General features: G+C 46.7%; 35 protein-coding genes across 35 annotated transcripts in view; 13 read left to right on the top strand and 22 right to left on the bottom strand.

Annotated features, from left to right (window-relative positions):
* The window catches only part of H6S33_012551 (uncharacterized protein), a gene marked incomplete at both ends in the record, with an annotated part of 6,074 nt that extends 3,197 nt beyond the window's left edge, over positions 1–2,877 (bottom strand). Inside the window, 4 exons of the mRNA XM_044843914.1 lie at positions 1–965; positions 1,016–2,542; positions 2,597–2,789; positions 2,870–2,877. The exon at positions 1–965 is cut by the window's left edge and continues 1,831 nt beyond it. Coding sequence (XP_044695200.1) covers positions 1–965; positions 1,016–2,542; positions 2,597–2,789; positions 2,870–2,877 — 2,693 coding nt within the window. The remainder of the gene's footprint in view (positions 966–1,015; positions 2,543–2,596; positions 2,790–2,869) is intronic.
* A 3,721-nt stretch (positions 2,878–6,598) lies between these two features.
* H6S33_012550 (uncharacterized protein) lies at positions 6,599–8,848 on the bottom strand (the record flags this gene model as incomplete). The annotated part of the gene is made up of 5 exons (XM_044843913.1): positions 6,599–7,542; positions 7,619–8,392; positions 8,459–8,503; positions 8,580–8,649; positions 8,717–8,848. 5 exons carry the CDS (start codon positions 8,846–8,848, stop codon positions 6,599–6,601), a joined length of 1,965 nt encoding a protein of 654 aa, XP_044695199.1.
* A 419-nt stretch (positions 8,849–9,267) lies between these two features.
* H6S33_012549 (uncharacterized protein) lies at positions 9,268–10,723 on the top strand (the record flags this gene model as incomplete). The annotated part of the gene is made up of 3 exons (XM_044843912.1): positions 9,268–9,293; positions 9,362–10,409; positions 10,469–10,723. The coding sequence occupies 3 exons, from the start codon at positions 9,268–9,270 to the stop codon at positions 10,721–10,723; spliced, it is 1,329 nt and encodes a 442-aa protein (XP_044695198.1).
* Positions 10,724–12,211: 1,488 nt separating this feature from the next.
* Positions 12,212–13,040, bottom strand: H6S33_012548 (uncharacterized protein; the record flags this gene model as incomplete). The annotated part of the gene is made up of 5 exons (XM_044843911.1): positions 12,212–12,377; positions 12,456–12,589; positions 12,649–12,716; positions 12,787–12,804; positions 12,875–13,040. The coding sequence occupies 5 exons, from the start codon at positions 13,038–13,040 to the stop codon at positions 12,212–12,214; spliced, it is 552 nt and encodes a 183-aa protein (XP_044695197.1).
* A 1,997-nt stretch (positions 13,041–15,037) lies between these two features.
* H6S33_012547 (uncharacterized protein) lies at positions 15,038–16,533 on the bottom strand (the record flags this gene model as incomplete). Its single annotated transcript, XM_044843910.1, has 4 exons — positions 15,038–15,672; positions 15,723–15,891; positions 15,943–16,407; positions 16,465–16,533. 4 exons carry the CDS (start codon positions 16,531–16,533, stop codon positions 15,038–15,040), a joined length of 1,338 nt encoding a protein of 445 aa, XP_044695196.1.
* A 542-nt stretch (positions 16,534–17,075) lies between these two features.
* Positions 17,076–17,850, bottom strand: H6S33_012546 (uncharacterized protein; the record flags this gene model as incomplete). Its single annotated transcript, XM_044843909.1, has 3 exons — positions 17,076–17,415; positions 17,481–17,693; positions 17,759–17,850. 3 exons carry the CDS (start codon positions 17,848–17,850, stop codon positions 17,076–17,078), a joined length of 645 nt encoding a protein of 214 aa, XP_044695195.1.
* A 2,290-nt stretch (positions 17,851–20,140) lies between these two features.
* H6S33_012545 (uncharacterized protein) lies at positions 20,141–20,597 on the top strand (the record flags this gene model as incomplete). Its single annotated transcript, XM_044843908.1, has 2 exons — positions 20,141–20,388; positions 20,456–20,597. 2 exons carry the CDS (start codon positions 20,141–20,143, stop codon positions 20,595–20,597), a joined length of 390 nt encoding a protein of 129 aa, XP_044695194.1.
* An 802-nt stretch (positions 20,598–21,399) lies between these two features.
* Positions 21,400–24,441, bottom strand: H6S33_012544 (uncharacterized protein; the record flags this gene model as incomplete). Its single annotated transcript, XM_044843907.1, has 7 exons — positions 21,400–21,867; positions 21,928–22,355; positions 22,409–23,797; positions 23,855–23,971; positions 24,046–24,145; positions 24,207–24,266; positions 24,349–24,441. The coding sequence occupies 7 exons, from the start codon at positions 24,439–24,441 to the stop codon at positions 21,400–21,402; spliced, it is 2,655 nt and encodes an 884-aa protein (XP_044695193.1).
* Positions 24,442–24,917: 476 nt separating this feature from the next.
* H6S33_012543 (uncharacterized protein) lies at positions 24,918–26,328 on the bottom strand (the record flags this gene model as incomplete). The annotated part of the gene is made up of 5 exons (XM_044843906.1): positions 24,918–25,123; positions 25,184–25,334; positions 25,409–25,925; positions 25,993–26,188; positions 26,244–26,328. 5 exons carry the CDS (start codon positions 26,326–26,328, stop codon positions 24,918–24,920), a joined length of 1,155 nt encoding a protein of 384 aa, XP_044695192.1.
* Positions 26,329–31,994: 5,666 nt separating this feature from the next.
* On the top strand, positions 31,995–33,111 carry H6S33_012542 (uncharacterized protein; the record flags this gene model as incomplete). The annotated part of the gene is made up of 2 exons (XM_044843905.1): positions 31,995–32,718; positions 32,786–33,111. 2 exons carry the CDS (start codon positions 31,995–31,997, stop codon positions 33,109–33,111), a joined length of 1,050 nt encoding a protein of 349 aa, XP_044695191.1.
* A 2,057-nt stretch (positions 33,112–35,168) lies between these two features.
* On the bottom strand, positions 35,169–36,142 carry H6S33_012541 (uncharacterized protein; the record flags this gene model as incomplete). The annotated part of the gene is made up of 3 exons (XM_044843902.1): positions 35,169–35,393; positions 35,452–35,693; positions 35,842–36,142. The coding sequence occupies 3 exons, from the start codon at positions 36,140–36,142 to the stop codon at positions 35,169–35,171; spliced, it is 768 nt and encodes a 255-aa protein (XP_044695190.1).
* Positions 36,143–39,790: 3,648 nt separating this feature from the next.
* On the bottom strand, positions 39,791–40,333 carry H6S33_012540 (uncharacterized protein; the record flags this gene model as incomplete). Its single annotated transcript, XM_044843901.1, has 3 exons — positions 39,791–39,874; positions 39,979–40,176; positions 40,250–40,333. 3 exons carry the CDS (start codon positions 40,331–40,333, stop codon positions 39,791–39,793), a joined length of 366 nt encoding a protein of 121 aa, XP_044695189.1.
* An 8,014-nt stretch (positions 40,334–48,347) lies between these two features.
* H6S33_012539 (uncharacterized protein) lies at positions 48,348–53,706 on the top strand (the record flags this gene model as incomplete). Its single annotated transcript, XM_044843900.1, has 14 exons — positions 48,348–48,378; positions 48,453–48,658; positions 48,723–49,689; positions 49,740–50,120; positions 50,178–51,637; positions 51,692–51,799; positions 51,862–51,879; positions 51,942–52,276; positions 52,336–52,471; positions 52,529–53,194; positions 53,274–53,307; positions 53,366–53,413; positions 53,485–53,500; positions 53,565–53,706. The coding sequence occupies 14 exons, from the start codon at positions 48,348–48,350 to the stop codon at positions 53,704–53,706; spliced, it is 4,548 nt and encodes a 1,515-aa protein (XP_044695188.1).
* Positions 53,707–59,199: 5,493 nt separating this feature from the next.
* Positions 59,200–59,704, top strand: H6S33_012538 (uncharacterized protein; the record flags this gene model as incomplete). Its single annotated transcript, XM_044843899.1, has 3 exons — positions 59,200–59,210; positions 59,367–59,551; positions 59,616–59,704. The coding sequence occupies 3 exons, from the start codon at positions 59,200–59,202 to the stop codon at positions 59,702–59,704; spliced, it is 285 nt and encodes a 94-aa protein (XP_044695187.1).
* A 3,326-nt stretch (positions 59,705–63,030) lies between these two features.
* Positions 63,031–65,461, top strand: H6S33_012537 (uncharacterized protein; the record flags this gene model as incomplete). Its single annotated transcript, XM_044843898.1, has 5 exons — positions 63,031–63,135; positions 63,306–64,125; positions 64,183–64,353; positions 64,413–65,310; positions 65,371–65,461. 5 exons carry the CDS (start codon positions 63,031–63,033, stop codon positions 65,459–65,461), a joined length of 2,085 nt encoding a protein of 694 aa, XP_044695186.1.
* A 10,703-nt stretch (positions 65,462–76,164) lies between these two features.
* Positions 76,165–76,992, bottom strand: H6S33_012536 (uncharacterized protein; the record flags this gene model as incomplete). The annotated part of the gene is made up of 4 exons (XM_044843897.1): positions 76,165–76,190; positions 76,421–76,608; positions 76,700–76,811; positions 76,926–76,992. The coding sequence occupies 4 exons, from the start codon at positions 76,990–76,992 to the stop codon at positions 76,165–76,167; spliced, it is 393 nt and encodes a 130-aa protein (XP_044695185.1).
* Positions 76,993–78,299: 1,307 nt separating this feature from the next.
* On the top strand, positions 78,300–79,206 carry H6S33_012535 (uncharacterized protein; the record flags this gene model as incomplete). Its single annotated transcript, XM_044843896.1, has 7 exons — positions 78,300–78,449; positions 78,502–78,525; positions 78,601–78,640; positions 78,726–78,816; positions 78,893–78,937; positions 79,014–79,029; positions 79,096–79,206. 7 exons carry the CDS (start codon positions 78,300–78,302, stop codon positions 79,204–79,206), a joined length of 477 nt encoding a protein of 158 aa, XP_044695184.1.
* Positions 79,207–79,916: 710 nt separating this feature from the next.
* Positions 79,917–81,417, top strand: H6S33_012534 (uncharacterized protein; the record flags this gene model as incomplete). The annotated part of the gene is made up of 8 exons (XM_044843895.1): positions 79,917–79,929; positions 80,000–80,031; positions 80,157–80,267; positions 80,326–80,413; positions 80,473–80,850; positions 80,913–80,997; positions 81,052–81,202; positions 81,271–81,417. 8 exons carry the CDS (start codon positions 79,917–79,919, stop codon positions 81,415–81,417), a joined length of 1,005 nt encoding a protein of 334 aa, XP_044695183.1.
* Positions 81,418–81,982: 565 nt separating this feature from the next.
* On the bottom strand, positions 81,983–82,741 carry H6S33_012533 (uncharacterized protein; the record flags this gene model as incomplete). The annotated part of the gene is made up of 4 exons (XM_044843894.1): positions 81,983–82,117; positions 82,179–82,268; positions 82,336–82,453; positions 82,512–82,741. 4 exons carry the CDS (start codon positions 82,739–82,741, stop codon positions 81,983–81,985), a joined length of 573 nt encoding a protein of 190 aa, XP_044695182.1.
* A 747-nt stretch (positions 82,742–83,488) lies between these two features.
* On the bottom strand, positions 83,489–85,544 carry H6S33_012532 (uncharacterized protein; the record flags this gene model as incomplete). The annotated part of the gene is made up of 8 exons (XM_044843893.1): positions 83,489–83,921; positions 83,978–84,036; positions 84,100–84,266; positions 84,321–84,426; positions 84,483–84,805; positions 84,961–85,038; positions 85,090–85,335; positions 85,397–85,544. The coding sequence occupies 8 exons, from the start codon at positions 85,542–85,544 to the stop codon at positions 83,489–83,491; spliced, it is 1,560 nt and encodes a 519-aa protein (XP_044695181.1).
* A 4,172-nt stretch (positions 85,545–89,716) lies between these two features.
* Positions 89,717–91,439, bottom strand: H6S33_012531 (uncharacterized protein; the record flags this gene model as incomplete). The annotated part of the gene is made up of 5 exons (XM_044843891.1): positions 89,717–90,061; positions 90,114–90,604; positions 90,670–91,076; positions 91,141–91,199; positions 91,251–91,439. The coding sequence occupies 5 exons, from the start codon at positions 91,437–91,439 to the stop codon at positions 89,717–89,719; spliced, it is 1,491 nt and encodes a 496-aa protein (XP_044695180.1).
* A 1,999-nt stretch (positions 91,440–93,438) lies between these two features.
* On the top strand, positions 93,439–94,746 carry H6S33_012530 (uncharacterized protein; the record flags this gene model as incomplete). The annotated part of the gene is made up of 4 exons (XM_044843890.1): positions 93,439–93,518; positions 93,624–93,752; positions 93,806–93,997; positions 94,056–94,746. The coding sequence occupies 4 exons, from the start codon at positions 93,439–93,441 to the stop codon at positions 94,744–94,746; spliced, it is 1,092 nt and encodes a 363-aa protein (XP_044695179.1).
* A 3,504-nt stretch (positions 94,747–98,250) lies between these two features.
* H6S33_012529 (uncharacterized protein) lies at positions 98,251–99,743 on the top strand (the record flags this gene model as incomplete). The annotated part of the gene is made up of 2 exons (XM_044843889.1): positions 98,251–99,065; positions 99,140–99,743. The coding sequence occupies 2 exons, from the start codon at positions 98,251–98,253 to the stop codon at positions 99,741–99,743; spliced, it is 1,419 nt and encodes a 472-aa protein (XP_044695178.1).
* A 1,625-nt stretch (positions 99,744–101,368) lies between these two features.
* Positions 101,369–101,708, bottom strand: H6S33_012528 (uncharacterized protein; the record flags this gene model as incomplete). The annotated part of the gene is made up of 2 exons (XM_044843888.1): positions 101,369–101,538; positions 101,588–101,708. 2 exons carry the CDS (start codon positions 101,706–101,708, stop codon positions 101,369–101,371), a joined length of 291 nt encoding a protein of 96 aa, XP_044695177.1.
* A 1,677-nt stretch (positions 101,709–103,385) lies between these two features.
* On the bottom strand, positions 103,386–106,248 carry H6S33_012527 (uncharacterized protein; the record flags this gene model as incomplete). Its single annotated transcript, XM_044843887.1, has 15 exons — positions 103,386–103,444; positions 103,503–103,577; positions 103,633–103,660; positions 103,727–103,806; positions 103,865–103,908; positions 103,962–103,990; positions 104,050–104,079; positions 104,131–104,161; positions 104,228–104,246; positions 104,301–104,367; positions 104,428–104,463; positions 104,517–105,095; positions 105,147–105,395; positions 105,445–105,606; positions 105,673–106,248. 15 exons carry the CDS (start codon positions 106,246–106,248, stop codon positions 103,386–103,388), a joined length of 2,064 nt encoding a protein of 687 aa, XP_044695176.1.
* Positions 106,249–109,968: 3,720 nt separating this feature from the next.
* Positions 109,969–110,514, bottom strand: H6S33_012526 (uncharacterized protein; the record flags this gene model as incomplete). The annotated part of the gene is made up of 1 exon (XM_044843886.1): positions 109,969–110,514. The coding sequence occupies one exon, from the start codon at positions 110,512–110,514 to the stop codon at positions 109,969–109,971; it is 546 nt and encodes a 181-aa protein (XP_044695175.1).
* An 836-nt stretch (positions 110,515–111,350) lies between these two features.
* On the top strand, positions 111,351–113,518 carry H6S33_012525 (uncharacterized protein; the record flags this gene model as incomplete). Its single annotated transcript, XM_044843885.1, has 3 exons — positions 111,351–111,655; positions 111,713–113,228; positions 113,327–113,518. The coding sequence occupies 3 exons, from the start codon at positions 111,351–111,353 to the stop codon at positions 113,516–113,518; spliced, it is 2,013 nt and encodes a 670-aa protein (XP_044695174.1).
* A 300-nt stretch (positions 113,519–113,818) lies between these two features.
* Positions 113,819–116,072, top strand: H6S33_012524 (uncharacterized protein; the record flags this gene model as incomplete). The annotated part of the gene is made up of 3 exons (XM_044843884.1): positions 113,819–114,094; positions 114,161–114,697; positions 115,470–116,072. The coding sequence occupies 3 exons, from the start codon at positions 113,819–113,821 to the stop codon at positions 116,070–116,072; spliced, it is 1,416 nt and encodes a 471-aa protein (XP_044695173.1).
* Positions 116,073–117,615: 1,543 nt separating this feature from the next.
* Positions 117,616–118,692, bottom strand: H6S33_012523 (uncharacterized protein; the record flags this gene model as incomplete). Its single annotated transcript, XM_044843883.1, has 1 exon — positions 117,616–118,692. The coding sequence occupies one exon, from the start codon at positions 118,690–118,692 to the stop codon at positions 117,616–117,618; it is 1,077 nt and encodes a 358-aa protein (XP_044695172.1).
* A 105-nt stretch (positions 118,693–118,797) lies between these two features.
* H6S33_012522 (uncharacterized protein) lies at positions 118,798–121,173 on the bottom strand (the record flags this gene model as incomplete). Its single annotated transcript, XM_044843882.1, has 1 exon — positions 118,798–121,173. The coding sequence occupies one exon, from the start codon at positions 121,171–121,173 to the stop codon at positions 118,798–118,800; it is 2,376 nt and encodes a 791-aa protein (XP_044695171.1).
* A 77-nt stretch (positions 121,174–121,250) lies between these two features.
* Positions 121,251–121,688, bottom strand: H6S33_012521 (uncharacterized protein; the record flags this gene model as incomplete). The annotated part of the gene is made up of 1 exon (XM_044843880.1): positions 121,251–121,688. One exon carries the CDS (start codon positions 121,686–121,688, stop codon positions 121,251–121,253), a length of 438 nt encoding a protein of 145 aa, XP_044695170.1.
* Positions 121,689–123,777: 2,089 nt separating this feature from the next.
* Positions 123,778–125,091, bottom strand: H6S33_012520 (uncharacterized protein; the record flags this gene model as incomplete). The annotated part of the gene is made up of 1 exon (XM_044843879.1): positions 123,778–125,091. The coding sequence occupies one exon, from the start codon at positions 125,089–125,091 to the stop codon at positions 123,778–123,780; it is 1,314 nt and encodes a 437-aa protein (XP_044695169.1).
* Positions 125,092–126,550: 1,459 nt separating this feature from the next.
* Positions 126,551–128,602, bottom strand: H6S33_012519 (uncharacterized protein; the record flags this gene model as incomplete). The annotated part of the gene is made up of 1 exon (XM_044843878.1): positions 126,551–128,602. The coding sequence occupies one exon, from the start codon at positions 128,600–128,602 to the stop codon at positions 126,551–126,553; it is 2,052 nt and encodes a 683-aa protein (XP_044695168.1).
* Positions 128,603–129,629: 1,027 nt separating this feature from the next.
* On the bottom strand, positions 129,630–131,924 carry H6S33_012518 (uncharacterized protein; the record flags this gene model as incomplete). The annotated part of the gene is made up of 1 exon (XM_044843877.1): positions 129,630–131,924. One exon carries the CDS (start codon positions 131,922–131,924, stop codon positions 129,630–129,632), a length of 2,295 nt encoding a protein of 764 aa, XP_044695167.1.
* A 3,804-nt stretch (positions 131,925–135,728) lies between these two features.
* On the top strand, positions 135,729–137,681 carry H6S33_012517 (uncharacterized protein; the record flags this gene model as incomplete). The annotated part of the gene is made up of 1 exon (XM_044843876.1): positions 135,729–137,681. The coding sequence occupies one exon, from the start codon at positions 135,729–135,731 to the stop codon at positions 137,679–137,681; it is 1,953 nt and encodes a 650-aa protein (XP_044695166.1).
* Positions 137,682–138,170: the final 489 nt, after the last annotated feature.

The following is a 138,170-nucleotide window of genomic DNA, read 5'->3' as shown; positions in this document are numbered from 1 at the left end:
TTATCAGGGAGCTCAATAGAGACATTGCCCTTTGTAGAAGTGAACGTGGATCGAGTAGTGTACTCGTCTGTCTCCTCGTCCAAGCATGAAATCCACAGCAGCGTCAATAACTCCAACAACGCAAACAACGACGCCCGTTGACAGAGCGAAGAGGGGATAGCAGCGATCATACGGTCAGCCGTATTAATTGCCATCGCCTGAACCTTCTCCAGTCGATGACAACATCCTACAAAGACCTCTGCCAGCTCCTCCGCTGCACGTCCTGCGGAGAACTGCGGGTAGTTCCCGGAGAGAACCCTGCGCATGTAGAGTTCTGTAACCTTTGATGCGATCGTGATCATGCAGTTGCTACCTTCACCAGCCTTGAAACCAGACTCGACAAAGTACGCCAGCACCTTGGAGTAGCCTCCGCCCTCAGCCCGGAGACATTCGAGCGTATTTGCCGCTTCCAAAAATATCGTTCGGGGGTGGCTGATGGTTCTGATATCAACTTCATTGGTGGGAAGCATAATCACAAGGCGCCTCTTGTGTTCGATCGTATTCTGCGGGACTACTCCTCTCTTCAAGATAGGCATCTGATCCAGCTTATTCTCCAAAGTCTCATCCTCGTTGATACCGGATACCAGCGGAGGCGAGTACTGAGCAATTATCTGGAAATCCACATTATATCTTTTCAAGATTTCAGAGCCATGGATAATCCCTTGCTGTGCGCAGTTGAACCAGAAATCACGTAGCAGCGCGGCAACAACATCATAGCGGAGAGCAAAGTTGGTTTCAAACCCGTTAGAGGAGAGGAGGCGGGCAAGAGGGCTGATCAACTGACTTAGCTCTCGGGGAGCCAATTGTGGGTCTGCGTTGGCACCTCCGATCGCGCCAGCGGATTCAAGAAGGTCATTAAGATAAACATCGTAGAGTTGCGAATCGCGAGGGATGTTTTTGGCCATGGACATGCGTGCATTAAGGACCTTGGAACGGTCAGTGATCAAAATTCATAAACAATAAAATGGAAACTTACAGCCGCCATGACCTGGTGATCATCCGCTATCACTGCATCAATACCCATCTTATTCATGGTCTGTAACACACCCTTGAAATCCGCCGCAGCCCCAATAACCGCTAGCTGTGCCAACCCCGCGAGAATCCTGCCATTGACCAGAGCGTTGACCTTGTTCAGTCTCTGTATGAGGATGCTTTGGCCGAGCGATACCATCTTCTCTTCCCGACAGCTCTCAACAACACCTACAATCGTCTCTATGATTACTGCGTAAACACCCTTCTCTTCTTCCCCACTGGTTACCAAAGATAATGAGCTTGCCGTCGCATCAAATGGCCGCAATCCTCCAGCTTTCAATGCCTTCTCTGGGTTGTTTGATGACAAAACATGTCCCAGTGTATTTAGAGTGGTTATTGTAGCATCTTGCGGCTGGTAACGCAACACATACGCCAGACATTTCCCGGCCACCTTTGTAGTCTCGGGATTTGGAGTACCCTCCACGATAAGCTTGTGAAGCGTGCTGATAAAGTTTGGCGCAGCTCGGGCATCGTTTTTGGAAGCAAAGGCAAGAATCTTGAGGGTTGCCGAGGCAAGATCATGGTTACCCATCTGCACTGGATCTGTAATGATGGTGGAGAGCCAGCTGTTAAGAAGATCATCATCCACCATTTCTCCAGACAGGAATGCACAGCAAGCGTAGGCAGTCAATGCCTGAGCCTTAACACTGTATCCCAAACTTTGCTGCCACGCCTCTGTCCCATACTCCACCCCGTTCTCAAGCAGCTGGACTCCCTCGACCGCGAGTTCGGCGAGTGGTTCCACAGCACACGATTTATCTGCGTTAGCTTGGGGAACTCCTCGCTCGGACATCATAGCGTCGAGGATTCCGAGCTGCTGAGGCACGGGTGTATCAACGACCAAAAGGGCCGTAGAGGCAGCAAGAAATTTCGTGAATCCGTGCTGAAGCAACATTGCACCGATAGGGCGATTAGACGAGTCATAGTTTTCTACGCATGTCTTCCAGATCCGAACCTCCTCCTCCTGTGAGGCGCGGATGTTGGAAAACACGATCTCCACGTTCTTGAGGTAGTCGTCATTCAGCACCCTGCGAACCTGATTTACGAAAGGTGCTGAGGAGTGCTCTGGGTCTGCAGACCACCAGAAATTGATGTTCTTGGCGGTCCCATCTAGGAACCCGAGAAATGAAAGTACCGGGGGAGCAAACACGAGCATTTCCTCTTCATCGAGCTCGCACAGGGAGTGGTCAACCGCGTTTGAAAGATAGACATTAATCGTCTCCAGCACCTCAGGTCTTAAGCTTGGAAACTTGAAACCCAGTGAGAGGAGAGCTGAGGTGAGGTGGGAGGTGAGGGATTCCCACGGGCTCGGTTTGATCTCGCGGAAAAACGGGGTAGCGGCGATACGCTGGTTGTACGACTCTATTAGGTATGGTGAAAGCTGACGACGAAGTCTCTCTGCTTCGTCGAGGGATTGGAGCTGTGGGGCAGCTTTGCAAAGTGCGAGGAGCACTTCAAATTCGCGGAGGGACTATATCTTTGGTTAATAGAGACCGAGTACGATCGGGCGGGATCTAAGGGGTACCATAGGGATGTCGCTGGTGTTTGTAGGTCGGTTGGAAAACCCGTTGATGCCGCCATTGACGTAACGGGTACTGTGGGATACACAACCTTCCGAGAGACGTTCGAGATCGGCATTTGGGGAATCTGTAGATGGTTCTTTTGCTGAAAGGGCGGCGAGCTTTTGGAGAGCGTTGCGCCGGAGCCCTCGAGTGGATCTAAGGAGTACGAAGCTTACGAGTTAGCACTTGGATGCTTTGGGAAACGTGGACACAGGGAAACTATTTAGACGACTTGCCTATCCATAACGAGGGTTCAATAGACGATGATTATACTGGTAGCTTAGATGAACGGGGTTTGAAGAGTTGAGAACAGAAAGGAGGGAAGGAAATGTAAAGGGAATGTATTTTTGGGAGCTGAATGGGACCTCCGGTACGGGTTGCTGCCGGAAAGCGCGGGCTCGTGGAGAGGCTCCGAGACTTTCAAGATTTGAGGAACAAGGATTGACCAGAAAGGGAACGCGCTGACAGCCAAGGTGTCTGTGCCCCGGTCCCTGAACGTCTTGGCGATGACACCGAGCGCGTCTTCTTCATGCAATATCACTCAGCGAACCAATGATTAGACAGGACGAAAAAGCTCCTAAAGACCATTAGAGTTGTGTGAGATGAAGACTGATGAGGGGGTGGAGGGGAAGAATATGTAAGAATCTTGAGGAAGGGCAGCGACTACGCAAACTAAAAACTATTATAACCACCACCAAACCTTACACTTTACAGGATGTATGTAGATACACGCGCACACATGATACGCGCGCACACATACTACACGGTATTCTACCTAATCTACGCATCGTATCTCCATCTGCCCCAGGAGGGGTTACCATTTCTTCGATTGTTTTATGTTTGTGCCTGATCACTCGCTACCATACCTATGTTGTCATCTGACACCTATCAAATCACATCACGCTTCACTTGACAACGACAACTCCCAGCAGTAACAGCGCGCAGCTCAGCTGGATGCCAACTACTTTCAATTTTTTTCCAGCAACACATACGATGCGTATCAAAAAGATCCCCTCCTATTACTCGATCTTGACCCCATACGTTCCCCACCAGGTCATTGATTTGCTTCTCTAGGGGCTGTTAAGTTGTCGATCTAAGCTATTATAAGGCTTATCTTATTATTCCCAGTGTAACTCCGCGTCCGTTCCTCGCCATATGTATTCGTTCTATGGACCCATCTCGATTTCATATTAAATCATATAAGGCCTTTGGGCCAATTAATCTCATACTCCCTCCTTTGCGAAGCTCTTGGTGATAGGCATTAGGAGTTCCTCTACGTCTTGCAAGTGGTAGACTACATGTATTCATCATCTAACCTTGCACCCACCCTCTACATCTCAGAATTAAAAAAAGTGCAGAACGAATGGAGAGTCTATAAATACCCTTTTCTGCATCTTTATGCACCTTTGCAAGGCCAACTATACATGTTTAGTGCACATGTGCCTTAGAGCTAATCTATGTATCGAGTGATCACTTGTGACTCAAGTTCACCTCGATCCCGTTTCCCCATGATTCCACTCGCTCTCGACGCCAGCCATCCGAGCCCCGTAAGTGATCTCTTTACTCCCTTATTGAGAATCAGAAGGCGGAGGACAAAAAGCTTATCACCTCCGCATCATCTCTAATTTTGGGGGGCAGAGGAAGCACCTTATATCCTCATCATAGATACCCATAACACTAAGCCGTACTTCACCCTCCACCCCGAATTCCGATATCAGAAAGCGAGAGACCATCCAATGCTTGCCCCAATAACCCCCCCAGAAGCCCACAAGCTAAGCGTTCTACCCCTTTTGCGCCCTCGGTATCACCCAGGACGCAACAGGGACAAACCGACCCGCCGCAAAAAAGCTCCCTCCCTCCCCGTGAAGGGGAAGAAGAGGGCAGAACAACCCAACGCAAAAAAGCCCCCTCCCTCCCGCACAGGGGAGAGAGAGGGCAACAAAACAACCTAACGCAACTCAGCCCCCTCCCTCCCGCGAAGGGGAGAGAGAGGGCAACAAAACGACCTAACGCAACTCAGCCCCCTCCCTCCCGCGAAGGGGAGAGAGAGGGCACGTTGCGCCTCCCCCCCCCCCGTCCACCTTTGTGGAGAAGGGGGAGACCTCTTCCCACCCCCTACTCTCCCCATTAATTTAGGGAGAGTAGGGTATTCTCTCCGTACGCCTGTCTTCCCCCGAATTGGAGGGAAGGGAGGCAGGCGAACGGAAAGAATGCCCTACTCTCCCCAAATTAATGGGGAGAGTAGGGGGTGGGGAGAGGTCTCCCCCTTCTCCACAAAGGTGGAGAAGGGGGGTAACGGAGGGGAGAGGGGGGGGTGAAGGTTCCCCCCCTGGGTCCAAAAAAAGAGAGGGCACGTTTGTCGAGCTTATAAACAAAAACACCTGTTTCCTCGCCCAGACTTTTTGCTGTTTTGGCCGCCGGTAGCTATAGGGCTCAGGGCCGGTACGGTGGTACTGTTGCGCCGAGACTGAGTGATCTCGCCGTCTGGATTGGCTTGGGGTGGTGGTGGTGGTGGTTAATCGGGAGGTCTTAGCAGGTCGATTAATTGCAGATTGATTTCCAGTGACGGACGTACGAGGGCACGACGGGGGGTGGTGGTTCGGAAAACATGTGTTTGTGATCATTTCCGATACCTAATTGCAACGGCGGCCCGATATCAACACATCGAGACAATACAATACCTGAGCAACGAGTCTCTAGAGGCGGTCAGATTAAAAAAAATCCCTTTTTTCTTTTTTCTGTTTCTTTTTCTTTTTCTTTTTCTTTTTTTTTTTTGGCTATCGAGCAAGTTAAGGAGAACATTACTGGTGACCAAAACAACCATGACCCCCCCCCCCCCCCCCCCTTTTTTTTTTTACAGAATTGGAATCAATCAGGTACCATCGATCGAGATACTTATGTACTTACACTCGTCATCTCCCCCTCCCCCCTCCCCCAGTGCTATCCCATGAACCGTAGAGGCCTGAGGTTCCAATTGGGTACTTTGCAACTCCAACCTCGACAAAAACACAAAAACGATATAATTCAGCCCTGTTTACTGATAAGAAAGAAGCGGGAAAGATTATTAAGCGATCCCAATAACAGCTCTTAATATAGTACTCACGGAGCTGGTGTTGCTGTGAATTTGAGAAGGGTAACTTTATTTCAAGTGGAACCCAATTGGGTCCTTAACTCGGTTGCTACGGTTGATGGGATAGCTATACAGTCGAATCTCCCTATAAGGGTACGCTCGGGACTGGATTTTGGTACCCTTATAGGGCGTTTACCTTTTATATATATATATAACAAGCGTCATTTAGTATTTAAAAGACCCAATCTTAAGGACCAAGAAGTCGTACCCTTATATATAGGGCGATTATTCTTATAGGAGGTACCCTTATAGAGAGATTCGACCGTAGTTAAATGCTACCACAAGTGATTACATACAATTAATAAAGTAATCAATCAATCAAATCTACCAGAAGTGAGAGATAGTCTTCACACCACTTACCAGCACTCCATGGCCCAGACACCCTTCCCCCCCTCCCCCCCCCCACCTCCCCACACTTGAGGGAAATCCCTCCTACAAAGCACACAGGCACCGTGCACCACAAACCAAAAAGGGCAAAAGAGAAAAAGAAGAAGAAAAAACCGCATTGTATTCGACCGACCCAATCCCCACCTCCACCCCACCCCGCCCCGCCCCCATTGTCATTGTAGTACATACGTATAGTAAACCCCCGCCCACAGAGTAGTAGTTATCGTAAATAAAACCGCGCCAACAAGCCCACAAGCCAAAACAGAACAGAAAAGAAAAAACACCCCCCTCCCGGTATAATGTCAGTCCTCCAAATTCCAATATTTACACTACGAAAAAAAAAACACAAGAAGAATACACAAAGACAACACACAAACAGAGCAAGCAAAAAAGAAGAAGCAGAAGAAAAGACAGAGAGAAAAAAAAAAGCACAACTTTTAAATTGTTCCTACAAGTCCGCATGCGTCGAAACCTTCTCCCTCTTCTTCCCCTTCTTAAAATGCTTCTTACTCCCCATCACCGCCCTCACCTCCTCCGCACTCAGCCCATTATCCAGCGCAATCATCGTCCTCGCCTTCCTCCCCGACAGGCCCTTCCCGCCCTGCAGCGCCCCCGCCTGCCCCGCCGCCTGATGAAACGGGTTCCTCAGATGCCCCGCCGACCCTCCCGCCGCGCCAAAAAACTGCCTATCCAGATTACTACTCTTCCTTCCCGTCTCCTGGAGCCCCAGCACCACCATATCCCCCTCCCCCTCCTCCTCCTCGTCGTCGTGGTGCTCCTCGCCCGTCCGCCGGTGCGACGGCAGGTGCTCGTCGGAGTAGAGGTCGCGGTTGAAGTGCAGCGCGTCGATGGGCGGGTCGGTGTTGGGCGGGTGGCAGAACAGAAGCTTGCCGTTGACGTAGTCCTTCAAGATGTAGCGCGCAGCCCGGCTCTCGTCGGGGTTGCCCGCACCCGTCTTGGTGAACCCGCGTGCCTTCGCATATGCATAGAGCAGCTCCTCGCCGGTGGGTATGCCCGTGCCGCCCTCCTCGAGCGGGCGGGTGACAATCTTGATCCCGTACACCTTCTCCAAAAACGGCTTCGGTACGCGCTTCGCCACGAGTGCCGCGGGGCCGGTGAATTCTCTGAGCTGGTCGATGGGCAGGACGCCGTTGCAGACGAGCTCGGCCTTGGTGGTTGCGAAATTTGGGAAGACGAGGCCGGGGCAGTCGCACAGGATGATGCGGTCGCTGAGGTGCAGGGTTTGGAAGTGTTTTGTCTTGCCGGGGGTGCTGGAGACGGAGACCTTTTTGGCGCCGATGAGGGCGTTGATGGTGGAGGATTTGCCGACGTTGGGGTAGCCGACGAGGCCGATTTGGGTTTTGCGCGGGGGGGCGGAGGGGTCGGCGTCTTCTGTGGGGGGGTGTTAGTCTTTTGTTATATATATATATATATAGCGATTGTATGGAGGAGTTTGGGGGGAACTTGCCTTCAGGTGCGGGGGCGTGCTCGAGGAAGAGGTCCTCCAGCTCGTCAATGGTGAGGATTCTCGTCCGAATGGGCTCTTCGGGCTCTGCGTCAGACGCATCGTCCTCCCAGTCCTCTTCGCCAGCAGCAGCAGCAGGCTCCTTCGAGATCTTCAAGTCCTTGGTGCTCTTGGCAATCTCCTCCTCATTCTCATCCACGACCTCAACCTCCTCATCGCCGCTATCCTCCCCATCATCACTAAACTCCAGCTCCTCATTACTCTGCTTCGCCAACGCTGCCGAAAAGAACCGATACCTAATCCCCTCCCTCTCAAAGTGCTCCGCCCACACCGTCCTCTGCTCCAGCGTCATCATATCCGCCTTATTCACCAGCAGCAAGTTCCTCTTCTCGGCACCCACCTCCAAGACATACCTCTCGAGGTCCTCTGAGCGGAACAGCAGCGGGTTGCGCGCATCGACAATCTGCACGACGAGGTCGGAGCGCTCAATGACGCGCCACAGCTGGCGCCACACCTCGAGGTTGCGCTCGAACGGCGTCATGAGAAGGTCTTTGGACTCCTCGAGCTGGGCGAGCCCGCGGCGCCACTGCAGGAACGAGTCCTTCTCGGCGCGGTCGAGCTCGGCGGGCGTGGTGCTGGAGTCCCAGGCGGGGCGGCGGGGCACGGTGAGTTCGCGCTTGGACTCGGTGTGCTTTGCGAGCGTTGTGCGCTCCTGGTCGGGGTTGAGGAGGTAGGGGTTGGTTTGGCTGCTGTGGATGATCTTCATGTCCATTTTCTCTGCGGAGAGGGGGCGTTAGTATTTGGTTCGAGTAAACTGGCATAAGAAGAGTGAGTGGGCCATACCGGCTGTGAAGTCTGTATCTGCCAGCTCGGCCGTCGTCAAGAACTCTGTAGTCGCAATGATATCTCAATCAGCTTTTTTGCCCATTCTCTATAAATAGGGGACTGCAATGCATGTGCGCACCGTCAAGATCGTTCTGCTGCGTGATGGACCGCATCTTGTACCAGTCGGCCTCGTGCTTCTCCGTGAGCATCTACAGACAGCGCAGTTTGTTAGCCTCTGACTATATCTTATATGTAGCGCTTCATTGGCCTACGTACGACTTCACCAGGCCCCGACGACCCGCCACGGCCCGCGCCGCGCCCCCGACCAGCGAGCCTGCGGGTCTTGTTGTTTGAGTTCATGAGTGCCCTGCCGAGGCCGACTCGGTTCTTGCTCTCTGGTAGACCCATGGTGTGTGTATTTCCTGGCGGTCTTTCTGTATCTGTATCTGTTTGTGGTGGTTGTGGTTGTGGTTGGTTGTGTTGGGGGGGCTCTGATGTTTTATTTTTTCTCCGGGGGGAGTTTTTCTATGTAGCGGGGTTGACGTGGGCTGTGGGCTGTGGGCTGTGGGCTGTGGCTGTGGGCTGTGGTGGGGTTGAGCGTTGCGGTGCGACTGAATGACTGATGCGTGACAGGTGCAAGAGAGCGAGCGTCTTCTCCAACTTTGCTACAATATTTTTTTTTTCTCTCTCGCTTCCCACGCCTTTTGTCAGCACAATTGCGCTCTTCCACACGTCTCTCTCTCTCTCTCTCTCCACTATCTCCGAGCCCTCCCCCCACAACACTACCAACCCACACCCTCCCCTCCTCAGTAAAGTAATCAATAACCATGCCCCCCCGCACCAAACGCTGGATGCAAGTCTCCCCCTCCCCCTCAAATCTCTCCCCCCCCCCCCCCCCCCCAAAAACTAACAACCCCGCAGCGACAAAAAGTCCTCCGAGACCTACCAGCTGCGCTACCGCTCGCAAGCCGACCCGCTCATCCACGACTCTACCGCCCCCGACTTCGTCTTCACCCCCGTCGCCGCGCCCAACACCAAGATCAAGAATGCAACCCAACTCTCCACCGAGCTCGCGGCCTCCGGCGCCGCCCCGCCGCGCAAGAACGAGGGCGAGGCCGCAATGTACGGCATCTACTACGACGACAGCGCCTACGACTACATGCAGCACCTGCGCGAGCCGGGCGCCGCCGAGGCCGTCGTCATCGACGCAAAGGCGCCCAAGGCCAAGGGCAAGACGGACCTTGCCGCCGCCCTAGCAGCGGGCGCGGAGGAGCAAGAGCCGAAGAGGCTGATCCCGAAGGAGCTGATGGCGAGTGAGGTGCAGCTGCAGCGGACGTGGAGGGACCAGCAGGAGGTGCAGGATGAGATCCGCGGGTTCCGGCCGGACATGGATCCGCGGCTGAGGGAGGTGCTGGAGGCGCTCGAGGACGAGGCGTATGTTGATGATGATGAGGATATCTTTGGGGAGCTGGCGGAGGGCGGGGAGGCGATGCCGGATGAGTTTTATGATGGTGAGGACTTCTGGGATGAGGAGGAGGAGGAGGATGGTGGGTGGGAGTCGGATGCGACTGAGAAGCCTGGAGAGCACCAGAAGGCGAAAGCCATTGAGGAAGGTGCCGCTGGAGAGAAGAAAGCGGAGGTGAAAGAGACAGACGAGAAGGCGAGGGAAGGGGATGCTCCCGCTGCTGCTGCTGCACCCGCCGACGACAACGCCTGGATGAGCGAGTTCTCGAAATTCAAAAAGGCCGAGAAGCGCAACAAGAAGATGGCGGGCGCCGACGACGCCTCCTCCATGGCCGACACAATGTCGTTCGGTGGCACCTCGTCCTTCGGCGGCACAATGTCCATGTCGGGGCGGACCCGGCGGCGGCACAGAAAAGCTGGCACTGAGAGCTCAGGGTACTCCATGACCAGCTCTTCCCTCTTCCGCACGGAGGGGCTTACTACGCTGGATGCCCGGTTCGATAAGGTACTCAACCCTCTCACCCCCTTATATTGTAATAGGCATTTTTGCTAACATACACACAGATCGAAGAAGAATACGCCGAAGACTCCGAAGAAGAAGACGAAGCGCCCGCCGCCCCCGTGCCCGAGACGCGCCAGGACTTCAACAACATCATGGACGAGTTCCTAGAAGGCTACAACGTCGTCGGCCGCAACAACCCGCGCGTGCGCAAGGGGAAGACGCTCACGGGGCTTGAGCAGCTCGACGAGATCCGCCAGGGGCTGGGCAAGGCGCGGATCGGTGAGAAGCCGGCGAAGAGGTCTTCGAGGGTTAGGTAGAGAGGCATCTAGGGTCTCTCTCTCCTTTTTTTCCTTCTTTTATTAGATTGTTATACTTTTTTTTGTATGCGGCTTCTTGTGTGCGGTTTTTTGCTTGTAAATGGATGGATGGACGGATGGATGGGATGGATGGGTAAAAGTGCTTCCTTTTTTCTTCTTTTTCTTTCTCTTCTTCTCTGTGGTTCTGTACAGTGCGTAGATCTCGTTACTTCAAGTAGATCTACAAGTACATAGACGACCCCCCAAATACATGTATTTCCTATGTTAAAAAAAGTTCTTTATCCTTTTTTTGGCGATACGATCATTGCCCGGTCCTCCCCCCGCTTGCCCTCTTTGGGCTTGGTTTGTGGTGGTGCGTCATGGACTGTCACTCGGTTCTCGCTCGCTTTGCTTTTTACAGGCACACCAACAACGTCTTGGGGCGGTATGCGGGCGAGATGGGCTTTAGAAGCCTGAGATAGATACATGTACTTATGTAGGTAGGCAGCTAGACTTGCGTGCACCCTTTCACCCGCTGGCTCCGTCGGTATGGTCGAGTGCTTGCTTTGCGCTGCCGTAAAGTTTTCAGGAGCTCGGATGGTGGGGCAAAGACCCAGCCCGACAGTCCAGACGCAAGACCGTCTGTCTCTAGCCATATCTTATAGGTCTCTAGGCGCACCAAAGAGAGAAAACCATCCCCCACAGATACCCCACACTCATGCGGCATGCAGCGCCATGGTATTTATGTAACTCCACGGCCTACTGTTCCACCGCCATAGCTACACGATGCCCCTGCTACAGGATATTTTCTTTTGGGTGCTCGGATGTGAAGTCTTCGTAGCTATGGCTATGTAAGATATTTTATAGCATGGCTAGAGCAACATACATGTAGCAATCCGTAGGGCGTAGCGGCGTGTGTGGGGCCGTGGAGATGGGTTGAGATGAAGCGCTGCTCATATGTAGTGTAGGGCGGGTTTGGTGGCTCTTTTTATCTATCCCGCCGCCGAAGGGTAATTGGAGTATTTTTATGTATTCACACACGCCAGCCAGTTTACATGGGTTCATAAATTATCACTCGGATACTAGCCAGGATTCGACTGGCTTCCACAACTACTTGACGTAACCGGTACTCTACTGGATAGGTAAATCTTCAGGAGTCGCAATTAATGGTGTAGTTGGTTTATGAGCGGTTCCCATTGGCTGGCTGGCTGGCCGGCCGGTTACTTACTATATAGGTATCTGACGCCGGATCCATGGAGACTATAGCGATGGAGCTTTTCAACCCAATCCTCACACCCCGAAGAGCCAATACCGCTATCCCTCTCCTAACCCAAATTCTCATAGGCAGGCCCGCCGGCAAAAATAAACTTTATATATTTATCTACACCGCAACGCAAGGGCCCAGCAGTACCGTCAAAAAAAAAAAAAAAAGGTAACAAAAAAAAAGGCTCCACTTTTACCTAGTCCATCCTCTCACGCCCACACTTCCACTCTTCCACTAACAGCCCTCTAAGCCTTCCAGACCCTCTTCACAGCCTCCGTAATGCCCACATCGTTCGTCTCAAACTCATACAGCCCGACCAGGACCAAGACCGTGCTGCCCTTGAGGATCCACATCAACGCCTTCTTCGCCGTGGGGTGCTTGCGCTCTGGGAAGTAGTCTATGATCGCAGCTCTTTTCCATGCCCTTTATGTTAGCTCATGTTCTTGCTTTTCATCAGAAAGAGAGAGGAGAAGAGGAGGGGGGGGTTACTCGAAGCCGATGTGGGAGTGAATTACGACAGCAGCGCCGAGAATTGCGTCGGTGACGGGGCTGACGGAGCCGAAGGCGAAGGGGGCGACGGTGAGCGGGACGAGACCGACAGAGACGAGCTGTGTTGGTGGGGACTAGGTTAGTATGGTGCGTGATGGGGGAGAGGGGAGAGGAGAGGTGGGGGGAAACGTACACGCTCGAAAGTCCAGTGGTAAGAGCCGTGGGAGGGGTTAGGCTCGGGGACGGGCGCGGCGTCGTTAACTGTATAGTTAGGGTATAATCAGTACTGTGCCAACGCAACGAACCGAGTAGATAGGGCGGGATATCATACTGGTTCCCTCGATGACCTCTGTAGTGAAGCAATTAAGTCAGCACATGTCCCTCTCCTCCTCATACTGTAAGACTCGGTCGGGACTCACGGGGGCCAGCTGGAAGAATGCTGAGGGACTTTGATGTGTGGAAAGCGGCGATTCTAGGCTGCGGCTTCAAGAAGGCAATCTTTGGAGCGGCGACGGCCGGTCGAGCGCATGTCTTGAAGGCGGAAGCTGCTGTGCGCAGGGCGGAGGTTCTGAATGCGGAGGCCATTGAAATTAAGTTGTGATGGATGATGGGGCGGAGGGAATGGTGTAGATGTGGTTTTGCAAAATGGTGATTGTTGCGGGTTGCGGTTGCTTGTGATGGGGCGGGCCCGGGAAGTTCAGAGACGGAGAAAGTCGTTACCTCGGGAATGAGGGAGGAAGGGAATCCCCGCCAACGAGGATGGGCCAATCAGCGTTGTGCCGTTGGTGAGCGTGAGCCACAGTTGGTGGGGGGGGGGGGCGCCACAGCGCTTCCGATGCGGTGCGACATGGGGTGTCACTCACTTGCAAGATTTGGGTGCTACATGTAGTGATAGTAGGATCATTGATAGTAGAATTATTGATAGAATTCTAAAATCATACATGAACCTATATTTTAAACTCTAGACTGTGGATACTGTAGATTCTGTCAATTACTTCTGCCAATTGTTTAAACCTCCTCGTGAGGATGAGATAAAGTAGACCAAAGATCCCTGCTCCGATCTTACTAGCAGAGCTAGAGGACCTGTCCACTACAAGCACGCGTCATGGTCAACTACATGAACTCTCCATACACAAATACACCAAAGCTACGTAAATAGATAAATTCAAAAAATAATGGATAAACCCTCAGGTAGCATCGGGTATGATACTAGTCTACAGGACCAAACAGACTTGAACCCATCACCAACCTGTAGCCATGTCTCTATTCTTTCTCCCCCAAAGCTACAACATCTACATGTAGCTCCTCACCTACCGTCCGCTCTCCCAGCCCCCCAAAAAAATCGGACTACAATCGCACAAGGACAGTGGACACCTGCTCTCGCCAAACACAACTATGGAGCAAAAGTCTTGCTCTGGAAATAGAACCTGCATTTCCCCCCCAAGGTATCTGTAGCTATTTATAATCTATATATTACAATATACTACTCCTAATTCCTTAAACTCCTCGTATTTATTTCTATTCGTTCATACACAAAAAGAACAAAAAGTACTGCAGATTTCGCCGGACCGAAATCTGCTACTCCCACCCCCGGATTGAACCATGGACCTTCTGTAATCGAAGACCAGGCACAACCTCTCGGTGTCCAGCAGGCGAGTCGTGCAGAGAACCGCTAGACCACTCGCCCATATGTGTTCTTGGCTAGAAATGTTATTTAAATGCCAAGGCGCCAAGGACAACAGGTAGGACGACTAACTCCATTTGACAAACGCGCTAGTAGAGTAGAAGCTCGAGCAACAACGACTTGCTTTACTCCCTCAAGTGGGGAGGAGTGAGACGGGAAGTAAAATTCATCCAAGGAAGCAGACACCGGATATATACCCTCTACGTCCTCTACACCCTTTACCCCCCGCCCCTCCCATTACTCGCCGACTATCATCCTTCCTGTCCACTTACTGTCCTCCATATGCATCCCATCTACTCACCTTCCAGCACCTCTTCCTGTCTCTTACTAAAATACGGTTGACTACAAAAGTGGATACATAGACAGAGGGGCCGCAAGTCCCTCTCCACAAAGAAAGGGCATGAGAAAAGAGGTACAGCATCAAGAAGGCTAAAGCTCAGATTATCACTCGAGTATGAGTATCTCACCGATATTCCTAAACCGGTGGAATAAATGCGGGCTTTTGCTCGTGCGTTCATTAAATGATCCAGATATCACTGTAGCAAAACCCCTACAAAAATTGCAGCAATTTAATAAACGTGCGAGTACATGAATATCAGAAATGCCATAACCTCTTTTACTCTTCAGATACCTAAAAGAATATCGAATATCTACAATCTCGAATTACTCTCACCCAAAAGAGCCGTGTACCAACTTTAGATGAATCTTGGATGTGATCATTCTTTAACAACTTGTACTAAGACCAAACTTTCTCTATCATAACTTTGGAACAATCACCTGATAACTATACGGGATCGATTTTAAAATCAAGGAAAATATAAGATATATTTTATAAAGTACAAACTGTCGTTCCACCGTACTGGTATATGTCTTTCATAATTCATTAACCCCCAAGATCCTACAACCTAGACTTGTCCTGAATCTTGTACTGCCTCATCAGCTCCTCAACCTTCGCCTTCTGCATCTTCAACGTTGCTGTAATCTCATCGGCCCTCTTATTTTCTGTCCTGCCTAACTGGTTCAGGTGCACCTCATCAGGTCCATCTGCGATCCTCAGCGTTCTCTGGTGTGCCCACATCTTCGCGATTGGGAAGTCTTGGCTTACACCTCCAGCTCCGTGTGCCTGGACTGCTCTATCAAGTACTGTACATGCCATAGATGGAACATAGATCTTCGCCTCTGAGATCATGCTCATAGCTCCCTTTGCATCGGAACGGTCAATCTTGTCTGCGGCCTGTAGCACTAGCAGTCTTCCAGCATCGATTTCAATACGAGACTTGGCGATCCATTCAAGGATAGTGCCGTGTTCGGAGAGAAGCTTTCCAAAAGTTTTGCGCGCAGGGTCATTGACGCGAGCAATCATGTAGGCAAGACCCATCTCGGCGGCGCCGATGGAGCGCATGCAGTGGTGGATGCGGCCTGGACCAAGACGCCCTTGGATAATCTCGAAACCGCGTCCGGGGCCGAGGACCATGTTTGTAATGGGGATACAGCAGTTCTTGAAGATGAGCTCGCAGTGGCCGTGAGGAGCGTCTAAACAGGGTTAATATTTATAAGAATTTGCCAATGGAAAGAATACTCACCATCATAACCGTATACTGACAGAGAGCGGAGAACTGTTACTCCGGGGGTTCCGGCGGGTACGATAACCACTGACTGCTGCTTGTAGGGGTTGGGGTTGTTGGAGTCCGTCTTACCCATGACGAGATAAAGCTTGCACCGTGGGTCTCCAGCACCAGAGCTCCACCATTTCTGATCGAGTCAGTTATACATTGTGGAGATGATTGGGGTACAATAACATACCGATCCGTTGAGCACATATTCGTTACCTTCCTGCCTAATATCTAGATCGATATTCTTCGCGTCCGCACTCGCCTTCATTCTCTCTGTCATTACGAACGCACTCCTAATCTCGCCATTCAAAAGCGGTACCAGCCACTCCTTCTTCTGCGCCTCATTCCCGTACTTCGCCAGAACCTCCATATTCCCCGTGTCAGGTGCCGAGCAATTCATAGCCTCTGACGCTACGAAACTCTTCCCCAAAAGCTCAGCCATCAGTCCATACTCAAGGTTTGTCAATGCCACACCCTCTTTGTAGTGGATCTGTGACAGGAATAAATTCCAAAGGCCCTGTGCTTTGGCTTTTGCCTTGAGCTCGTCGATTATAGAAGGGTAGGTGTTAAGAAAGCGTTTTGAAGGGTCGGTAGGGAGCTGGGCGTCGACGATGGAATCGGCGGGGATACATTCGTTTTCAACAAAGTCTGAGACCTGGAAATTATCTTATGAGTATTACTAATTATAAAATTGAGTGGTAGAAGAAGCTACCTTCTGCAACAGTTGCTTAGCTCTCGGCGAGACCTTGTCCGCGACAATGGCAGGAACTTGGTAGACCATTTTGTTTGTAATTGTTTGTTTTGAGGGTGAGTTATGTACGTAATTGAGGTATGGGCTATCCAATTTAGAGCTGAGAGCGAGAAGACACGCGGGTTATGTAGTTCGGGGTCGTCACAGGAAGAGGGTTGGTTGAGCCTCGGTAGCTCGGCTCAGGTGTGTTAGGCCACATCTATGTCTTGCCAAGACTGGGGAAGGGAAGGGGTCGGGAAGACTAAACATGCCCCCTGCACCGCCGAATGTGTGGGGGAACTGGGGATGATAGGTGGGGATACCTATATGCCATGTATGGTCTGAGCTACTCCATATACATCTCTACATGTTGGTACTTATTCTGTATCGGATGTTCATGTCACCAGATTTCAAAGGCCTGTTTAATTTATGGCACGCTCCAATGGCAATAAAGCCTTTACAGTGAGTTTTGAGTGTCCGTGGTGCACATGTGGCTGCATCGAATATCACTCGTCTCAGAGTGTCCCAAGTAATCTCCTCCGCTTCCCATTTGAATGATCTCTTTCCCATATCTATCTATCTATCCAATACCCCTACTCCACCGGATCCTCGCAAAACAAGCCGAAGTCCAGAATCTGGAATGCATTTACTAAATCCTGTGATACCTTCATCCCATACTCCAACAGCGCACTCTTGACTCCACTTGCCGGGTCGATGTCACCGCCAGTATATGTCGGGCTTGCAATACACTTCTCGCTCCTCACTATTTCAGGATTATCGAAGGGTATATTGACGGTGATCACGATATCTGCCGTCTGCTCCTTCAATCTCAATATCGTCATTATGATGGCGATAAAGGTCGGTGGGTCTGTAGGCTGCTCAGTCGGCCGCGCCGATACCGTACCAATGACCTGATAAGCCGGCTTATCAGAACTACCACCAAGAAATATTAGCTTTTATACTCCACTTCAAACAACTAGGCTGAGGAAACTACATACTGATGGGGGGCAGAGATAGGTCTTTTGTTCCAGATTTTCGTAGTACGATCTTGGTCCACTGCGACGTCCTTAAAATGGTAGTCCACGGCGTCCATGTCAGAGGGTCCACTAGGCGCCTCGACTCGTTGCGCAATATCGAAAATTATGCTGGTGTCGTTGCCATCGGTCATGGAGACGTAGACCTCCTGGTTGTCTGGGACTTCACGGAAGTTTCTAGTTTCTCCCACACAAAGAATCAGTACATGACTACAACTGCAGAGGGTATGAGGCGCACGTACGAGGCATCCTGAAAGTCCATTGGGACTGCGCATACAACGGCACCCCCGAAAAGTTCGACGGCTTTCCTAAGCTCCTCTATATCCTGGGTCATTTTGCGCTTGGGAATGTGAGGGAGTAGGTTTTGGGTGAATCGAAGGTATGTAGCGACGGTATTGATGAAAGATGAAAGAGCGTGAGAAGGTAGGTAGAGAGGCTCGTTATATAGCTCTCCTTGAGCACTTATATCAAACCCAGAGTTGCAGCCTCAGGAACGCGAATGCTCCAGAGTTTTGTTTTGTTTTGGGGGGGGAGGGCGCGGCGCGGTGGGGTATCACGTGATTACAAGCATTGTTTCTCAGCCTTAAAAGTCAAACTTGTGCAAAAGCTCTGTTGCTATTAGACACCTATTACTCCTCTCTCGCCTGTGAGTCACTGCAGCTGGCTTAACTGATTTCAAAGCAGTTCCAACAGTTTTAATAAGGACCAGTAGAATAGCAGGTTTCAACTTGAAAACTCTGTGAGTCAGTGATCTGATATACGTGGGGGCGCGTAGGTGCCATCATTGAGTGGAAATGATTTCAGATGCATATTAAATGCCAACTAGGAACACCGAGCGACAGGGGTGTAGTGACTCAATATACGTGGGCGCGTTGGAATTATCTGCCTTCCCCCGCTCAGCTCGGCGTGGTGAGGTGAGTATGTGCTGTTATTTAGAGCTCTACTACATATGTGTAAATAAATACAGTCGCACCTCGCTATCTCGTAATTCGATATCTCGGATCTCTTGCTGTCTCGTACGGATTTGCGAGACAGGTACTGCCCTTCTCCACCAAAGACTATTTGCTGTCTCGTATATTTGCTATCTCGTAGGGGTTTGGCTCCCAGAATAAGCTAACGACATAACGAGGTGCGACTGTACAGGCATATTCAAGAAATGTAAAATACATATTATGACTCTAATATGGTATAAGGAATCATTAGAAATCACTCGGTCAGTCAAATTATCTAGTGGAATGGATCAACTCCTCTCGTAGCGAAAAACTACATGTACCGAGAACTCCCCAACATGCACCGAGTTCTCACAAGAGCTTGTCTTCCACTAAGCTCTTCCCTCGCGCTCGGCGACTGAAATATATGGAGTGATAATGAATATGGCCCTTAAATTTCTACTGAAACTTAGATACAGGGCATGTACATATCTGAAGTTTTAATAGCACCAGCTGAATGATGTCTCTGAATTTAGCTTCAAACCTGTCTGTGTTGCCGAAGAATCGTGAGTTCATACTATAGCTCCGATGAAGTTCTGAAGCCAAAATAAACAAACCAAAATTTTGCCCCTACTCCTCAAAAGATCATTTCTGGCATGAAAATTCTGTTGCGCTAGGTTTTCGATTCGAAGGCGTCCACAGAAATATACTCATAATTGTTAATCCATGATCCAGGGACGTACCAAGCATTTTCTGCACCACATCTCTATCGTGCTGTTTACCATAATGCCCAATTTAGAGCTGTGACAATGATCTACATATTAAGGATCCTATATGTATGGTGCGCACACTCTTAAAGGTGACACGGCAGGATTTGGAAGTGGAACAATTGTGGCTGCAAGGTGAGTTTTAGGCCAATCAGAAGGCCTATTTCTAGCATTCCTGCTTTATTCCTGCCACAATTCGCTTTTGGGGGGTATAAATGGGTATAATACTGTTCCACTTTGCTCAGTCTTGGCGCTTTTTACATACAAAAATGCGGAATTTCAAACTCCTAAGGCTTCACAACTAGAATAGATATCAAAAATCTGGTCATATAAGTTAAAGTTTATCACTAGTACTACAATCTGTATGACCCGATTTTTTTTAACTTTTTTTGTTGAAAAGCCTTAGGCAATCGACTTTGCCTCATTTTTCGGTTACCTTTAAGAGCGGGCGCACCATACATGCATGTAAATTACTAGCACTGAGAATGAAGAGCTTGCATGATCGATATCGGGCGTTGCTGATCCAGTTGGAAATATCACATGATTCACCTGCTGCTCAAGGAAACCTAGACCGACTCCAAGACTCCAAGAAAACCGAAAACGATTAGTTTTGGTCTTCAGCCACGGGATGAGGACGGAGTAAGATATTTTCTTTTTTGCATAGTTCCTTTTTCTTCCTCTCAGGGAAGCGCGTGTTGCACAGGGAATCCGACCCAAGTCTTGTTTATGCCCACTAGTTCCGTGCGGCTCCGCGGTGTTGCTCTAGCAACCACCTACAAGGTACTCTCTTGTTGACTGGCGACTACAAATTAAGCCATCCTGTTCTTTCTTTTCTCTGCCACCAACATCTTACATCTTCACCCAAACCAAACCCAAAACCCTCAATTATTTCTCACAAGAAATTCCCATAGTCATCAAAGAAAGTACAATGTCTACACCCGGCACACCTGTCTCCAAGCTTGCTAGCCAAGCTAGCTCTGCTGAACCTTCTCCGGCCATCCAAGCGTTGCACCAGGCGCAGAACGCCCCGGCCCCTACAACCCTTGAAATGCAGCGCCAGCTTCTCCAGCAGAAGCTTGCTGAGCAGAAAAATGCTCCGTTCACTTCTCCTACCGATGACATGATGACACCCTGCAGCAAGAAGCTCCAGAACGTTAAGAGCAAGTCTTTCGCAAAGTCAGTAGTAACCAATAGCTTCAACAATCAACCGTTTAAGTATACAGACTGATGATTTTTTCTATAGGGGCCAGCCAAAACTTCTCTCAAAATCGTTTGGAAAGTCGGGAGGTCTTGCGAAGTCGGGTGGTCTCTTCGGTGGCGCCAGCAAGTCCTCGTCAGTAGCAGGATCTGATCCCTTCGGCGCCTCGGATCCTATCGCCAAATAGACGGCCGCTAGGAAACACTTCAACTGCTTTAAAGGGCCACTGTTCTGTTCTAATTGAACCTTCTTAAACAACAAAATGTGGCCTTTTTTTTCTTCTTTCCCTGAGTGGTTGTTGGTGGTTAGTAGTGGGGGTTGCAGCTTCGGTCTGCCACGTCCCTACTTATGCTGGCTGTCCTATTTCTTTCTCCTTTTGGATAGCTTTCTTTCTTATCTTATCTTATTGGTCCCCATGGAGTTCTTTTTTTTACTACTACTTTCCCCCATACCATTTTCATTTATAGACCCTAGAAAACCCTCCGTCTGTCGACAACAAATTTTTGCGGAGTATCTGTAATATTACATGTGTCGTGATGGTTTATCAGTTTTCGTTCTTTTTTCGGTTTTTCTCTTTTTTTCTTCTTTTTTTTCTTTGTCCTAGTATGGAACACATAGGGTCGGGTTGGGTTGGGTTGCCAGAAGGTTGATCTGGTTGATTGGCGGTTGGATTGGGCATTGGGCTTCAAATTGGTGTTTAGTCTGTCTTTCCAATATGAATCTTAACATACTCAATCGATGTCTTGCCTCTTGAATACTTATTAGTCCGTTTTTTGGAGCTCGAAAACCTTTTTCTATCATTTCTTCTCCCTGGTATATCAAACAGCCAAGTCCATACTAGTAAAACATAATAAATCACTGCCAGTGTAGTGAATGTAGCAGATCCCTATGCTGTAATCAGCCTAAACTATGAAAAAGGAATGTAAACCCCTAAAAATCATACAGAGTAAAGTACTATTCCATTCCCCCCACCCCCAATTACTTTTAATTCAGGTCTTTGCCAAATCCTCTAATTCGGTGCCTGCATTCTCCACATGTTCCACATCCATCATTTCAACATCCTTTTCCCTATTCTTGTCCAAGTGGAAAGCTTTTGCAACAGGTGAGACATGCCCCCTCTCCGTCATCTCCTCTTGACGAGGAGGAGGTGCCAGTTCTGAAGTGTTTATAAAATTACCATCTGGAAGACGGGTTGTCATTGTCTCCTCTAATGTTGCTGTCGGATCTACTCCTTCTGTCATCTCCATTTCCGCGCCTTCTAAGCTGTTTCGACGCGTGGCTGGGGCTTCATTCTCAAGCGTCGCACTGCTTCTCGAGGAAGATGCCTTTTTGGACAAGAAACTGTTCATATCCACCGCTTCATCTTCGTCTTCTAGCCAGTCGCTGTGTCGCTTTTTCCCCGGGGAAGTAGGCTGTAGCTCTGCCTTAAACGCAGCGTTATCCCTGTCGACAAATGTCTAAAAGTATCAAATTAGTCATTGTTAATTCCCGAGCTTGATTCAACCCAGAACACATACTTGGAGGGCTGTTGGTAAAAACATGTTTACACCATCTGGAGGCATGAGGGCATTGTCATTGGCGTAAACTAGTAATAATGAACCGTCGCCTGTGTTTTTCATCGCTGATTGAACTTCCTCTAGGGCCACCTTCTTGACCTCATAACTCGCCGTAGGGGTATCATCCCATCCTGAGTTAGACGTTCCCCAGTGAATACACCACCATTGCTCTCCAGATGTATTGGCGGAACTTGAAGAAGCGCCATCGATAGAAACTCCGATAGTGTCATCCGGAATAAGCACGTAAACTACAGTTGGTTCAGTAGAGAAGCCACGCAGTGAATATTTTGTTAGAGCAGGTAATTTCGGATCGGAAGTTTCGGGCAATGTTAATAAATCCTTGAGCTTCTTAAATTCTTTATGGGCCTCTTCCTTTTTCACTGAGAGGTCTATCTAAAGATCAGACCGCCGATCGCTAACTGGTTTAAGGGTTATATCATACCGTCCAATTTCTTTTCTAACTGTGAAAGAATGCTTTTCAACATATGGACCGTGTCTTGATCTCGATCCTGGGAATACACACTGTCACCCATTTGGGACTGTATATCAGCGTCTTGTTGCAACTCTGTCTTATCCTTCTGGCTCTCGGTGGGCACATCCTCGTGCCCATCATCAGCAGGAGAGGGTGTTGGTGGTTGTGGAGTCGATAGGTGCTCAATCACAGATTCTAAAAGTACTTTCGGATCGTATGTAGGATTTCGTCCGCCGATCTTCTTAGACCTGAAATTCCTCAATTTTTCCTCTTTTATTTCAATATCGACGACCAAAGCCCGTTTTTCTTCTATCTGCTTTCTGATTTCTCGAACAGGCTCAATCCAATCTTCAGTATATCGGTCTGGATAGAAAGTCATTGGGATATCCAGCCTGCAACCTGTACGCGGAGTATCGTTGATATCAGGTTTAATTGATATGCAGAGCACATCCGAAAATTCCACGAAAACCTCATTATCATCCAGTGTCCAAACCACTCTGTCAACCGCATCGTAAAGTGTGGCATCTTCTGCAAACGCTATGAGGGTGAGATCTCCGAATTTCTGATGACTAATTTGGGGTTCAACATCGGAAATCGAGACCTCTCGAGGGCGCTGGGTAGCCGTCGATACAAACGGGTTTACAAAATGTACATCCTCGCCCAGATCATAAACCACGTTATCAGTGGCTATTCTCCAGGCTTCAAAGAAAGCCGATATGATCCCTGCGACAAGTAATCTGTCAGACGATGAGTAGATCGAGATTTTCTCGGTGATAGTGCCAGACTGAAGAGAATTACCACTATACGGATCATTCTGTATGGATTGTAAAGAAGATAGCCCTTCAACACTTCCATAAGCCCTTGTTGTTTTGTCTAAGAAGGCCATCAGACGCTGGGCCTCTACTATCTCCTCAGGCGCGAATGCCTCTAGATCTTCATCGACATTAACAATCCTCAATTTTCTGATCGCCTGCCCATTCCACCATTGATCATCATGACCGTAATCCGGACCAACAAGTATTCTAAACAAGAGGGCCTCTCTGGCACCTGGAATAGAGTGAAGTATTGTGATGAGAGCAGCAAGATTGCCCCCTGACTTATCAGGTCTGAGAAACGACGGATCTCCTTGTATACGCTTCCTATCTGCAGGGAAAGGGTCAAGAAATATCTCATGGGTCTGTGTTGTGGTCAAAGCCCACTGATTGGGTTCATACTCTCGTTCTGGTGGTGCTCTCCCAAAATTGGGGTTCGTTGGTGAAGTATGCGTAATTCCGCTTTCCTGTTGACTGAAGTAGCCACCAGAGTGGTCTCCAGAAGATTCTTGTAATGAAGCTGCCAGAGCTCGAGCAAGTTCGGGATCTGGCGTTTCATAGATATCAGTAACCGGTCCGTCCAACCTGAAGCATGAAAATCTACCGTTTTCGTCTCCGTCCGTCAAATCGATTGGTTTTCGGTTTGAAATTCTAGAAGGCGGCCGAGAGTCGGGTTCAAAGACACTGGGCGGTAGCACATCTGATGATTGTATGCGAAACTCTAAACAAGCATGAATCCGTTAAAACTGACGTTTCCATTGCTTAAAAAAAGCTCCCTCCGCTGACGAAGCATACGAGGTGAGTTATTCCCAATACCTGGTGGTAGGGCTGGGCCAGTCGGACCCTCCCTAGGTGCGGCCCAAACCTCTTCGCTCCATTTTACACTATCTTGGGCCTAAAGTGACATCATAAGTTTTTTATGTTCCTCCACAAAAACCTATCCAGATATGGCTCACCTTCTGGTAGTCTCCGCCATAATAATATTCTGCTGCCCTTTCAAGTTGGCCGTTGCAAGACTATAAAATAATATTATGAGGATTAGAGAAGCCAGATTGAGGGGAGGTCTATGTAAATCGACAATAGCTGCGGGGCCGGAACCTTCAAACTTTGTACGGCGGCATCTCGTGGGAGGCCCAAGTTGACTAATGCTTCGATCTTATTCTCGTCAACACCAATTTCATTCATCTTCATTGGCAGTAGAGAACGACTGTTCTGTTTGGATATGACGGAATTCTGTCGAGGTTGTTTACTAGCAGTGGTGTTCGTCCGCAACGCTCGCGATGCCTGAATGCCAAGAGACGGGGGATGTATGCGCGCTTTGGCTTACCGATCCCCGCATGGCTGTCACACAACAGGTGTTACCATTTCTTGAATATGATGTAACCTGACAATGATATCCAGACCCCCAATTTTGAAAACTACAACACTTTTGTGTGTTATGTTATAGAGAACAGTGATTCCATTTAATGCAAGTTAAACTTGTTTAAGCGCCCAGTTAACAGTGCCATAGGGCCGCTCTTTGCCGGATATCCAAATCATCTAGTTTGAAGACACCTGACCTGTCGACAATCTCGGTGAAACAATGTCGTGATACTTCCTCAAACATTTTAACAGGAATTATCTCTTGTTGGTCTATCTATTCTATATGTTGATATCTAAATACATGGCTAAAATTTGCATTGGTTAGGGAATTTTCTATCATCCAAAGGCTGAGGAATCCATCCTTGCTGGACACCATTCAGCCAGCTCCACGCCCCCGGCCCTTTGAATGCCCAAAAGAAGTATCCGTTGGCACCGTGCTCGAACGCATCCAGTTGGGCTTCCATATAACGTCTAACGGCATCCTTCATGGGTTGTTTCCACTGTTTGCTATCTACGTTACTTTGGCATTGACAGCCGTCAACGCTACATGTGGCCCCAGCTGTGTTAGTACCGTCAGGATACGTGCAGATGTCTGTGGCAGCAGACCATTCGCCAACGTATGTAGACAGGAACCCTTTGGATTTCTTAAGCTCAGTGGCCCAGCCACAAGCTTTTTCTACGTGTTTTTCCTGGGCAAGGGCCTTGTCTTCCTTAATAAAACACTAGTACCGTATTAACAAGATGTGATGAGGAATAATCCAACACTTATTGAGGGAATCTAGGCAAAATCACTAACCTGATACATATGGGTATCGATACCCAGGAGACCACTTTCAGGGCCACCAGCAGAAGTTCTTTCAGGAAGGCCTTCCCAACTGGATACCCCTCTAAATGCATCATGCATGATGACCATCAACTTCTTGTTTTCGGCCGCTTGTCTTACAGCCCAGTAGTCGTCGACTGCGAATTGATAAGTCGTATCAAAGTTGTTATTTCCCCATGAGATTGGTTCGTTGATGAGTTGGATTCCAACAACAACGTCCGCATATTTCTTGCTTCCGTATTTCTTCCCCATTATTTTTAAGACTTCTTTTGTTCGCTCGATGTTATCCCCTTTTTGCCATGAGACCTCTCCTGATTGTCCGGAGTTATCAAATCCATTCTGGCTACCTGGAGCACCGTGAAGATCGACCCAGACCTTCATCTTGGCAGTACGTGCCCACTCTATGGCTTTATCCATCCATGCAGCTGAACCTTGGACGTATGGTGTATCTTTATTGTCAAAAGCCCAGTATCCAATTGGAATACGAAGCCTGCATCAAGATGGCTAGAATCAGCGTTGATATATGAAACATTTTTTTAGAGTTCAGAAGCACTTACGCATTGACGCCAGAGTTGGCCAATTCTGTGACAGTGGCTTGGTTGAACCAGGATCCCCCCCAATGGGCTTCTAGTACCGTTTTACACTTATCAGGCCCCAATGTTTTGCATAATGAGTATTCGTCCTCAGCGTTAGTATTTGCAAAAGGCTCAGAATTCATCCACTTTTCCAACACAAGCCAGGCCCCAATATTGACTGATATATCAGTCCAGATTGATATATACATACGTCAGAATCTAGGTGTTCTTACCTCCTTGGATGAAATTAGTAGCCAGCACAGACCGGGAAAAGAAAAGCCCGGATAGTGCCGCCGCAAGAATTGCTTGTCCTCGCATCTGTCCAAGAAAACAAGATGATAGGCCTACAAAATGATATTAATTATATCAAGTGAGAGTATAGTCGTCTAGACCGCCTCTTGAATGTAAAAAGTAATATAAAAGAATGGAAAGTAACCGTCAAGGTACAAAAAGAAAAGAAAGATCCGACCAGCAGAGGAATTATTAGAGCACGAATGGTCAAAACTAACAGGAAAAACAAAAGATAAAACCGGATATTCTGGCCTCTAATTATTCATATATATTGTGTAGGAATCCGGTAAAGTCTGAGGAATTTTCTACTTCAATTACAATTATCTTGTGGTTTAATACAACAAACAATTGTTTGTGTGGCTTGCTTATCCCGGCCGGTCTCGACTACGCCGTACGGTGTGTGTAGTGAGGCTACCGGTAACACCAATCATTCCAAGCCCACGAACTCGAGGTACATATTTTTAAGTATCTTTCCCGGTTCTTTGACCCCAAGTTCCCCAAAGCCAGGATAGATGAAGTTGAAAAGGCCGCCCGTAACCCAGGTTCGCGCGCGCTCAGGACTCGTAAAGTAAACACTCTTATGCAACTTCGCGACGTCTACCTGTTTAGCTCGGCGCTCGCACTGATGCGATTCGTCACACGGTGATCAGTGCCGCTGTACCGAGGTTCCTGAGTGCGTTAACTCTAGTGAGGAAGATGAAACATTCAACGGCTGTTGTGGTACCGATCTCGCCTAACTTTAAAGCATGGGTACTTTCCCGTGGGCCTTGTCTTGGATCCGTGGGGGGAAATGAAAATGTGGAAGGGGGTGTTACTTTTAGATTCTGCAGGAGGGAAGGCGTTGTAAACACGTTTTTAGCATTCAAAACGCACTCAACATTGTACAGTTCAGTGTTAGTAGACATCCAGTCCAGACACCTATTCGTCAGTATCCCTTCGGCCCTGCGCGTGCTCTCATCGAGAGGTTTCCCGCCCAGTCGATAGTAACCCTGCCTATAATTGGGCATCTAAGGGGTATAAATCCACGTGCAGCATCTGAAATCAACAGTGCGCACCATGTTCTTGACCGCATCCTCTATGCCTGTCGATAGTTGTGAATTAATAGATGTCTGCAATTTTGTTTCGTGATTCCGATGCACGTGCTCGTCTATTGGCTCTAGACCCACCCCCGGCCTCTAGGCCTGTATCTGGATCATCGATCCGCGATAACTGCCTAGAGAGGGCGTTTTAAGCGCTGAACGAATAATAACTGTTGCTAAACTACCATATAATTAGCTGCCAATACTGTACAACAATAGGTGATTCAGCAGTAACCGCTAAAGGTGGGGTGAATTACACATTATCCTCAACGAAAAGCTGCATATCTGGGAGCGATATGCACTTCTAGGGGTAAGTATTGCGGGCCGCCTTTTGCCGTCGTTTTCAGGGTCAAGCTTCATTAACTAGCAGAAATATATTTCTTGCTTTTAATCATTACCCTCGGATATGATCTTCGGTCAAAAGAAGTCGCGGCCTTATTGGCGACATAAAATGGTAGATATCGCTCAAACAGGGTCAGTGATCGGACCAAGCCGTATCGGTGAGCACACGAGATCGAGTTACGTTTTGAAAGACGTAGACGTCGATGATCCTTGCAGACGTTGAGTACTAATATCTCGCCCTCAAGTAGCGGAATAGTAACCGTTGAAGCGTTGCCTGTTGCGCAGGAAATATAACGGATCCATAGTAATACGATAGTCTTTTTGTGCCTATTTTTTTATGCATGGTGTGGGGTCATAAATATATCTGAGGCATGAAGGCACCCTGATCGACAACCAGATAGCGGGCTCGAGATTCAATATTCATCTATCGAAACAGATATGTGAATATTGACCTCTCCAAGCTGATGGAAGCTAGACCTCGATTGGACAATGGCGAAGCAACGCTCCGGGATGTCTGCCTTTCCTCTCGTGAGGCAAGGGATGAAGCAAGATATTAGGAGTTTGAAAACAACACAACTTAAACCCAAAGGAGGATGAGGAGGAGAAGGAGAAGGTGTGGTGGTGGTGGTGGTGGTGGTGGTGGCGTCTCGACTATCAAAACTCAGGAAATGCAGCTCCAAGATGTGGAAAGTTCCGAAGCTGATTCCGCAGATAGCTGGCTAGATAGCGAAGTCAGATGTAAACGCCGTGACGATAAGTATTCGAGTGCTCGGTCTTCCAGCTAGCTAGGAGCTAGTCACGCGGGGGCCGTTGTTCTAATCTAGCTTGACATCGTGAGGATTAGAACAGGTAATGTGGCGGCTTCTCAGCTAACTTGGAGAAGTTTTATTTGCCCTCTTTGCCATCAGTTCGCGCTTGATTGATCTTCAGGAAGGGTCGGTCGATCATGTATCTCAGCCGCCGCGGGAGTGAGACGCTGGAAGGTGCGGGGAAGCGCTCTTTCCCCGAGATCGCCTGACGTCCATGTCTAGAGCTAGGTTATTGATGGCTCTCGAGCTCGCTTGAACTTCAGTGATTCAGTGTCTGGGAAGTCTAACCGTAACTTGGTCGATTCGACAGGTTTGTTCTGTCGCACGTGGCCAAGAAGTAAGGTTTCATCCAGGAGATTCCATGATAGACCAGGCAACACAGGCCTTTACGTCCAGTTCTCACATGAATCTAGAGTCAATAGGTCTATGCTCATATATTAATGCCTATAGAAGGCTTTTTACTATATTTCCTGACCCTGGCTACTCGGTTACTCGACGAAGGTATTATTGCGAGTGATAGCTCATGATTGGTGGGTAACTCGAAGATGACACCTGTAGAAACCCGATTTCCGTGTAGATCGACCATCCCTCCATCGGGAAAAAAAGCCTGATGAGAGGCTGGAAGAGAATATGAAATATCTCTCACGATACCTCACTTATCTGACTACTCTGCACGATCAGACTCGGCTTCTTTGCTTATCCTACTGGTCTTATTGTCAAAATGACTTGCCCCCCCGCTCTCGAGATACAGGCGCCATCGAAAATAGTTTTGTCTCGGTCTAGGCCATTAGGCTAACCAGATGCGAGGGGCACATGGGCTGCATTGAGTCGACGGCAGATGGGAGGGGTGCGAAAGAGAGAGGGAAAAATAAAAAATAAAAAATAAAAAATAAAAAATAAAAAATAAAATAAATAAATGTAAAATAAACAAGAAAGTGATTTAAAACTGATATATCAGCTCTCAATAGCGGTACATAGCACCCCTTCCACTACATGTAGTGTTTCTTCTCTACAGCTAGCTACATCCTACATTGGATGCACGTACGTACGTACACATGCTTCTAAACCATTTATTTGACACACAACCCGTACCTATAAAAAAGAAAACCCCGAGAATAATTCGCCTAGTGCTTTAGTCCGCCTCAAGTGTTACCAGGGCTCATATTGATTAGCTATTGACTCAAAAAAGTGAAAGCTAAAGGGAGAGTTTGAAGGCGTGCGGGCTTAGGATAAGCACTTTTGAGTACTTTGGAATATGCACGTTTTGGCAGCTAACCCTGGCGGAGGATGATCCGAGAAATGGCGAAGATCAAGAATAACGTACATGGATGATCGGGGCATGGGAAGGGGAGCGGGTGGACAGACTTTCGGCAAGTTTGGCAACTTCTTGCAGGCGCTTATGGTAACGAGAAGATGTACACCCGGTACATGAAAAATGTGTACTCTAATTGCTGTAAATACATCCACACTAGGTACTCATGTTGAATCGGCGGTATTTGTTCGTTGCTAGAAACAAGGCCTTTTGCTTTTTTTGAATCTTTTTTCTAGGTTCTTTTTTTGGAATTGTCTGAATCTGGAAGATCTATCTGGGGGATCGCGATGGCGTTGTGCTGCGGGAATGCAAACGCTGGGTATTTCTGAGTACATACTGAGACTGGTGACCGGCGACAAGTGCTCACCTGACCCTACCCCCTGAGAGGGTTACATAGCTGAACAGGTCTAGCCACCGCCCACCAACCACGTTGATCTAGTAGACTACGCAAGGAAAGGTAGAGAGTGAGAATGAGATTAATGGGAGGAGAGAGAGAGGTTACGAGTTATTAGAGAGACCAGAAAGAATTAACCTCAAAGAGTTTATTGTTGTGTTGTTGTTAGGTATGGCCGTCCATACATGGAGTTGATAGACCACGATTGTTTCCCCCCAGTCATTGGAAATTTAACCTCCGCCCTACCCACCCAGCATCCCCGGTCGATCTTCATTTTTTTTTTGCCCTCAGCTTATTTTATCGACATTGCTATCGACTCGCTCGCTTTGTGAATAGATAGATCGTAGGGTACTCTGAGCCAGGCTGAACCACACACTGGAGTCCGGACGTAACCCGACTCGACCCCGATCGAGACAAAGGAAGGAAACCCCGAAAGGTCGTCATCCCACCTTGCTTTACCTAGCCCTGCCTCTACATTTCTTTTTTATTTTTTTATTTATTTTTTTTGATCTTTAAATCATTTGTTAATCGCACGGTGCCCACCACCATCACGTTTTGTCATTTTGACATACTTCGGTTACCAGAGATATTGCCCGAACGCGAGCGAGTGAGAGGTTGAGAGTGAGGAAGTCCGACAGTGAGTGAGAGAGTCAGTGGGATATCGCGAGCAGAGAGGAAGAGTCAGCACACACACGGGGGAATCATAAAAAAAAACTGGAGAAGTCGAAGTAGGGAAGTGTGGTTGATTGTCGTTAATTAATTGCACGAGTGGGTGAGTTGAGTGGGCGACAGGGAGAGAGGGGAGAGAGTTCGTGATCTGAACAAGGAAACGCGAGTGAGCGTGAGAGGAGGAAGAGAGTGATAGACTCTGACCGTCACTGTGGGCTGGAGAAGCTGGAGAAAAAGGTTAGTAGATAAGTGCTCCAAATACGTTAATGAGATCTCCATATTACTTTTCACTGTCTGTCAGTTGTATCAGTTGTATCAGTTCTGTCTCTTATGGACCTTGTCCAGACAAGGACTTTTCATGTATCTTCCCTCTCTTAGGCTTGGTCGTCGTTCTCATAAATTTCCATATTCCCACTTTCGCACTCGACCGTCGCCGCCAGCATCATTCATATCCTCCCCTGCCTCCTTCCCGCGCGCCCATTTCCATACATTCACCCGCCCCCAAAGGAGCAACGTTTGTTCCCGTCAGACAACAAACCCCCCCCCCGTTCGTCTTTTTTTTTTTTTTCCTTTTATTCCCCCACACCTCCACCAGCCATCCACAATCTTCCACCCTTCCCATTTCACCCCCCCTCCGTCTCGGACAAACCATTACACGCACCCATAACCCCACTGCAAGGTCGCGGGGCAGACACCTTTCTGCCCAGACGTTCCCGTGACTCTCTCTCACTCTCACCTCTCACTCTTTTGCTCTCTCTTACTACATACATACCACATCTAGCCCTATCACGTGTTGACATTTATCTCGTCTAAAGCTCTCTCTTCTTGCCTTTCCGAATAAAACCGCCGCGCCCATTCCTCCTTCGGTTTTTTTAGCAGCCACCCCCCCCACCCCCGGAAATCAATCAATCACCAACATCATTAAAAAGGGCTTGCTCCCCTAAATATCGAATTTCTACGAATTTAAAATCAAAAATAGCCACATATACTTGAAGTCAATACATAAAAAATTTGCAGCCGTTTTGAGTTTTGTTTTCGTGTCTGTCACCAAGAGGGAAAAAAAGCGCGCCAACAACGAAACGTAACGAATGTCGATGGGCGACCAGCAACACGATCTCTACCACGAAGACCAGGCCGACGCCCGGCAACCACAGCAGTCCCCCCCGGTGTCTCATCTCCAGGATCCAGCCACCGGTGTGTCGTCTTCTACTTCGCCTCAACACTCCAACGCGTCCGCATCGCACAAAAGGAAACGGGACTCGATCGACGATTCGGAGGGGCGAGACGATGGGAGGTCGTTGCGTGAAGGGAGCAGTGGTCGCAGAGCATCCTTCAAACAGTCTTCCCCCAACCTCACCAACACAGGCTCTTTTATGCCAGTAAACACAAACTCGAAAGCAAGCCCCGCCGGAAGTCCCTACGGTTTCCAAGCACTAAGTAATCCTCAAGCTCCCATCACAACAATGAATGGTTCAGCCGGCGCGGATGCAGCGAATGCTGCATTGGTTGCTGCTGGCGCGATGAGCGGGATGCTGCCTCAGATGACTGTCCCGCAGCCAACATCCATGGGATTCGCTCCAGTGGATGGAAGTGGGAAGACTGGAGAACACAGCCAGATAGAAAACAGTTTCGGAGCCTTATCTCCGCCGCCTGTGGAGGGACACACCGAGGGTGTAGGCGGGAACCATAACGCTCCAGGAAACCACAGTCACCATGGATCACCTCCAGTTGGGTCCTCGGGCAATCCAAACCCAAAACCCCAGGTTGGGACAGAAGAATGGCACAGGGTTCGACGGGATAACCACAAAGAAGGTATGTCTACAGCAACTCCATTTAGGTTGATAAGTAAGTTGCTAATAACTCCTCTTTGAAATCGCAGTCGAGCGCCGTCGTCGAGAGACCATCAACGAGGGCATCAATGAGCTTGCCAAGATCGTGCCAGGCTGTGAAAAGAACAAAGGCTCGATCTTACAACGCGCTGTTCAATACATTCAACAGCTGAAAGAAAACGAGGCTGCCAACATTGAGAAATGGACGCTAGAAAAGATCCTTACTGAGCAGGCCATTTCGGAGCTCAGTGCAAACAACGAGAAGTTACAGAAGGAATGTGAGCGGGCATGGCGAGAAGCGGAGACATGGAAAAAGAGTTGTTTACAGGCTGGAGTAACAAGGGATGGCAGTGCCCAGGCCGGTGGTTCGTCATGACATCCGGTTATTTAGACTCGATGGGTTGTCTAAAGAGCAAGGATCTCGGAAAATCATATCGTTGGACGTGAACTGTGATAGTTCAGGGATGACCAGATACATGATACCCATGAAACTCTGAGCGACGAAAAGACATGAACTCACGACCGCACAAACGATTGGTGCCACTATCCTGTTCTTTCCACTCCCCACGTCATTTCTTATGGAGTCAAATTGTGGGATTATTTCCTTTACTGTTATTGTTTTTCATTTTCATTTTCATTTTCATTTTCATTTTTTCCCTTTCTTTATTTTATCGGAGCATTTATTTCCGGTAAGGGTAGTTAGGAGAGACCACCGTGGTTGGAATTGATAATACCGGGCCGGATTGTTCTTTTTATGTCAAGAGTTCACGTCATGATTTCCCTCCGTCTTTCTACTTTTGTTTTTTGGGTCATGGAAGCTTTCTCAGTCATCTCATGTTCGTTTCCTTTATATGGGGCAAGGATGAAGGATAGGTGGGTGTTTTCTTGATCACGATTACACAGCATCAGGTATCTGCGCGTCCGCTGGGACGATTAATGAGCCGGTCATTTTGTTGATACATGTCAGAGGTTCTGGGTACTTTTTCTTTTCTTTCTCATGGGAGTTTGGCATTCTCTCTGGGGTGGTATTTCTCGTGGATTCGAGTTTATTTTCTTATTCACCCATACCGAAATACGTATTTCTCTCACCGGGATGGGTTCCGTTTGCCTTTAAGTTTATCTTGCTTGGGTTCGCACAAACCCTCTCTTTCTTTGGCTGCTCTATTTCACCGGATTTGATTACAGATCCCAATTCGTGGTACATAAAGGGATTTACTTATTCTCGGATTTCCTCGCCGAACGAACTACATAGTTCACTCGTCTATCCTATCGTTTATCTCTACATGGTCCGTTTTTTTATGTTTGTTCTCTGCTCGCCCCCCTTCTCACTTCCCGGATGTTGGCAACCTGTAACTGTACTTATGTGGGTATCTTATTTCCTCTCCTGATTTGGCTCTTGTCTTTTTTATGTTCTTAGTTTATGTGTTCGTACTTCCACTTTTCCCTTTTCGTTCTTCTCTCGGGCCCGTTTTTCTACAAATATCATATCTTAAGCTCTTACCTGATATGGTCTGTTTGGATCTGTACATATCATACAACAGTATATACGTACACCATGACGAGACGGGGTGGGAAGTGGCACTTCCCCCCTGAGCTCTATGTCCAAGCATCAGCCACTTGATCGCGATCTCAATTGCTGATGTTAAATTCCGAAAAGCCACCTCCGTCAGACCTCACTAGAGTACGTACTCTAGTGTATGACGTGCTTGTGCGTGCAGTGCACTTAAACGGGTGGAATCGTGGGAATGTGTGAGTGGGGGGCAGTGCGGGGAAGAAGTGGAACAAAGATGGGCCGAAAAGAGAAGGACCCAAGATATAAAGCTAAAGGGAGATATATACATCAAGATACAAGGCCCTGAAATTAAGGAAGTACCTACATGTACTTACATGCGATACATTAATGCACATTGATCTTTTCTTTCTTTCTTTTTGTTTTTTTCGCTATTTTCTGTTTTTCTTTTTTTCCTTTTTTTTTTTCCGTACTGCGAATGCATGTAGTTAAGTGTAGGTACATACAAGTAAGAATTGAGTATTTAATTAGATTACTTCCACCAGGGAAGATCCTTTAGTTATTCTCCGTTTTCCTAATAAGACCAGACCTCCCGCGCGCGTGTCCCCTAACAGATGCTATATCTTACAAGAAGACAATGATGAATACAGACTAAAAATAGGTAAACAAGATGAAAATTCCAATGCCTGTAACAAATGACTGAAACCAAACAAAAACTATGCTGGAGGCTGCCGCCGAAAGAAAAGAAAATGAAGAGCCGCCGTAGGAAACAAATGACACCCCCAAGTACTCCATATTGAACCCGGCTGGCTTGCCGTCAAGCCACCCGCCAGCTACCCGTAAATGCCCAAATTTATGCATTACCATGCCGCCGCGCGCCATTTCCAATTTTTGAATAGCGGGTTCTTGCATCAGTTCATGATTCATCCCTCCCTTCTCTCTCCCATTTGTCCGAATGCATGCGGCATGTCTCCTTCGTACCACAAATCTAACGGCGTGCTACCACTATCCGTATTTCCGTACTCAATATCCTGTCTATCTTCGCCGTGAGTTCTTTCCGGGCCCTGGAACCTCGCAGACAAGCAGGTCTTCCGTTCCTCGACCCAGACAACCATAGACCTTGATGTTTCCCTTACTGACTCCCACCACTACGGAAGTCCCAGCGAATGATGCCCCGCGCTCAACCCCTATCCGGTTACAGGTAACAAATATAGTTTCCTCCGATCGTCCCTGAGGGCCTTTGTCGAGGACCGGTTGCAAGCGCTGAATCCAATATGCAAGGGTGTCGGCATCAGGAACCTGGGCTTGATCTACTAAAGATGACTGCGGTTGCGAGGTGAGCCAAGCCATGGGCATAAGTACCAAATCTGCTTTACTATCAAGTACATGGTGCGCGAATTCGTAATTCTCGAATGGCGTTTCAAATCGCCGGGGGTTGAGGTCCATGCCTGCGAGAAATTGCATATCAGCATAATGTTCTTTTCCTACTCGTCTCCACGAAATTGTATATCCCGAGAAGTATGAATAGCTGAGGGAGCATACATATTCCCATCGCAAGCTTCCCCAATCCATCGGGCATCTCCCCAGAAAAAAAACCTTCCTTCCCTTCTTCCGCCCAGGTTTCATCCGTGGTGTACAGAAAGTGTTTTCTGTAATTTACGAGCACGTTTCCTTGTGGTGATACCAGGACGGCTGAATTATAACGAGACATGGAACCTTGAGGGGACGATGGAGAATGTGCGCAGTATTCGGGATAGCCCAGTGCCACGTAACACCCAAGACGCCTGGCGATCGATCGTGCCCATACTGTAGATGGACCTGCAGCTGTAGGTTCCAGATGGAACTCAATTTCTTCGGTGGATTTAAAATTGTAGCCTGATGTTTTTGAAGAAAACATGGTTGTCAGCTGGACAGATTCTTGGCCAAAAAAGAATTATCGCGTTTTGGGCCAGCGATAAGGGAAATGATATCATACGACACAAAAGGGACGGGACATGGTAGTGAAACCATATTATATCCAGTTTAAATCGAGGTAAAAATGAGATGAGGTATGTGAAGTGCAGGCAAAATCGGGAGGTGGAATATGTGATCATTGCGGCAATGGGCAAAAAAACGCACCTGAGAATGCCATTTCAGGAAGAACAAGTAGGTCAATGTCGACCGGGTCAGCTCGAGAGATTATTGTTTCCGCTCTTTTGAGGTTGTGAGCTATATTGCCCAACTGGGGGTTGAACTACGGGCAATTGCAATGTAAGCGTTTCTGCCATGGTAAAACAACAATCACAACGGCTATGCGGATAGCATGACTATAGGGATGAACGGGAGTCCATCTGGTATTTGCTTACCTGTAGGCACGCGATCTTCATGACTGCTGACCTCCAGATGCTACGAGAGCGTGATATGGGGAGGATGTTGAAAGATTCGGGGAAGGTCCTGGTGCTGATGGTGCTCGGAGGGGTGTGGGGAGGTAATTTGATATGAACGGAGAAGAAGTGACGAGGCTGAGGATATGGATATCGGGGACCGGAAAGAAAGGGACGGGGAAAGTAGTTTTGAGAGCCGCTGGACGGAGAGAGGGTAGTTTTAATAGGGCAAAGAAGATGATGACAATTTGAACAATTATAAGGGGGCGGGAGCAGCGGTGTGAGAGTGCAAAGAGTTATTTCGGACAGATACAGAATACTTGTGAGCTCTTTTCAGCAACCCAGTCTGATGAGGATATCAACTAAAGCTGTGATGGGCGCAGTCAACGTGGTACGGAGGATAATGCGGTAATTGGGAACGTTGCTCAATGAGGGTCGGCGATCGCAGCTATGCTCAACGCTGTTATATGTCTCTACAGAAGGAGCAATATCAGGGAGTAGAAAGCCCACTGGGAGCAGAAAAAGGGAGCGGTGAAGTGAACGTCCGTGATAACGATACGGGTTGTGCGTTGTGCTCGCTTCTCTCTACTCGAGGGGCACCCTTGTCTCTAGCAATTTTCCCAAGCGTCACCGTCAGCACTGCTCACAGACACGATAGCCCGCTGTGGCTGCTGTCGGGAATGTCAAAAAGTGGGGCCCCGCGCTTCTTGGCAAGGAACGTCGTCGCACCAATAGAGAGTCGTTTTGATGGGCAGAAGATCCGAGGGGACCGCTGAGCAGGGAAAGACAGGGTATGGGGGGAAGTGGGAAAGTCCCCCTGGCACCCCCCTCCCACAGAATTGCCCTGCTTCATACACCCAAAAACACATCTCCGAGAATCTGGAGTGCATGTCGGTAACCGAAAAAAGGAAAACAAGGACAGTCGACTGCTAGCTGCTGAGGTGCATAAGAAACAATTAGTGGATGAAGGACATCAATAGCTATGTCCGGAATAACGCCTGATGCAGGTAACTGCGGCCAAAGATGCCTGAATGGTCCTTCCCCTGTGCGTGGTGTGTGTGTGGGTGAGATGCATTTTGGCTCTGCTGGATACACTAAAGTATCATTGGCCGTGCCGCCGAGATCATGATAAAAGAGGAGTTTCACGGTGAGAAAAAAAAAACACTTTTCCACTAGTTCACGTAAAACAAATTTCTATCTTGTTCCTCACACTCCGAACCGAAAAGCGGGGAAGTATGACAGATTGGATTAAGGATGTTCACGTTGAGGTATGCATAAATCTTCAGCCATTCCAGTCCGGGAGAAGAACTGCGACAGGAGGAAAAACTTGAAGGGGAGAGAAACCTGCATGATTCAAAGTGGAGCTTTCTGCAAGGGTGGATAGTAAGAGAGACTGGATAAAAAAATTATATTAACTGCAGCTTGTGTTTTATTGGGTGAGAGTGGCGCGGGCCTCGAGTCTCCCAAGGTCCTCGTGATGACCTTAATTTGGTAGATACATACGATAGAGACTACTAGAAATTTTTAAAGATACGAACCCAAATTGTCCCTTAAATGGAAAGTGCAAGGCTGAGAGTATTGTTTCTCATGTATACTAGTTAGTTGGTGAGAGCTTGTAAACCCCCCAACGGAAACTAAGATGCCTGTATATTGTGCAAGGTACTATGTGGGCCATCTACTTCATAGACTTATCATTCAGGTTTCATAATGTCTCGATCACGAGCTCGAGTACATAAACGGTTTTGCTTGTCGGTCAATTACTTTGCGTCCTTCATGATCAAGCCACGGCCAACCTGAAATAATGGCCATAACTTCTTTAGATTGTTTCGGCTTCCTGCGAAAGTCGATTGCTTAGCTTCGGAAATACCAACAGCCGTTCTAAGCAAATTTGACAGCAGTATATAATTGATGTAAGATTCCGCGCCAGGCTCGAGAAATCACATGGGACAATATAGAGTATGCTGGAACTTTCGTGCTCGCGAGTGGGAAAATCTTGTGTCTATCATTTCCCTCACGTCAGAGACATTTCGGTCCTTTAAGATCGAATCTCTCTTTGTCAAGAGTTATTCTAATTCTTGTATATATAGAGTATAGAGCTGCAATATCAATTCAATCTTCATGCGTTTAAAGTGCAATAGCACTGTGTAGGTGATCAATGATCAAAAAAACAAGAAAGAATTACGTTTCCTATTCTCATGGGCATGGTACTGTACTGTACTTTATCGTGGTACGTATCTTGATTGATTCGTGGTACGGAAGAACCTCCGCATGGCATAAGGGGTAAAATAAAGGTACCAGCTGCAGGGGAGTCAAGAAGTGGCAATCTTTTGATTCTAGGCCGCGGTCGTGGCTGGAGCTCGAGCTCTAATTGAACACCATTGATCGGAGAAATACATTCGCACATATGGCTGAAAGCTTGGCTTTCCCAATACAAGATAGGAAGCATCATGTCAGGCATAAGGGAACACAAGACGTGATCTTCCATGCATCACAGTCCAGAATTCTTTTTGGTTGGGCCTCGATGACCGATCCACTTGTAACTAACTGTACACAGCATTCGCATATCACTCAGGAGGTGACCTTAAACCGAGTGCTACAGGCTGAAATCGCGTATATTCAGATTAGAGTATAAGTTTGTATGTAATTAGTTTCTTAGCTAGTTGATATAATCAGGCACCAGTTTGATGATGTATGCCAAAACTTTGGTGGTGTTACAGTCACCTGGGTTTGAGTTGTCCTTTTCTGATGAAATTTGTTTTTTTCCTACAGATTCTTTTTTTTTTTACCAGGTTTTGGAATTACGATGCATGTGCCTAGAGTAGAGGGTATCTGTGTCTGCACTCCAACAAGCTGACCCCACATACATACGATGCCGGTACAAAACATTCACCCCCGGGTCGTTAGCGGCAATGATCCGAGTTGCTAAAATTCTGCCTCTAGAACGTTGCACATAACCGAGAACTAAACTAGTGAGATCACATCGAATTCGCCATTTTTAACCCGGGGATTGCGGGTAAATGCAATAGGACAAGTGTTATTGAAGCTTAGCTCTCAAGCAATCTCAGGATAATTTTTATTGGTGTATAGCACACTCAAAAGATTTTTTTTTTTTTTTTTTTTTTAAAAAAAAAAGGGTGAATTAGGCATAACTACATAATAAGGGAGAAAGTGAAAAGTGAAAATTATTCCCTGGCACTGTCACTGCCATCACGCGGTCGGTACTCAATATCATTATCGGCGAGCATTTGGATGACTTCTTCTGGGAGCTGTATTCGGTATTGATGTTAGCCAAATCTGTACTTTAGTCCTGAGCCTACCAACAAGCCCCCAAAGTCGCCATGATTAACGAAAATCCCATTCCCCCACTCACATTTCCGCTGACTTTCACCGCGTACATGCCCTTGACAAACGTGTCGACTCTCTGCCACTTTGCTACCCATGACTTTGTCGGTTCTCGCATAGAGATCAGTCCTTCGAACACAGGGGAAGTGCAGTCCTCAATCAAATCAGCCTGCCCACGATAATGGAGCATGTCTTCGCAGTTTGGACATCCTTCTTTGACAAATCTCTGGACAAGCACAGCTGCTGTCAGCACCTCGGTAGGAAAACGTGGCCTGATTATGGGAAGTGGCGTGGCGTACCTGCTGAGTTTGAACAATCGAACAAACCATACACGCTCTTAAATTACGGTATTGGCCTGTGGTGACGAAGTTAGAAGGAGGCATTGTTCCTGTTCAAAGTGGTTGATGAAGAAGCCTCGAGTTGAAAGGGTCCAAGGTGTTGTACCTCTGGCGCTCGGACCTCGAGCTGTTGGATGACTAAGATTTCCGCTTTAGGATGGCCAAAACCTTATTCCTGAGCCTATGAAGCGTCCAACGGATACATGTTGATTTGGTGTACTTTTTGGTGTTGCAAATTATGAAGGCAAAAATCCTGTAAACTTGACTTCAGCTAGTGCCCACTCTTATTACCAGGGTGAGGCTTTCTTTTGTAGGGTCAGGGCTCTCATTTGTTTCGAAGGAGAGGCACTTGTAGATCTATCATGATCAAAGATAAATCCTCTAAATATACGATTAATTCAAGTAGTGAAGTGGCTCTAAAGCGTATATATACATGTACGTTTTCTATGCGTGATTATTCCGGCAAATACATGATTGAAACTTAGTAATTTTCGCAGCGAACTACAAAGCGGATCTTAATACGAGTGATACCTTATGAGGATCATTGCATAAGTACTAATTGTATGTACATTGGGCTGGTGGCTAGGAAACATGAGAAATTTTGGTATCTACATGAATATCTACTTCGTATCTTAATAGATGAAGCTTTGGTGCGTTTTTTATACGTTTGTTAATGGATAGAGGGAAGTATGAGCCCAATAGTGCCTACATGTACTACATGTACACGGAGTACTACACATGCGATCCTTACGTCTCGTTGTACTCCAAGAAGTCTGTGCTGACCAGCGTCGACTGGCTCTTGTACACCCATAAGACCACACCTGCATTCTAAACGATACATGCTGATAGGATCTCAACTTTCAAATGGAATAGCATGGTCCAGGCTAGGGTGCACTGGCAATCAAACTCATTCTGCATCATCTAGAAGGAAGCATTCTAGAACCAACAGAAAGCTAGGCGTACTATCGACATCTCAGGGTTTTCCTCTTGATTTGTCGGTCTTTGTTTAATCTCTGGGCCGGATAATGAACCGAGCGATTACATGAGGGTCCTGGGGTTGTACCTGCATTTGCTCTATACAAGGATCTATTGTCAAGGTATAACGACGTTATCTCGTCACAGTGTTTCTGATATATTCATTTTACTGTTAACATGCATGACAACAGAAATAATGCGATTACTATATCGAATACTTAAACCATTCAAGCACAATGGGCTTCCTTTCCTCATGAATACAGATGTGTGGCTGTGGCGATGTGATTGAAATCCCTGCGATTGTGACCGATTGTTTGCATGTTCCAATTGAATAGACAGGCTGGGCTCGATTGGAATCATGGGTTACACCAAGCTTGGGGAACCGTCTGCAGTTGCCTGAAGATCAGGATATGAAATTCACCATGGAAAATGAAATACAGCCTAGGGGTTCAAGTCTGATTACATTCTAGGAATTAGATACGGATTGTAGAATTCGATATAAGAACAACCTAGACACGTAAACGAGATTTATGTAGATACAGCATTACTTGATAAAGGTCAGTTAGCCACTAGTATATTCAGCTATGAAAATCATTACTGACAGATACAACCTACTCTAGTATACATGTACACATGATGGTATTTATCTCAGCAGTTGATCACCTTCCATATAATCCTCCTGGGCTCAGTGCCGCCGAACTGATGATTTTTTAGTATTGCGGAATACTAGTCCGTTGGTCTCTCCATTGATTACGCGTCAACTTTATCAAGTTCTATAAACTCGAGCTCGGGAGAAGCGGATCAACACTTATAAAGTTATTAGCCATGGCCATATCGCTATAAACGGCGAATATGAATAAGGTATCCTGGGACTAATTGATACTAGGCTCGTATATAGTTTGGATCAACCCCTTTATGTAATTGTGTTTAGGCGCTCTTGTTCGATTCCGAAGATCATCTCAGATAGCCTATCATAGCATAATCTCCATAACGACATTATTTATGCATGCAATAGTGGAACGGACTAAATTCCGGTCTTAATATTATGGAGCGGTAAATGTGTCAAAAGTAATTTTACCAACGGTAGTAAATTATTTACCACCGGTGGTATAAGCACTGGATTTCAGTCATTGTGTCTGCACGCTATCCTACATTAGTACATTTCCTACCGTATAAACACTGGGTTTCGGTCTTTATGCTGCGCTATACTACATAAGTAAATGTTCAATCATTAATGCCAAAACCTATGAAAATTTCCCACTGGTGGACAATTTTCATATATATTGGCATTATATGGCCCCTTTTGGTCAAAAGGTCTGTGCTTTTATCATAAAAATTGGGATTATAGGTATAAATACTGGTATTATTTTCACCACCGGTGGTAAAATAATTTACTACCGTTGGTAAAATTACTTTTGACACATTTACCGCCCCATATAATATAGGAGTATCTTCCAACAATATCTACACAATTTCCTATAGTCGAGCAAATCATGTCTTATATAAACAACTTCGACTGTATATAGTGATTACTTATTTGTAGTGATGGCGGAGCTCAGATACAATTCGACTGGCTTTTATCTAAACACATCCGATTTCACTTTCAATTACAGTATCAAAATAGGAAGAACCCCCCTTCAGATAAGAACGATGGTGTGGAGCCGGTAACACAGTACTAGTATTGTAAGATGTGGATATATAGGTAAGCACGGGGGAGAAGGGAGGAAAAAAGCCATTTATTCTCAGCGATACGTATTTTACATACTATGAGATTGCTGTGGTAGTAGTAATATACAGAATGCGCGCGCTGTGACAGTGCTCTAGATCTACTATATATCGCTGCAGAATCAAGACTTGCAATTGTAGCTCGCGCTACCGATACCCGATATCGTCCCTTGTGCTTGAAGCATTCCATAACTAACCCTAGGAGGTATTTCGTTAATATACGGAATCTTACTATCTGGTTGTGAGGTGGACTTATCGACATGAAGATCTGTTTTAATTTTGTGGGAATAACTTTGCGTTCCACTGGGTATCGGGCCAAATCCACCACTTCAGTAAGTATTAAGCACTGAAAATTTGGCTACTTTTCAGAGCGCTGAGATTTTATCGTTACTACTTCCATTGTAATTTTTGCCAGTAAACAAAGTACTATATGTACTACATAAGTAGTGATTATCTTCTGAGGGGTTAATGGCATGAGGCCGGTGGGGTACTACGTCGTTGGGATAATAAAGCCCGCGACATATAGTTATATCCACGGCAGAAATTCTGACTACAGCAAAAGCTTGCTACAAGGCTACTCTAGGGACCGGAATTCGGTATAATTATAGGGAGATTACCCTTATAGAGAGAGTATTTCTACTGAAGACCAAAGAAAAACGACCGAAAGGTATATGCAGTTAGCTATGGTACCCTTATAGTGAGATTACCCTTATAGCAACCGTTACAGCAAGCTTTCGCTGTAGCACCAAATACATGTCTCATGCCTAGACTCTTTTATTTATAGTCTTACAATTGTACAAGTCACACAGCCCCCACAGTTTTGTTCGCTCTGAATGTATATGATAACTCTTCAAACATGTTCGTGATTCAATTCGAATGCTGACTTATTTATTTCTATGCATTTGCGCGCATCATCGTGGGGATATCGTGTGGTCGATCAAACGATCCGACCCTTTGAAAACAGAGGTTCAAAGAGCCCGAGCTCAAGCTCCCGGAGCATGCTCACGGAATGGGCTCGAACAGGGTGTCAATGATCGATATTGCAGGATATTATTCTGCCAAATGCAACGGAAGAGCCATATCACCGAAAAGTACTTAGATTCGAGGAATTTCCGTATTTCCGAGCTTAAGAATTGAATTAGATCAATGGTCCAGATCTCCCCGCGCCGCCACAGTACTGGTCCTTAATATGATTATATCAGATATCGCTATTCCATGGATCCAGTCAAAATAAGAACCTTTCAGCCAGAGCCGGCAGCTAGGGCTCGCTGTAGAGTATGGTAAGGCACACTCTAAACGGGCTGAAAACTTGAGACTATACAATTAAAGAATTGCGGTTGTGATTGCGGATGTGGTTTCTTTACGCAGGGAACTATAAACAAAGAGGTAAGTAATGCATGACATGACGATGCAGTAGTTGAGGGCGAGGGCTAGGGCAATGCGAGGTGGTGATTACATATATGTTCCGTTCCAGTCACGAGTATATCACATTGGCTAACAGGCCGACCCATTACCTAACTGGCCATCCTGTCGACAAATATTGCCTATTGACAAATTCTTCCTGAGATTTGACAAACAGTCACTGGTCTTCTGTCCAGCTGGCCAATGCCTGCTAGAATTTGACCAAATTCGACTAATATATAGCGGTGATTGTTAATATTATCTACATATATAGTTAACTTCCAAAAGCCATCGCCTAACAACTAAGAAACTCAAAGAATACATATATTCTACCTACATGTATGTACCCTTGCCCCCGATATACCACCATCCTAAGGCTACATAAGTAGTGCAAATAAATATTTCTTTAATAAATAGCTAATTAACTAGGGCCAACAACTTTAATTCCGCCGAAAAAGATGAGAATTATATAGCAAAATGCCCTGTAAGCGAAAAATAAGAGCTCGTTCACCAATTATGGCCCATTGGCCAATAATCAGTGTTTGCGACTGGGACGGGACATATATATATTATACCCTCGCCTAGGAAGAACTAGAAAGCGACACAGCCAGGATAGGATATCTGACCTATAGTGTTTGAGAGGCTAGCGCTAGATAATACCCCGATTTTCTGGCTATGCATGATATGGCGATGTTTATCAGCGAACAAATAAAGTATGTATAATTAGGGTGGCAGTCTAGGCCTGCTTGCAATGCTGTCCTCCTAACAGGATCAAGTGTATACGGCCGCCAGTCCCGTTTCCCCCTCTGATTTTCTCTGTCAATTGGCTCAAAAAAGAGTTCAAATCCAGTGCAAATTAAACCTAATCAAGCTGTATATACCTGATCCAGTTGACAGCATTTCAAAGCGGACTGTCGGCCTAAGAATAAAGAAGCCAGATTTATTATGGAATGATCTCTAGATATCTGGACGGATCTTTTTGGCGAGTAAGAATCTGTACGGGAGATAGCAGGGGCCATATATAGCAGACCCCGCCCTTTGAGTGTTAATATGTTCATCACCCAGACAAACATGTGAAATGAAGCCCCAGGCCCAGATCCAGATCAATTCTTCGAGGACAAGGATTATATGTTTCTTTGGTTTAATCGTGTTACGGTGAAATACAGACAGCTTGATAGACCGATCTTCTGGCCACCAAAATAGGAACCCATATTATCAACAAACGAGATCTCGAGAAGGTAAAGATGAGGCTTTTCTAGAGGGCAGTGACATAGAGTATGTAGAGTTCTGGGTGTGTTCGTTTAATCCATTGATATCGGCTCCAGTATAATTCCGTCTGCACGGATATTTTATAATTAACACTCCTGACTGGTGCCGCAAATTCGAATGATCAGGATAGCATATATCCTAAATGTCTCGATTTATTTTTGAGCTTCTAGTTTCAGGATTTTCTTGGTATTGAATATGATCTTATGGGACTGTTAACGATTTTGTAGTGCCCTAGCTATGACTATGAATTCCATGAACAATACATGGAGAGGAGAACCTGTTTTCCGTATTTAAATTGCTGTTGTAATTAATGTCTCATAAAGCCTTCTTATAAATGCTTATCGCGTGTAAGAAATGTGGCGAGACTGATTTCGAGATACCTTCACCATCGAATGACGCGATCCTCAAGCTCGCGGGTACATAGCCTAGGTCTTATTCAATAAACGAACTTCCTCAAAGTCTACATGGCTTGAGGTACATGTGTTTATGCGCCTATGTCTAGATTTCAACTGTGCCCACGTATTCTCAGACCTGGAACATAAGATCGACTAGACAAGCATTTCTGACTCTTCAAGAAGCACTGTGCAATTTGCTGGCGCGAAAGTCCTACCCAGACAGCCTTTGGATGTAAGCTCAAAGCCCGGCACATATGTGATGTGCATTCTAACCGTTTGACACCATAGGACAACTCTAGTCCGTCGGAAAAGCTTTCCTGACCGGTGAGCTCGAGGGAGATTCCTCAACTGGCCAACGTTCGGGCTTCAGTACGTACTCAATATGCACAATATGTTCAGATTACTAGGATAGATTCAGAATCAACTGATATTCCTGAGAGAGAGGATGATGAAAGTGCCGAGATAAACCAAATTTTGAGTGCATAAAACCACCTTTATAATTATCTTAGTTTCTATTCGAGCGGTAATGAAGCCCATGGAAGTAAGATACATGTAGATATCATGTACGTGCTGTGCGTTGGTTTGAAACATCGTACGCGTATATACCACGGGACAGCGAATAAAATGGCTCAAGAGTCCTAAAGAGGATGAATAAAAGCTTAAGCTTATATTTAGTTAGTCGAAAAACGATGATTACATGCAAGGCCGTCTAGACTTGAGCGTAGACTAGGATTGTGGAGAGTGTTTTAAGGAAACTCCCTGTCTATGGTATTACTGCTGGATTTAATGAGCCAATCGGACTGCACATGTAGTATGTGGGTACTAGAAAGGTGTAGTAGTAATCATGCCGATGGTTAATGATGGTGTATTTCTGTTGTCCGTAGGACTCATACCGTATAAAATTAAAGGGGTCCCAGGTTGTGCAATGATTGGATTAAGACAATCGAACCTGGCTCGTTAATTGGCACTAGTAAATCGTGGATTACTAATTATTGTATTAGTGACTCAGGTATTATGCTGCTCAATATAGGTTTCAGACCTGAATTGAATGTTGCGTGATATATTGAACCCAGCGTAGCACTTAATTGAGATCGCTTGAGTTGTGTAACAAACACATATCGTAAAGAAGATCAATTTTGGCTGATTAGTACCGGATGTTAATGAAAGCCAATTGATAATTTAGTCCAGTATCTGATACTCTTCTCTTGTTTTCGTATTTTTGGTTGTAATTTATCAGGTTCTTATTGTACCGATTCGTAAATCGACTGACTTGAATACCTACATATTATGTAGGTAGTAGGTACAATGCACCCCATATATAGAGTATCAGAAGAATATATGACGTGACATATGCAATAGTAGACACACACATGTGATTGATTGGAGGATATTTGGCGGACATGTGTAAGCATGTAAGTGCGGACCAGGCATCTGGTTTGCCTGGTGAAGACAGGGGCATTTGGAATTTAAGTTGTTTGAAGATCTAATATCGTCGATGCGATGTGTTACGTAGAAAACGTGAAGTAATGCTTGTACTGACTCGCGGATGTTGGCCTTTCCCCATGCACCTGTACGATGCACTCCTTTGTTTCAGCCCTGAAATATGAGTTAAAATCCCACTCACTTGATTGAAACCGAATGCCCTACATGAGCTCCCAGGAATCGGAATAAACCTGTCGAGGAGGTCGATGGATAGAAGATGACTACATGTGCAGTGCGATTTGTGTGACATGCCCGTGTTAAAGTTGACTCACTGTGCTCAGTTTTTCACCCTTTGGAAGTACCTAAAAGCTTTCGGCGTTACCACCGGAGTTCAGTTATGCCGGCTATTCGTCAGTGCTAGAAATCGCCAGTGCTAGAAATCGCCAGTGCTAGAAATCGCCAGTGCTAGAAATCGGCAAAGGGAACCCGTCAGAAACGCGGCACAGACCACGAAAAAGAAGTATTATTAAGCCGTATAGCTAGGGTCGCACAACCGATTACGTCGCGGTGAAAAGCGATGCCCTCTCGGAGTATTTTGTGTAATCGTTAAGAGACGAGTATCCAGGATCGTTGGTTAATTTCTTCACCTTTGTCTTTGCGTATTTGTAGTACCTCTTGCGCCTTCTTCTTCTTAATCTTTCCTTCATTCAGCCAGTGAGTTGGGTTCAACACCAACCTTCGACAACACCACTTTCTCACCAAACTTCCAACAACCGTGGGAACTTGCGATCTCCTTCAGCGCGATTAACGACACTCTGGTCCTGCGGCTTAAAGATTTTTTGTTGTTGCTACTATCTGGAGTTTGGTGATAGATGGGAGGGGCTTTCTGTGGCGACCCTGAAGGTTGGTACCTGTTTCGCGTCTTAATGTTGTGTCGCGTCTACCCATAACATAAACTGACTTCCTGGTCCACGTAGGATGGGGTCCTCTGTCTCCCGCTGGCAGAAGTGATTTTACACCTTGCTTTCTTGATGCCACCATCGATTTTATTAGTTTAGCCGTGATTGTTCTCGGATCTTTTCAGATATTCCGGCTCTCCCGCAAGAAAGCGTATCCCAGCGAGAATAAAGAGGATAGCTGGTGGTATATTGGTGGGAAGAATCTGGGATATTGGTCAAAGTTGGTGAGTGACATGTCGTCTACCCCGTAGCAGCCTCTATATCCATACTAATAAATTTACAATATAGATCTTGGTTGGGGTAACAATCGTTGCCACAGCATTGCTTGCCTCCTTACAAATCGGATATTCTCCCTCATGGCCCCATGAGATAAGCTTTTGGACACCAGTTCTCAGTTGCATTGGTTTAGGCGTTGCCTTTGCCATTCACCATCTTGAATATGACCGATCTCGAGTTGCAAATGGCGTACTCCTGTTTTACTGGCTTTTTTTCATCATCGTTCATGGAATAAGACTACGCTCATCGGTGGTTCTCCGCGATGATCATGGTCATCTCCCGCGACTCGTAGCTTTGGCAGTCATCGAGGCCGCGGGAATTGCCGTGTTCCTGTTAGAATTGATGGTACCTCAATCAAAGAGCGATTATGGTGAAATTGGCGACGAGGAAGTAGAAAACGAATGTCCGATTGAGACGGCAAATGTCTTCTCTAGGCTCACCTTTGGTTGGATGACGCCTATCATGAAGGAAGGCTACAGTAAGTTTTTGACGGAAGACGACCTTTGGAGCCTCCGAAAAAGTGATAGCACCCTTACTACAAGCGATGATTTCAACCAGGCATGGGAGACTCAGCTCCGGAAGGAAAACCCCAGCATCTGGATAGCCCTTTTCACTGCATTTGGTGGTCCCTACTTCAAAGGAGCACTCTTCAAAGTTGTTCATGATATTTTAGCCTTCGCACAACCACAGCTACTAAGGCTTGTAATTTCTTTTGTTGCCTCATATAATTTTGGCAATGACCCGCAGCCTCTTGTACGAGGTATCGCTATTGCCGCGGCGATGTTCGCGACCAGTTTAATTCAAACAGTCGCTTTACATCAGTACTTCCAATATGCATTTGAAACAGGTATGAGGATTAAAAGTAGTTTAACGGCGGCAATATACAAGAAGAGCATGAGACTCTCAAACGAAGGGCGAGCTGCAAAATCTACCGGAGAAATTGTCAATTTGCAGGCTGTGGACACCCAGAGACTTCAAGGTAAGAACCAGCACCATAATATTTCGATATCAGCTTAACACAATTCACAGATATAACCCAATACGGACAACAACTTTGGAGTGCCCCATTTCAGATTGTGCTATGTATGCTCTCGCTATATCAATTGTTAGGGCCCAGCATGTTCGCGGGTATTGCGGCAATGCTTGTTATGATCCCCATCAATGGCATTATCGCTCGTCTCATGAAAAAACTCCAGAAAACTCAAATGAAGAACAAAGATTCCCGTACCCGTTTGATGACGGAGATTTTGGCCAACATGAAAAGTATTAAGCTTTATGGTTGGGGTACACCTTTCAAAGCGAAATTAGATCACGTCAGAAATGATCAAGAGCTATACACTCTCAAGAAAATCGGCGTTGCTCAGGCATTTTCCAGTTTCACTTGGTCGAGCACCCCATTCTTGGTCTCGTGTATGTATTCCATCTAGTGTTAAGGTAAATGCTCACGGAACTTACTTTTGATTTTAGGCTCGACTTTTGCTGTTTTTGTCTTTACACAAGATAAGCCTTTGACCACCGAAATTGTCTTTCCTGCGTTGACTCTATTCAACCTTCTTACGTTCCCTCTTTCCGTTCTTCCCATGGTCATCACGGCTGTGGTCGAAGCAGGCGTAGCTGTAGGACGTATCACGTCATTCTTGACTGCTGAAGAGCTTCAATCTGATGCGGTTGTGCGCGAGACTCCAGCAATTAATATCGGAGAGGAGGCTCTTAGAGTTACTAATGGAACTTTTACTTGGAATAGAGCCGAAATTGGTAAGAACGCGCTAAACAACATCAACTTCACTGCGAACAAAGGTGAACTAAATTGCGTCCTTGGAAAGGTCGGCGCAGGGAAGTCGAGTCTGTTACAGGCACTTCTGGGTGATTTGTGGAAGGTTAATGGCCAGGTTGTGCTGAAGGGATCCACTGCCTACGTTGCTCAGCAAGCATGGGTTATGAACGCTTCTGTAAGGGAAAACATTGTTTTTGGACACCGTTTCGATCCCGAATTTTACCAAAAGACGGTAAGAGCTTGTGCTCTATTGGAGGACTTTGACGCACTTCCCGATGGCGATGAAACACAAGTTGGAGAGAAGGGAATTTCATTATCCGGAGGTCAAAAGGCTAGACTTACGCTTGCACGTGCGGTCTATGCTAGGGCTGATATCTATTTACTCGATGATCCTCTCTCTGCTGTTGATCAACATGTTGGAAGGCATTTGATTGACAACGTTCTCGGCCAAAACGGACTCTTGGCTGGAAAAACAAGAATTTTGGCAACGAATTCGATTCCAGTCTTGAGGGAGGCGAACTACATTCATCTATTGACAAAGGGCGAAATAGTTGAATCTGGTGACTATGACTCGGTGATGGCTATGAAGGGCGGCATTTATAACATCATTCGTCATATGAAGGATTCACGCGATCAAGAGGTTGATGACAAAAGTAGCGACTCTTCAACAATCATTGGCACTGGACCTGGCACGTCTCAAGAAGTCTCGAGCGAGGAAGATGAGGTTCCTGAACTTGGCACCACTTCTGCCTCAAAACAGAAAAACAGACGGATGTCTCTTAGAAGGGCATCTGCGGCAAGTTTCAACAAAGATAGGCGCAGGGTGGTTGATATGGAGGATGGCACAATCAAACGAACAGTTCAGGGAAAAGAGTTTTCTGAGAAAGGAAAGGTCAAGTGGAGTGTTTATGGAGAATACGCAAAGGCCAGTAATTTGTTTGCCGTTGCGGTCTATATGCTTTTCCTTCTTGGCGCTCAAGCTGCATCGGTTGGTGGAAATGTTTGGCTCAAGCAATGGGCCGAGTCGAACAGCGAAAAGCGGGAGAATGCACATGTCGGTAAGTATATCGGGATCTACTTTGCTTTTGGAATCGGTGCTGCCGCCCTTGTTGTTCTTCAAACAATGATCCTTTGGGTTTTCTGTGCTGTCGAGGTTAGTATCAACAGATTCTTCGAAAGTTTCCTTCATTTGCTCATAATGATTTAGGCCGCACGAAAAATGCACGATAAGATGGCTGTTGCTATATTCCGTAGCCCCATGCAGTTCTTTGAGACTACGCCTGCAGGTCGTATTTTGAATCGATTTTCCAGTGATGTATGTATAGATTCGCGAGATTTTTGCTGAGGTATTAGATGCTGACTTATATCGCGCTTTAGATCTATAGAATTGACGAGGTTTGAATTCCGACTGCTTCAGCCCGTTATATTTGAGCTTTCGCTAATAGTGTCTACCATAGGTGCTTTGCCGATGTTTTAATATGCTCTTCCAGAATAGCGCCAAATCAATTGCAACCATTGTAATAATTTCGGTAGCGACGCCTCCTTTTGTCGCCCTCGTCATACCACTCGGATGTCTGTACTTATATATTCAACGGTATTATTTGCGCACGTCAAGAGAGTTAAAGCGACTTGATAGCGTGTCAAGAAGTCCAATCTACGCCCACTTTCAAGAGTCTTTGGGAGGCATTTCTACCATTCGAGCTTATCAGCAACAGTCTAGATTTATAAATGAAAACGAGTGGAGGGTTGATGCCAACCTCCGGGCTTACTTCCCGTCCATCAACGCAAACAGGTGCGTTTTTCATTTCTTGGCTAGATATTGTGAATATTTTAATCATTCTCTCTTTGTAGATGGTTGGCTGTACGCTTGGAGTTTATCGGATCAATTATTATTCTTGGGGCTGCAGGCTTTGCCATCGCTGCGGTTGCAAGTGGAAGCAACCTTTCGGCGGGAATGGTTGGACTTACCCTATCCTATGCCCTGCAGGTGAGTTTCGAACTTCGGAATTAAAAAAAACACAATGTGACTGATCATTTTTGACAGATTACACAATCTCTCAATTGGATCGTTCGGCAAACCGTTGAAGTCGAGACAAACATCGTTTCTGTGGAGAGGGTGCTTGAGTATGCGGCCCTCCCAAGCGAAGCAGCCGAGATTATTCCCAACCAGAGACCAAGCACGAGTTGGCCTGCTCATGGCGCAGTTTCTTTCCAAAATTACTCAGCCCGATATCGTCCCGGACTGGATTTGATTCTAAAGGATATCAGCTTGGACATTAAGCCTCGTGAAAAGATTGGAATTGTCGGCAGGACCGGTGCGGGGAAGAGTTCCTTGACTCTTGCGCTGTTTCGAATCATTGAACCGGCAAGCGGCAACATCAGTATTGATTCGGTCAACACTTCTGCTATTGGTCTGAATGACTTACGGCAACGACTGGCTATTATCCCGCAGGATGCATCGCTATTTGAAGGTACTGTAAGGGACAATTTAGATCCCAGTAACGTGCATGATGATACAGAGCTTTGGACGGTTTTGGAACTTTCGAACCTCAAGGAAAAGGTCTCGTCAATGGATGGAAAACTTGATGCACGAGTACACGAGGGCGGATCTAATCTCTCCGTTGGCGAGCGTGCTCTCGTCAATCTTGCGCGTGCGCTTCTGACACCGTCCAACATCTTAGTGATGGATGAGGCGACGGGTAGTATAGATGCAAGTACCCCCAGACATTCTTTTCGCTCCGCGGAGAACTCCGCTCCTCATCTCGAAGCTCCCAGCTAACCATAAACAGGTTGAGACGGATAATATGCTGCAACGAACCATCCGTAAGCATTCCGGGAATTGAGCTTCGTGGTTCCACTGGCTGATGTAATTCAATAATAGGGGACCGATTCCGCGATAGGACCATTTTAACTATTGCCCATCGTTTAGGTGAGTTACTACTATTGTTCATTATTACCTCACTTATTTGAACCAGGGCTGACTAGAATCTTCACGAATAGATACCATCATCGACAGGTGATTAACGCTTATCTCTCTAGTTTTATATAAAATAGAAGGTCACAAAGCTAACGTGAATTAGTGACCGAATTATTGTCCTTCAGGCTGGCCGTGTGGCTGAATTTGACACACCCGCCGCATTACTTGAGAATAAGGAATCACAATTCTATTCTTTGGTGAAGGAGGCCGGTATGTTGGAAGGTGCTGGCGCAACGTCAAGTTGAGTAAGAGAGAAATATCCCATCGAGCAGGAAATTTAATCATTTTGATTTCATCTCTTTTCCTGTTTGTCTCGTTTTACTCTTCCTAGGCTGCACTATTATTTATTCCACTATAACCTTATTCTCTGTACGAATGTCTGGGTTTTATGACTATTTTACGTTCTGAGCCTACGGGGTGCTCTTTTCTTTTTTCCTAAGTTTGGGATTGTTAGAAGTTTATATATATCATGGTTCTCTGTTTCTTGGTGCAAGAGCGGAGAAAAAACTTTTTATGATTAATTTGTATGTTTTGAAGGTAGTGGCGTTGTCGAGAGAAGGTGTTATGAGGGCCAATGGAGTGGATGGATGGAAACCAAACCGTTTTAAACATATAGTTGATTATTGCTCTTTCAACATACAGTACATGTATCCATCAAATCCTAGTGAAATGCGCAACTTCAGACGTTGATTGCGAATAGATGTTGAAACAGTGATTGATACTACCTAATTCAAGCAACTATGGTCTCTTTATACCTCATGAAGAAATCATAACCAATCTATGGTCAGAACCTACAAAGTCAATGAAATACATAAGGAAAGCTACATACCATAACAGAAATTATTATTATTACTCCACATACAAGGCACAGGTGACCAAGCAGAACGCAAACACATACAGGACGAGCAGGAGGCTGCCAGACGCCCCTATCCGATTGAGCCTCCTCGTTTATCAACAGGGGGTATTCGTGGACGTCTGTACCCACCAAATATCACTCGACAGTTTTAGGCAATGATTGAAACACCCCATGGGGGACCCTGATGTGTAGAATCCTCTGAATCCATGGTCCAGAAAGAACACGTTTTCATTCCCAATAATGACGTGACAGCAGCAGCAGCAGCAGCAGTGGCGGCGGTGGCGGCTCAAGAGTTTCGTACCGTTAGCTGTTGGGATGTTTGACACACCCACCATGTAATAGATTCTAATCTATCTTGATTGATGATGAGAGGAGAAGTCTCGGTAGACCTCCCCTCTTACTTTATCCTATACAGTGATGACACTCTGTCGCCATGATCTAGCTACAACTATCCATCACGTGTCATCACGTGATACTAACTACAGTTGTCTCTTCTAAGTACTCGCTGTTGTCTCTAACTAGCGCCTTGCACACCAGCCATTGTTTGACCCAACAATCACAACCCAGCACTCGCGTCCTCTGAATCATCTATGCACACTCAAGGCACTCTACACATCTCACTCACTCACTCACTCACTCACTCACTCACAACAACCACCCCTGTAATCGGTTCTGATCAATGACCCTGTAAACTACTCTAATCAATGACCCATCCCAGCCAGCCCCCAACCCCTGCCGGTGCCTGATGACGCTATCCACACTCATCCCCTCGCCAAGGCTACCATTGCGTAAAACGAGACGTCCTCCGCTCGGACCTGGTGGTCACACCGAGACGACGGCGGCGGCGGCGGGGTTGGCGAATCCCTGTACCGAGTATCAGACGCCGGCTAGGGGAATACCCGAGGGGTGGCTTGCTTGGGAGGTGGGTTTGTTTAGAGAGGCGATAAAGAGATACGGTACATGTTTGCTTACTCTGCAAGTTGTATCTACAGTGGCACCCGGGTTATCCGATGGTGCATTGTCGGAGGTTTCTTTTGGGGGAGCTCCTTCCGAGTTTGTATGTATGTATATCTAGGTTGTGTACATGTAGATAGAGTGTGGTGTGGAGGTGAAAGTGGAGGTGAAGGAGGGTGGGGCTGGTATTTGCTTTTGCTCGGAGGGAGTGTTTGTGTTTCTCTGGGTATTTTTTTCTTTTCCTTCCTTCTCAGGGTCCAGTTGAATATTGGGGTCTGCCTGCATGGGGGAGACGCGGGGTAGGGATACACTCGGAGAGTACCTACAGTACATACAGCAGCCTGTAGGTACTCACTTGGTACCCCAGCCAGAATGATGCCATAACTAATCTACGAGTACTCTATCTACATGTAGGTACTCTACTCTACGAGGCTACGCAGTTCGAATATCAACGGCTGGTACGTACTCGTAGAGTAGAATCCGTATCCAAACCTACATGTAACTCACCTCATACAAAATTTAAAACTCGGAACCAAGATGCGTGCAGATGCGTAATAAACCCCCCGACTCACACTCACGCCCGCGGTGAAGTGAGAGAGTGAGTGCGCGAGAGGACCAGACGAACACAGCAAGCCTACAAGATCTACCTGCAGCAAAATGCATGCCACAACCGCCTTCTCCGCCTGTCTGCCTGCTCCTTCATTCCAATCCTTACAGGCAGGCTGGAAAATCAGGCTGGTTTTCCGTCGTTCGTCTTGGTTTCTTGTTGAGGCCAGGGTTTTCCGGTCGTTATTAGAATCCGAAAGCCCCTCATACTTGGTTAGGTACCTCTTCTAATATCATCAACGAAGAAGGCCCTATCAGTGATGAGATGACTATCTATCTACATACGATCATCTACATCTTACTAAGGGTGAGGATGAGGCTAGGTACATACCTCCTCCTCCTCTTTTCGCGACTTTAGAGTAGGTAGGCACTCTACATACAGTAGATAGTAGATACAAAAAAGAAAATCTTTTAGATTCTTTTTTTCTTTCTTCTTTCATTTTGTTTTTCGGGAGAAATCGTACTTGACGTTGAACTGCCATGCCCACGCTAGTTATAATTAGCGCTGCAGGCAACCTTGAATTAACGAAAAAAAAAAAAAAAAAGAAAAAAAAAGACTGATCCCTGCAGCTACACAATTCACGATTCCAAACTCGAGTAAGAGTAACGGGGGCCCGCTGTCTGTCCCTCCGATAGACCAATTTACGCTACGGAACCAACCTTAATACGTTTCGCTCGCTCGCTCTGATCATGATAAGGCCCACTAACTCCCCGCCCCGCCCCGCCCCGCGCCGTCCTGTTCTGTCCGTATGCTTGCTTGCTCGCTTGCTGGTGGTCGGCGAACAGAACATTCAACCCCTCAAGCTAGAGTACTGAACCAGACTGGATGTCGTGATTATCATGAGCCAGAACGGAGGAGGATGAGAGGGGGGTGGGTGTTTTGATTTGTAATAGTCAGTCAGTCCATGAGTCGGTGTGTGAATCCTTTCCTGCCTGCAGAAAAAAAAGGGAGAGGGAAGCAAAGCAAGAATCAAGGGAACGGGGAAGAGGAAGGGAAGGGGAAATTGCATGAGGATCATTGACTGCGACAACGCTAGCTAGAGGTTAGGACGTGAACGTCACCAAGCTAGAGCGAATCTTTACTATATGGGGATTGGCTGGTGCGGGAGAGGATCTTCGCTTGATTAAACACTTGACAGTATGCGGGCAAGAACAGTGCTGTAGAATATCCGGTACAGGGAGAGAAATTAGAATTCGAGCTGGGCTTTACGTATGCTTTTGCTAACTAAGCTAATCGTACGTAGTGGGGTTAGGGACGCTACTCTACTGCTCTACTAAGTTAACAATCCCGCCAGCATAGGAATGGTCGCTGCACTAGTGCGTCGTTTAGTAGACGGGTAAATACATCTCATACTAGACCGCATGTGAGCAATTTAGTAGCAGCAGGCAGACCTCCAAGAAGACCTCCAAGATTTGGCCTCAACGCCATGTACCGTGATGTACGTACGGTGCTGTAGGTACCAGATGTACGCAACATCAGCTACTAGAGTATGTAGTCAACATGTGGAGTGTGGGTAGAACCGGCATAGCACCAAAACGGCCAAACAACACCACCGGCGAGCGCTCTTGGGAAGGGTCCACTCCAAGCTGATAGGCACGCGTAGAACCATCCATTCATCGAGACGGTGTGCTCAGGGCATCAATTGAGGACGACGACGACGACGACAGCGAACTAAACAACACACATTTTGCACATGCAAGGCTCTGGTGGAGCAGGGAGGGTAGAGCAGCTACTATTTGATTCATAGTGGGCCCAAGACTCCAAATCGTGGGTTGAGAGATTTATGAGGCGTACTATCCCGATTCACGCACAAACTGTAGCGTACTCTAGCTAGCTGCAATGAGGATGATGATGCTAAACACTCGTGATAGCATGTGCAAATTCCACCATCTCTCTCGTCCCCGACGGGAGAGTAGACTTACAGTGTAGTACGGTGAAAGTCATCTCAGGTAGGAATTGATCATGTAGGTCATCCATCTGCCATCACCTCGAGGGACGAATGGGCCATTCCATGATATACCTACCACAAACACCACCACCACCATAAACAACCCCTCCCCTCTCGTGGCTGGTGGGTTGGGTGTGGGGACACCCTCTCTCTCTGTGTCACAGTGACAGCAAAGCGGGAGTGGTAAACGAAGACACAGACCAGGTGGGAGACAGACAGCGGGATGAAGCGAAAAAAAGCTTGTTTTCCATCGTAGAAAAAAATTTCCTCGATCTTTTTCATGATCGATCTTCGATCTGGTGTTGAATATTCGATCTCATGAAACGGTCCCTTGGCGCGCCAAGCGGGGGTGTAAGAGAGTGGCAGTGGTTGTTATCCGCTCAGGGACTGAACCGCAAAGCTTAAATATTGTCCATGCTCCTACTACATACCAACAACTTCTTTTCAACGTTCACAACATAAACTAGACATACATCTTACTTCCTTTTCAACCTTTGGAAATTATTCTAGCACCCACTCTCCCGCCTCCCTCGCCCCCCTCCGCTACTCCCCCGAATAGCGAGCCGAGTTCACAGCTTCGATAATCCCCGCATATATGCTCAACTTACTTATTTTCTTGTCCAGCTTTTTTATTTTTTGCCGCCCGCCCCCTCCGAGAAAACAGCTTGCTTTGCTGGTTGATTGGATAAGCTAGCTTTTTTTACTTGTTCCTCGCGACAACCCATATTAACCGTCATCACTCAGTCCGATTTCAATTCCAACAACCCCACTCCCCTCCCTCTTATGCGGTAAGTGAGCCTGTTTTCTCCAGCAAGGGATTCTCGGTAATACCAAAGAGCGCTCCGGCGCGGGCGGCAAAGAGGAAAAAGAAAAAGAAAAAGACGGTCTCGCGCGTGATAGGAGATTCCGGACTTCCCTTCGAGATATCCTTTTTCGTTTAAAGCAAGCAAGCATTGGGTTTTGCGTGTGCCTGCCTACTGCTAACGCGGCGCGTGAATGTTCATTTTTAGAAATCGGTGGGAGGATAATAATGTTGTGTGAGGATAATGGACCAATCCCAGAAGGAATAAAAAGAAATGGAACCTGTCTGATGCTCTCCCCCCCCTCCCGAACCCGTCGAGTCTTCTAAATTATCGGCCGCAGCCATTACTCCCGGCAAAATGAAGATAATCACCGCAGTAGGGGACCATGGTGCTGATACTGGCGGGATGAACTGGTTATACTCTTACGAGGGTGGGGGAGGTGTCGGGGTCTGGGTTGTCTAGATGTCTGGGCATATTGTGAAGCAAAGAAATGATTTTCAAACAGTCTGCACCTCTCGAGGAAGGCGGCGGAAATCCAAATTTATCCTGCAAGTTCTCGGGGGCAGACCCATGTACTCCATGTATGTTTGTGGTTCTTTTTTCATTTGTATTGTGTGTGGTGGTAGTGATATTGCTGTGGTGGTGGTTACGGTGGTGTGTGTCTGCCAATATTTTTCCCCACAATCAGCAACGGTTGCAAACAGTCGACTTAAAGCTGATCACTGAGACAATTACAGACCCTCGGTTAACTTTGCCTCAATCCGCAAAGGGATCCACAACACTCTTTTGCGGATGCTGCTTCGGTCCACCGACATTCATTTTCGCACCGCACCACCTACTTGCCGAACCCTTCCTTTCACAATGTTTTCATCTCAACGGACAATATTTCGGAATGGACCAGCTGCTGGTGCTACCCGGCGGAGTATGGATGGGTTTTATTTTTCCCGCGGGAAATCTCCCTTATCCCCCCCTCTGTCGAGACTTAGGGTCCATTCCTGAAAACACAGCTGCCGAGTGGTCCATGGCGATGGTGGTGGTTGCAACAGTGGTACCAGAGAGGAGCGTCATCACGTGATGGCATATCTTTTCTTCGTGTTTTTTTTTCCTTCTCTCGCGCGCCCCGCATATTGAAGGGAAGGCGAACAGAACGGACCCAGACCAGCAAGCACCACACGGCACACCGTCCCAAACTTCAAACAACATGTTCCCCTGGCCACGCACCCCCTCTTCCTCTCCTTCCTTCTCCAGCTGCTATTCTGTCTATCCCACTCCCGTTTGCCGGCTCTTATGTTGACGTTGACGAGCAGCAAGCAGCAAGCAGGCAGTACGTCGTGTTTATATTGTACGTCACCAAAGGAGGCGAGCATGAAATCACTTTGCTGCTGCCCTGCATGGATGTGTTTATACGTCATGATTTTCCCTTTCATAAGACGTGTACCGGGATTTACCATGCATTTTTTTAAGCTTTTTATCCACCAAAGAGACCACACGGGTCGAGTGATCATTCGTGACTGCATGCCTACCTCGAACACTTTTCCAACCCCCCCTTGAAAATAAAGGCTGTATTTTGTGATACCAAGGTTTCGAGTCAGCCAACAGTTGGTTTCTGTCCTCCTGCAGCAATGTAATGACGAGTCTATCTAGTAGAGTAGATATGCAAAACAAAGCAAACATCTTCGGGGCTAAGGTACGGGTTCAATATTTACGCAAAAAATACGAAGATAGATAAGCCAAGACATGGGGATTGTCGACCGTCTTCCTCAAGGGTTTGATAGGATTATTCTTGTTTGGCCCGAAAAACCAAGTCACCCTTGCTTTCGGGATTTTTCTTTTTCTTTCCTGAGGCGTTTTTATGCATGGACCGAGCACGTCAGGAAAAGAAAAGCACAAGGAGGAGGTGAATGAGGAGAGGAGTGCAAGCCTTCGGTAAAAGCCATAATTCAGAGAGAACCCTCTAAGCACCTGGTTGGTTGCGCTCATTACCACCAAGATATAGTTTAGCTCTTAGCGTTTTCACTCTCAGTTCCTAGTTGAAACATGCTTTTGTAGCTCAGGAATTCTCATAGTCTTTCTTGTTTTTCATGTACAATTTACAGCGTTCCCTTATGCTTCATTCCTGGATAGATATCATCCTAGATGAGGCCACATAAATATCATGGTCCCCACGGTGCCTTAAGCGGTTCCTGGTGAACAGCCGACTGGATGGGTCTCAGAAGATAAGGGACTGGTTAACGGGTTTTATAGGACGCGCAGGATAATTGCGCACAAGGCCTAGCGTCTCTGCGGCGAGGGACGTCAATGATTGGCTGAACATCTTGCTGGGCCTTTTACCTCGACATGTGAGACGCGAGAGGCGAGCGCAACGCGTTTTTGCTCATCCAGCTTTGTAGCCTGAACCAACCAGAAATCCTTGCTAGTCTTGTGACTATCCCTGTTCCCTGCGTCCACAAATACCATGCCGGTTCCGCCGAGATTAGCCTGCCCCACCGGCCGGTCATTGGCCCGCGAGAAGGGCAGCTAACCGCGTCGGTTTGTTGCTCAGCACTCTGCTATTGCTAGGCAGAGCCATAGCGAGGGAGTGAATGAGGGAGGACTTGTTTGTGGTTTGTGAGTGAGCCATCGATTTCTATTTGCTGCCTGCAGGCATGCAGGTCATGGTCCTGGGCTGAATGAGAACGAGGTGTGGTAGGTGGAGGTTGTGGGAATAGAGAAGAGTAGGAGCTGTGCAAATCAGTCTCAGTCAGCCACAGATATGTCAACCTACGGACCCCCCCTTTTTCGGACGCTCCCGCCTCCAGACAGATAGACACAACCGTATTTTGCTTTTGCATGTAATGTATGTATGTATGGATGTATGTACTCCGCAGATGCTCTCCCGAGTCTTGTTTGGTGATGAGTGAGGGAGAGCTAGACAAGAGGCTCCTCACGGTGCCGGTACCTAGAGTATCATACATACACCCTCCATACATTCGCATCAGCGACTTCTGTGGACCAAATAAATAATTCAAAAGTCGCTGGAGGTGGGCAGCACCCGCTGCTGCACAGCACAGTACATCCATTACCTCGACTGGCGGAATAACCCATCCACGCACCCACGCAGCAGCTCTTGTCTGCAGCGTGCATAGGACCGAGAGAGGCGCCAAATGTGATATGTCAAGTGAAGAGCTGAAAGAAATCCGATATGTAGATACGCTCGGACCCCCAATGGATGATCCAGGCCGCCTTCCTTGCACTTTGTGCAACGGTAGTTTTACGCTGGGGGCGAGTGGGTACCACACAGTCGTCTACTCTTTGAATCGCTCACATCTCAGTGCTATATATGCCCCGCAGGTTCTTCATCAGTATCACATATCACTTTGCCTCGCAAAACCTTTTTCTTGCCTACCTACTGCTGCTTGCAACTTTTTTGCTTTGAAGCGCTCCTCGACAAGCCTTCCTTTCCCTCGCGCCCGCGGAATTCTGGTGGGTTCCTTACTAGAGGGTGATCCAACACAACCGCTTTCTTAGTCTGAACCTGCGCACAGTGACTTTTTTTCCTTTGCCCTTTACTCACTCCCCCTTGTTGCTACTCTTTTTTGCCTCGAGCTGCCCAGCAAAGCCAGCCAATCCTGCTGCTGCACTTACCCATACCAGGAAGAAGCTTCTTTCCCCAGCTTTTTGATATCCTCCCCCCCATCGTTCCTTGGTCTCCTCGCTTTCCCCCAAATTTAATCTCCAACAACATCCCGCGGATCGTCGATTGTCGATCCCCAGTAACTACGTACCTTTGAAAAAGAAGTATACCTAGCGGTCCTCGTGAACAATAGATTTACCTTCACTGGCTGCTGCTACAAAACATTCGCGACAAAAAGTCAGCGATCGCGATCGTTACCACGCGCATTCCCGACACACATCAGTTCTCATATCGAAATCCCTGCGACTGCCGGGGTATTCTGGGAGATCTGACAGGACATTCTGTGTGCTCAACAACGGCATTCTAGAATAAAACCACTAATCGAAGGCGGTGAGATTTTTTGTCGCGGAAGGCCGTTTATATCGCCTTGACGCCTTTTTGATCGCCCATCTATCTCATCTCAAGCAATCAAGCAATCGAGTCCGGCTAATTGAGATCTGATCGCATCAGATCTAGAAAACGGCCGATTTGATTGCAGCTTCGATCGCGTACGTCGTGTAGGAAGTGCACGCGGAAGAATAGTGCGTTGGTGTGGGGAGCTAAGCAAGGAAGCAAGGGCAGAGGTTGATAGAAGCTTTTTTTTTACAAAGGAGGCTGCGCGAAAGCTTGTTTGAGCCTCCAATAGCGCTTTAGTTGCAGGCTTGAGATAGAAGTTATTTGTGGTTTGGTGGACATTTGTTTTCCACAACATTCACAAATAGCAACCCAGCTGCTGAGGTGGACCTGGAATGACTTTGCTTGGTCGAATCCCTACTAGGGAACCGCATTTTCCTGTGTCATCGCCGGTGGACAAGTCGCCCAATAATATGCAGTTTCGTTCGAAGTCCTTTGCGGTACGCTTTTTGATGTTCCTATCATTTCCCTCCTTTATTTTTTTTTTACCTGCAGAAAAAACATCCTGTTCTCTACACTTCTATATCAATTCTTATTTAAATATTTTGTCCAATCGTTCAACTTTCAAAACTTCTGTGATTCTTGAAAAGTGGCTCATTTATGTCCTCAGGCCCATATCGGAGAGGTCAAGAACCTCCAAAATTATTGCCGCAATACTGCTAGCCAGTACGCACTCCTTATAGTCGACTCGCACGGAACCTCTCAGGTGTATGGGTCCGATGCTTTTCAACCTCACCTGGATGCCTGGTTTGCAGACCATGTCCGCAGTGAAGCCGCCCAAATTTCAGTACAATCTGTCCAAAAATGCGGGATGCAGCAACGCAGCAACGGAATCAACTACGACAAGGACGATCAATCACCGAGACAGCTCGATATCGCTGCTGATGGTGATGTGGATGACGACGATGAGGGCAACGATGAGGATGGTGTAACTTGGGCGGACGCAGAGGGGGAGGACGAAAACGGTGACCACTCCAGCAGACAGCAAACACCCCCACAATACGGCGTTGATAAAATAATGCGCAATGCTCTTCCACCGCCACCTGAGGATCAGCGTCGCATGATGCGTGTCAATCATCGCAAGCGATCGCTCGACAACGAGACAACGCCAGGAAAGAAGCGGCGCCCAACCGTAAAGCGAAATGTGCGCAGATCCTCATCGTCAGGCGAATCTGGCGATGTTGTTCTACAAGAGGAGGTAGAATACAAGGGATTGGACATTACGAACGAGGAAGAGGTTAATACCTTTTTCGAGACCCGTCTCCGACAGATGCAGCAGCTTGTTTGCAAGGTAGTCGCAAAATGTTGGATTAAAGTTATCGAGCCCAAGAAACAATCGAATTTCCCTTACAATCGAGGCGAGGAAAGCAAGCCGTCATGGTGGCCTGCGAACGCCCGGCATAAGGAGCCAGATCATTTGATGAAACCTGGTATGTCACACCAATCTTTAAAACCAACATGAAGAGTGGTTACTAATTGATCCATAGAACGTCTGAGATTGCTGTTAACTATGCTTCGCTGCCGAAAGGTTCCTGTGTCAAAACTGGAAGCTGCCACAGCTGAAGCTACAGCCCACATTCCCCTAGAGAAAGCACCGCTCCTAGAAGAGATTTACCGTGTTGCAAAGCTAGAAGAGCGTTTTCTAGCTGGTGGACTTGGTACCTTCCACTTATCTCTGATATTCGATCATACCGTTCCAATGCTAACTAAATTACAGCACCTGGAACTCTGTGCTACGTTGCAGCTTCAGAAAAGATCGTCAAAAGTCCAAATCAAAAGGCGCCTTCTCCTAAAATGATTGGAGGTGGAAACTCGTCCTCGTCCCCAGCTAGTAGTGTGCATGCCGGAGGATCTATTCGATCCAACTTGGGCCGTAGGATGTCGGCGGCTAGCCCAGATGGACAGCAGCTTTCTCCAGTTCTCACAACTAGAGATACCAATCTTCGAGTTGCTCCCAGAATTAACACAGGCGACGCAATTGCGCCAAACACAATGCCTCGTCTGCAACCGCACAATCACAATCCCTTTTCAGGGACAAGAGCCCAGGCAAACATTCAGCCTCTCAACCCAACTGGGGCTCTTGGATATAGTACTGGTGCCTTTGCTCCTCAATCATCAGCTGTTCAAGAGGAACAGCAGGAGTACATGGGTAACCACCAGATTCCCATGTACTTCAGTGTCTTGAGCCACCAACAACAGCAGCAGCAGCAGCAACAACAGCAACATCGTCATTCTGTGTCTCATTTCCCGGTGCAAAACACCCCGCATCTCCGACGCAGTAATACGATGCCTGCTGTCCCCCAGACGTCAGCGGCCTATCAGAACTGGAACTCTCAGATCCCCAACGGCATGCCTAATGGTTCAATGGTAGGCGGGGGAGGGTTGTACTCCCCTTACAGCCCTAGCGCCCAATCTCAGCAGTCCCCGCACGGACCCCACCATCAAGTGCATGGTGTCTCGCAGACTGGGAGCACACCTCCCACGCCCGTGACTGCTTCTTCGTACCAACAGCCGATGCAGCTACCCCCGCCTCTCCCGCCAATGCATCAGCATCAGCAACCTCTGGTCACATCTCCTCCCCATGAGATTGATGGAGGCGAGAATCGTAACGAACAGTACGAAAACCATGCCATGCCGGCTCCTATGAGGAATACTCACAACAACTCCGGCATCAGTTACTCCGACTTTCTCGCCAGTGACTTGGCAAACGCTGAGAACTCTGCTGGGAATGTTAATGATGGCCAGCAGGCTGGTCCAAGCAAGTAAATAGCATGTTTTTCTTTCAGTATCTATTGGGGAGGTGGAGTTGTGAGTTTAAGGTTCTGGCGTAAGGAGATCAAATTTTTTTTTTTTTTTTTTCAACTGCATGGGTTTTTGTTTGCCAAGATATGGAGGCGTTGCGTAGGTATGGTTACGCCGCGGAGTTTTATTCTTTTACTTTAGTATCAATGATACGTACGTGCCGCAGATTGAGTCGGAAGCAAGCTTTACTCTATTTCTTTGAGTTACTTCTCTATTTTTCTTTGTTCATTTTGGGTTTTATTTCATTATGGGTTGGAGGTATTCCTCTTTTTTTTCTTCTTTTTCAGAGATGCTTCCATTTTATTTCTTCACTGGTTTTGGCAAGAGATTTGTTAATACCCATGCTCTGCTGTATATTTAAATTGCTAGGCATTTGAGCGTCCTATCCTTATCATTTTTTATGTCAATATATCAAGTACTTTCTATCATGTTTTTTGCCTATATTTTTATACCAAGCAGTTGATCATGTATGATGTTCTTTTTTATTTAGCGGGAGGGTTGAGCTGGGAGTCGTATTCAAGGTGTTTGTGGGGATTTACAAAGATATTGTGTTTTATTTTATTCTTGTTTTACTCCAATCGGTGCATTCTCAGACATATAACTTCACGGGTAAGGTTGAATTTCCTCGTCATTTATAGGACTGAAGAAGGCGGGAAGTACTGCGGACCACTGGGAACTCCACTTATTCTTACTACAATACACAATACTATCAAGCATCTTATCAAAGTTTCAGTTCCTCCGATTCGTTCACCGTCAGTGTAAAAAACACCATAGTGTATCGGGGTCTACTCAAAGTAGATATTTATACAAACGGATGTGTGTACAGGAATAGTGACAATCCCGATAATATCCGTCTCCTACCATCTACCTGCATAACCCTGGCCCAAATTCTCAGAATCTTCTCTGCAGCAGATTGGCCACTGTAGGTACATGAAGATTTACAGCATACCCTCCTAGCTCATGGTGGGGTAGGATAATTGCGGGGTAGTGGGAGCGATGCCATGGCGGGGAGTTACCGAGTGGGGGCTGAGTGGGGTAAGGGGCCGAGGAGGAAAGGTGTATTAACAAGGGACTCGAGAAAGAAGAAAGTAGAAAGAAAAGGAAGTTATGAAAATTTGCATATCACCAAGACGACTAGGGCGGCGTTGACGAAGATAAAGAGGCTAATGATCTAAGAACTGACGAATGAGCTCAATGATAGGCTACACGATCTAGATATATACATGAAGTCAGACTACTCCGGCACAAACATCTGTCGTCGTCGTTTAAAACAAAAGATAAGAAAGCTTATTCTTGGTAACACATTACATGTATGCAGGGTCTCCATGCGAGGTTTGGCTTGGATGAATCTTATCCGGAAGACAGGGATCAATCATGTGAGATCACTCGGCCGTAGTTCAGCAGGGGTACAAGGCGAAGAAGGTAATGATATAATTGCAAATCATATAGCTCGTACCATGGATATGGTGAGTTAAGTACATGTATGTATGTACAAGTACCTACCTAGTACGTATGGGTATTTAATATAACATGTAGAATATATAAAATATGCAAGCGGTATTTAGAATTAGGCCACACAGCTGTACAGTTAGTGAATGAAATTAATTAGGAGGAAATCATGTGTCTTCAGTTACTTCCCGCGTTTTCCCAAAGTTCATGCTGGCGTTCGGAGAGATTCTGATATTTGCACTTTTCACCGCTGTCGTTCCTCTTGCCAAGGTAAATATCCGAAGTTGACGCACAAAGCGCGCACACCTTATCTCCACCTATTTCCACATCTCTATTCAACGACGGCCTACAGAGGTGGCCATCCGAACTTGGAGTGTGTGTGTGTATGTACTTAACTCTCACCGAAAAGATAAGTCTCCCTTCCGACAGTATATTTCCAATTACATATTGATACACACTATCCAGGTTCTTCGCGGGGATAGAGGGTCCTTACGCTAGTAGTCATCCTAACATATTTGTAAGTAACCGGGGGACAACCCCCTATTGCAACAACACCGCAGTCCTATTACCTCCCCAATGCCCATGCGTTCCTTAAACACGCCCCCAGGTCCGCCTCCACCTCCACCCCGCAATAGCTGTAAACGAGATCATTTAGCCATTCTTTATTGGGCAGAGGAGTTCAGCTCCGAAAGGGATGTTGCATCTTGCAAGCTAGTTTCAAACTCGTTTCTTAGTCTGTCTTGGTCCAAGCTCAGAATTGTCTGTTGCAGGTTACGTGTTCCACATGAGAGTCAAAGAGGCGTGGTTACGGGCAGGTCTCAGGGAGTGGTGGATATGACTCTTGGCTCCTGAATGCCAGCCCACGCTTATGGGTCACGGTCGATCATCAGCATTCCTGTGGCCGACCCGTGTCTCTCGCACAAACCATCAACGGGTTTAAAGCATTTCTAATGCACGCCACAGTGTTCCAGCTTTCCAGTTTTGTGTTCCCGACGCCATTGCGGGGTGTTATTTTAACTATTGTCTCAGTAGCCCTAAGAGGCAAGCCATCCTCATCCCCCCTTTCGTGCGCTATAATTTTATTCACGTTAATGTATACGTATGATTGGTATCGACGCTCGCCGCTCAAACTGCAAGAACGTAACCAGTATGAGGTATGCCGATGCCGATTGACTGACTGATCATGGGATATATATCGGCACAGATGGGGACCGAGTTGAGAATTGTGTCGGGGGGATGGGTCTGATCAAGATCCACTCGCCGAAGTTCACCTTGACATACCGTGAAGATGAACAGTATTGTGCTTCTTCTGTGCTCTGTATCCTTTACAGATGTGCCGCGACCATGACCACCACGGCATCAATAAGAATACTGAGGTTAGGTCTAATGAGGACACTGGATATCTTCACTGCGTTGAGAAAGCGCGATTGATGTGATGAAATAGGAACCCAGGCTAGCTTCAGGAGATGTCGTTGCCGTTCTGTATATGATTACCTAAATCACCAATCCTCTCACCTCAAGACTGGTTAACCAATGTTGATTCGTTATTGAAACTTGGCCTGGTCTACAGGTTTTCTTGGTCTTTATATCCGCATTCATACCGCGTCGAGAAGGCACTTGGGGAATGAAGGCACTGTAGAGGGGTAGTGATTCGCGTCGTTTATCTGCCAACGAAGGCGTAAAAGGTGCGGAACCGTTACAGGATGAGATTTAATTAGGTGGGGGGCGGATCAACTACTATACAGAGTAGGAGTTGGGTGGCCTTGGGTGAGAGTACTTAACCTTGGACTTCTAGAGTAGATCCTAGATGTATAAGGATGTACCTATGGAGCATTATTCCAATGTCAACAATGAACTTATTGATTATCGGGTAAACCTAGGTGATGTCCACGTGCAGAACCCTAGCCCACGAATATCTTGAGCGAGTTTCACAAACTTTGGAGTCAACCCCTCTCTTCTGGACTGTTACACGGCCACTAGTGCTTATGCTGACCTTGGCGGCCTATGGTATCTACAAAGGGAATTGGTCTCCTGCCAATAGCGATTCATGACTTAGTCCAGCATGTGATTACCCCATGCTAACACCTCCTGTTTTCTAAGAAGCACGCGCAGAGGCTTGATACGAGGCTTACTTCTCCTCAGCGTCCCTTGCATGTAATATATATCAACGGAGCATATAAACTGACACTGGTCGTCATGAATTGGTTATGTTTGACCCCGGAGTTGTATTGCGCATGCCTGCATATGAAATCATCGATATTGATGAATTTTCATGTTCGAAATTGATGGTGTGGTAGATAGCTAAAGGCTACGTCATTGGTCTGTCGATCTATCAGTAAGTTTTGAATCAATCGAAGAAAGAATGTTTGGAGGTCCGTGCCGAGTGATGGCCTGTGAGTGAGCAAGCTACGTAAAAGTTGGTATGGATTTTATAGTCATGCATGGTCTAGACCTCTTTAATCAAGTCACAGTCCTATGGACGGGACTCACGGAAGTACCTCCATAAGTATGAGTGTATGGGTGTTTGTGGCTGATGTGTGGTGATCGGCTTATTTGATTGATACACGCTTTCAAGTATATATGATGCCACCCGCGGAATGCATCACTACCAGTGCGAATACAATATGTACTCGCTGACGCTTGATATAAGATATCCCTAAACGCGCCCTCAACTTTTGATAAGCTACAAGTTGAACTTGAGTTGCGAAACCCAGAAGTGATTCGATATATATAACCTAACATAACCTAGGTATCGAAAGATGGATAATCGCGGTAATTATGCTGTGCGGACAAACTGGAAACAACACAAGGTTGCACCAGGAATGGGTCATGCAAGGACGCGCTTCAGCGACCAGGTCAGGTGAGCTGTGATAAAAGCCGAGTGACGTTTCATGATTGAATGACTCGTATCTAAAGGGAAATTCAACGACTCCTCTGCGGAGTAGTTTGATTCTGATGGGAATCTTCATTGAATAGCTCGTCCTATTATTCTCTCTATACTTGAGTATAGCAGGGCGGGGAGTTCTTGTTACGGCGGGAGCTCTCCGGCTCTTTGTAAACTCTAACGGCGGCGGTGCTAATTCTCGTATAGTCTAGGAGAAATATCGAAACAAGGTAGTGTATGTATATATACTGTGTTTTCTCGTCCTTGGAAGTAGGTCTTGGGGGTAGGCCTTCAAGGCAGGTCCTAAACTGTACCTCTCCCTATATTACTGCGCCTCGAGATTCCTCTAGTAAGTTTAAACTGCTGTAATACCCGTTCGGCGTTGGCTTGAAATCGAAAATGGTATATCCAGCCCGAACCGCCAGAGCCATAGCTGGGGTGTGTGTATGTCCTTGACCCATTAATACCTCACCACAATCCATGATTGTGGCAAATGGGAATAGTGAACAGTCGTGCCAATGACGATCAGGAGGGTTATCGACCAAACGCGAGAAAAAGACTTTCTGTGACTGAAGTTACGGTCTTTAATACTGTCCCATCTGGGGTACCGTAGTCGACGAGCTGAGTCCACTCGAGCTCACAGCTCGAACATAATGCTCTGGCAGAGCCGTGGTGATGAGTCGGGCTTTCTAGAAATGTAGATTTGAGTACTTGGCCTGATCTATCAGTAGAGTTGTTATCTGATTTTTAAATTTTCTGAGAAGCCCGAGTTTTATTGCGACCAGATGTAATGCCACAAGTCGAGCAGAGCAGGCTTCCTAAGTCGATAAGTGGCCAATTCAGAAGATATTATCCCCCATGTATGGGACGGATCAGCTCTTAAGATAGTTAAAGCTTTCTTGACCATGTTAGTAGAAGAACGTGGTATATAACCACGTTGAACACAGAACTCTCGAGGCCGAAATAGAGGCTGAGGTCCTTGAGCTGTCTATATCAGCTTGCAGTAGTGGTATTAGAGAATATGGTGTTCGTGTAGTTAGCCAAGAGCCGGTCGGGCTGAGTCGTGGTCGGATTGGGAAAGGACAGAAGTGAGGGGCTTGGCAGTTGTATTGTGTCAGGATTAGCTAGGATGGATAAGAGAGGAAGGTCTCTCCTCCTCTCGGAGAATCATGATGAATAGTAATACAATGATCAGTCATTCAAGATAGTATCACTTCACAGCTAGTCCCGTAAATATACTTGTATCCCCGGGGGGGATGAAGTATATCAATTTTTGGATGAGTCCTGATTGTTGCTGGCTTGGATTGTTGCCCCCGTCTCGTTAACTCTCAGAGGGGAGGGAAATCATCCTTCAATCCCGCGCCTTTCGCCTTGTTCGGGACCTACCTTGTCGAACAATGCACCGTGAATCATAATTTGAACCAGTTAGGCGATCCATTGATGGTTCTAAGCTCGGGCCATGCGGATACCGATTGTCCTTGGTGATTGCCCCACCACAGGCAGGTACCAACTCCCTCTCTTTCCTTCCTCTCCTGCTGTCCTGGCTGTGAAAAAGAGTGTAGGTACGCTCGCTCTTCGCTTCACTATAGAAAGTTTGGTCCATATAACGGAGATAGCGGGGGTCGAAATCTCGGGACGGAATGGGGAGGATTCAAAAAGTTTGAACAGCGATCCCTATGTGGGTATCTTTCTATCTTTTCCGTAAACCATTGATCTGTAGCAGCGTGGTTGCATATATGAAACTAGATTTTGTGTGAGGAAGCTCTTTGTAGGAATGGTGTTACCAGGGTGGGTGATGGGCCGAGAGTGAAAAGTATGATGATCAGTTGAAGTGGCTGATAGGCTCGTCAAGAAACTCACCTGGGATAGGCGGCTTTCGTGAGGATGGTTTTTAGGCTCCGTCTGGAAGCCGCCCAAATCATGGTGCAACGCCCCACACCACAATCCTGGTCACAATTTGACACGATTGGGATTTGGCAGATTTTTGACTGTTTGGGTACACTATGGGCCAATGGGCTCGGGGATCATGATTTAGTAAGTTCTACCTTTTCTCTATTTACTTCAAATTGTATCTGCGTTGTAACGGGTACGCCCCACTAAAATCCACACCACAACCATCTATAAAACTCCATCCAAGGTGACTGTTTGGATCCCCCAAACCACAATCTGGTCTGATCCCAATCTGTACCACCCAAAATACAATTGATGGGGATTGCGGTTGCAACGCTGCCATTTCTCCAGACAGAGCCTTAAGGGTTTAAGGCCTCGGCCACACTCCTTTTCCTCACCCTTCCAAGAGAAGTTTCTTCTTGGCAAGCGAGTGATACATCATGACGCTAAATCTACCTTACCTAAACCCATCATATGGAATTTTCATTGTCCTTGATCGCCGTAGTATTGCGGTTGGAGAAGCACATTGAGGGGGAGAATAATGGGATATATTGAGTTTCTTCCGCCTCGAAGGAGGTCGGCCTCAAGTCTTTGGCTGTGGGTGGGTACGGTGACATATATATTGCAACATTCATGGCGTAAGAAATTTGAAGACCTCTTTAACAGTATTAGTTATGCTCCTACCATCAGGGCTGAGTTAGGAGGGCATGCAATTATCTCCAATATTCTTGACAGAGTGGGGGGCGCTGTTCATCGAGATACATCGATATCACTTGGGGTTATACCTCGGGGTATCTCGTGCCCATTACTGCGCACGAGGCCTCTTATAAACGGGGATATCAGCTGTAATCGCATGGCTGAGTGCGAGCTCGTGGCTTCAGCGCGATGCTCACAGAAGGCTCTGATCGATGACCCATTATCTTCTCTAATAATATTAGTTCTCTCATAGGAGTAGACTGGGATACTTTAATTTTAGTTTATGTGTACCCGAAACTCGTAAAAAATAGGCTGTGATCTTTCTTACTCTTGTTGAGCGGCTACAGGGCCATCGGAGCTCGGAGGGAGTCGTTGAGGTATGTTTATACTCGTGGGTAAGGCTGTTTTGGAGAAATAGTTGATGTGGTTCGTATATTACGCTATCCTGAACCCCCCAGAAAACATGGATAGTAGGAAAGTGACAGGTCTAGCCTCAAGTCCTCGCTTTAGCACAGTGTTTATAGATCCAGACATAAAGGTGCCAGCAGCTACGCCAGTACCAAATATCTTGCTTTGTACTATGTGTAGGCATCGTATGCAAAAAAAAAAAGAAAGAAAAAAGAAAAAAGAAAAACAGGACCGAGACTTTCGAGTGAGACGGCAACCAAGCGGTGGACCTAAGGTAGCCTTTCCTTAGACAATATATATGACGAAATACAGAATTAAAGCCCAGCTCATTACTAGGCTATTTTGTTATCAAGGGCCAAATATCCACACAATATCCGCAGCCCGTAACAAACAAAGAGGATATGAGGAAGGCGGGATATCAAGCGTTGAAGACACCGAGTGATACTTCATGACTGCAATTCACATCAGTACTAGTCCAGCTATCTCGAATCCACAAATCCACCCTCTGTGGTAATATTGAAAGAAAGTGAAGCTGAGAGGTAGGGAAAGTGGGGGCGCAGGAACAGGAATAGAAGAAAGGGAGAGCCTGGGGCTGGGCATAGAGAGACTGGGTTGAGGTAAATTTATATATATGGCCCTGACCAGCTGGTAAACTTTAAGTGTGTTTGTGGATTCTGGCCCGTCTATACGTGCGGTTACTTTGTAACTATCTGCACACACATAGTATAGCTACATATACGGGTGTCTGCGGAAAGAAGCGCAGAGCTTGGTTGGAGATCTGTTCGCACATATCACGAATAGTCTTCAACCCCGGCCCAGCGCGCGAAATGGGCAATGCAAACAAAGCCTTATAAAATATTCAACTCATTCTCACCTACGAACAACAACCTAAAGCCTCTAGCCCTAGTTAGATACCCCCGACGAAGTGTAAGAAGCCGGCGAGATACTCCGAGTGATATCTCATGATTCCGGGCACCAACATACAGTCATTCAAACTCCTTCACTTTCCCGCCTACTCTACTATATCATACCAAAACGTTAAGAGCTAGTGCATACTGAAAATAAAAACCGGCCAGTATAAAAGTAGAGGAGCTCCTCTACACCACGCCCGGCGACGCCGAGAGGTCTATGTCGAAAGGCCGGGCCGGGAGAGACTTCCAGTATATGCGCTACTCTATAAGCCGGCGGATGGACACACTGCGCGGTAAAATTTATGCGCAGGTGCGGGTCGAGCCAGCAGCTGCGGACGGTCCGGTCAGTCGGTGGTCGGTCGGCGGGTTGTAGGGTCTGCAACATTGCGTTCGCTGCCGTATGAAGCTCCGGGTCTCTCGCGCGCATTCACGTCTGTCGGCCAGGGCTTGATATACCGGTGCACGGAGATCTAGAGAGCGAGTACATGTATGTAGCGGGTGAGTGATGGGCGAGAGGTAGGAGTGTTGATGGTCGACGCAGCGCAGAGGCAGGCGTGCCAGGCGAGACCGAGTATGCGCGCAGCGGACGACGACGAAGCCCATGTAGGCAGAAAGCTTGAAAGAGTGACTCAAGAACAGAAAGTCTCTAATTGTGTCGATACGTCGTTACCCGCAATAGCATCACACGATCTCACTCGCCGCAAACCCCGAGTTCGGGTTCGGGTGCAAGACCCGATGAGCCAGCAGCCACTCGACGTCTCCGAGTGTGCACACACGTAACCCACCCAAGCCATAACATACGCCCGCCCGCCCATGTTGACACCGCCCCGCCAAGACCCCACCACGAAAACCCGTCATCTCGATCATTGGCCAGCCCACGACACGAAGGCTGTAACCACACCACACCACGCACCACGCACCACCCCGTAATCCACGACCACAACTACAACCGCAGCCCATAAGCACAACACTCAACCCCTCTTTCTCGCCTTATCGCCCGACCAATCACCCCCCGCGTCCCCTCCGGTGAGGGTCACGTTACCGGTGAGCCACGACTAACGGCCTACCGCCACCTGCGTGCTGCCTGATACATGTGGGCACGTATTGCACCATACCTGCACGCTCGCGGCGAAACAAACCACACGCAGCAACCGTTGCCTTCGCTTGCTCTGTCTACTCTGCCTAGTCTTACCGAGACGAAAGCTTAACCTTGATTTCTGTCTGAAACCCTTCCAGCGACGCTCTGAAACGTCGGTAGACGTCCCCCTCGCCCCCCTCGACGTTTTGTACCCGGGGTAGAACGAGGGTAAAGGGTGGCCTTATAAAGGTACCGGCGCCCCGGGAGTAAGAAAAAAGGGGAAAGGGAAAGTCTTGACATGTCATGGATGGGTGGGTTGATTTCTATAGATTTTATCTGCCCACCTGCCTGCCCCCCTGATCAACCCCCGACATCGACCGTGACCGTGACCGTGGCCGTGGCCATGACCGTGGAGGTCCGGCTGTTTCTGTTCATCTGGACTACATGTGCCGGTGCGGGGGAGATTGAGATGGTCTGTCCGATCGATGGTGAATATAAATTAGATCCAGATAACGTCCGGTCAACCAGACCAGACCACCAGGGACAGGCCTCAGAAGGGGCCGCCCGGTATGCAGATAGATAGTAGAGTACATGCAGAGAGATAAAGGAAAATAGTACAGAGAGAGTGTATAGCTTGGTAACTAAGGGGGTAATATGGTATAATGATGATGATGCAGATGAATAAAAGAAATTGTAAAGAAAAATGCTAACAAATGATTGTCTGGCCGGTGGAGAGGCGACAAGAAATAACAACAAAGGGAAAGCCTCAATCCCCTCTTCGGAAAATTCACAAAAGAAAAATGCAGTAATCAAAAATGAAAAAAAAAGTATAGAGATCTCCCGAGTAAATTGAATCCTCTAGCGCCTAGCCATTGAATCTTGGCAGTCTGCTGTAGTCGTTATTGGCAGTGCCCTTGCAAGCTACCCATAACAACAAGAGCTGCCATCAGGGTATCCCGTTTTTTTTTTTTTTTTTTGTTTGGTTTTTTGATCCTTTTTTTATATCCCCTTTTTGGCACAAATACCACTCCCGGAACCATTGCACGAGTAGTGCAACGATATATCGCAGGGCGCTCCGGGAGAGGTGTGGTAATGCAACCCCAGCCCAGCCCAACCCAACCAACCCACCAGTATAAACCCCCAAAATTACAACCAAAGTAAAAACTCCAACCCAATTCCAGGCCGCCCTAATCCAAACACCATCCCTCTTCGGTACAGAGCGGATTGAAAAGAAAAAAACAAAAACAGAAAAACACAAAAGAAAACCAGATATGATAGAGTCGAATAATCCGATGAAACAGGGGGTATAGCTAAGCTAGACGTATGCGGCAAATATGCGATTTGAATATCCCTACGAGAAAAACACAGCTCGGGGATCTAAAAGAGAACTTGTTAGCCATGCTCTGAGATATACCAACTGAAATGCCTAGCTAGAATCGCACGAATTGGACAGAGAAGAGGGCCGGGAATTTGGACAGAAAGCGGATCCGATTTCTGCATGTCTTACTGGTTGCATGACCCAACCATTTCTGTCCAAATTGCCCGAAACCTCAAACCTCGTGTAATTCTATTTTTGGCAAAAATAAAGAGTTTTGTGTGGTGCTTACCCATGGGCCTGCCGTCAGGAGCTATTCCATTCTTTGCGAGCTTTTGCACCATGTATAGCTGGCGGGCTTCATCAAAGTTGACTTTCTGGCTCCTCATGATTTTGAGGATTTCTTTCTTGGAGGCGACGTCTAGACCGGCACGCGAATCGCCGTCCTGGACATTGCCGGCGAGACTGAAGGCATCGGAACTACATAGAATTAGTATCAACTTCTGAATATCATCAAGACGCGGCATTGGGAGCTAGTATAGCTAGCTAGCTGTCCAGAGCTATCGCTTACCTCAATCCGGCCTCGATATCGCCCTCAAACGACGAGCTTAGACGGTGGTATGCATTCTCGGGAATGATATTTGAGAGAAACGGTAACCAACGAGAACGAGTAATATAGAGGCCTATTGGTGACGCAGGGGGAGAAGCAGAAGGGGAAGCAGAAGAAGAGTTAGGCTGCGATTGCATTGAATATTGTTGCGCAGAACGAACGGGGGATGGAGGCGGCGACGACATACCGGTTGAGATCACCATTAAGAAGATGGCCCACGACCAGAGGATGTAGTTGTCTGTCAAGATGGCCATGACGAGAGGGGGGGGTGTGCGGATGTTATGTATGTTGTGGTTTACCTGCACCTTATTTTTTACTATTGATTCCAAGTTTAGACTTGTATGTTCTTTCTCGGTATGGCTTTAGGGAGAAGCCCTTTCTTTGGAACGAACGGGTTTCTAGGCTCGGGGTAGCTGTATGCAGATGTAGGTAGCTGTGTGGAGAGGAATCGATATGCGGGGGGTAAGCGGAGGGGGAAAGGCGAGACAAAAGAAAACAAGGAATGAGTGGAATCTAGCAGAGCGGCAGTTTTAGGATGTGACAAAAGGGAAATGGATGTGCTGTTTGGCGTTTTTTCACTGCCAAAGTGGAAAAGAGCTGATAGAGATCTTGGTTTGCAAAGGAGGAACAGTTTTGGGGAGGAAAGGATCATCAAGAACTTAACGCCAGGCGGTTGATCCGGAACCGTCAATGGAAATAGAAACGCATGACGGGGGATGTTTGGGGTGCCTTTACTTGGCTGTGGCGGTGTTTTAGAAATCACTGGGTACGGTTACAGGTTACTCCACATAGTAAGATGGAGGAGTGGTGTGTGTTTCGCGCGCGCCCGGGAGCTTGGTGGATCGTAGGCGGATTGGCCGGGGGTGATTAAAAGTAGGCGTCGTCATGTAAGTCATGCGGCTTAGGTGCAGGAGTCAGTGCGGTAAACAAAGCCTATTGTCTAAGTCTGGCGGTAACTTGTGTAACTTACAGAACGCTGCATGCCAGAAAAGGGAGAGGCATCTGCAAACAGAAAGGGTTCATTCCAGACTTGACTAGCGTCTAGAAATAGAGACGAGAGTCTGGCCACAGGGGTGACGGGAAGCGATGATTCTTGCTTTCTAGAACGTCAATCGTCAAAAGAACCCTGGCCTGATAAAGTCGTAGGGCGGCTGATGCATGGGGTTTGGGGCTTGGGGCTAGGTCGTCGGAAACCCTGGTTACCGTCACGGATTGCCCACAAACCCAAACCGTTACGCCAGTTGACCAAAAGTTTCACCCCCCCAACATTACAAAGACCACCCACCATTTCGACGCCGTCAATATCGCTTTTTAGGTCAGTAATGCCATTCTCAATCCCGTCGTCATTCGAGTCTAGTTCTGCTGGAATTTTGTGCCTTTGTGTTTCGCTCTTTTGGGCGAAATATTGAAGAGTCTGGGAGTTTTGGAGTTTTAGGGTTTTGGAGATATTGGATGGAGGAGATGTACCTCAAAAAGAATGAAAGCTTAATTAAAAGGGGTTTACTAAATACATAGCTCCCACAGGAACCCTCCCACATCACACAAATCACCAAACTTCACAATGTCGAACGTTGTCGTCAATGTCTCCTCTGACCTTTTGTGGGCCATCACCAGGAACAACTCCTCCTACATCGTCAAGCGTGGTGTTGGAAATGAGCGGGCCATCTTCTCCAAGGAGCCTTTGAACTTGACCAACAAGCACTCTCGCAAGGTATTTTTCCGAGATAGATAGGCCCTCGAGTCGATTGCTGACTTAGTAATAGTACTCCGGGCTTGTCAATGAGAAGGTTGGAATTTCTCTACATCACGTGCTCTGTGCACTAATCAGGGCTATTAATTAACGAGTGATTTTCTGTGGATAGGCTGTTGGCGTTCAGGCTAACGAGAATGGCGGTGTCACTTGTATGTTTAAGTTCTGAAATGGAGGAAGAAAGAGAGGGGGGGGGGGGGGGTACCTCACGATATAAGCCACTAACATGGACCACAGTGATCACCAAGAAGAGCCACGAGAAGTACGGCTCAAAGCCCGCCTCCCTCTACGACACCACCGCGTTCTCAAAGAACAAGTCCCAGCGCAAGTAGGTTTACGGAGAAATGATTGACCGGGGGAGGGCCAATGATAGGTTGGGTTAGCTGACAAATCGATCACTCAAGGACCTACGTTGCGATTGTCAACCGTGTCGCTAAGAAGTACTACCGGTAAGTTATGATTCTGATATTTGATATTCGGTATCTTTCGGATGGCTTGCTGACTTGATGTTTTCACTTCAATTAGACCCGACCTCCGCCAGGCATGTTATTCCTGTTTCCCTTAACTCCCGTACTTACCCGATAGCCGATCCTAACAACCGAAACAGGAGGCTGTTGCTCGTGCCAGTGCCATCATGAGGTCGCAGAGACCCGTCAAGCCCACCCCTGCCAGCAAGCCGAGAGGTGTCAAGGCCAAGGCCGCCGCCGAGAAGGCTTAGATAAAATAAACGGTTTTGTATGGAGAGTGGGGGTCTCTAAGCATTTTTTTTTCTCCTGTAGTGAAAATAAATGAAAAACTTTACTTTTTTCTTTTCTTTTTCTTTTCGTCTGCATACGGTACTGGAATAATTGCCCAGCTATCAGGCACTAAGCCATCTATCCGATTTGAGAAGCAAAAATAACTCTGGAGTAACCCACGTGTAAGGCAAAGAGGTTAAGCGCATGGAATTGTAGTAAATGGCTTTTCTCACGATTTTCTCCGAGCGAACCACTCGGTACAATGCTTGTGCGACCGTAGTTCGGCCCGCGGTAGACATCCCCGCAATTATCCGAGGCGGAGCTTCGGCCGGCGAATTTGTAGAATCCAATACGTGAATCGTTTTTGCGAAAGGTAGGGATGTAGGGAGATGTAAGTGTGAAATCCACAGCGTGGGGTACATCTGGCTACGATGAAGATGAAGGACTCGATGAGGAGTGCATGTGTTCGTATGTAGCCGGGACCCCCGCTGCTGCGGGATTTGCAACGTCAACCCAACCCCACCATGACCCCACCAAATACATAAAACATCAATTGATCCTGCTCATCCCCTTTCAAAGTTCTCTCTAATCTTCACTCACTCGTCCACTACTTAAGAGATTACTTGGAACTTCATTACTTGACACTACGACTTTATTTCCTCCTCCTTATTATCCCGACACCGTAATCAAAATGGTCAAAGCTGGTAAGAAGCCTATGAGGACTCCTTTATTTGGTTTAGTCGTTATTATTCTTGCTAACACAGGATGTAATAGTTGTTCTTGGTGCTTCCGGTGGAATCGGACAGGTAAACAAAGCACCTCTTGAGGATTTATTTTCGCATACTCTCTAGATTTGTGATGAGAACGGAAACAAAACAAAACAAACAAAATGGAAGAGCTCAGTCATGCTAACGAGGTCCTATAACCATAGCCTCTGTCCCTCCTCCTCAAGGCTAGCCCCCTCATTGACGAATTGTCACTATACGATGTCGTCAACACCCCTGGTGTTGCTGCCGATCTCTCCCACATCTCTTCCCCCGCAGTAGGTACCTCTTTTATCCATATTGTACTGTAATAGTTGAGCTTACATCGATATTTAGCAAATAACTGGATATCTCCCTGCCGATAATGGCCTCGAGAAGACTCTCACTGGTGCCGACATCGTCGTTATTCCTGCTGGAATCCCCCGTAAGTTTGGTCATCTATGTTAACAGGCTTCATGGGCATTAAATATTAACTACTGATAGGCAAGCCTGGAATGACTCGCGATGATCTCTTCAAGATCAACGCCGGAATTGTCCGTGACCTTGTCACCGGCATTGCAAAATTCTGCCCCAAGGCTTTCATTCTGATTATTTCCAACCCTGTCAACTCAACTGTGCCCATTGCCGCAGAGATCCTCAAGGCCCACAAGGTCTTTGACCCCTCCCGTCTCTTCGGTGTAACTACTCTTGATGTTGTTCGTGCTTCAACCTTTACCGCTCAGATCACTGGGGAGAAGGACTCGCGCAAGATCGTAGTACCCGTCATTGGTGGTCACAGTGGAGAGACTATTGTTCCTTTATTGAGCTTGGCCAAACCTCCTTGCGACATTCCCGCTGATAAATTGGATGGACTTGTCCACCGTAAGTTACCCGCCTGGCATCTTATTTTTTCAGGCCTTTCATCTGACAATCTGGTTTTTCAGGTATCCAGTTCGGAGGTGACGAGGTCGTTGCGGCTAAGAACGGTGGTGGTTCAGCCACCCTGTCGATGGCGTTTGCTGGGTTCAGGTGCATGACATCTAGCTGAATGGTTGACTTCTAAGCTAACTTACTTGAAAATAGATTCGCTGAATCGGTGATCAAGGCCCTCAAGGGCGAGAAGGGCATTGTTGAACCCACTTTTGTCTACCTACCTGGTGTCTCTGGTGGTGATGAAGTCAGCAAGTCCCTTGGCGGTGGCATCGACTTCTTCGCTGTCCCTGTTGAGCTCGGAGTACGAATTACCCACCCTTTTATTAATGAAAATAATGCCGTTGGGATGACATACTAACTATTGAATAGCCCCAAGGTGCCGTCAAGGCGACAAACCCCATCCCCCAGATCAACGATAACGAGAAGAAGCTTCTCGAGGTTGCAATCAAGGGACTCAAGGGAAACATTGATAAGGGTGTCGAGTTCGCGAGAGCGGCTGAGCCTGCAAAGTTGTAAACCCTGATAAAAGCTCTTTCCTATCACTCGTTATGCTTAGGTGTGAAGCTAACAATCGGCTTCATGATGTATTTGTAGATAAATATTTTTACCGACTATTTAAAAAGAAAACAAAGAGAAAAAAACAACTGGGGTTAGAATTCAGCGTCGCCAACTGTCGTTCGTGTATACTTGGATTTCCTTTATACCCCTTCAATTGAGACCCAGGTATAAAAGGATCACTGCTATGGGAGGATTCTGAGATAGAAACCCTTTTTTAAGGCTTGTTTGTTGCATAGTATATACCCAGGAAACGGACATGCGTATTTTCAGCAAGATCAATCGGATCAGTTTTTTGTGACCGATATAAGGTGAACTTGATCGGTACTAATCTTGAATTTGACGAACTCCCCCAAACTCCCAGACCGTTCTTCTCCAGTCTGCCCAATGAACAAAAAAAAAATAAAAAAAAAAAAATGTAGGATTATCTCAAATTCACGCCGAGGATATATCAATTTTATAAACCACCGTTTGCTTGTAGCTGGGTGAAAGAGTAGAAACACCATTAAAGCGATATCCCGGAAACTCACACCGCGGATTTAGATATTGTCTCTATCTTGAACGTCGCAGCCGGAAGTTCTGTTGTTTCTGCCTGAACACTCGCATTCACTCCCATATTCGCCAGCGCTCCTCTAACAATACCACAAGGGAACCATAGGAACTACATTCACTCATGATTAGCTCAAAATAAGGAGGAACGATAGATGTATAGTTATACTTACAGGTTGAGCTCTGGCAACAGCATTTCCGCCAGCCTCTGAGCTCATCCGTGCAAAAGGACGGAAAGTATTGTCGGTTAATACATAAACACCCTATACCCCGTTTTGTCAACACCCCTCACCTCCAGATAAAAGCTCTATACACTGATGGGTAGCTTACACGGTGATTTGTCTTTAAGTTGTCGATCTGCTTCCTAAAAACGATAGTCCACAGGTCTTTACAGATGAATTTTATAACATCGAGTGTATCAACCATTCTGGTCCGGTCTCTCGAAAACCTATACATTCTTTTGTTAGTGTTGCAAGAACGAACCAGCTCCCAGCTTCCGAACAAACCTCTCCACGAGCCCTTGTCCAACCCGATACCCTAACGACTCAAGGCGGTAAAACATGGCCTCCCTCTCTTCTTCATCATCCAGCGGCTCATTCGTCACGCTCAACTCATTCGCTAGGCGGTGCGCCAATGGGACAATCTCGATGAGTAAGAGGTCTAAGCACGTCGAGTTTAGAAAAGAGGCATGTGGGTCGGATGCGTTGTATGGGGGCAACGGCGCATCGAAAGACATTATTCCTCTTTCCAGTAGAAATTCGGATGTCCCCAAGGTAACAGGCGGGAGTGGGTGGGAATGGCAAGAGCGTTGATGGATCGGAGGAATCAATGTCCCTTATTAGGAATGTATAGATCGTCAGTCGTTGGGAATACGGGAGGGACAGCAGTGCATCTCCCACGGGAAAGGATGCTTGTATAGCGTTTAAGCGTTGAGCGTGGTGTTTTCAATGAGATTGCAGCTCCAGAGTTCAGTTGTAGCCCCCATGTGGCTGAACAGGGGATTTCAAGCCACTTTTACCTGCATCATCATTTGTCACGTGATACCCAAATAGAACCAAATTCCCTAAGCTAGATGATAGGATATAATTACTGTAGGTACATGTTTGGGCTAGCACAAAAGATCTGAGGCATTTTACGTACACTTAAGCCCTCTTGACCCAGTAGACTATTCATTCGAACTGAAATAAGCTCACGAAAAAAGCACAAAACCATTACTCCGCATAATAGAATTCTTAAAAAAAAAAAAAAAAAAAAAAAAAAACCCTTGGTAAAAACAACACCGATACCCGCGAGAAAAAAAGTTAACATAAGACTAACGGTTTAAGGTTTAGAGAGAGAGAGAGAGAGAGAGAGAGTAAAGGAGGGGCAAGTGATGGCCTCAGACCCGTCAAGCAAGGACCAGAGGTGCATCGGCTAAATGAAGACTAGGATATAGTAAAGTTACTATTAATTGAGAGTAGGATTGAGAACATTGAGCTGCATATCACCGGCTGTCGAGCCCTGGCAACGAATCATAATATGGAACTCCTGGAAGTCTCCCATTGCCAGAATTGATGCTCGCGGGTGCCATGAACGAGGTTGTCCGTTTTGAGGGGTGCAGCTGTTCGTCATCGTCATCGCTCTGCGTAAGATCAATAACGTGAGAAATTGGCCGTTTGCCGCTGCCACTTCTGGTCAGTGGTGACGCTTCCCCAGACGATTGAGCAATAGGCGAAACAGATGAAGGGGCTGCTTCATCCTTGATCTTTGTGACACGACTATCTAATATCTCAATGATCTCATCGCCGTAATTATCATCATCAGAGTCAGGCATTGGCGAATTTGTCGCCGTCGCAGCAATGGACCATCGTCCATCAACGTCAATTGTTACTGATTCCACAGCTTTTGGTGTGTTATTCAAGATGTTGAGGAAATATCTTGAAGAATTAGCAACCTTTGTAAAATAAAAAAGAAGGCAATATAGGGGACATACTGATCAACCACAAGACTCTTCCATCCGATACTTTTGTTACAAGTTGGACAGCTCCATGTCTGTTACTGTTAGCTATCTATCTAGACAAAATGTTGACATCAAGAAAGAGAAGGAAAAATTACCGGAGCTTGCTGCTGCAATTGCAAAAAGGATGTACCATCAAAACATTGGATATGGTTGCAGAATGTACTGCGAACAGGAAGATTGATGCGAAGTGTGGACAGTGGACATTTTAAAGACATAATACTAGCTGTGGCTACAAGGTCGGAATCTTCGTTCTTTTTGACCACTACAGTGCCGTTCGTATCAGAGTAAATACCAGCTGGGGAAACAGAATACTCACTGTCAGCAATGACAGTTTCTTTTGCAATAAATGCTCCAACGCGAAGTTTCTCAACAAGTTGATCAACGGATTCTTGCTGTACAAGGTTTACTACAAACGCAAACTTCTGGGGGAGATAAGTTAGTCTTAGCCGTAAACTAGGCACAAAAATTTGACACTCACTTTTTGGGTAAGAGCATAAGTAAGAGTAACTTCATTACGATATAATGCCTTCTTGTTCAATATGTAGTCGGTGATGTCAGCAGGCCTTGTAGATCCAGGTTTGTTTTTTAGCCCGCGAAGATTAAGCCCTGAGATTTGCTCGTTGTTTACACGAAGTTCAACTTGATGCGGAAAAGTTATTTCTGTATCTTTCGTAAAAGGAGTTATGCCATCAACAGCTGCGCAATATACCATACAACGGTAAGATTTATCTGTGAGCTGTTGCATATCCGCGGGGGGTAAGTTAACTATGGCTGTAACGGTGTTGCGATGAGTGTTCATCACTAATTTACATGTTAATACTTTACTCTTGTCCTAAAGGGAAAGGATTATAGTATATAAATATATATATTATATGGAGGGAAGAAAAAAGAAGTAAATAAAGGAAGAAGAGAAAAAAAGAAATAAGATAAGAGTAAAAAAGGTCCACCCCTCGTACCTGGGCATTGTTCGATAGTGCTAAGTGCCTTTAAAACGGTGTAAAAAGGGCTCTCTTTGAAATGTATCCGAGTAATATCTATAGAAGGTTCAAGTTAGTGTAATTGCGTCAAGGCCAAGAACAACTAACGGGTAGGAGCGCAACTTGAACTATTTTGGGGAGGATACGGCTGAGGCACCGCGGTTGCGGCAGCGGAGGCGGGATAGTGTCCTGACCCCATATTGACCACAGGAGGTGAACCGTAACCGTTGGATGAAGGGAAGCTTGCCGGGGAGGCTGCGCTCCTGTTAGGTGTAGGCGAATCTGAACGATAGATGAGTTGCTTAACTCTGTCGATGCCTGCGGTGTCGTTGGCGTTCATGAGGCTTTCAATATCTTTGGGTAGAATTAGAAAGAAGGAACAGTGGCGGACAAGGGTAACTAAGAGGTGACATACATGCTACCAGACGCTTCTGCAGCATAGCCTTTAAACCACTTGCAGGCTGACCCTCTGCTTTCAAGACAGCCTGAAGCTGGCGAACAATCAGAGAGTTCGATACATGCCTGATGAGAAGCTGGTTATCATTACGGGAGAACGAGGACATTTGTTACAAGCCAAACGCGGACGGCGGACGAGTGATGTAGAACAGTACAAATGCTTGTGGGAATATCTAAACAGGTTTGAAAGCGCGCGAATTAGGGCTACAAACAAGAAGAAGAGACGTTGGTGGGAAGGGGAGAATGCGAAGGCATATAGACGAATGTCCCGAGACGTTAGAGATGGACGGGGAGCGGCGATGGGGAGGATGTGGTGGTGGGCGGGCTTTAGAAGGTTCGGCTGTTATGCAACAGTCAATCCGTTTTCTCTCGATGGGTTAGTGAACGTGCGATATGGGCAGGGTATAGTATCATCCCTACATGTAGTTACATGTATCCTATCGCGACTGTGACCGGGTTCTTGATCGATCGATGTAGGGTAACCCATCCCAACTACATGTACTCAACCTTTCTGCATCTGGTACCCTGCGCACCTACATGTACTTCTAGAAAATCGTACCCATAGTCAGAGCGGATTCATAGTATAATATCTACATTATATCAGCTTGTTTATAGCTCGAGGACCTCTGACTATCAAAGAAACTTCTCATGTTCCTAGTTGTAGGGCCGGGTAGCTCGGTTTTTTCCAGGAACGCAAGCTTCCGAATTCGAATATATACTCCCTATATATCTCTCGGTAGATATATAAATTTATTATCTGTTTAGAATCACCTGAATAAGAATGACTAAAGTGCCCGTCTGAATCTAAGAGCGGATATAATGGATGTACTATACTGGTGTATTGTACCTACTAGTCGTAGTTTTTGAATGGGTATAATCCTCCAGCTCAATATAATCTTGGGGATGGATCACATGTACGGTACCGGTACGTCACCTGGCGGGTGCTCTATTAAAGTGATAATGACATAGAACTGAGTGTATCCAGATAAATCATTTTCTCCCACGAAACATCGGCTCCTCCATTTCATTGGAGTACATGTAAAGTATGTATTTATGTACATACATGCACCGCATGATGTGATTACATGTACTCTCAACGGTTATGTAGGTAGTCCTACAGGGCATTGAAGTTGCTCCTTCAATTACAAGCCACATGTACTCGAAGAGTATTTTCAAAGACAATCCCGTAATGTGCGACCGGTTGCTAAGAATGCGGCATATATTGTGCCAAAACACAAGGGATCTAAAACCTCTACAGATAGATGTAGGTACATTAGTACCAGTGTATATAACAGGAGATGTGGAGACGACTGAAGAAACATGAGGCATCAATTGCATTAGGTACGGCCGCTAAGATTACATTTGGGGGGGGGGGGCATTTATCGCCTCCTACATACGTAAGAGATAGCCAAGCACGTACTGGGACGTTTAGTTGTTATGATTTCTATTGGCTCAATTGATCAACTCGATCCCCGTTTCCCCAAGTGGCCGAAAACCCAAAACTAGCAAAGAGGAAATTTAAAAGTCACTGAGTCTAATGACTTTCACTCTCCTTCATATATATAGCGCGCCAGAAATAACCTACATGTGATCCTGCATACATGTATGTCCTTGTTACATTTGCTTCTATTACTGAAATTAATTATAAAAGGAAAAGTATACATATGTACATACTTATAATTATATATAACTATCGTGAGCTAAATATGTGTGGTTAAATCTATTTTCTAACATACATGTATGGACCACCTTCCTACATGTAGTTACACCACTATACTACATGTATCTAAGGCCTAGGTAGGTGAATGAGTACATGTACATGTAGCTGGCTATTATTTATAATTATCAACATACATATCAAATCATAATATAAGAAATGCGTCTGACATAATGTGTCTGGAAATGTATCAGAAATGTGTATTCTGGAGTACATCCATATATCAGGGAGGGTATCAGAAAATCGTCGGTTGATACCTTTCCAGAGGGTCTACAAGAAAGGCATCACTCGATGATCATGATTTTCTATCCATGATTATATAATATACTGTTATAATAGTACGTATAATGTGCATTAATATTTCCTGATGAACCATATTTGACTGCCATATAAGCCGCATATACTATCACCTCGTGCTCGGCGTTTAGAATCATGTATCCTGGATAAGCAAAATATCTGTATGAGAAAAGAGGATGTTATTGTGGGTGATAAGCGTATAACGCGTACGTGTGAAGATAATTTCTTTAAACCTGATGATGTAGGGGAATTAATAGCAGCCAGATCATGATCATCTAGAGGAACGCCAAGTACAAACTTTGTGCCGGTAGTACGTCTTTCGCTAGCGCTAGCGCGAGTGATGGCTCATGACGGCTGTGGTTAGCATGTTCCGAGAATAATTTCAAACATCCTTATATATCCACACACTGGAACGAAAATTGCGAAAAGAAGTCGTCAAGGCAGACTAGCAACGTTGGGATAGGTAGTGATAGCACCAATATAGAATAACAAAGCTACACGTGATGACCTAGTAAATGAAATATAAGGTCAATGATAGAAGCATCCGATAATAAGATTTGAGGAAGCTTGTGCGCCAAAGTGTCCATAAGATCTTAAGAGCTACACTATCACCATTATTTAGAGAAATATACTTAATTTGTATGCAGTTAATACCAGTTCTGTCGCCAATTGCTTCACCACAAATTTGATGAACGGAACTCCATACAAACCAATAGAATTGATCTCTATACATAGTTATTAATCAAAACTGAGAGCAACAGTATCTACCTGCCAAAGATATAATTATAATTATAATTACGATACTTCGTACTTTCTAGATTTGATAACCGAATGCTCCTCGCTTTTGATGCTTTGAAAAAGTGTATTCTGACTTGTACTGCGTAAGAGACTGCATAATTATCAGCTTGTCTGCGCATTTACAAACTTCTGGGTATACATGTATCTAGAGAATCAGGCAGCAGTGGACCAGGGTTACATACCCAATCTTTTTCATCTTGAGTACATACGGGATCACCAAAGAAACTGAATCATGAAACCAGCTTGGTTTGATAATCACCATTATATTAATGTATAGGAATATAAGAATTCTGGAACAAATATATATATACGAGACTGTAGTACTAGTACTAAGCATATTTACAAATATATTTTTTTCCACAAAATATCCGTCCTTAATTCTCACCAAAAATCCGTGGCAGTTAATCAAAGCCTTTAAATCGAAATTATGTTCAAGCTCTAGTTACATAGTAGAAATCTCCATTATGTTGTATGGAAATACATATGTACATGTTTGAAGTAAGCAGACTGCCAGGTGAGTAAATCTCATATTGTAGATACCTCCTGGGGGGTCTGCAGACCACATTTGAACGCCTACAAACCCTCAAAATATCTACGGGATGGCTTCCACGTGCACTGTTTGCCGTTTATATAGTCCATACAAATATATCCCTTCGTCTATATTCAGGATTTGTGGCGATTTGTGGCTCACCATATAAAATTCAGAAGCTAACGTGAAGCAATATTAGCCGGCGGTGCAAAACTGACCCACTTGTCACGCAAAATTGGTCTAAAAGGTATAGGTATACCACTTATCGTTAAAATTGTGTATCACCACGGTACGCCGTTTCTTCGGCAAAAAGTTGTGAATCTCGGGAATAGACGGAGGGATCTATTTAATCTACAGTACCAACTAGTATATGTATTCATTACCTTATTTGGCAGAATATTACGAGACTACAGTATTGCTATATATTGCTACACTATAATGGTACTTGAGATTCCGATTTGATTCGGAGGCTTTACACAATTCCGTCTTACCACAGTACCCATTTTTGGAACGATTTGTGGATCCATAAATTGCGCAAATGAGAGATGAGCTTAATAAAAAAAAAAGAAAAAAGAAAGAAAAAGGGAGAAAAGAAAAAGAAGAAAAGAAAACCTGATTTGTAAATCACAAAACGGGGCTGTAAAGCCCGGTCATAAATATTTTGGGAACCTAGTTCCTCATTTCATCAAGAACATTTAATTCCTATCATAACAATTCATCTTTCGTGTTCTAACCGTCTAAATCAAATATTAACAAACGGGCTATTCTTTGTACAAAAGATCTACCATAATGAGTGACAGCCGCCCCAAATCCTGTGTATAAACTCCATAAAACAGCTAAAGGAACGGGCATCCAACCACGTCCAATTCCCGACAAAGATAACCCCCAAGCGTATGTAAAAAATAAGAGCGCAAATAAAAAAATAAAGAGGATCGATTCTACAATATGTAGATCAGAAGGGCACAGCCGGCTGTTATAAAAGCGGGAATAGAGCGCGATGGGTTAAATGAAGGCACACTGCCTGAAGTACTTGTAGCCGTAACTCCAGTAGCTGTCCTAGTGACGAATCCAGAGACGTATGGTATTGTGTTTGACCTATCGCTTTCACCAGTTGCGGGTATCGTCACCGCACTGGCGGCCCCGGTTGCATCTGGAACAGAATTATTCCCAGTTCCAATTTCGAGAATGTTACTATCTGTAACGTTGTATAGTGTTTGGGCAAGGCTGATTTCTTCATTGTCAAGGTCGTAAACGACATAGGCGGATCGGAGAAAAGTATCGCCCTACATGATTTAGAGAAAATAATTTTGGTTTTGTCCACAGATGAATACTCACAAGAACATTTGAACCGCCAGCAGCATCCAATATACCGAAATAGCAAAGAGGTGTGCCGTCGGTGTATGTGGCTAGGTTTCCGTCATTATCGTACGCATCGACGATTAACTCGCGCAACGCCACCGTGATATTTGCTCCAGAAAATCCGTAGGTTATGCTACCATTGTAACTTCTAACATCACAAGGCACAATAGCACATCCGAGACTTTCAACCGTTTGAGCGCCAACCTGATCCGTCAGCGCGGCGGCAAGATCAGTTGGTAAATATGTATATGTAGATCCGGTATCAAGGAGGGCAGCGACTTCGAAGCCACTTTTAGTTATAGTCAGGGAATCGGCGTTATCATTGACAAGTGTGACAGAGGTAAGCGTGATCGCAAACTCACGGGCTTGAGTTTCACCCTCTCTTTTGTCGATAGGGAGGGTGGTTAAGGAACCGTGAAATTTGGCCGTATCCACACCCCCGAAGAGGATCTGCCCAGTAGTAGCATCTAGAAACCTAGTCAATCATTTTGCTCATGATTAGGCTTGCATCCCGAAATTTTATATTACATACCAAGATCATTAAGCCAGAGACTGTAGGCCCGAGACTTGATAAGTCCTTGATCGGCCATCACATCAACCAAATTCCTATAGGGTGCCTTGCCCAATCTTTGGACCTGGACTTCATTGAGATTGAAACCAATTCCCATGATTCCTTCGCTGGAGCTCGAACTAAGTCCAATTCCGAATTGAAGACCCGTAACGTTTGAACCATCATCGAAATAAAATATGTCTTTGCCGTAGTCACCCTTCGCGTATTCTCCATCGACGTAAGAAATGCTGAAGTCATCTGCAATCTTTGAGTATGTTGAAGAGTCGTTATAGTTAAACGTCCCGGTAGAGCCACACGGATCGGTTGATTGCATACACAGAGAAGAGTCCGCACTTTCAACCCAAATATCCGAAGAACCAGTGTCGATACTATTATAAATTATTATTTATGCTTGTACTTTTAATGAAACGGGGAAGGATCGACAAAACATACTGTAGACGTAATTGCTGTGGCGGTGTACCAATGCTAATATTTGCATAATATAAATAATCCTTAAACACAACGGTCAGATATAGGACGTTTTATCGTTAAAGAGGGCATACCATATTATCCAAGCGCTGTAAAATTGTGTCTGCTCTTTTCCGCAATTTTGGGATATTGTCCAGGTTTTTTTTAACCTTATCGAATCCAAAGGAGCGTGGTATAGTAGAGCCAGTGGGTGGAGACAAATTTACAGCAAGCACTCCGTCAAGCAGTGCCAAAGTGGCACAAAACCATGCAGTGTAACCCATCGTCTATATCTATGATCTATCCGCTGTGAGAGTCGACCTTAAGGACTAGAACAGGCCAACCAAGGCAAGGAGCGAATGGCAGGGAGTCCAGGAACAGAGTGTATCTTATAACGAGAGTATGTGAGATGTGGATGAGGTTTGGGGGGGAGGGGGTGATTGTAATGGCTTGAAAAGATAACACGCCCAGACTTATAGATAAATCACCAAAGTGAAATTGTATCTTGAACGAGTCGTGAAGGGGGGAGGTCAGTTAAATATGTATGTATAGCTAGGTGTGATGCGGAGGATCGAGAGCCAAAAAAGAAAGAACGAAAGGAGTTTTTTTCTTCAATAAAATACAGGTTGACGGGGGTGGCAATGCCACCTGATGCACATTGTCTAACCCAAGGGTAGGCGATACTTGAGCAAGACGACCAAACTACGATGTGGAATAAGATAGATACGTGTTGTAGCCATGCCGGGTGGGTGGATCCTAGTATTGGTGGGTCGTTCGCCGCGTAAGCTGTCTTCATCGTTTTCTACGCTTTGAGGTTCACGGCTCTTCGGCTTGCTAAGGTTGCGAAGAGGACGACGACAACCCGCATTTGCCTCAAGCCCAATGACAAGCAAATCGTGAAATTCGTACCTGGTCGGATTTCGGAAGTTACATGTACATACAACCCTATGGTGTTTGTGACATCAGTACCTACATGTAGGTACATGTACTTAAGTTATACTGCCGAGGAGCTGATTACATCGGAGCTTATGACCAGGGGAAAAAAAGACCCGAGAGACTGGCAAATCCAGGTAGAGTCACCGAAAGTGTAAAAGATTACCCGCGGATCGACCTTGGCTGCATCAGCTGGGTTGTGCCAAGTCGCCAAACAACTGTCAAGCAATAAAGGAGGGTACAGATATTCATGCAACGACGTCGTTTTTCAAACAAAAATACCCCTCAAACAATATGTGCAGAACGCAGGGACTACAAGAGTAAATTATTCCTATATTTATTAAAAGACCTTTCTGTGTATACAGTCGCACCTCGCTATGCCGGATGGCCAAGATTCACTACAAATCTTGTACGGGATAGCAAATATTCCCGAGAAATCCGGGATAGCAAATTGGTTTTTCAGTAGAAAAAAAGAATTCCCAGAGAATTTCGTACGAGACAGCAAGGGGTCCGGCATATTGAGTTCCCCCACAGCAAGGTGCAACTGTATGCGTGGCCAAAGAGCTAGACCGGCGTATCTGAGGCGATATCTGTGTCAAGCCCGATGCTGCATTTTCACATTCTCACAACTAGCTAGCATTTACATATCCCTCATCTAAAGCTACATTTATATATCTATATTGTGTACATGTATTTATGATAGTAGGTACATGTATGTACTTTTGATTCCAATGCACACACTTACCAGAAAAGTGTTTTGTTCCGCGCTGGGGGACGTGAAAAGTATTAGGTACAAGGGGCTAAATGTAGATATTTGTTAAGCATCTTTGCCGAGAGCGAATTAGATAGAGGAGCTCGAGTACCTAGATGTCCCCAATAGATGTATGTAACCTATTTCACTAAATAGACTAAGATGAGGTAAAATCTGGAGCTCTTTCTTTTTTGGGGAGAGAGGGGCGCTCATAATGTCTTTTGATTTCCTTTTAACGGTGACCCGCGGCGGGGGATTGAGACAAAGGGGAATTCGAAGTTACGGGTAGATCTTTCAGAATCCCTTGACGCAGAAATCTCCGCAGAAATCTCCGGTACGGAACGGCACGTTGGCGGACTTGGTTGGCTAGTACCGGGAGAGTACGAATTGAGTGTAATGCCGAGAGATGGTAGATGCTTGGTACTATAGGCCGGAGATCATTAGATAACCAATCAGGATTGGCGCCAAGTCATGAGTTCAACTTCACGTGCCTACGCGAGAGAGTAATCCAGGGCTAGAAAATCAATTCGATCTGATCGCACGGAAGCCCCTTCAACTCAATAAATCCAAGATACATCTCGACTGAAAAAATTCTAATCATGGGCGGGGAATCATCAGCTGGTCATGGCACTGCTACAAATACTTCACCCTCATCTGCTCCTGCTTACGAATTGCCATGGTGAGCTAAGTTCCTAATTCCTAACATTAGTTCTGCGAGACAGCGCATTCGTGATTCCTTCATCCCCACACCAATGTATATTGACTAATTTCGGCGGATTTCAAGGGTTGAAAAGTATCGACCTATACTACTTGACGATATTGTGGGCAACAATGAGACGATTGAACGTCTCAAGATTATTGCAAAGGATGGGAATATGCCACACGTCATCATCTCTGGGATGCCGGGTATCGGGTTTGTCTATCAAGTCTCTTCAGTACATTCCCAGTATCTAACTTTAAGCCTAGGAAAACAACTTCAGTGCTTTGTCTCGCTCGCGCATTATTAGGCGATGCCTATAAAGAGGCTGTGCTTGAACTGAACGCGTCCGACGAACGTGGAATCGACGTAGTTCGGAATCGTATAAAGGGATTTGCACAAAAGAAAGTCACCTTACCTGCTGGTCGACAGAAGATCGTTATCCTTGATGAAGCTGATAGGTACTTTGCCGATATTCCGATACCTTTCGGGAAATTAAATTTGTTGACCACCCCGCAGCATGACTGCCGGCGCCCAACAGGCCCTTCGCCGCACAATGGAAATATATTCATCCACTACCCGGTTCGCTTTTGCTTGTAATCAGTCCAACAAAATCATCGAACCTCTTCAGTCCCGTTGTGCAATTCTCCGATATTCCCGCTTGACAGACCAGCAAGTCCTCAAGCGACTTATGGAAATTTGTGAGGCAGAGAAAGTTGATTATTCAGATGATGGAATCGCAGCCTTGATATTTTCGGCAGAAGGAGACATGAGGCAGGCAATCAACAATTTACAGAGCACTGTGGCTGGCTTTGGGTTTGTGAACGGGGATAATGTGTTCAAAGTGGTTGATTCACCACATCCAATTGCTGTACAGGCAATGATCAAGGCTTGCAATGAGGGAAAGATTGACTCAGCGCTCGAAAAATTGGAAGAACTATGGGATAAAGGGTATTCAGCTGTTGATATAATTAGTACTATGTTTAGGGTTACCAAGACTATTGATAGTTTGAGTGAACATGCCAAGTTGAACTTCATTAAGGTGGGAACAATCCTTCTATGGTACACGCACTTCACTTCTAACTGCTTGTCAGGAAATTGGGTTTACACATATGCGTATCCTCGAAGGCGTTTCAACCCTTCTACAACTGAAAGGCTGCGTGGCAAGATTATCAAAAATAAATATGCACCCAGAACTTTTTATTCCTAAATGAACAGAGCAGGGGATTGGACGCATTTTATAAATTCTCTTTACTCCAGATCGAATTATTTTTATCCATATGTGTATGAACAGGGTAGTGGGTCGAGAAACGAGAAAAGATGGGATATGCCCAAGAATCAACTGAAGGATGCTAGGGCGTTTGGGGACTCTGACAACGTCCACAATAGGGTGTAGAAACCCCATGCACCTCCAAGTAAGCTCGCAAAGTAAACCCCCGATCTCCATTTAGGGCCATCGACCATGCCCAAGTGAGGAAGACCCATATGATTACAAAAGGAGTGGACGGCGATCACCGCCCAAGCGGATCCTGTCCTAAGGAGTATGAATGTTGCAAACCAGCCAAACAATGTGGTGTACGCAAACTGGATTAAAGAGCGCGCGATAGTGAGAAAGAGAGAGTTGGGATGGCTCAGGTAAAACTCGTAGCCATGATGAATGTGCGCTGCATTAAAAAGAAAGTCAGGAAACTAGCAGCCTTACGGGGAAGGGCTAGGGCAAACCTATTCCAAAATATAGTGGAGATAAAAATACTACAGAGATAGGCGATTTCCCTGCTATCAGGTGCAGTGGAACCAAGCATGACCGGAACACAATTTCTTCAGTGAAAGGCGCCTGACGACCAAATAAAAAACGGTTAATCCCAGCTCGCTGAAAATAAAGCGAGCGGTTAAGCTCGTTAAGCTTTCTTTCGCCTCCCAAATCCGAAACAAAGAGGACCGGAAGAAGGGATGGGTTGGAGATCACTCGACATAAAAGCAAGGGCATGACCTACAGCTACAAAGTTTCTCCAGCCTGTCCAGGTGTAGAACATCTTCTGCAGATCAGATTTAACCTCCCCCCAGCCATAGTCGACTACATCAAACCATAACCGCTGCGCGAGTGGACCCGTGAATAGAATTGCGGTGAGAAGCAAAGATCTAAAAACGTCGAGGATAGATGTTGGTGTCGGCGATAATAAGCCTAAGAAGGAGAGAACTTCGTACAATGTTCGTCTCGGCGTTGTCAGGGCAGTGATGATGGATGTAACAACCAGGGCCGCGATAGTGACAACTGTTACAGCGCGGATCCGGATCCGTATTACGGAGGGAGAGTCGCGGTGAAGAGATGGATCAGGGCGCGAGAGGGGGCTAAGGTAAAGAACACCGACATAGCTTATTGTATATATGATTGAAACGAGACTGGCATAGAGGGGTGTGAATCGAGGAAATTCCTCTGGAGTGTACACCATGATAATGGTAGTGTGTGTTGTGGTGGTTGGGTTTAGATTCAGAGACCTTTTGCTGATGGGCACACAAGGGCGCTAAGTCAACGTGGTGTGTCCCTGGCGATCAGTGTTTTGACCTAACAACCACTGCCGGCTCCCTATCTAGAAACGTTGGAAACATACAATATTGGTACAAAGTGCTGATTGAAGCCCATAAGCCCTGCTAATTGTTAAATATTTTTCCAAGACCTTAAGTTTCAGTAGAAGGATTATACAGTATTGTTAATTGTAGGTTAGGTGATAATTTCAAATTATTAGAGCCCATTCGGCAACAGTCCAAAACGGCGTTTACAAGGGTCAAAACTCCGTTTCAATTGCCTTAGGATATGATAATATACATGTATCTGTTGATACCAAAGTTACTTATGTAATTAAATACCGAGACAGCTGGGTTAGGGCTGGACTACGAGTTTCGCGTTTCGCTCGTAAAGCAATAATATAATATAATGATACGCTGCTTATAGCTATAGGTTTATCGAAACCACTCCCATATTATGTTCTTCCAACGTCATGAAGTAAGATTGAGCCACCCAATAAATACAAGTGATTTAATGAATATAACTAGGGGGTTCGTTCATGATTGAGTTACCCAACATTAACACCCAGGTTAAACCATTGACAGGCGAATTGAAATAATATATATAATGATAAAAAGCCACAAAGCTAGAAGGGACAGCGCCACAGACACGTCCGGGTAACGATACACCACTACGGCTCCCTCAAGTAACTACAGTTTTTAGAGCCCATTCAGCAACAGGCCAAAACGGCGTTTACAGGGGTGAAAACTCCGTTGCAACGACCTTTTTGTTAGGCATTGACCCTTGGGAGCTCCGTTTTGTCTTGTTGCCGGGCGGGCCCTTATAATTGTCAGAATTCACCGAGTGTGAAGTGATTTTTGCCTTCGTGAAGAATTGAAGAAACTCCCCGAAGTGTATCCACGTTTAGGTACCGTGTCCATAAAGCTTTGGCGCCCTGCGAGTCAAAATCCATAGTTATAACAAATAAAGTATTTTAGCCCTCTCACCCAGAACACAATGATCCATACATACATACATGTATACCACGCCACAAAATAAACTTCTTTTTGTAGTTGTTCGGCTGTCGATACCTACCGGGTGTGCCAAGACCTTACGAATATGGCTGTTGGTGCCATCCCAATGTAGTAGATCTTGGTACCTACTCTACTTTAGTACTTTAGTAGGGTGCCTACCCGCTACATCGCCAATTTTTTCGTGCACGGGGCAAGCGCAAGGGCGAATCGGTACACAGCTGTGTTTCAGGATATCAGGGATATGTCTGATGCAACGTTCTGTCAGTGGCCATGCCTCAAATTGGGGAAACGCCCCCAGGAACAGTCTATTAGAGTCTAGTGATGCATACATACCAGGGGTTGGGAATGCGAGTGTCGACATAGAACAGCTCAGAGATTCAGACGGAAGCGGAAAATCAACACCCAATTAGCCTAGAATGTGCTAGGCAAGTGGTACCCTAGGTAGATAAGTTTAGAGCTGCGGGTTCTTGTCTGCATTAACCACTCATGACAATCACAGCAACGACTCTGGAGTGTGCCGGCACGCACAGAAAGCATGCATTTTCATGCTGCTGAGAAACGAGTGAGAGAAAAAGAATAAACTCTAGATATGTACCGTTCCTGCAGATTGCTTATATGCCAGGCTAAATATTCCTAGCAGTAAGAGGAGTAGATTGCAGAAATAGGGGTGGTAAACAAAACAAAGCGCTTCTCAGGCATGCGCACTCGTTTAACCTTTTCTCTCTCTTTCTCGCACACTCACTCTCACCTCACTCGTTCCCTCACTATTCCCCTCCCCTCCCCCACAATCTTTCCTTGGGTTCAATCCCTCCACACTCTTTTATCTGAACCACTTAGCCATTCCCCTCTTTGGCTCGGTTTCTCCACTTAATTTGACATTTACGCCCCGTTGTCTGTCCTTCCTTAGTGCCTTAATTTCTTGCTCCGATTCTTCGGTTACATTGAAGAGTTTTGTATTTTTGTTTCTTACTATTATTTATCTGTTATTTTGCCGCCATATATTCTATCGCATCTTTTTTATATCCTTATATTTTTGTCGCTTTTGCTGCAGTTACGGCTTATCCAGCATCTGACACATCTCTTCGGCTTTACCTAGAGCCGGAATTTACCATTGTCTTTTGCTTGCTCTATGGTCAAGGAACAATCAAGTCGGAGAGCTTAAGGGATCTCGAGTTTTATGGAAATGAACAACCGTCGTCGCGCTGCCCTCCACCAGCGCTCCGATTCCGAAACGAACGAAGTCCGGACAAATCCTTCTATTCACAGCAATAATTCGTCAGTTTCACACAAAGCGACTGACGTTTCAGCATGGGTTGCTCATCCAGTTGCAGCCTCCATATCGAGGGACAGCACACGCTCGAGTTCGCACACTGCAAGTACAAACAGTAGCCGTGGACCTTCTGGTTCCATAGATAGTTTACCTCCAGTACCTCCCTTGAAGATCTACAAAAGGGAATCTGCCTTTATTGTGCCCCGAGATCCACCAAGCGTTGTAACCGGGGAGTCTCAGAGCCCAGACACACTGGCCAGTGGCTCGATTTCAGCCCCTAATACAACACCCCCAAAAGTGCAGACATTTCCAAAGTCCATCCTAAAAAAGCCTTCTCGGCCCGCGCTTCCTCCGTATACAGTCGAAGAATACAACGAAAAATCAAATTCATGGATAGCAAACAGTGCCCAAAGCCCAACAAGCTCAGAAGGATCTAGAATGAATTCCCACACGCTCAGGATAGTGGGGAACAGCGAGGACAGTAACGATGAAGGTAGTGAAGAAGGCGATATACTCGGGAGGCTTGTCAACCGTCAGCGCCCCGTCTCTATATCTCCGAGAGTTACCCCGTCACCGCGATTGGGTGAGTCGAGCGCTCAAGGTGCACGCATGGTTCCCCCACAACCTGCCCCAGTGCGCTCTCGAAGTAATGCTTCTATGGAACGCCCTGGCACCGCTGGTTCTCTTCTCGCCTCAGCCAAACAACTTCCGGCGTGGGCAAGGTACGTTCCTGCGCTTCTTATTTGCGAACTGTTGGACAATCTAGCACATGTTGCTTACACGGCCTTGTCTCCAGGTATTTCTATAGCAAGAAGGGAGGGCGAGGAAGTATTATTGAGCCCGAAATGCCCAGGTACGGAAATGAAGACACAGCAGAGCACAAAATCAGACATCAACAAAGCGATGATTCAATGCAGATAACAGAAGTCATCCCGCCAGGTACATTATATCAAGGTCAAAGGCAATGGGGCTCTTCTGAGAGTGTTCCTGGTGTGGACTGGGTGGGGTCCAGAACCAAAATTATGGACGCCGAAATCGCGACTCAGTGGTCAACACCACACTTAGACCACACACCGCTGTCCAGGTTTGAGACCATTGACCGCCAACTTGTAATGTTTTGCCTGGGATTTCTTCTACCAATATGCTGGATAATTGCTGCATTCCTTCCGCTGCCAGAGGTACGTGGACGCAACTACAAGCAACCCATTCAAATCGTTGACCAACCATCCCATTATATTGTCGATGCGGAGGCTGGATCAAATCATACTGTGAAACAACAACGAAAATATGAGAACGCGAAATGGTGGAGATCTGTAAATCGAACAATGTCCGTTGTTGGACTACTCGTCATCGGTGCCATAATTGCACTATGTGTTCTTGCTGCAACACGGGGTGTTTAGTTGCATACAATGCCTATTCTTCTCACAGACTTTCTCGGTGTTGCTTTAGCTGGCTCTGGGTGGTATTTTTCCTTTCTTTCCATTCTCTACCTGCATTATTGATAAAAATCCCTGCCCTCTTATGTTTCTCATGACTTCAATGACTGTTACGTCGTGCCCCCTGCAATAATAATGGAACAGGGTATGGTATGTTTTAAGATACCATAGGTGACGAAGTTACATGTGTTGCGGAATACTGTAATACATTATATGCTTGTTTTCACTCTCCATAATGTTCTATATCCCTCTGATGGCCCTTTATATAAAGGTTTTGTTCTTTCTTGATTTTGGTTATCTGCAAATTATCTTCTTGTTGATACGTTATTATATGTACACCCCCTTATTTTTATTTCTATTTTATTTTTATTTTACGGAAGAGAGTAGCTACCTGGTAGGGTCGATAATCGCTGTAGTTGGGATTGGGTTATGAGGAGGAAAGACAGTGGATTTATGAATCGATGGATATTGAGAGGGATAAGTTGAGGGATGAATGGATGGGATGAACAAAGTTTGGCATGACTACTTTTGGAATAGGGAGAAAAGTCGGAAACGTTTAGGTGTGATTTTATGGAATTTTGATATGAGGTTTGGAACGTAACGTGGTTGATTTTGGTTGCTCGGGTTAAAATACTAAGAGTTGCTGGATGCGTAAAGTTTGGAACAAATCATCCATTGATTGATTTTCCAAACTTGTTTTGAATTCAGGATATCCTTTAAACATTTAAAGGTTAATTATCTCATCCACGCCTCAATTCATAGATTTGGGCATTTTCTTTGAATCAGCCCTTTTCCTGTCCTCTCGTTTCTTGATATTCGTTTCACTCTAGACAGACAGTCTGGGGAGGGGTTTCTGGATTCTATCTTTTTAAAAATTCTGGGGATTAAAGGTATCATTTAGATCGTTTTTTAGATAAAGTGGGAATTTTTACGGAAAGCCGTGTACTTCATAAAGCACTACTTCTCGTAGTCGTTCTGAGCGTAGTTAGAACATGTTCTAGAATTTGGAGGCTAGTTTATAATATGGAGAGTGTTAATAGCTATGTCATGGGTTTCCACTGGTTTTCAGATTTTAGAGGTTCCATGCTTGCATAGATCAGATTCGTGCTTCATTGCTCTGAAAATCTAGTTCTGAATGCTTCAGACAGCCTGGGGAGGGCGGTGCCAGATTCTATCTTTTCTAAAAAAAGATCATGGGGTCATCATCTGACTGGTTTAGATACGTTGAGAACGGCTACAGGAAGTCGTCCGCTGTCTCTATTCATTTTGATTCTTGAATGAGTGGACGCATTCCGACCTCAGCGGTTTACCTCCTATACAAAAACGAGTAAGGAACTACTTTCCTTCTCAAATCTTGATTGAGAAGAAATGGGCTTTATCCTTCGCACTAATGTATACGAAATACAATGATTTTTCTCAACAGCCGCCTATCACGCGTCCAATCATCGAGGGGATATCACAAAATGAACCTTTATAGACTGTATCTTGTTGCCGCAGTTTATTGATTAAGAATAGCGATCCCAAATACCCTTGCCGAAGTAACTATTGAACAGGCTGATCTCTATTCCTTTCCTCTCGAACATCGCCTTTTAGGCCTTGCCGCCCATGTGGTCTAGCTGCTTCACGATCGTCTTCTGGGAGTCGATAAATCGATTGACGCAATTCTCCAGGCAAGAATTTTCACTTTTGTCGATTGCCGTGCCAGTAATTTTGGACGTCATACATTTAGACCAGCACATGTCGGTCAAATTGTGGACATCTATTGGACCGTTTAGAAAGGGTTCAGACATAGGTCTTCAGTTATGGACCAGGAATTTCAAACTGGAAAGATTTCATTGGGAATTTACTTGTCTGGAATTTTGATTTCTGTTGTTCGTTCTCGATGAATTGTTGCAACTCTTTGCGGTCCTTGTCATTGAAATCGGACATGCTAGACGCTGCCTGGGAATCCATTATATAGACGATTGGGCGAGTAGTGAGGGTGATAGTGATGGGCGAATTGGGTATGTTACGAAGAGGATTGCCGAATTGTTAACCGTGGGGCTTGTTAGGGTTGAGTGCAATGTTTTTCTCAGCATGAGGTTCGCTACGCCAAGATGCTACTAAACACTACATATATGTAATACATGAATTTCTCTTGCCAAGCCACATCATCCGAGCCAATGGAACGAGTGACCTAAAATGATGCAGCTGGTAAAGATGATTGTAGGTAAGGCTCAAGTAGCAATTAATACATGGTGAATACGCCGCTAATCTGAATAGGAGTGAAACAAATAACAACTTATCCGAAGATCTGTTTGGATCACTGCATTTAATGCAGGGGTTTGCCCTACCTACTGCCTCAGAATCTTATTGATAAGTAGGAGGTAAATTATTTTTCAGCGGATACTTGTATATACGTATTATAATATTGGCATTCGTTACTACTGTATAAGTACATCATGATGTACGTTGTATTCCTTAAACATACATATAATGTTATGTTTAAATCCATAAATATGTCTAGTACACTTTCTAGTACCGACTTACTATTTTATCTGAATCAATATCTCACTTAGCGCTCCGCTGAATTTTCTGCGTAAGCTTGCACGCCCCTCAAAGAAGGGTCATGAGCACCTGAAAATCGAAGCGATATACCTTATAAAATTATTTGACTAATACAGTATGACTAGAATGAAAGCGGCCGCTGTACAAGTACAAAGCTGCGTTATACGGGTTCCAGGATAGTGCATTTCTTTTAGAGCCATGACTGACTATATATAATCTACATAATTATGACCTCTTCGGTTTCCAAGGTTCCGAGTCAAAGCAATTGCTATATATATTAAGTGGACCTTAGCCAAGCTAACTTCAAACGCCCACATACATTAGTAGTCCGTGAATTTTGCTATAGTAAAATCATATCTGAAGTCATTGGCTACTGGACTTTGATTATATGTATGTTTACATCAAGTTTGTGATCAATTCTATTGTTTGGAGAAAGAGTAGGTAGAGTAGTACATCGCTGCTTAGGAGTGTCATGTGATATATCAATAACAAATAAAACACGACAGTGGATATTGAATTTAATATTTCAAGCCTCAACTTCCGCCGTAGTACTAATATAGGCAAGTGGAAGCCGTTGAGCAAGATCTTCTGCGAGAACTGTAGCCCACGTCGTCTCCCTCAAGATCCCAACGACGTAAAAGTGAAAACCGTCATTTTCGATTAAGCCCTTGATTTCTCTAGTTGCAATGAGTGGATTGCATTTATATTTTTTTTTAGAATAATAATGGAAGCAAATCTCTGCTGATCTAGCTAAATACATACCTCCAATTTAGGGTAGAAGAGTGAACAAACCACACTCCTTATATCAGCAACAAATTTCCGGTTGTCCGGTTTCCAGTACTCGCGTTCTCAAGTCCCATCACAAATTACTATTACCCGCCAAGAGTGTCCTTTTCCAACCAAATCAAAGAAACAATGAAGATGTCCGCTTCCATCCAGTGAATATGCCAAAGTTGCCAAACAAAAAATTCCAAGACGCAATAGCGTCATGTAAAAGAAAAACCGAGACTGCAATGTCTCTAGGTTTCACAAAGAGAAGGTTCTTTACTTTTAACGGTCCTAGTCTCGCTTCCGCCAAATGCCTTTACCATTGGTGGACATCTTTGGTGCAAAAAGACCTTACAAATTGTTAGATGCTTTCTTCAGATATGAAAGCGATATCTCGCCTGTACTTGCCAATCTGCTGAGCTGCCGAGATGCTACGGCATTTTTTCAAAATATTGTTCGCTGGAGGAAACTCCTTTTCAGTACCTAAATAAAATATTGTCAGGAAACCGCCTTGACTCCTGATCAAGAAAGGTCATACCTGTGAGCGGGCCCGAAGAGTGAAATAGCTAAATAATGGCAGTATATAAACATTAATAACGAATTCTTGAGGTCTTTTAAAAACCTTAGCCTACCTTGGGTCTGTACGAAGGATCTTGATCCATAACTGAACTATTACGGAACTTTTCAACAAGTTGATCGATCCCTTGAATATCTGTAACTATACTTAGTGCCTGACCCGGATGGTTACTGGTTAAATAAGATAGACTTACTCGCGTACGTAACATCAAGAACCTTCTCCGAGTTGAATTTATTCCTAAATTATGTTAGCTGTAAAAGATCTGAACACAACAGGCTGGCACTACTAACCATCTGGTGCCAGATTTCGCTTTCACAAACTGTTGAAGGTCAGCCGAATTTTATCACGTCAAAATGGTCTAAACGTATTGGAACCAACATCAATAATATCAAGTGGCTTAGTCATTGACTACAGTTAGCTTTTTGTCTGTAATAATTAGGATCACTTTAGATAGCTTACGTCAATAAAGTTGATAAAGGCATAGCCGACACTATTGGTGCATCCCATTAGAAAGGCTTAGGATAAAAGGCAAAGAATATTGATTTCAAGGACCTACTTGCAGATGTTTCTAAAATCTGGAATGCGTAAGCAACGACGGTCTAAAAATGATAGGTTATAAATTTACTCACCAATTCTCAGATATAAGAAATTGTATAGGCCCTTACTGGTCGTGTCGACATAGTCTTTCAGTGTTTGCTGAAATGCACGATCAGCCAAAGTTAAGGGCAATGGCATTGCTGCCGGGGGCATACATACCTGGTCAACTTTATTTGGGATGTTCCTCAGCATGACCTAATATAGTGAGTAAATATAGGCATTGACTTCCGAAGGGATTCCTATCGCACCGTAGTTCTGGTATCAAGACCGCGCGCAATACGCTCCAAATCAATTACATTCTTCCCCGGAACTTGAACTTGACCATGCAACCTTTCGTTTGACTTTGGTGACATTTCATTGCCGAAGAGTGGGTATGGACATGTAGGAGAAGCTGGTACTGTGGGATCCTTTATTTTGATGTCTGGTAAATGGGATTTGTTGGATGGAAGATATGAAAACGAATCTTGAAATTGACCACTATCAGTCCGGAAGTTATCTGGAGTGCGCCTGTAACTTGGTTTCAAATTAAGTGGACTAAGCCCGGATCTCTTGGGAGTGACATAACCACCAGAATATACCGCTTCGAGATATTTCTCGCCTTCTCGATCCGCACCATACCTGCTATCGACAGAACTGCTAGAGTCACGTCGACAAGTGAAATCAATAGACGGGTGACTAGGCTGAGGACTATATACTCCAACATCTGTATCCTGCGAAGATACAATATGCACGCGACCATTTTCATCCGTTCGAGTACGAAGTGCGCTGAATCCAGGGTTCCAGGCGAGAATATCGGGGTCGTAAAAACTCAATTTAAGTCGGAAACCCTATGAAACGTAAGATTGATAGCTATATATGGAAGAAATAAATCAGCTTACCTCGACATATTGCCCGTCGAGAGTATCAATAATGTCAAATGCATCATGCGTGTCGAAAAAGGTGACCAAGAACGCCGGGGGACTACTATTTTCAAGTGCCGTAAACTTGGAGATGGAGCCAAAGTCGGATAGAACATAGTACAAGATGCGGCGGACATAACTCGAGCAACCACCAGAGGTAACTATACACATAATATCTGACTGGTTGTCGACCCCTCGTCCTGAGAGGTTACTGCCAATTACAAGCTTCTGATACGTTAGCAGTATGTTTGGAAATGTACAAATATCGGGTATGTACCATAGTGACATATCCACTGGGGCAAAACTGTATTGATAGAGGGTGTTCGGCTTGAAGTTTGCGGTAAGCAGTCATCGAGTCGCGGATATCGAAGTAGGAAACCACACAAAATCCGTCGGGATGAAGTTTCTGGGTGTAAAACTCTTGAATATCTCCAAATTCCTATGACAAACTGTTAATATGAGGCTAATTTTGATTTCTTAAGCTGCAACGAGCACAATGACGTACCTGTAAAGTTTCATAAAGAATGACGAGGGAGGTTGCCGGAGCAATATTACAGATTTTGAGGTGACGGGTGGACGCAGCTGATAGCTCATTTTGATCCATACTCCAATCTGATTGGTATTTGTTGGAAGTGAGGCACATATCGCTTAGTACTTGGGAAGAGTGTAATTGACTCTCTGAGTCGGTATTTTCGAGATAGTAGCGGGATATTTCAGAGTTTGGAGAGGATTTATCCGTGACCGCGGTGAAGCATTCGACACTATTCTCGTTTGAACAATGTTGTATTCCTTGAGTTGCAACAAGATCAAACGTACAGTCTCTAGGTAGGTTATGTTGAGTCGCCTTTCCATGGGACGATTTGTGTGCGTGAAACTGTATACTAGGTGGGATAGGTGATGGAGATTCAAGTAGCCGTGAAGGGAGTGCTTTCCACTCAGCATAAAAGTCATCACCGGGGGAAAGACGGAGGTGTGATGGCGTGTTAAGATTGAAGTATCCGTCATAAGGCCCAGTTTCGGGAGTGTCAAGAGTACTTTTGCTTTCCGGAGATCCAGAATAGAGAGACCCAGGTGAAGCCATGATGAGTGTAATACTTTATTCTTGTCAATAGCTCAGTAGAGAATGAGCGAACAAAACGCCAAGAATAGTGTATTTATCAGGGTCTATTGGGTTGGAGTAACGAGGTGGTAAGAGGTAGAGGCAGCGTGAGCCAGGAGGAGAGATAAAGAGGAAGAGCGGGAGGATAGAGGAAGTGGGTAGTGGCCGGAGTGGCGGCGGTGGTGGTGGTGGGTTGTGTAGGAATTAGAGAGATGGGCGGTACATAGCGGGAATTAGAAAGGGTATGGCAAAATACAAAACACTAGTGGGAAAATGTATGACGGAGGTCGGTATCGAATTACATGTATATCTTATATGTACTACATGTACATGCGCATATATGTGATGAAATGAGACGAGTGATCTGTGGTGCCGGAAGAATGTTCGGCGAAATCCTTGGGAATTAAATTCATCAGTCGGCTTTCAGCAGTGGATTGTAAGAAAAAGAACATAGTATGAAAGTACAGGTGCCCCTGTTATACGTGAAAAGTGTTACTACATGTAGTACACGTATTATTCCATATTGCTAGATACATACTATAGCTACATCGTCCCGCACCTCTGCAATGTTTCAGTAAACACGAATAGAGAACGTCCAAAATGATTGGGGTGTATATAAATGTACTTACATACACGTTATAATACATGAAGTAGTCATACCCGTATGGTGACAGCATGTAGATTTGTATCCTGTACTAGTATGCCTGGCATCCGGTGATCAATTTCCAGTACAGAGAGGCACATGTGATGTCCTGTAAGTGACAGATACTATTAGAACTGAATGTACACAACCAGAAATATGTGGAATTATGGGAAGCCACATGTGGTACCTACAATGTTTGAGACTAAAACAAGGTAAGATATTCGGTTACAAATACGATGAGAGCGGATCAGCGGAGGCCATTTATCATTAAGTGCGAATGGTGTTTCAAACGAATTAAGGATACTTCACGACCTTATCAGGAATTTCTTGATTGCAAACTACATCCCTCATATTGTAAATCAGCGGCCGCACAACCTTACTCACTATGTCTATGCGTCGAATACAAGCATTCTAGATTTCTTACCTAGTACGAGGTGCGCGTTATAGCAACCGGCAGAGTTCACGTGTGGCTTGGCGCACAAATGCTCACTCGACGCGGTAACGGCCGTTTCTCTTGGCATTGATTGAAGATGCTAGGTACATACAGTCGCACCTCGTTATGTCGTTAGCTTATTCTGGGAGCCAAACCCCTACGAGATGGCAAATATACGAGACAGCAAATAGTTTTTGGTGGAGAAGGGCAGTACCTGTCTCGCAAATCCGTACGAGACAGCAAGAGATCCGAGATATCGAATTACGAGATAGCGAGGTGCGACTGTATATGTATGTACATGTACATGTAGTAAATGTCTAGACAAGGATGTATGGTATTACTGTAGTCGACTCTACCTATAAGTATAAGGGTAGTCAACTTATAAAGGATGAATGTGAGGTTTATATCGGGCTTCGTAGGTACAAATTCGGCGTGACAATAAGGGTAAATACAAGGGTACGACGACTTCACGCTACTTTTGGGCCGGTATCGGGCAAGTCACTGCACCAGAACTTCACCAGTAATCTGATAGGCCGCTTACATCTCGCCCCCACCTAAGTACCTTTTGTCCTGCACGTCTTTATCGGGCTCAATGCTTCCAAAAATGAAAATTGTGGTAAATGTTCAATCTAGCAATGTTGCTACGTAGAAATACTGCAGGGAATGCCAAAGGGAGTCTACATGTAAGTGAGTTAAACCTCGGCTGAGGCCTTTCTGGAAACTGATATATACTAAGATCAGAAATCCCTTAGCCGGCTAAGCTAAATCCCAATATGTTACCGAGCCGGCTTGTTGTGCTGTAGTTACTGTTCATCGCTCATTGCATAAACCTATCCAGCTTGTTGATTACATTTCCCTCCGTTTGTCAGAGCAAAGTCGGAGACATATTAGGCCCGCGACGGCGTGGTGATCGGCAACAACGGCGGCGTGATATGAAAAACTATTTTGTAAGGCCAGTGTTCTAAGGTGTTCAGGAAAAGGTGGTTAAAACAGGTGTTGCAGCAGGGCGACCTTTTACTGAACGCCCAAGTAGATTGTTGTTTAATGCGTGCCTATAAACTAAATTTATGGTACGTCCACATGAAACCTTTACATAGCGGTTCTCGATAAAATGAATACTCAAAACTCGTGTACCTGATCTTCCCCCTTGGACCACCAGTTGGGCTGTTGAACAGCTCTAATTTAACCCGGTCCACTTCTGAATTGGTGTTTGACTTCAAGTTTTTGGATAAGTAGCGGCAAAAAATACACATTCGTTTAGTTATTCCGTTAGAGATTGTAATAATTTCGTGATTTCCGGGAATTTTTCATTGTGTTGAGAGTTGATAATGTTTGCCAACATATCCTTTGAAGCGGTTTGAGGCGAGATTTTGAGTTGGCGGTAGAGAGGTTATTTGGCGTCCATCAGGGTTCAACCGGTCCAATCCCTCTGTTACAAGCTCCCAGGCGAGGCGGGTGCGAAACTGGGTGTGATGTCTTTAGTATATTTCTGCTCGGCGTTGCTATATGAGCGTTTCCTGAGCAGGCAAAAGGCTATTGATGATACACGTGTATAAAATCCAAAAGGTTAAATCGAACCAATCAATTTCTGCAACATCTCATTTGTGTGCAATAATAGCTCCGTCTTTGGTCCGCAATATCAACCCGACCCATAAGATCATTGTATCGAAGAGAGAATTTGGGTATTTGTAGAATCTTCACCCGTTCATTACCTTATCCTTCTCTTACGGACTGTTCATTTAAAGCTGTAACTTGAGGGCGTTTCGATCTACACATCGGAAAATTCTGTGGCTCTGGGATTCACCCATATGATCCTGCCAAATGACAGCTAACACATTTCCACAAACAATGTGAGGGGTGCATACCAGACCACAAGAGTACACTACGCAGAGCTCGGAGTTCGGCTAACAGATACGAAGGTAGAAGTCTCCAAGGTCTCTTCAGTCAACGTTGAGTAGGAATCTCCTTGGTCTGATATGGGCTCCGCGAGCTACGTTATTAACAAAGATTCACTAGAGTTAGTAGATGGTAATCGATCTTTTTTGACGTAGGAGTTCAGGTAGATATAATGTGGGTCTATGGGTAGGGAACTATGATGCCAAGGAATACAACCGAGGCAAGAATGTAGTAGAAGATATTGGTAACTATGGACTATGGGGCGGCTCTATTTGATCTGACAGCCAAAATGAACCCTATGACGTAGCGTAGAACAAGAATAATATTCGTGGAGTAGAATACAGAGGTTGCGTAAAAAAAGAAGGAAAGAAAGAAAACAGATAAAAGCACAAGACAACGCCCCCTTATATATCCAATCATAGTCCAATGATGACTAATACCTCTGCGTAACAGAAACTAAAAGAACATAACAGAAATCCCCATTACAAATCCTAATTCCACTTTACAATACCTCCTTTTCTCGTTCCAGTTTATCACCTAATCGAAATACATAGTTGCCGTTACAGACCACGCCCCCCTCTAAGGCCTACCTCCTGGTAGGCTTAGGCTTCCCTGTATAATGCTCGTGGAATCGTTTGACGATATCAGGTGAATACTCAAGGTCAGATAGTGGTTGCCAGGAGGCTTCGTCATACCCTACATATCGTACAAAATATTCGAACCTTCCTCTTCATTTCCTCGAATCCAAAATATCTTTGACTTCCCATTCTTCCTCCCCTTCGATTTCAACCGAAGGTGGTGGCAATTGTTGTTGTCCTGGTAAAGGATCATTTGCTTCGGGTGACAATAACGAAACATGAAATACTGGATGAATTTTCATCGATCGGGGAAGTTCCAACTCGTAAGCATAGGGATTGATGATCCACTTAACGCTATAAGATCCAATACGTTTCCAGTCGAATTTCTTAGAAGGCCGCTTTGTTAGAATATGACGGGTCGATAGGAAAACTTTATCTCCTAAATAGTAACGAGGAGCTGTAGTCCGATTCCTATTGGCTGACTCTTCTTGTATCCTTTGCGCCCGAAACATCTCTTCTCTTAGAAAATCCACTACATCCTTCATTTCTCTTGCAATACGGTTCGCTTGATTGTCCACCCTCGTTTGACCATGTTCCAAAGGACCAAAAGTCATCCTTGGATTTCTTCCCGAATTGGCATAAAAAGGAGAGACTTTTGTTGTTTCCGAAGGATGATTGTTTGTCGCAAACTCGGCCATTGATGTAACGGAGCTATTTCAACTGTCTGGTGTACGAGTACACATAGTGCCCAGTTACATGCTGAGAGTTATTGTTAGAAGCCAGTTGCACGGTGATATGCAAGTACCGGCAGTGTGGTTAGCTACCAACTGTTAGAGTAACTACATTCCGGGTGCTAGGAAGGGGATCTATTCATGGGAGCAATGACTGATGAGTCTATGCCTCGCCAGTGACTAGAAGACCGGCCAGAGTGAAGCTCTGATCGACCGGTGATCCTCTGTATCCTCTGAGCATTTGTAAGTCCGCCGAAAGTCAGGAATATGCTAGGGAAAGTCTACAATAAGCGAAAGCTCTACAGCAATGATTAAGCTTACACCTGAGTGGTAGCTCATTCATGCAGATCCTCGGTTGTGTGGCAACCAAGGCTGCAGGTGTTACAAAGGCTTTGACTAAGGGTGGTTGCCTTGGGTATCGGAAACACCTGCTGACACTTAGAGAAAAGCGGGGTAGCGGTGGTATTGTTTCCGGCACCGAGGAAAGGCCCACCGGAACTTAGTAAGGAGTTAGGAGCGGAGAATTGAGGCCTTCGGAGTATAAGTACTCAGGTTCATTCTCGCCTTTCAGTCCTGTTCTCTCGAGTCTTCATCAAAAAAAAAAAACCAAGTTCTTATCGGTAGCAGAGCCCTTAAAGATTATTGAGTTCTAGCGATAGTATCTTTGAATAATCTGCAACCTGATTGTCTATCTTGCACGGCCGTCTCTATTCTATCCTATTCTATTCCTCTTAGAAGAGACCCCCATTACAGATAATCTTTAAGTCTCAAGTCACCTTCAGATTATTCTTCCTCTATCCAAAATGTCCGCCCTCCCGGCTCCTGATGCACTCCTTCAGATTGAATGGCAGCCGGTGCCCCTACAGCTTGATGCCACCGGGCAGACACAGCTTGTTAAGAAGCCCAGGACCGCTCTACAGATCTACATCCTGGGTTGTGAGCCTGCCTGGCATGATATCGACGAGGTTTCCATTCAGCAGTTCTTCACAGAGCTCCAAACCTACCTCCAGCACAGTCTGCAGAATCAGTTGACCCGGGGCAGTCAGGCACTACTCCTTGTACAAGAGCGCCAGGCAGCACAGAATGCTCTTATGGCAGAGGCTCTAGAGTATATGAGGCATGAGGTCAACTCTGTTTAAGAAGAGCTCCGGAAATATGCGGAAAGAGATGAACTGAATGAGGACGCCATGGAGATTGAGTGGACAAACCCGGCTACTCCACCAGACTTTGTTGCCGAAATACAGAAGGCCCTTGATGAAGGAAGACTGGTGGTGGGTAGACCAGCAACTCCGGCACCAAACCCAGGCTCCAGGTCCTCTTCCAGAGCAGCCACAAGAACAATGCAGCGGAAGACCAGCCCCTTCGCAGCATTCTCGGTCCGATCCACTAGGAGAGTTATTCCTACTGTGCAGCCAGCGGTGGGAGCATCTCCCTTACCTACTAGCCGTTTTGCAGGAATAAACCTATTCCTTGGATTAGCCGACCGATCCTTTGACTATGAGGGAGAACTCTACCCAGGTGCAGGCCGTGGACCTCCCAGTCCGCTAGCCAGGAACCCGGGAAGGTTTACTATGTCTGGGGCCGCTCAAGGAGCAGCAACCTCACCATTGGCCAGCAACCCGGTACCAGTAGCACCTGTGGCCCCTCCTGCTGTGGCAACCGCTCCCCCTCCAGTCAATGTACAGGGTGGAAGCGGTGGAAATCAGAACCCTCCACCTCCCGTGGCCCGCGCTCCCACTCCTGAAGACTCAGACAGTTCTGACAGTTCAGACTCGGAACCGGAAGGTGGTGACAGAAGAGGCTGGCGGAGATACCTCAAGAAGAAGTTGGAGAAGCAACAAAAGGATTTGTTTGCTATGATGTCCCAGCAGTATCGACCTCCGGCCACCTCTCCCCCTTCTGCTTCTACCAGGGCCCGGGAACCGAAGGCACCACCACCCTCAAAGTTCCAAGGCAAAGCGGAGCAAGTGGAGACCTTTATCCGGCAATGTGAGAATGTGTTCTCCATTGAGAGCCTGTCATTTACCTCTGAGGAGGTTAAGATCCGATATGCGGGCAACTTGATGGAAGGGGAGGCAGCGATCAGATGGTATGAGGCATACCACAACTCAATTGATCAAGCCTCCGCCAACCGCCTTGCTGGGCAGCCCGTGATATTGGATCAGAGATGGAAGCGCTGGGATTCCTTTGTGGATGCTTTTAGAGCAGCTTTCGGCGAAGCCATCTCCAGAGATGATGCTGTAGCCCATTGGAATACCCTTACCCACACAGCTCGAGGAGGAATAGACCTCTTCCTGAATACTATCATTCAGCTGATGTGGAAGACTGGCTATGAGGGTCAGTTGGTGGATGATAAGATTAACAATTCCCTCCTCCCAGACCTAGGCATGAGTTGGGCTCTTTTCAATCCCAAGCCAAAGTCTTTGATGGAGTGGATAGCTGCTCTAAGAGAGTTAGGGCACACTCATGAGAGGTACCAAGGGATGGCAGCTGAGAAAGTGCCCCCTCGGAACAAGAAAGATCCTCCTGCTGAGAAGGACCGGCAGCCCAAGAGGAAAAGAGAAGCTGCAAGCTCCTCCGGACCTCAGAAGGTCCCGGGACCTAAGGATAAAGCGGTGGAACTGAAGGGTATTCCGGGGGATATTCTAGAAGAAAGAAGGAAAGCAGAAGTATGCTTGAAGGTATGACCTTCCGGTACTCCTTATTGGTAGACTGCATAGACTGACTTGTGCAATAGTGCGGCAAGTCCAGACACAAATGGACCGATTGTTGATCAAAGGAACCTACTGTTGTCCGAGTGGCAGCAGTGAGAGTACAAAAGCGGAAAAGAGAGAAGGGTAACTCCAACTCTCAGAAGAAGGCTAAAGTGGCTGCTCTTGTAGCAGAGGATTCACTTGTTGTACTCCCGGAGGTTACAGAAGATTTTGTTTTTCAACCTGAGCAAGACTCGGACAATGAAATCCTCTGGTAGAAAAGTGTCTGTTTGAGTCTATGTTTACTAGCTTTCTTTTATATGGGTTTTCGGTTTCTATGTTTCTCTTGAATAAATTATGATTGGGTTTCTGCCTATTTGATTGCTCCAAGCACTCTGAGGATGGGTTTAAGACCCGAAACAGCTGGTCTGTCAGTGCTCTACCAAAGTTATATTTGCTACCAAGACACTTCCAAACCGCTGCCAAAAAAAGACTACTACACAATACATCTACTATATTACCGCTTGGGAATAGAATCAAAGGATCTCTGATCTTAGTAGTGCCCGAAGCTATTAGCTATGTTGAAAAGACAAAGAGAAACAAGCTCAGAACCCACTGTTAAGCAAAGAAGGTTGGAACAAAGGCTTCCCTCCTTACCAGTACATGGGAAAAGACCTATACTGAAGGCAGGACTGTCATGGACGGTCAAAGGAAAGGATGAAGGCACCCAAGGGTCTTTCCTGTTAGACACCGGTTGTACAGGAGCTATCCTCAACCAGAGTTTTGTCAGAAAACATGGAATTCCTTTAGTGCGTCGGGATCAACCTCTGACAATGTTTGATGCTCAAGGAGATGTCATGATAGGAGGAGGCGAGTATTACACTCACCTAGTCCGCATGACTATAGGAGATCATGAGTAGACACTCCGATGGGAGGTGGCTACTTTGGAAGAAGGAATGACCGGTTACCTACCAATTAGTTGGGCTAGGAAGTATAACCCGGACATCAATTGGGAACTCAACACCATGAGCTGGAGGAGTGACTACTGCAAGCAGAATTGTCTCCCAGCGGCCATCAAGATTGAACTGATCTCTCCATACCAGATGTTGGAAGAAGAAGAGACAGTCTATCAATTGGTTGGTTCAGTATGGCATGATGAGGACGGAGGCGATATTGCTGAGAAAATACACCATCTATACCGGGAATGGGCTGATGTGTTCGGTCAAGAGAAGATTGAGGAAATGCCGTCGCATTCCCATAATGATCTGAAGACCAAACTCTTGCCTGTGACCGCTCCCCCATTTGGCCCGCTGTACCCATGTTCCGCTCCAGAGTTAAAAGCCCGCCGAGAATACCTGGACAAAGAATTGTCTTCAGGAAAGATCTCTAGATCTAATAGCCCTGCTGCGGCGCCCATACTTTTCATTCCGAAGAAGGATGGGACATTGCGAATTTGTGTGGATTATTGTAACGGGGGTCCTTTCTAAGAGAAATAGAATAGAGTAGAATAGAGACGGCCGTGCAAGATACACAATCAGGTTGCAGATTATTTAAAGATACTATCGCTAGACCTCAATAATCTTTAAGGGCTCTGCTACCGATAAGAACTTGGTTTTTTCTTTCTGATGAAGACTCGAGAGAACAGGACTGAAGGGCGAGAATGAACCTGAGTACTTATACTCCGAAGGCTTCTATTCTCTGCTCCTAACTCCTTACTAAGTTCTGGTGGGCCTTTCCTCAGTGCCGGAAACAATACCACCGCTACCCCGCGTTTCTCTAAGCGTCAGCAGGTGTTTCCGATACTCACGGCAACCACCCTTAGTCAAAGCCTTTGTAACACCTGCAGCGTCAGTTGCCACACAACCGAGGACCTGCATGAATGAGCTACCACTCAGGTGTAAGCTTAATCATTGCTGTAGAGCTTTCGCTTATTGTAGACTTTCCCTAGCATATTCCTGACCTTCGGCGGACTTACAAATGCTCAGAGGATAAAGAGGATCACCGGTCGATCAGAGCTTCACTCTGGCCGGTCTTCTAGTCACTGGCGAGGCATGGACTCGTCAGTCATTGCTCCCATGAATAGATCACCTTCCTAGCGCCCGGAATGTAGTTACTCTAACAGCTGGTAGCTAACCACACTGCCGGTACTTGCATATCACCGTGCAACTGGCTTCTAACAATAACTCTCAGCATGTAACCGGGCCCTGTGTGTACTCATACACCAGACAGTTGAAATGGCTCCATTACAGAAGCGGTGGAAACCAGAACCCTCCACCTCCCGTGGCCCGCACTCCCGCTCCTGGAAACTCAGACACTTCTGACAGTTCAAACTCGGAACCGGAAGGTGGTGGCAGAAGAGGCTGGCGGAGATACCTCAAGAAGAAGTTGGAGAAGCAGCAGAAGAATCTGTTGGCTATGATGTCCCAGCAGTATCGACCTCCAGCCACCTCTCCCCCTTCTGCTACTACCAGGGCCCGAGAACCAATGGCACCACCACCCTCCAAGTTCCAGGGCAAAGCGGAGCAAGTGGAGACCTTCATCCGGCAATGTGAGAATGTGTTCTCCATTGAGAGCCTGTCCTTCACCTCTGAAGAGGTTAAGATTCGATATGCAGGCAACTTGATGGAAGGAGAGGCAGCGATCCGATGGTATGAGGCATACCACAACTCAATTGATCAAACCTCTGCCAACCGTCTTGCTGGAATGCCGGTTGTGAGGGATGCGTACCAGACCACAAGAGTACACTACGCAGAGCTCAGAGTTCGGCTAACAGCTACAAAGGTAGAAGTCTCCAAGGTCTCTTCAGTCAACGTCGAGTATGAATCTCCTTGATCCGATACGGGCCCCGCAAGCTACGTTATCAACAAAGATTCACTAGAGTTAGCGTATGATATTCGACCGTCTTCGACGTAATAGTTCAGGTAGAGTTCGAAGTCACGATAGAGTAAAGTGTTTCCAAAAGTATAGTCAAATAAAGTTGTAACCCGCTGTGAGGGATGCGTACCAGACCACAAGAGTACACTACGCAGAGCTCAGAGTTCGGCTAACAACTACAAAGGTAGAAGTCTCCAAGGTCTCTTCAGTCAACGTCGAGCATGAATCCCCTTGATCAGATACGGGCCCCGCGAGCTACGTTATCAACAAAGATTCACTAGAGTTAGCGTATGATATTCGACCGTCTTCGACGTAATAGTTCAGGTAGAGTTCGAAGTCACGATAGAGTAAAGTGTTTCCAAAAGTATAGTCAAATAAAGTTGTAACCCGCTGTGAGGGATGCGTACCAGACCACAAGAGTACACTACGCAGAGCTCAGAGTTCGGCTAACAGCTACAAAGGTAGAAGTCTCCAAGGTCTCTTCAGTCAACGTCGAGTATGATTCCCCTTGATCCGATACGGGCCCTGCGAGCTACGTTATCAACAAAGATTCACCAGAGTTAGCGTATAATGTTCGACCGCCTTCGACGTAGTAGTTCAGGTAGAGTCCGAAGTCACGATAGAGTAGAGTAGTTTCCAAAAGTATAGTCAGATAAAGTTGTAACTCGCGTATCAACGATTTATATTGTTAAGACTCTGATTTCGCCGATGATAGTTTGGCTAGTCAGTGAATGACACAGTATTTATATCCCTCACTTATGTCTCGAGGACCCAGTCTACTAATAATACAGAATACACTCGGGGCATGCCCGAGACCCTGAAAAACAACCAAGAACATTTAACTCCTAAGTCCGTAACCCAAACTCCTAAACCCGCAGAAACCCCTCAACCTATTTACCCATTCTAATGCACGTTTCCCTGTCGATGTTTCTCCTCCATCGGCCCTCTGGTGGATAATCGTCAGAGTCGGCTGCTCGTAGGTCTCGGCCGGCAAGGCTACCTACTCAGGCCTCTTCCCACATCGCTTTCCCACATAGCAGAGTCCTCTCATGCCCACAGGTACCGCCGATAGGTACTCGGTCGGCTGGTAGCTTGTGCCGATTCGCTCCGAGTGATCCGATCTTCGATCCGATTGCTTCCAGCTGTCCCTTATATATCCACCGGTCCAAAAGCACTCCCCTCCGGCGGTTTGACGCTCCGGGGGTTATTATTGGGGTCGAAAACGTGTTTTTTAACTAGGAAAACCGCAACTCCGCATTTGGTCGCATATTGATCACACCGGAGTTGATAGTGATATCGCCATTAGTATCAGAGGGTATTGGGGTATCTACTAGCCTTTCTCTCACTTCCGTAAATGCTTGGCATGCCCGTAACAGCTTACCCCCCTTCCAGGGTGTCACGTCTCGGGACATCTTCTGACAGACTATGGTTCCAGTAAACCTGCTCCACATATCACCCGCGGTGTCTGTGGAGGGGAAGGACTTAGCCCCGTGGGGTACCTCTATAGTCTCAGGCGTTGGTCCTTCACGGCCTTGGGGTTCCTTCGATGAAAGTCGCGGACTAGATCGAGTACGTCTTCGTTCATAACATCCATGACTTGGTAAGTACAGTCGCTCATCGAATAGCCCCGCCATTTCACCAGGTATTCCACTAATCCTCTCCTGCTCTTCCGGCTTCCCACAATACTTTCCACTTCATACAGAACCTCTCCTTCTTTATCGACCTCGTCGGGAGTCGGGGGACGTTGTTCACGGCCTGGGATACTGCTCTGTCGGTAACGTTCCAAGAGTTCGATATGGAACACGTTATGGATTTTGACTTGTGGTGGCAGTTCCAATTCGCAGGCTCGTTTCCCGGCTAGTCGGATAATTTTGAACGGACCGAGTTTCTTATGATCGAGCTTTTTAGTGGAGCGACGTGTCTTGATATTGGCCGCATTGAGCATGACCATGTCGCCTATCTTAAAGTTCGGTGATTCGTCCCTTTTTCGATCATAGTATTTCCCCATTTTCTCCCTGGTGTCTGTTAAGCGAGCGAGAGCAGAATCGTGAACTCCTCGGATGAAGTGAGCGTATAGGTCACTGGTTGGGTTGACCACTTCGGCTTCCATTGGCCAGTTGGTTCTCGGGTTGTAACCGTAATTGGTATGGAACGGAGATTGACCCGTGGCGGTGGTAACCGAGTTGTTGTAAGCATACTCCGCCAACGGGAGTAGCTCCGCACAATCATCTGGCTCGTAGTTACAGAATGCTCGTAAATAGTGCTCGAGGGTTTGGTTGACCCGCTCCGTTTGCCCATCGGTCTGAGGGTGGAAAGCCGTACTCATTCTTATCCCCACATCCAATAATTCCATAAGGGATGCCCAAAAGCTTGAACTAAATTTGGCGTCCCTGTCGGAAACTATATCAAGAGGCAGCCCATGGAGTCGCCAGATTTGACCGAGGAATATCTTCGCTAAATCCTGCGCGGTCGTTTCTGCTACCAGGGGAATGAAGAGAGACATCTTCGAGAATCTATCGACTACTACCCAGATTTGATTGTATCCCTTTGATTCCGGTAACTGTACGACAAAGTCCATTGATATCGATTGCCAGACAGAATGTGGTGTGGACAGTGGAAGAAGCGCGCCATATTTCTTGTGGCGGCTGGGTTTGTTGCGCTGGCACTCGTCACATGACCGAACTTAATCATCAATCCACTCGTTCATTTTTGGCCAATAAAAGTTGCGCGTAATGAGTTCCAAAGTTTTGTCTTGTCCAAAGTGTCCTGCCACTTTCGAATCGTGTTCTGACTGTGCAATTCGGATTTTGATACGGTCGTCTGCCGGAATGTAGAGTCGGTTTTTATAGAAGAGTAGCCCGTCTTTCTCGGCAATATCCTTCAATTCCCCCAGCTTCTCCCCTTGCTTAACTCTCTCTCTCATTCCTACCCATATCGGGTCTCCCGATGCCGCCTGCCTGACATGATCCAGAAAATTCTTAGACCAGTCGATCACTCCCTTGGAGGCAAGCGACACCGCTGATACCACAAACTCTTCCTCCGCCAACTGCCCGGGCTTAAAGAACCTGTCTATCGGCTGTTTCCCAAGCGTGCCTCCCCCTTCAGGACGGTACTCCGGCCGTCGCGATAGTGCATCTGCCTTCCCATTTTTGGTTCCCGGGCGGTAAATAATCTTAAAGTCAAATTCCGCCAAAGACTCAGCCCACCTTGCCTGTCGTCGGTTAAGAACCTTAGTGGTAGAGAAGTACTCTAAGTTCTTGTGATCCGTATAGACGAGAACCGTTTGGCTAGGTCCTTCGAGGTAGTGACGCCATTGCTTGAAGGCTGACACAATTCCTAGCATCTCCTTATCCCAAACGTCGTAATTAAGTTCCGCTGGGTTAAGCTTTCGAGAATAAAAGGCAACAGGGTGAGTCTTTCCGTCAATAACCTGGGATAGAATTGCGGCAATAGCAAAATCACTTGCGTCCGTTTCCACGATAGTCTGGCGATCTGGAGAGAAGTGTACCAAGATCGGCGCGGACGTAAACAGGGTTTTGAGTTTTTCGAAGGCTGCTTGGGCCGTCATAGACCAGACAAAGTTCTTAGCATCACCCCTGAGACAATCGGTAATGGGTTTACAGACCCCGGAGAAATTGTGGATAAATCTTCTGTAGAAGTTGGCAAAGCCCATAAAGATCTGTACTTCCTTAACGCTGCGCGGGGCTTGCCAATTCGTAACAGACATAACCTTATCCAGTGCCATGGTGACGCCTGCTGGGGCAAGGATGTACCCGAGGAACTCGATTTCGGTGAGCTCGAAGAACGATTTCTTCGGGTTGGCGACCAGGTTGTATTCTTGTAGCCTGCTAAGTACTTTGCCGACCAGCTCCCTGTGTTCCTCTCGAGACTTGCTATATATTAGGATATCATCAAGGTATACTACTACACCTTGATCCAAGAATTCCCTCAGCGCATCATTCATCATATTCTGGAAGGTCGCCGGCGCATTTGCCAGCCCAAAAGGCATGACGAGGTACTCAAAATGCCCGTACCGCGTACGGAATGCTGTCTTCCACTCGTCGCCGTCTTTGATCCTGATGAGGTTGTAACCTTCCTTCAGGTCAATCTTCGAGAAGATAACCACGCCTGCCACTCGATCTCGTAGTTCGTCCATAAGTGGTAACGGATACCTGTTCTTGATGGACACGCGGTTAAGTCCACGGTAGTCAACGCAAAGTCGTAGACTACCGTCCTTCTTCTTCACAAATAGGATTGGGGCTCCTGCTGGGGATTTGCTCGGCCTAATCTTTCCCAATCGCAACATTTTGTCTAGGTACTCCCGAAGCACCTTCAGCTCGACTTCGGATAGGGAGTAAACGGGTCCCCATGGTGGCTGCTTCCCTGGTTCGAGATCTATTGCATGGTCGTAAGATCGATGCGGTGGTAATTTGTCTGCTTCCGATGGTAGGAAGACTTTAAGGAACCCATGGAGCCAAGAGGGAAGAGTTTCACGGAGGTTGACCGATTCATCTTCCAAAAGACAAATACTACCGATGAATTGGGCCTCCGGATCGTCTAGTACACCCTCGTCCATTTCTATTTGAGGTTCCTTGTCAGTGAAGCATCGACTCTTGCAGTTCTCACCATCGTAGGAAACTTCCCCATTTGCCCCTATAACCGGCTTGTGTTCTTTCAACCACCAGTTCGGTAGTATCGCGTCGATGCCAAGTGGGAGAGGGGCGATCTCGAATGATAGTTGCGTCTGATGCCCCCTTGACATTATAATTAATGGTTGTGTAAATGCATGTCCCGTGCCCTTCATAACTTCTCCCGTGAATCCAAATACCCGGGCCGAGACGTCTCGTTTCACCTTCGGGACCTCAAAACTATCAACAAAAACAGCAGACAAAACAGGACCAGTTGCACCAGTATCCAACAACACCTTACAAGGTAAACATTTTTCCGCAAAACAAAGGAACTGATTAATGATAGGTCGAGGACCGTGAATTCGTTCCTCCAAAATTTTCTGTTTTTTCTCCGGTTGGGATGCTCTCCCTTCCTGCCTTTTTCTTTTCATATTTTTTTTGTTGTTTTCTGTCAGTGATAACATAGCAATCTGGGGATACTCCTGACCTGACTCATCAGAGTCCCCTTTTAAAAATCCTCATCGAAATCCATCTCAGATTCCGATCCGCGTTCTCGCACAAACGCTTGCCCACTGGTATACTCCGCAGCAGCCATCGCAGCCGGCTTCCTAGCACGGTGCCTCATTCGCTTCCTCTGAGGTTGGGGTTCCGGTGGTTCCATATCGTGGTCGCAATCGTCATCGCGGGTACGCTTTCGGGAGAAAGAGGGGATAGATGCACTGCTATTAGCATCTGAACGACACCATTTCCAAAGATGACCCTTTCGGCCACATCGCACACAGACACCATCGGTCTTTCGCTGGTCTCGGACCGGCTGTGGAACTCCTTTGGTGGCTTCGTCGTAGTCGTGGTATATTGGCTTATTCCCCGACTTGTTCTTGCTGGTGCTCTTCTTATCTTGCCCCTTTTCTTTCTCCTCAGTCTGAGCTCTCCCTGTTACGGGCATGCCAAGCATTTACGGAAGTGAGAAAAAGGCTAGTAGATACTCCAATACCCTCTGTACGCTAATGTCCACTCCGGTTCGCACCCACGAGGTGTGGTGCGATCGATATGCGACCAAATGCGGAGTTGCGGTTTTCCTAGTTAAAAAACACGTTTTCGACCCCAATAATAACCCCCGGAGCGTCAAACCGCCGGAGGGGAGTGTTTTGGTACCGGTGGATATATGAGGGACAGCTGGAATCAATCGGATCGAAGATCGGACCGCTCGGAGCGAATCGGCGCAAGCTGCCAGCCGACCGAGTAACTATCGGTGGTACCTGTGGGCATGAGAGGACTCTGCTATGTGGGAAAGCGATGTGGGAAGAGGCCTGAGTAGGTAGCCTTGCCGTCCGAGACCTCCGAATAGCCGACGCTGACGATTATCCACCAGACGGCCGATGGAGAAGAAACATCGACAGGGAAACGTGCATTAGAGTGGATAAATAGGTTGAGGGATTTCAGCGGCTTTAGGAGTTTGGGTTACGGAGTTAGGAGTTAAATGTTCTTGGTTGTTTTTCAGGGTCTCGGGCATGCCCCGAGTGTATTCTGTATTATTAGTAGACTGGGTCCTCGAGACATAAGCGAGGGATATAAATACTGTGTCATTCACTGACTAGCCAAACCATTATCGGCGAAATCAGAGTCTTAACAATATAAATCGTTGATACGCGAGTTACAACTTTATTTGACTATACTTTGAAATACTTTACTCTATTGTGACTTCGAACTCTACCTGAACTATTACGTCGAAGATGGTCGAACATCACACGCTAACTCTAGTGAATCTTTGTTGATAACGTAGCTCGCGGGGCCCGTATCGGATCAAGGAGAATCATACTCAACGTTGACTGAAGAGACCTTGGAGACTTCTACCTTTGTAGCTGTTAGCCGAACTCTGAGCTCTGCGTAGTGTACTCTTGTGGTCTGGTACGCATCCCTCACACTCCCCTTAATCTTAAACCCCTTCTCCTTCTGCCGCGAGTTCCCACCATTATTCGACTCCCTTCCTCTCGACTCCGCTTTCCCCAACATCTTCATCTGCTCTTGATAAGCCTCGTGAGCCTTGCCGGCTCGTTCCAACTGTTGGATGTACTCGGAGTCGTCATCGGTCGGATCGAAGCATGAGTGGCGCTCCCGGATTTCATTTGGTAGCCCTTGTGTAACGGGGGTCCTTTATACGAGAAATAGAATCGGATAGAATAGAGACGGCCGTGCAAGATAGACAATCAGGTTGCAGATTATTCAAAGATACTATCGCTAGAACTCAATAATCTTTAAGGGCTCTGCTACCGATAAGAACTTGGTTTTTTCTTTCTGATGAAGACTGGAGAGAACAGGAATGAAGGGCGAGAATGAACTTGAGTACTTATACTCCGAAGGCTTCTATTCTCTGCTCCTAACTCCTTACTAAGTTCCGGTGGGCCTTCCCTCAGTACCGGAAACAATACCACCGCTACCCCGCTTTTCTCTAAGCATCAGCAGGTATTTTCCGATACCCAAGGCAACCACCCTTAGTCAAAGCCTTTGTAACACCTGCAGCCTTGGTTGCCACACAACCGAGGACCTGCATGAATGAGCTGCCACTCAGGTGTAAGCTTAATCATTGCTGTAGAGCTTTCGCTTATTGTAGACTTCCCTAGCATAGTCCCTGCCCTTCGGCGGACTTACAATGCTCAGAGGATGCGGTGGATCACCGGACAATCAGAGATTCACTCTGGCCGGTCTTCTAGACACTGGCGAGGCATAGACTCGTCAGTCATTGCTCCCATGAATAGATCCCCTTCCTAGCGCCCGGAATGTAGTTACTCTAACAGCTGGTAGCTAACCACACTGCCGGTACTTGCATATCACCGTGCAACTGGCTTCTAACAATAACTCTCAGCATGTAACCGGGCCCTGTGTGTACTCATACACCAGACAGTTGAACTGGCTCCGTTACACCACTCCCCTCTTCCAGGATCTTGGTCTCCGAGACCTATAACCATTCTATTACCATCCATTCTATGTGACAAGAAACTCCGTGATATGCAAGGAACGAAAACCTAAAGGAAAAACTACACCCCAACAATCCGCTTGTCCTTGGGTTTCTTAGGACACCTCATATGGAAATCCCGAAGGGCTTCTTCAGCACTCTTCTTTAGATGCTCCCAAGGTTCCCATTTAGCATCCTCGTTCTCATAACCTTCCCACAACACTAGGTATTCCACTCGTCTTCTCTTCTTATTGATCCGGCTATCTGCTACTTCTCGGACAACCCAGTTCTGTTCTCCTGCAATCTCTTCGGGTTCCGGTAGTGGAACTCTCTTCTCAGGATCTACCGGTACTCTGTAAGGTTCCAGAAGAGAGACATGAAAGACCGGGTGGATTCCCATTTGAGGGGGGAGAGAGAGCTTGTAGGCACGGGTACCAATAGCTTCTAAGACCTTAAAGGGTCCCATCTTCTTCTGATCCAATTTTCCCAAAGGCCGCTTTGTTTGCACATTGCGCCGGTCCAACATAACTTCATCTCCGGGCTTGATTTCAGGCGGTGCCAGGGCATGAGCATCATACCACCGGGCCATCCTTAATCTAGCTTTACCCAGGCTGGTATTCATAGCCTGCCAGATAGATTCCCATTGAGATATCATGACCTCGCTCGCTGGATTGTTCCATTCTACTCCTTCCTTTGGGGCCGGCCAATTGGTCCTGGGTTCATAACCATAGTTGGCATAGAAAGCCGATACTTTGGTAGACTCAGAGACCGCCGAGTTATATGCATACTCTGCCAAAGGCAAGAGTTCTGCCCAGTCATCCTGTTGATATGAACAATAACTCCGCAAGTAATGTTCCAGGGTCTGGTTAACTCTTTCTGTTTGACCGTCCGTTTGTGGGTGGAAAGATGTGGACATCTTCAGCTTCACATTGAGGAGACTCATGAGAGATTGCCAAAAGTGAGAAATGAACCTGCTATCTCTGTCCGAGACTATGTCATCAGGTAAACCATGGAGTCTCCAAACTTCCTTCAAGAACAGCTTAGCCAAATCTTCCGTTTTATTGAGGGTAGGAAGAGGGATGTAGTGTGCCATCTTCGAAAAGCGGTCCACTATTACCCAGATCTTTGTAAACCCACTAGATTCCGGTAATCCCACAATGAAGTCCATAGAGATGGAAGTCCATGGCCGATAGGGTATCTCCAACGGTTGGAGCATACCAAACTTCTTATGTCTAGAGGTCTTATTCCTCTGGCAGCTGTCACAGCTCCGGACATATTCCTCAACATCCTTATCCATGTTGGGCCAAAAGAAGTTGTTTTTCACCCGCTCTAGTGTCTTGAATTGGCCAAAATGACCAGCCACCTTAGAGTCATGGGTATCGGACAGTATTTCCATCTGAAGCTTCTTGTGAGGGATGCGTACCAGACCACAAGAGTACACTACGCAGAGCTCAGAGTTCGGCTAACAACTACAAAGGTAGAAGCTTCCAAGGTCTCTTCAGTTAACGTCGAGTATGATTCTCCTTGATCCGATACGGGCCCCGCGAGCTACGTTATCAACAAAGATTCACTAGAGTTAGCGTATAGTGTTTGACCGTCTTCGACGTAATAGTTCAGGTAGAGTTCGAAGTCACGATAGAGTAAAGTATTTCAGAAAGTATAGTCAAATAAAGTTGTAACTCGCGTATCAACAATTTATATTGTTAAGACTCTGATTTCGCCGATGATGGTTTGGCTAGTCAGTGAATGACACAGTATTTATATCCCTCGCTTGTGTCTCGAGGACCCAGTCTACTAATAATACAGAATACACTCGGGGCATGCCCGAGACCCTGAAAAACAACCAAGAACATTTAACTCCTAAGTCCGTAACCCAAACTCCTAAAGCCGCTGAAACCCCTCAACATATTTATCCACTCTAATGCACGTTTCCCTGTCGATGTTTCTTCTCCATCGGCCGTCTGGTGGATAATCGTCAGCGTCGGCTCTTCGGAGGTCTCGGACGGCAAGGCTACCTACTCAGGCCTCTTCCCACATCGCTTTCCCACATAGCAGAGTCCTCTCATGCCCACAGGTACCACCGATAGGTACTCGGTCGGCTGGCAGCTTGCGCCGATTCGCTCCGAGCGGTCCGATCTTCGATCCGATTGATTCCAGCTGTCCCTCATATATACACCGGTACCAAAACACTCCCCTCCGGTGGTTTGACGACCCGGGGGTTATGATTGGGGTCGAAAACGTGTTTTTTTAACTAGGAAAACCGCAACTCCGCATTTGGTCGCATATCGATCGCACCGCACCTCGTGGGTGCGAACCGGAGTTGATAGTGGTGTTGCCATTAGTATCAGAGGGTATTGGGGTATCTACTAGCCTTTCTCTCACTCCCGTAAATGCTTGGCATGCCCGTAACAGTATTGCATCGATGCCAGCTGGGAGAGGGGCGATCTCGAATGACAACTGTGTTTGATGCCCCCTCGACATTATCATTAATGTTTGTGTAAAGGCGTGTCCCGTGCCCTTCATAACTTCTCCCGTAAATCCAAATACCCGGGCCGGGACGTCTCGTTTCACCTTCGGGACCTCAAAACTATCAACAAAAACAGCAGACAAAACAGGACCAGTTGCACCAGTATCCAACAACACCTTACAAGGTAAACATTTTTCCGCGAAACAAAGGAATTGATTAACGATAGGTCGAGGACCATGAATAGGTTCCTCCAAAATCTTCTGTTTTTTCTCCGGTTGGGACGCTCTCCCTTCCTGCCTTTTTCTTTTCATATTTTTTTTATTGTTTTCCGTCAGTGATAACATAGCAATCTGGGGATACTCCTGACCTGACTCATCAGAGTCCCCTTTTAAAAATCCTCGTCGAAATCCATCTCAGATTCCGATCCGCGTTCTCGCACAAACGCTTGCCCACTGGTGTACTCTGCCGCAGCCGTAGCAGCCGGCTTCCTAGCACGGTGCCTCATACGCTTCCTCTGAGGTTGGGGTTCCGGTGGTTCCATATCGTGGTCGCCATCGTCATCGCGGGTACGCTTTCGGGAGAAAGAGGAGATAGATGCACTACTGTTAGCATCTGAACGACACCATTTCCAAAGATGACCCTTTCGGCCACATCGCACACAGACTCCATCGGTCTTCCGTTGGTCTCGGACCGGCTGTGGAACTCCTTTGGTGGCTTCGTCGTAGTCGTGGTATATTGGCTTATTCCCCGACTTGTTCTTGCTGGTGCTCTTCTTATCTTGCCCCTTTTCTTTCTCCTCAGTCTGAGCTCTTCCCTTGATCTTAAACCCCTTCTCCTTCTGCCGCGAGTTCCCACCATTATTCAGCTCCCTTCCTCTCGACTCCGCTTTCCCCAACATCTTCATTTGCTTTTGATAAGCCTCGTGAGCCTTGCCGGCTCGTTCCAACTGTTGGATGTACTCGGAGTCGTCCTCGGTTGGGTCGAAGCGTGAGTGGCGCTCCCGGATTTCATTTGGTAGTCCTTGGAGCAAGGCAGCACGGTAGGAAGCTCCTTTCATCTGAGCGTGCTGGTTCATGATCTCCATCCTCGTCAGGTAGTCCCCGATGTTGGCAGAGTACTTAAACTGCTGCATCTTCATTGCGTTTTCCATAGCTTCCTGAGTGCTTAGGAAACGTTTTCTGATCTCCTGACGGAACCGAGTCCAAGTGGTGTAGTCCGCGGCTGCCGGACCTAGCATCTTGGTCTCGATATATTCCATAAACCACTCTTTTGCCAACCCACACGTATATGTTCCAGCGAACAGTACTTTGTTCCTGTCCGTTCGGAACTTCTTCGGCTTCTGCTCGAAGTAGATGTCGCACTCCATGAGCCAATGCCGCAGGGTATGCTTCCTGGCATTATCGAACTCAAAGGGTATTTTGGCGAGCGAATCTACCATATCTTCGTCCTCAGCCGGCGCCGAATTCCGGTTCCCACCTCGATTCATTCTCCAATTCTTCCGACCGTGCGACCATTCGCTGTTATCGTCGTCATCGTCATCGGAAGGTTCTGGGTCTCTCCCAACGTTCCCTCTTGGTGGGTTTCGGGGAGGTTGATTTCCACCATTCCCTCCTACCGGAGCAGCTCTTACCGGGCGCCTGCCACTATTTCCCTGCACTGGGCCGGCGTCCTCCGGTTGCTTGCCTCCATTTCCCCCAACTGGGACAGCTTCTTCTGGTTGCTTGCCATTTCCTGATGTTTGGGGGCCAGCATTTTGGGGGTTCTTGCCATTGCCGACAGGAACCGTTCGGGGTGCATTAGGGTCTAAGGGAGCACTAGCCACGGAAGGCGCTACTGATAGATGTTGTCGCAGTAGTTCCTCCATCTCGGCTATCCGTTGGTTTCTTATCTCATCGGACTGCTTGAATTGCGCAAACATAGCCCGTTGTTCCCCTTTCTCCTTCTCCCGCTCTTCTCGTACCATCCTCAGCTGTCGCTCCGCTTCCAACAGTTGGTTCTGGGTAATCCGATGGTTGCGGTCCAGAACCTCGTGGTCAGCGGCTCGTGCGGTTTCTTGCATTTGTTGGACATGGGTCACGAGCTCAAAGAGCGACTCGAGATGTTGTTTTTGGGCAATGGCTTCTTGCCGTGCCTTCTTATCCAGGATTTGTCCACTCCCTTGGACTTGCTCCTGGAGGTTTTGTAGCTGCTGCCAAACGGCCTGTCCAGCTGCACCAAGATACCTCATTTGCGCCTCATGGGTATCCAAAAACTCCTGCATGTTCCTTACGAACTGGGCTTGAGCAGAGAGTTTACTCGATTGCCTAGTTTGTGTGGAGGGTCCTGCCGTAAGTAGGGGGTCTGGGCTAGCAGCCCTTGATATTACCATAGAATCTTCCCCTCCGGCCTCCTCAGTTACGGCCGAGGTGTCTATGAAATAATTATCCCTTCGGGTAGTCATTGTGATAAGGGATAATGATGATAGTTCTTCTTTTGAGGTGACTTCGTTACTCCAAGTGAACTTGTGAGTAACAATATACTGTGAGGGATGCGTACCAGACCACAAGAGTACACTACGCAGAGCTCAGAGTTCGGCTAACAACTACAAAGGTAGAAGCTTCCAAGGTCTCTTCAGTTAACGTCGAGTATGATTCTCCTTGATCCGATACGGGCCCCGCGAGCTACGTTATCAACAAAGATTCACTAGAGTTAGCGTATAGTGTTTGACCGTCTTCGACGTAATAGTTCAGGTAGAGTTCGAAGTCACGATAGAGTAAAGTATTTCAGAAAGTATAGTCAAATAAAGTTGTAACTCGCGTATCAACGATTTATATTGTTAAGACTCTGATTTCACCGATAATGGTTTGGCTAGTCAGTGAATGACACAGTATTTATATCCCTCGCTTGTGTCTCGAGGACCCAGTCTACTAATAATACAGAATACACTCGGGGCATGCCCGAGACCCTGAAAAACAACCAAGAACATTTAACTCCTAAGTCCGTAACCCAAACTCCTAAAGCCGCTGAAACCCCTCAACCTATTTATCCACTCTAATGCACGTTTCCCTGTCGATGTTTCTTCTCCATCGGCCGTCTGGTGGATAATCGTCAGCGTCGGCTCTTCGGAGGTCTCGGACGGCAAGGCTACCTACTCAGGCCTCTTCCCACATCGCTTTCCCACATAGCAGAGTCCTCTCATGCCCACAGGTACCGCCGATAGGTACTCGGTCGGCTGGCAGCTTGCGCCGATTCGCTCCGAGCGGTCCGGTCTTTGATCCGATTGATTCCAGCTGTCCCTCATATATCCACCGGTACCAAAACACTCCCCTCCGGCGGTTTGACGCTCCGGGGGTTATTATTGGGGTCGAAAACGTATTTTTTATGACTCCGTGTTTTGATCGTATATTGGTCGCACCACACTCCGCGAGTGCGGTCCAGAGATGACATTAGCGTACAGAGGGTATTGGGGTATCTACTAGCCTTTTCTCTCACTTCCGTAAATGCTTAGCATGCCCGTAACACTTCTTGTCTTTGGGTATATACCATCTATTCTTGTAGAAGATGAGACCGTTCTTGACCGACAAGTTCTGGTCCAAATTTGGTTTCCTGTCAACCAGGGAGCGGTGCAATTCCTGCCAGGAACTATCCTCTTTAGCAGCCGTGTATAGGCGCTCTAAGAATGTATTCTGCAATTGATTCACCCTGACAGCCGCTAGCTTTGCAGGATCCAAAACCAATTGACCTGGCCTAAAAAAGATCTGTGGCTCCGGCTGCAAAGTTTCACCTCCCTCTCCAAGGCGGTGATCCCAGCGCCTAGATAGCACATCAGTCTTGCCATTCTTTTCTCCCGGTCTGTAGACAACTTTGAAATTGGAGCCTGCGAGGTCCTCGGACCATCTAGCTTGCCGCCTAGTGAGAACCTTGATAGAATTAAAATACTCCAAGTTCTTGTGGTCTGTGAAAACCGTGATCTCTTGCTCACAAGATTTGAGCATGTGTTCCCATTCCCGGAAAGAGGCTACAATAGCTCCCATTTCCTTATCATGAATGTCATAGTTGATCTCAGCAGGGGAGAACTTCTTAGAATAGAATGCCACCGGATGTAGCTTCCCATCATCCCCATACTGAGAGAGCACCGCTCCCTTGGCAAAATCACTGGCATCTGTCTCGACCACCGTTCTCCTACTAGGGTCAAAATGAAGGAGGATTGGAGCGCTTGTGAACAGCCTCTTGAGTTCTTCAAAGGCCTGCTCATGTGCTGCCGTCCAATACCATTTCTTGTCTTTTTGCAGGAGGTCAGTTAATGGTTTGCAAACTTTACTGAAGCCTTCAATAAAGCGGCGATAGAAGTTTGCAAATCCGAGAAATGCCTGTACTGCCTTGATATTCTCAGGGACCGGCCATTCCTTAACTGCCTCCACCTTGTCTTCTGACATAGATACTCCTTCTTCCGAGATGTGATAGCCTAGGTATTCTACTTCTCGGACATGGAAGGATGTCTTACTGATCGAGGCACAGAGCTTAGCTTTCCTAAGCTTCTGTAGTACCTTCTTGACCAATAGCTCATGCTCTTTCTCAGTCTCTGAGTAGATGAGGATGTCATCAATATAGACAACTACTCCTTCATCCAGTAGTTCCTTTAGCACATCATTGATCATTGCCTGGAAAGCGGAGGGAGCATTGCATAGACCAAATGGCATCACATTATACTGATACAGCCCATAGCGGGTTCTGAAAGCGGTTTTCCACTCATCACCTTCTGCTATCCTGATCAAATTGAAGCCGTTCTTCAGGTCTATCTTTGTGAAGATCTTGGCCTTGAACAACCTGTCTCTGAGCTCACTCATGATAGGCAGCGGGTACTTGTCCTTGACAGTGACCTTGTTCAATCCTCTGTAGTCCACACAAATCCGCAATGTCCCATCTTTCTTAGGAATGAACAGTATGGGCGCCGCAGCAGGGCTGTTAGATCTAGAGATCTTTCCTGAAGACAATTCTTTGTCCAGGTACTCTCGGAGGGCCTTCAACTCTGGAGCGGAACATGGGTACAGCGGGCCAAATGGGGGAGCGGTACCAGGCAAGAGTTTGATCTTCAAATCATTATGGGAATGCGGCGGCATTTCCTCAATCTTCTCTTGACTGAACACATCAGCCCAATCCCGGTATAGGTGGTGTATTTTCTCAGCAATATCACCTCCGTCCTCATCATACCATACTGAACCAACCAATTGATAGACTGTCTCTTCTTCTTCCAACATCTGGTATGGAGAGATCAGTTCAATCTTGGTGACCGCTGGGAGACAATTCTTCTTGCAGTAGTCACTCCTCCAGCTCATGGTGTTGAGTTCCCAGTTGATGTCCGGGTTATGCTTCCTAGCCCAACTAATTGGCAGGTAACCGGTCATTCCTTCTTCCAAAGTAGCCACTTCCCATCGGAGTGTCTCTTTATGATCTCCCATAATCATGCGGACCGGGTGAGTGTAATACTCGCCTCCTCCCATCATGACATCTCCTTGAGCATCAAACATTGTCAGAGGTTGATCCCGCCGCACTAAGGGAATTCCATGCTTCCTGACAAAACTCTGGTTGAGGATTGCTCCTGTACAACCGGTGTCAAACAGGAAAGACCCTTGGGCGCCTTCATCCTTTCCTTTGACTGTCCATGACAGTCCTGCCTTCAGTATAGGTCTTTTTCCATGTACTGGTAAGGAGGGAAGCCTCTGTTCCAATCTTTTTTGCTTAACAGCGGGTTCTGAGCTTGTTTCTCTTTGTCTTTTCAACATAACTACTAGCTTCGGGCACTACTAAGATCAAAGATCCTTTGGTTCTATTCCCAAGCGGTAGTATAGAAGATGTATTGTGTAATAGTCTTCTTTTTAGCAGCGGTTTGGAAGTGTCTTGGTAGCAAATGTAACTTTGGTAGAGCACTGACAGACCAGCTGTTTCGGGTCTTAAACCCATCCTCAGAGTGCTTGGAGTAATCAAATAGGCAGAAACACAATCATAATTTATTCAAGAGAAACATAGAAACCGAAAAACCCATATAAAAGAAAACTAGTAAACATAGACCCAAACAGACACTTTTCTACCAGAGGATTTCATTGTCCGAGTCTTGCTCAGGCTGCAATACAAAATCTTCTGTAACCTCCGGGAGTACAACAAGTGGATCCTCTGCTACTACAGCAGCCACTTTAGCCTTCTTCTGAGAGTTGGACTTGCCATTCCCTCTTTTCCGCTTTTGTACTCTCACTGCTGCCACTCGGACAACAGTAGGTTCCTTGGACCAACAATCGGTCCATTTGTGTCTGGACTTGCCGCACTATTGCACAAGTCAGTCTATGCACTCTACCATTAGGGAGTACCGGAAGGTCATACCTTCAAGCATACTTCTGCTTTCCTTCTTTCTTCTAGAATATCCCCCGGGATACCCTTCAGCTCCACCGCTTTGTCCTTAGGTCCAGGAGTCTTCTGGGATCCGGAGGAGCTCGCAGCTTCTCTTTTCCTCTTAGGCTGCTGGTCCTTCTGAGCGGTAGGATCTTTCTTGGTCCGAGGGGGCGCTTTCTCAGCTGCCATCCCTTGGTACCTCTCATGGGTGTGCCCTAACTCTCTTAGAGCAGCCATCCGCTCCATTAAGGACTTTGGCTTGGGGTTGAAAAGAGCCCAACTCATGCCTAGGTCCGCAAGGAGGGAGTTATTGATCTTCTCATCCACCAACTGACCCTCATAGCCAGTCTTCCACATCAGCTGAATGATAGTATTCAGGAAGAGGTCTATTCCTCCTCGGGCTGTGTGGGTAAGGGTATTCCATTGGGCTACAGCATCATCTCGAGAGATGGCTTCACCGAAGGCTGCTCTAAAAGCATCCACAAAGGAATCCCAGCGCTTCCATCTCAGATCCAAAGTCACCGGCATTCCAGCAAGGCGGTTGGCGGAGGCTTGATCAATTGAATTGTGGTATGCCTCATACCATCGGATCGCTGCCTCCCCTTCCATCAAGTTGCCTGCATATCGGATCTTAACCTCCTCAGAGGTAAATGACAGGCTCTCAATGGAGAACACATTCTCACATTGCCGGATGAAGGTCTCCACTTGCTCCGCCTTGCCTTCGAACTTGGAAGGTGGTGGTGCCTTTGGTTCTCTGGCCCTGGTAGTAGCAGAAGAGGGAGATGCGGCCGGAGGTCGGTACTGCTGAGACATCATAGCAAACAAATCCTTTTGTTGCTTCTCCAGCTTCTTCTTAAGGTATCTCCGCCACCCTCTTCTATCACCACCTTCTGGTTCTGAGTCTGAACTGTCAGAACTGTCGGAATCTCCAGGAGCAGGAGCTTGGGCCGCGGGAGGTGGAGGGTTCTGATTTCCACCGCTTCCACCCTGCACATCAGCTGGAGGAGGAGCGGTGGCCTGAGCAGGAGGGGCCACAGGTACTACTAGTGCTGGGTTGCTTGCCAATGGTGAGGTTGCTGCTAGTTGAGCGGCCCCAGACATGGTGAACCTTCCCGGGTTCCTGGCTAGTGGGCTGGGAGGTCCTCGGCCTGCACCTGGGTAGTGTTCTCCCTCAAAATCAAAGGATCGGTCCGTTAATCCAAGAAATGGGTTTACTCCTGCAAAGCGGCTAGGAGGTAAGGGAGATGCTCCCACCGCTGGCTGCACAATAGGAACAATTCTCCTAGTGGATCGGACCGGAAATGCTGCGAAGGGGCTGGTTTTCCGCTGCATTGTTCTTGTGGCTGCTCTGGAAGAGGACCTGGGGCCTGGATTTGGTGCCGGAGTTGCTGGTCTACCCACCACCAGTCTTCCTTCATCAAGGGCTTTCTATATCTCGGCCACAAAGTCTGGTGGAGTGGCCGGGTTTGTCCACTCAATCTCCATGGCATCGGCATCCAGTTCATCTCTCTCCACATACTTCCGGAGTTCTTCCTGAACAGAGTTGACCTCCATTCTCATGTACTCAAGAGCTTCCGCCATCAGAGCATTCTGTGCTGCCTGGCGCTCTTGTACAATAAGTAGTGCCTGACTGCCTCGGGTCAACTGATTCTGCAGGCTGTGCTGGAGGTAGGTCTGAAGCTCTGTGAAGAACTGTTGAAGGGAAACCTCGTCGGTATCCTGTCAGGCAGGCTCACAACCGGGGATGTAGGTCTGTAGAGCGGTCCTGGGCTTCTTAACAAGCTGTGTCTGCCCGGTGGCATCAAGCTGGAGGGGCACCGGCTGCCATTCAATCTGCAGGGGCGCATCCGGAGCTGGGAGGGCGGACATTTTTGTATAGGGGAAGAATAATCTGAAGGTGACTTGAGCCTTAAAGATTATCTGTAACGGGGGTCCTTTCTAAGAGAAATAGAATTATATAGAATAGAGACGGCCGTGCAAGATAGACAATCAGGTTGCAGATTATTCAAAGATACTATCGCTAGAACTCAATAATCTTTAAGGGCTCTGCTACCGATAAGAACTTGGTTTTTTCTTTCTGATGAAGACTGGAGAGAACAGGAATGAAGGGCGAGAATGAACTGTTACGGGCATGCCAAGCATTTACGGAGTGAGAGAAAGGCTAGTAGATACCCCTCTACCCTTTAATACTAATGGCAACACCACTATCAACTCCGGTTCGCACCTACGAGGTACGGTGCGATCAATATTCGACCAAATGCGGAGTTGCGGTTTTCCTAGTTAAAAAACACGTTTTCGACCCCAATAATAACCTCCGGAGCGTCAAACCGCCGGAGGGGAGTGTTTTGGTACCGGTGGATATATGAGGGACAGCTGGAATCAATCGGATCGAAGATCGGACCGCTCGGAGCGAATCGGCGCAAGCTGCCAGCCGACCGAGTACCTATCGGCGGTACCTGTGGGCATGAGAGGACTCTGCTATGTGGGAAAGCGATGTGGGAAGAGGCCTGAGTAGGTAGCCTTGCCGTCCGAGACCTCCGAATAGCCGACACTGACGATTATCCACCAGACGGCCGATGGAGAAGAAACATCGATCGGGAAACGTGCATTAGAGTGGATAAATAGGTTGAGGGGTTTTAGTGGATTTAGGAGTTTGGGTTACGGACTTAGGAGTTAAATGTTCTTGGTTGTTTTTCAGGGTCTCGGGCATGCCCCGAGTGCATTCTGTATTATTAGTAGACTGGGTCCTCGAGACATAAGCGAGGGATATAAATACTGTGTCATTCACTGACTAGCCAAACCATCATCGGCGAAATCAGAGTCTTAACAATATAAATCGTTGATACGCGAGTTACAACTTTATTTGACTATACTTTTTGAATTACTTTACTCTATCGTGACTTCGAACTCTACCTGAACTATTACGTCGAAGACGGTCGAATCCTATACGCTAACTCTAGTGAATCTTTGTTGATAACGTAGCTCGCGGGGCCCGTATCGGATCAAGGAGATTCATACTCGACGTTGACTGAAGAGACCTTGGAGACTTCTACCTTTGTAGCTCTTAGCCGAACTCTGAGCTCTGCGTAGTGTACTCTTGCGGTCTGGTACGCATCCCTCACAGTATATTGTTACTCACAAGTTCACTTGGAGTAACGAAGTCACCTCAAAGAAAAGAACTATCATCGTTATCCCCTATCACAATGACTACCCGAAGGGATAATTACTTCATAGATACCTCGGCCGTAACTGAGGAGGCCGGAGGAGAAGATTCTATGGTGATATCAAGGGCTGCTAGCCCAGACCCCCTGCTTACGGGAGGACCCTCCACACAAACTAGGCAATCGAGTAAACGCTCTGCTCAAGCCCAGTTCATGAGGAATATGCAGGAGTTTTTGGATACCCATGAGGCACAAATGAGGTATCTCGGTGCAGCTGGGCAGGCCGTTTGGCAGCAGCTACAAAACCTCCAGGAACAAGTCCAAGGGAGTGGGCAAATCCTGGACAAGAAGGTACGGCAAGAAGCCATTGCCCAAAAACAACATCTGGAATCGCTCTTTGAACTCGTCTCCAGTGTCCAACAGGTACACGAAGCTGCACGAGCCGCCGACCACAAGGTTCTGGAGCAAAGTCATCTGCAAACCGAGAACCAGTTACAGGAGGCGGAGCGACAACTGAGAATGGTGAGAGAAGAGCGGGAGCAGGAAAAAGGGGAGCAACGAGCTTGGTTTGCGGAATTCAAGCGGTCCGATGCGGAAAGAAACCAACGGATAGCCGAGATGGAGGAACTACTGCGACAACATCTGTCAGTAGCACCTTCCGTGGCAAGTGCTCCTTTAGATCCTAATGCACCCCGAACGGTTCCTGTTGGCAATGGCAAGAACCCCCAAAATGCTGGCCCCCAAACATCAGGGAACGGCAAGCAACCAGAAGAAGCTGGTCCAGTTGGAGGAAATGGAGGCAAACAACCGGAGGACGCCGGCCCAGTGCAGGGAAATAGTGGCAGACGACCGGTAGGAACTGCTCCGGTCGGAGGGAATGGTGGAAATCTACCTCCCCGAAACCCACCAAGAGGAAACGTTGGGGGAGATCCAGAACCTTCCGACGACGATGACGACGATAACAGTGAATGGTCGCACGGACGGAAGAATTGGAGAATGAACCGAGGCGGGAACCGGAATTCGGCGCCGCCTGAGGATGAGGATATGGTAGATTCACTCGCCAAAATACCTTTCGAGTTCGATAATGCCAGAAAGCATAACCTGCGGCATTGGCTCATGGAGTGCGAGATCTATTTTGAGCAGAAGCCGAAGAAGTTCCGAACGGACAGGAACAAAGTACTGTTCGCTGGAAGGTATACGTGTGGGTTGGCGAAGGAATGGTTTATGGAGTACATCGAGACCAAGATGCTAGGTCCAGCAACCGCAGACTACGCTACTTGGACCCGGTTCCGTCAGGAAATCAGGAAACGTTTCTTAAGCACTCAGGAGGCTATGGAGAACGCGATGAAGATGCAGCAGTTTAAGTACTCTGCTAACATCGGAGACTACCTGACGAGAATGGAGATCATGAACCAGCATGCTCAGATGAAAGGAGCATCCTATCGCGCCGCCCTGCTCCAAGGACTACCAAATGAAATCCGGGAGCGCCACTCACGCTTCGATCCAACCGATGACGACTCCGAGTACATCCAACAGTTGGAACGAGCCGGCAAGGCTCATGAGGCTTATCAAGAGCAGATGAAGATGTTGGGGAAAGCGGAGTTAAGAGGAAGGGAGACGAATAATGGTGGGAACTCGCGGCAAAAGGAGAAGGGGTTTAAGATCAAGGGGAGGGCTCAGACTGAGGAGAGAGAAAAAGGGCAAGATAAGAAAAGCACCAGCAAGAACAAGTCGGGGAATAAGCCAATATACCACGACTACGACGAAGCCACCAAAGGAGTTCCACAGCCGGTCCGAGAACAGCGAAAGACAGATGGAGCCTGTGTGCGATGTGGCCGAAAGGGTCATCTTTGGAAGTGGTGCCGTTCAGATGCTAACAGCAGTGCATCCATCTCCTCTTTCTCCCGAAAGCGTATCCGCGATGACGATGGCGACCACGATATGGAACCACCGGAACCCCAACCTCAGAGAAAGCGAATGAGGCACCGTGTGTAACGGAGCCATTTCAACTGTCTGGTGTATGAGTACACACAGGGCCCGGTTACATGCTGAGAGTTATTGTTAGAAGCCAGTTGCACGGTGATATGCAAGTACCGGCAGTGTGGTTAGCTACCAGCTGTTAGAGTAACTACATTCCGGGCGCTAGGAAGGGGATCTATTCATGGAAGCAATGACTGACGAGTCTATGCCTTGCCAGTGTCTAGAAGACCGGCCAGAGTGAAGCTCTGATTGTCCGGTGATCCACTGTATCCTCGGAGCATTGTAAGTCCACCTGAAGGGCAGGGACTATGCTAGTGAAGTCTACAATAAGCGAAAGCTCTACAGCAATGATTAAGCTTACACCTGAGCGGCAGCTCATTCATGCAGGTCCTCGGTTGTGTGGCAACCAAGGCTGCAGGTGTTACAAAGGCTTTGACTAAGGGTGGTTGCCTTGGGTATCGGAAGCACCTGCTGACGCTTAGAGAAAAGCGGGGTAGCGGTGGT

The sequence above is a fragment of the Morchella sextelata genome (assembly GCF_020137385.1).
Source record: "Morchella sextelata strain SCLS chromosome Unknown scls_8, whole genome shotgun sequence".
NCBI lineage: Eukaryota > Fungi > Ascomycota > Pezizomycetes > Pezizales > Morchellaceae > Morchella > Morchella sextelata.
Note: the sequence above shows the minus strand (reverse complement) of the source record. Positions and strands in the feature narration are given on the sequence as shown.